At 44.2% G+C, this 126,928-nt stretch overlaps 1 protein-coding gene across 2 annotated transcripts; it reads left to right on the plus strand.

The window, feature by feature from the left end:
* Nucleotides 1-68,766: 68,766 nt before the first annotated feature.
* Npl (N-acetylneuraminate pyruvate lyase) lies at nt 68,767-111,078 on the plus strand. 2 transcript variants are annotated; one of them, XM_048431089.3, is made up of 12 exons: nt 68,767-69,015; nt 73,216-73,299; nt 82,775-82,848; nt 83,719-83,806; nt 87,096-87,153; nt 89,907-89,982; nt 95,297-95,389; nt 97,513-97,661; nt 97,775-97,821; nt 101,122-101,206; nt 103,609-103,648; nt 110,751-111,078. In XM_048431089.3, the coding sequence occupies exons 2-12, from the start codon at nt 73,232-73,234 to the stop codon at nt 110,933-110,935; spliced, it is 963 nt and encodes a 320-aa protein (XP_048287046.1). In that variant the 5' UTR covers nt 68,767-69,015; nt 73,216-73,231; the 3' UTR covers nt 110,936-111,078. The 2 variants fall into 2 exon arrangements, with proteins under 2 accessions (XP_048287046.1, XP_048287048.1); XM_048431091.3 differs by lacking the exon at nt 68,767-69,015 and adding an exon at nt 69,140-69,287.
* Nucleotides 111,079-126,928: the final 15,850 nt, after the last annotated feature.

Raw genomic sequence — 126,928 nt, forward strand, 5'->3', positions numbered from 1 at the left:
TCAAACACATGAGTCTATGGGGGTCATTCTCATTCGAACCGCCACAATGTATTAGAAAAACACAAATATATTCTAAATCTGACCATATGAGCATCACAGGGAAAAGAGACATTTTAATGGACTGTCTAGAAGATTCAGAAATAGATGTGACATGGTATATTCCAAAACAAGAAATTGCTTAAAAATACTTTAAAAATGATTCTTAGGTGGGTATGGTGGAAAATTCCTTAATCCCACACTCAGGAGGCAGGGGCAGGCAAATTTCACTGAGTTCCAGTCCACCTTGGGCTACATGGCAAGTTCCAGGCCAGTCAGGGTTACACAGTGAGAAACATTTATCAAAATAAAAACAAGTCAGGCATGGTGGTGCATACCTTTAATCTCAGCACTTGAGAGGCGGATGCAGGTGAATCTCTGTGAGTTCAAGGTCAGCTTGGTCTGCATACTGAGTTCCAGGACAACTCATGCCTATGTAGAGAGACTCTGTCTCAAAAACTAATATTAACAAACATTATAATCATTATTATTGCCTGCCCCAACTACCTACATCAGTGACTGAAGTCTTCCATGGTTTCTTTCTGGTTCCAGCTGCTCATTCCTCATCCTCCCAGCATCTTACTCATACACTGATCCCCAATATCCTCCCCTCCATCCTCACTGCCCTCCCCATCCTCCCAGCATCTCATTCCTACACTGGTCCCCAACCTTCTCCCCTCCATCCTCACTGCCCTCCCCATCCTCCCAGCATCTCATTCCTACACTGGTCCCCAATCTTCTCCCCTCCATCCTCACTGCACTCCCTACCTCCAAGGCAGAGGGCTGTATAGAACAAACTATCCTTCCTCCTGGTAAGGGAATGGCAACCCTGACCATCATTTTCCTGTTTCACAGAAATCAAAGCCAGGGAAAAAATGTAATTTTAGGTGAAGACAGAGGGAAAAATGACTCTCTCTAAAAATGTCATTTATGTATGATAAATGTGTCTTTACGAAGGGCACTACACTTCAAAAGAGACAAAATTGATGTGAATGTGGAAGAAATAAAAGGGCATCTTAAGAACAGAAACATAAAATTGTTCCAGGTTTTCAAAACCAAAATGAAAACCCTATTTTTCATTTATATAATTAAGAAAAAGGAAATCCGTTACAGAGCAATTAAAACAAATGTGATATGGTTATATGCTTCAAGTCACTTCTAGACAAGCATATATAATATGTTATATACTATAACTTAATTCTTTCTGAATTTTTTTCTCCAAACTCTTTAGCTGATTTGCCCCTCTCTGGGCTCCAGGGTAGCCCATTTACTAACCCTGGGTTCCAACTAGTGTTCATAATGGGGACCTCAGTTTTTGGTCTATTCGTTCAATTTCTGCCTTTTTTGAAAGATATTTCTCTTTGAAACTATCTAATCACTTTATTATTGATAAACACTTAACTACTTTATTTTTAATATTAAATTTATTATTGATAAACACTTAAGCATTTTATTCACAATATTAATCTTCAGAAATAAGAAATCTAAAGACCAAAAAAAGACTTTTTCTAGATTTTTCCCCTTTCTTCCCTTTGTCTCCCCTCAGGCCTATATTTTTCTATTTTAGAGTACCAGAAATTACAAATGTTTTTGAGAAATGATTGTATCTGACCACAGCGCATCATAGGAAAACGACTATGCGTAAAAAATGGCCTATATGGCATAAATCTAGAAGTTCTTTCATCAAAAATCTTCTCTAGTATGTTGTATGGTCTTGAATTCCTACTACGCAGGAGTGTAACACTTTGGGTAGGAGCTGCAGACCTGTGGTTGATACAAACTCGTGTAAAAGGTAACACCCCACTCCCTGCTTAAGCTTCCATCGCTTCCCTTCTGGCTACCAAATAAATTCTCAAGTTCCCAAAGTCCACTCCACCTTTCCAACATTGTCCCCACTGCCACCATTTGACAGGGCCACAGTGCTTCTGAGTTCTGAGCATGACCAGTGCATCCTTCCTGTTCCCAGGGTTCTCTCTGTTTCATCGTGTGTACTTATCAAAGGACAACCTCTAGCACTGGTTGGTAACACTTCCGTTCTACCTTAGTTTATTGGTTCCCTTTCTCACTGTTGTTACAAAGCAAATTAAGCTTCCCCAGCTGCTGGGAATTCCTCTAGGTCAGTCCCTCCCTCCCTGCCTGCCTTCCTATTTAGATGGATGTTCTCCCACATGTATGTCTGTGTGCCACATACCTGCCTGGTGTCTGAAGAGGGCAAGAGAGTATCAGAACCCCAGAGACTAAAGGAAGAAAGGGCTTTCTTCAGCTCACAGTGTGAGGGTAGAGTCCATCATGGCAAGTTAGCCTACAGCCAGAGCCGCTCTAGTTGAGTTGTCTGGTCACGGAGCCTTGTCTCCTAGGTGATTCTAAATCCAGTTAAGATGGCAATCAAGACTCACCATCATACATGGTTCTAATTATATACACACACAAATAAGTGTATATATATGCACGCACCTACGCACACATATATTTATACTTTTAATCTCTTGATTTAGCGAGAACTCCTCTGCTTTGAAGTAACAGAGCCAGCAGTGGCAAGATAGCTCAGCAGGTAGAGTGTGCCATCAAGCCGAGAGACCTGAGTTTGATCCCAACACTCATATGGGAGAAGGAGAGAACCAGCTCCTTCAAGCTGTCCTCTGACCCTCATATGCAGGCCATGACACTCTGTGTGTGTGTGTGTGTGCACACACAGAGACACTAAACAATCATAATAAAACTTTAGATAGTAATTCTAAAAAAGTAACAGACTTCTTTGTTCATTCATTTCACGAATATTTATTTAGTACCTGCCGTGTGCCAGGTTCTAGGAGTTGGGATGTCACAGGGAAAAAAAAATCAAAGCAAAAGCAGGGAAGAGGGAATCAGCTCATTCGACTGAAAAGCTAGCTTCAGATCCAGTTATAACTGGATCTAAGGATGTCATCAGAAATGACTCTCTCCTACCTCTCCTCTCAAAAGAAAAGTTAGAGATGTCTAACTCTACTTTTGTGGCGCGTGCTTTGGTCCTTGTCAGGATTTCTTCACAGAATGACTGAAATGGCCACAGTTGCCATGATGCTGCAACTGTCGAGAGCCAAGTAAAGAAAAATGGGTTTTTCCTAGCAAAGGGGCATTTTAGAACTTGCTGCATGTGTTGTGAGACAGAAATAGTGTGAACTACTTCACGAGTCTACCAGTCACGTTCCTGTGTGTAACATAGCTTCTAGTCCTCTGGAAGATGTCTCTGGCTGCCACACAACCAGTTACACCAAAACTTAGTGTCTTAAAACCAGAAAGCCCTGGGCAGCGGCAGTGGCTGTGACTGCAGCTCGGCTAGTAGAGTGGAATGGCTTGCCTAAGGCCTATTGTGAGCTCTAGTACCCACCTGGGGGAAGGAGAGTTCCAACTCCTGTAAGCTATCTTCTGAACTCAACATACAGGCCATGACACACTGCACACGTATGCACGCACACGTGCAGGCACACACACATTCACACGGAGGTGGGGGAGAGTGGAGAGAGGAGAGAAAGGGAGGGAGGGAAAGGAGAGGTAGAGAGGGAAGAAAGGAAGGGAGAGGGAGGGAAGCAGGGAAGAGAGAGAGAGAGCTCAGTTGGTAGAGGGTGTCCATGAAACCCTAGAATTCTGGTGAGATCAGCCACTCATCAATGCAAGAGTCTCAACCAAGCTTCTCCATCGCATGTAAAAGGAGAAGACATTGGCTGAGCTTTTAAAATAAAAGAGTTGGCCCTATTAAAATAACAAAAAATAAGCCAATAATTTATGAATAACATTTATAGACATTTCAAAGGGTACAAGATGGAAGAAATCATTAATAAATTATGAACACCTAGTTACAAGTCAACTTCTGCCTCAGCCTTCCAAACTACTAGGAATTTCTCTAGGTACCTCCTCCCTCCCTCCCTCCCTCTTCCCCTCCCCCCTCCCTCCTTCCTTCTTCCCCTCCCCCCTCCCTCCCTCCCTTCCTATGTGTATGGACATTCTGCATGTGTGCCACACACCTGCCTGGTGTCTGAAGAGGACAAGGGAGCATCAGAGACCCAGAGACTAGAATTACACTTGTGAGTCCCCATATGGGATCTGAGGATCAAATCCACATCTTCTGCAAGAGCAGCAGTGTTGGGTTTTGTTTGGTTTGCTTTGATTTTTTTTTTTTTTTTTGAGATGATCTCACTATAGAGCCCCAGCTATACTGGAATTCACTCTGTAGACCAGGCTGGCCTCGAACTCACAAAGATTCACCCACCTCTGCCTCCCAAGTACCAGGATTAAAGGTGTACACCATCACACCCAGCTCAGCCAGTGATTTCTCTAGCCCCAAAGGAAATAACCTTTTTTTTTTACATTTTCCTTTTACTTTTGAGATTATAATTACATTACCTCTCCCTTCCCTTTACCTCCTCCAAACCCTTCTATTTATCTCTACTTGTTTACTTTCTTGGCCTCTTTTTAAAAAGTTATTGTTATGGTGATGGTATACATCTTTAATCCCAGCATTCTGGAGTCAAAGGCAGATGGATCTCTGTGAGTTCAAGGCCAGCCTGGTCTACAGAGTGAATTCCAGGACAGCCAGGACTGCTACATAGAGAAACTCTGTCTTGAAAACAACAACAACAACAAAAAAAAATCGTTATGTATATGTGTGTGTATTTACATATCTATTTCTACTATAACCTGCTCACCTTAATAACAGTACTCATATGAATGTTTTTAGGGCTGACCATTTGGTGTTGACTAGCCAACTGATGTGCTCTTCCCTGAAGAAGACTATTTCTCCCACTCTCAGCTTTCCTTAGTACAGGGTGAAGCCTCTTGGATTTTCCACTGCCCACTTTGCATGTTCGTTGTTCAGCTCATGTTTACACAGTCATGTTAGTAGGACATCATGAGTGTAAAGTACTTTATGGTATAGACTTTATAGGTATAGCTTCTGATACTACTGTCTCACAGAAATCTCCCTGCTCCTCTGGGTCCTACAACTATTCTGCTTGCTTCTTCTGAAATGTTCCCAGCCTTAGGTGAGGGAGTATTTTGCAGATGAGCCCAATGCATTGAGATTGGGCTCCATAATTCAGCATTTTGATTGGCTGTGGTTTTCTGTAATGGCCGTCACCTGTTGCAAAGAGAAGTTTTCTTGATGAATGAGGACCACACTTACCTGTGGGTTTAAGGATAAATGTGAAGGGATGGTTCTAGGTTCTCCTCCAACCTCCATGGCTTCACTGCCCTGTGAAGTTGGTTGGGCTTCCAGTACCAGGCATGGTTTCCCTCTTGTTGAGAGGGTTTAAGTCCAATTTGAAAGCTGTTGGTTACCGCCATGGTGTGTGCCACTACTGCACCCTTAGGTTATCATGCAATGGTGATCCTTGGTTGTCGTTGCCGGGTAGGACTGTTGGATGCTTCCCTCCTCTGGAAGCTTGCGTGGCACCTTCTGGTATGAAAGCTGATCCTAGGGAGGAGATTTCAGGTCAGTTCCACCTCAGGACCCTCTGGGTGAAGTACGTGGTGTCTTCGACCATAGGGACTAACCTCTGGGGGACAACCCAGGACAGTAACAATAGACTTGTGTTTGAGGAGTCTTTTAGACAACCCCTAACAATAATTCAAAAGAAGGCTTCTCTCTATCCTCTCACCTCTGTGGGCACCAGGCACATATTTGATGTGAAGACACTCATACACATAAAACACTAAAATAACTTTTTTAAAAAAAGAGTTTTTCTCATGCCTGGTATAGGGGTTCTTGTTAGATGGTTCTTGGTGCTTGAGGGAGCATGGTCAGCCCATAAGAGAAAATTTCATTTAAACTACATATGTATATTTATACAAAGAATTTTATGTAGAGTTTATAAAGATAAATGTAGTCCCCTCTCTATTAATCCCCAACCCGCATACTCTGGCAATGGTCCCTTTTTACTTTGCTGTTTTCTGCAGTTACTCCAGGATACAGACTCCCATCTAAAGATTTGCAGCTAGGAGCCTCATATGAAAGAGAATGTGTGATAATTGTCTTTCTGGGTCAGGGTTACCTCATTCAATATAATCTTTGTTGGTTTCATCTATTTATCAGACTAGACCCTGGAGAACATAAAACATTTTTAAGAGATACTTACCACAGGTCAGATAAGTCTCACTTGAGAGATTGTAATAAAAATTATTTTAGCCTCTGAATGCAGGTGACAATGGTGTGGTGTGGGCAGTGTGTGGAATCACTGGATCTAGCCCTAATACATGGACTGACTTCATGAAGTCCTCTCTATGGAGAGATATGGTACTCAGCCTAGGCATAGGGCATAGGGGGGACGAGGTAATTGAACAGACTTAGTTCAATTCCCAGGGGAGACCTTACACTCTTTGAGGAGCAGATGAGGGGTGGGGGAAGTTGGAGGGGGAGCGGGAGAACAGGAGGGAGGGAGAACTGGGATTGGTATGTAAAAAAAATATTGTACAATAAAATTTTTTTTGTATGATCACAGATAGGATCATGGGTTCGAATCCTGTGCTACCACACCCTATGACCTTGAATAAGTAACCTACCTGTGCCTCTTCACCCGAGGAAGGAGCCATCATGGTGTTGCTGGCAGAATAAAGCGTGCTAATACCCAGAGCATAGAGAAGTGCCCGGCGCATGGCAAGTATGGTTTAGTGTTGCTGATCACATGTCTGGGGTGAAGGTGGTCTATGATGAGCTTAGCTTTCTCATGACTTGGAGCTTTTCTCTTGGTGACATTTCAAGGGAGTAAAATTGCCTTTGTGCTCTTTATTCAGCCTCATAAAATGTGAAGATTTTCCACACAGGACTTTTCGTGGATGCCTCATGATCCAAATGAAATTAGGTAACAAAAAACTAAATATAGCTCTCAACGGGTCATTCTGTTCAGTGCAATGAGCTTTAGAGTACTGATTAATCCTCACAGGAGAATTAAGATATTTTAGATCATCTTCAAATTAGTTGAACATTACATATCTATGCACATGTGAGTGGGAGGTTTGTTTGATTTTAAGACAGGATCTTACTTTGCAGCCTTGTCTGGCCTGGGTCTCTCTTTGAGCATGGCAGGCTCATGATATTATAGACATTGCTACGTAGATGCTCTACAGTGATAAGCTAAATGATTGTGTAGTCAGAGATCACAGAGGGAGAATGTCAGAAATGATATCAAGGCCGGTATTCATCTACATGGGCTTCCAAAGTATAAGCATGAGCAAAAACTGAACAGAATATTCTGGAATATTCCAGATGGAATATCCATCTATCTCTAGTATTATTGACAGTATTCAGCCATGAAGACTGGCAGGCTAAAACTTGAAGAGATGGATAAATAATCATGAGACTATTAAAAAACATTCTTAAAAAAAACAGGATAATTATATAAGTAATGTGATCCAAACCATTTCCATATGAACTCTTTAGATTCTGAAGAACAGAGACCCACTTGAACCAGCCCAGGTGAAAGAATAAACATTGAACAATGGAGACGGTATCCAGAAAATCCAAGAGCAGAAACCTGATAGAGCTGAATCGGAGGAAGGAAATTGAGGATGAATGAAGTTCAAGTGTTCAAGTCCTCGTCTAAATGAAAAGAGTACGTAGTGTCTTGATGAATAAAGCCAAAGGCCAGATTTCAAGATAATCCTTAAAAATTTAATAACAGGACCAGCTAGGTGACTCAGCATTGACCCTATTACCTGATGACCTGAGTTCAATCCCCAGATCCCACAGAAGGAGCAAACCCATGCCTGAAAGTTGTACCCTGACTTCTACTTGCATTACACACTATAGTGTGCACACACGCACGTGCACACAAGCACACGCACACACAATTTTCTTAAAGAAAGATTCAACAAAGTTAATCAACAGAAGAGCTAACAGTAATTGGATTAAAAATTAGGAGAAGCTAGGGCCAGTCAAGATCATCCTCAGCTACATAGAGAGTTTGAAACCAACTTGAGCAATGTAGACACAAACCTGTCTCCAAACAAATAAGCAGAAGATAAAAATAGCAGAATAATCATATTTGATAATGGGAATCAGTGGATATTTAAAGTAACCAAGCAAATGCTAGCAAGACCATACATGTATTGTTTAGAAACAGAAAAACCGTGAGTGCAGTAGCAGGCATATATAGCCCCAGCCACTGGGTGGTTGACGTAGAGATCACAAGTTCCAGGTCAACCTGAGCAATGTAGTAAGACCTTATCTCAAATTTAAAAAAAAAAAAAATTTAAAGCTAATTATGACATACCTCAGGGTTAGGATGTTGTCCTACGTGTGAGAGGCCATGCAGAATAAAGTTAGTTGCCTGTGGGAAATGGAATGGGTGAGACAGGGTACATATATGACTTTTTTGTTTGTTTGGTTTGGTTTGGTTTGGTTTGGTTTTGTAGACCAGGTTGGCCTTGAACTCACAGAGATTTGACTCCCGAGTGCTTGGACTAAAAGCGTGCACCACCACCGTCCAGATACATGGCTTTCTGCATGATGGTTGTGTTATATTTTTTTCATGTATCACTTGAGTGGAAGAATTTATAATGATACTGCTGATTGTGTTAGAGATACCCTGTCCCCAGATGTCTCCCTGAGACATTTATGTCTGTATGCAAAGTCAAGACATTGACCTATATCTAACTTAACTCCTTCGGGCCTGAACACCTTGGGAAGAAGGGGACTGGTGTGGGCTGGTGAGATCTAACAGAATTCTTTTATGCTCCTGTTATCAGAGGGTGGAGCCTCAGCTGAGGTCTACCCAGTCTCTTTCCTGTCACTAGCAATGCTGACTGAGTATTGGCAAAAGCGGGAAGCTTCTATTTTTATTTAAAAATCATATCCTTCTCCAAAGACAGCACGGTAAAATTGTTTCTCATTTGCATTTAGTAACTGCATTCTTCTTTGAATATGAATGGCTTTTAAATAACAACAAAACACTATTAAAAATATACTGCCCCTTCTCACCACCTATGTGAACCTGATGAATGTATATTAACATACCAACAAGTAACTTTGGTACATTAAATTTTTATATAAATTTAATACCTTTTCCTGCCTTTGTTTAATGCACATTTAATTTGGAAAGCTGTGGAATAATAAGTAATTATAGTGCTACAAGAATACATATTGACATGCAGTTTGAAAGACTGAGAAAGGTACCTTGTGCTTTCAGTGAGTTTATAATTTAAACACAGTGAGAAATTCTAAGGTTGCCAATCAAACACTCATCCGCAGATAGAAGACAAGGAGAATCCCATTTCCTCCGGGCACATATGCAAAGGAGATACTAAAAATAGCACAGGCCAGGTTTGGCAGGTCTTGTTTAGGAAAAATTCCAAGCGCATCTTAAATGAGCTCGTGAAGGACATAAGTTTTCCTCCTTAGAAACAAAAGCGGGTCCAAGGCTCAGGTTTGGAAAAGATGGGCAGGATGGTGAGGGCAGGGAACCTTGGAGGGAGGAGCAAATGGCAGGGCCAAGAAGTTTGAATGTCAGGTCTTCAGCCTTTCTCTCACCATCTTTTCCATTATTTGAGCTGTGTTACAGTATGTCCCCTCCTGATTTACAAACACTTACACCTTCTCCGGGTGCAGAAAACATCCAGTCTAAGCAATAGGGATGTGACGGCTACCCCCATGCAGGGATGGGGACAATTCAAGAGAGATGGTGGAGTCACGAAGTACTTAGTGAGTCACCATGCTCTGCCGCAGCGACTTTTAAAACATGCACACCCCAACACACCAAGAAGCAACTCACTTTTCCTGGCAAAGACTTTGGCCAAATTTAAAAGAGAAAATTTAAGCATCCTTCCAGTAACCTGTTCCCATCTCCACTCTGCCTCACAGAGGAAATCTTTAGGCCAGTGAATCTCAAATTTTAACATGCTTAGGAGTTTTCTGAACCTGCTGTGGTGGCCCAGTCCCAGTTCTTGAGAGGCTACGTCAGGAAAACTGCCCTGAGCTTGAAGTCAGACCTAGTTACGTAGGAAGCTTCAGGCCAATCAAGGCTTCAGAGTGAGATTCTATCTCAGACAGCAAAAAGGGTGTGGGGGAGCTAGTCTGATGGCTGTGACTCAGTGGATAGAGCACTTGTCATACAAACATGAGGACCAGAGTTCGTTTCCCTAAAACAAATGTGTCAATCAAGAAGACATGGCAGTCTTCCCGTAAGCCCAGAGCAGAAAGAGAGACCAACAGTGGATTTCCTCAGAGCAAGCTAGCTAACCAGACGCCTTAATAGCAAGCACTGGGCTCAGTGAGAGATCCTACCTCAATATATGAGAGTGAGAATGATGGAGGAAGACCCCTGACAACGACCTCAGGCCACCATATGCTTACATACACATATACACACATACTCAAACTCATAACCCATATGTATATCAACACACATATACCACAAACATATATATGTATATATATGCATAGGGAATTCCAGAAGAGCAGGACAGCCAAGACTATGTACAGAGAGATTCTAGAGAGAGAGAAAGAGAGAAAGAGAGAGAGAGAGAGAGAGAGAGAAAGAGAGGAAGAGAGGGAGAGGAGAGAAGAGACTGAATGCTATATGGTTTGTTTATTTTTAAATTTATTTTATCCTTATATAGTATGAATGTTTTGCCTGCATGCACTTATGTACACCATAAGCTTGCCTGGTACCCACAGAGGTAAGAAATGGGCATTTGATCTTCTGGAACTGGCGTTGTAAGCAGTTGTGAACCACCATGTGAAGGCTGGGAACTAAACCTGGGTTCTTTGCAAGAGCAGCCAGTGCTCTTAACCACTAAGCTAGCTTCCAACCTCTGAATGCTGTGTGTTTTGCTCATAAAAATTGACAAATAAGCCGGGGGGTGGTGGTGGCGCATGCCTTTAAACCCAGCACTTGTGAGGCAGAGGCAAGCAGATCTCTGTGAGTTTGACAAACATAAATCCAGCGAATTGACTAGATATTTGTTATATAAATACTTTGGGGTATTTGTTAAACCAAAACCTAGATGGTAGCCATAGAGAAAAACAAACAAAACAACAACAACAAAGACACCAGAGTCTTGGGATCCTGCTTAAGTAAAAGTGGCAGGGAAGGAACCAAATGTCACAAGCAAGTGAAGCGAACGGACTTTGCATTATGATGCTCAACCAGGCAAATGCCATGAACAGGCAAAGACACGTCCTCTTCAATACATGTGTCATACAGAGGGCCCTACATCCACAGGCTCTGTAGAATCAACCGAGCACAGGTCAAAAACAGTTTTTAGGGCCACCTATCCCGAGCGTGCATGTATTCTCTTTGACTGTCATTTTTCATTAGACAATTATCTGTATGGTCGCAGTCGCTGTGATGAAACACCATGATCAAAGCAACTGGGCAGTAAAGGGTTCATTTGGCTTCCTCTTCCACATTGCTGTTCATCATTGAAAGAAGTCAGGACAGGAACTGAAGCAGGGAAGAAACTGATGCAGAGGCCATGGAGGGGTGTTGCTTACTGGCTTGTTCCCCATGGCTTGCTCAGCCTGCTTTCTTATAGAACCCAGGACCACCTGCCCAGAGGTGGCCCCACTCACAATTGGCTGGACCCTCCCACATCAATCACTAATTAAGAAAATGATCTATAGGCTTGCTCAATTTTATGCCCAATTTTATGGAGGCATTTTCTCATTTGGGGTTCCCTTCTCTCAGACGACTCTAGCCTGTGTCAACTTGACATAAAACTAACTAGCCAGTACAGCAATAAAGTTCAACTACTTACACACATTTCCAATATGTTCAGTAATATACAAAACCTAAAGGGGGTTTAAGATGTGGGAGACAAGATGCATAGGTTTTATAAAAGAGCTTTGCCATTTGGATAAGGAGCAGAGGCAGATGAGGATTTCAGAAGCCACGGAGGTGGGAGGTAGGCTGGAAGTCTGAGAACAAATCCTCAGAAGATGCCAAATAAATATGTATTTTTTAAAACTAAATCTCAATACAATTTTGAAGTAAGATTATTTATTACATATTTCAGATATCGGCTATACTGAGTAAGAAAGGATACACCATGTTCAGTATTCTAGGAAATTAATTACCTGAGAGAATTCCTAGAGGATTGTGGATATTACAAGGATGCATTTTAATATACATCTGCTATTGCTCCCGCTAGCATTTGTTAGCTGACAAGGAACATCAAATATCAAAGGCCAGGGCAGGACAAATATAGCCCGGAAAAATTAATATAGGACCAGAATTTGGGTTTAAGCTCGGGCTTGTGCCAAATCAGCATGGTGGTGCCTTATAGTGACCTTGACCTCAGGCCCAGGGCCAGGGCTCCTGCGGGTGAGGGACTGCCTGGGTACTGAAGAAGCAAAGGGTAAAAAGATAAAGACACTGTCAAGAATCAGGCAAAGTTCAAGGTAAGGAAAAGATGAAGGAAGGGAAAGACAGGCAGATCCACCGCCAGTGTCTGTGTTCACCATCTGACAGAATTAAAGAGTTTGAACTCCCCTGACTGGCTAGAGAAGAGAACACTTCTCTAAGAGAACACTTAAAACCAAGAGTGTTCCATTTCTATTCAATACCATGACCAAGAGTAAACAGGCAACACTCGATACTGATTTATTTATTTTGGCTTCAGATGTGAGTTTACAAAATGGAAAGCGGTCACAATGCGATTTGATGTTCACAGGTGGGTGGGTCTTAGTGCACGGAAAACTGAGGAACTCACACACACAATGGTAGTTAGGAATTTAAACACATGGATCATGGTAGCAGCAGCAGCCACCGCTTTATGAGAAGACATTTTTGGTTAGTCACTTCTGTGTTACTGCGACTGAAAATCTGACATAAGAAGTGACAATTGTAAATTTAGTTTTGTATTAACCCAGATATTTCAGTCCAGAATCTTTGGCTCTACTGACTCTGTGTCTATGACGAAGCCAAACATCATGATGGCAGGCACACGTAGAAGTGCAGTGGACCAGAAGCAAGGGAAAAGAGAAGGAATCAAGAGGCAGGAATAACCTTCAAAAGCAGGCATGACCTGCTTTCTCTAGCGAAGTCCCACCTCTGAACGTCTGGACAACTCCCAACATGGCACCACCAACACCGGACCAACTATGTATTTAACACATTTCACATTCAAACAAAAACACATCACAAGTAAATAGATAATACTTGCTCAATCAAAACGATTAGAAGATTCTCACTGCTAAGTATCCACTTTTCAGTCGACCTATGCAGATCCTAGTCTGCTGGACCTGGGATCTAATGGTCTGAAAGAATGGGGCAGGCTACGGTCTAGTGCTGTAGACGGCCTTACTTCAGTTTCAGTGCACTTTATACACAAAGGTAACCAAGAGAGCAATGACCCGGGGAAGGTTGTTTGAGTTCAGAAAGGCGTGCTCGTAAAATCGTGATCAGAGAAGCACATAAATAAAAGTCAGTAAGCACATACTGAATATTAACAGAGAGCCCTTTCCCAGAACTTTCTCAGGACAGACAGTTTAAACACTATCACCTGGCACATACTATAGGTTATATCTTGGAAACCATGGAAGCAATGCAGAGGGTCATATCCAGATTCAGGGAACACTGATCAGATTGGGTTCTATAGCTATGTTCCGACATCCAACAAAAATGAGCACATCTTATAAATTAAATGTAAATGTTGTCACAGGAGACATGAGATCACATCCAAGAACATCCCAGGGAACAGAATGCACCTGAGGTAAAAGACCCTCTGCCTTTTTTCCTGTAGCCTGCCTCTCTCAGTTCCCCAAGGCACTGTTCACCATGCATCATTTTTCTGATTATGTTCCGACAGACAAGCTACAAAATAATAATAATAATAATAATAATAATAATAATAATAATAATAATAATAGAAGAATCTCAAGAATGATACAGAAATTCTTTCATGATTGGGGTTAACCTATCCTTTACTTCGCAGCCAATCCCAAAATATTCCTGGGTATTTATGTTGCCTCATCGTATGGCATGGATACAAAAGACTAAGTTCCCAACAAAATGAGCTTCCTGTAACAGGATCTTTTAATATCAACCAAGAAGCTGAGAGAATTTTCCTAAATTTTCAAGTTAAGAACCAAATCATTATAACTTGATGTTCTTAGCTTTGGGAGTCTATTGGGAGGTTTGGAGTTTGTTGGTACTCTGCATCTGGTCTATAAAGGTTGGCATTTACTACAACCCAAACTTCCATATTTTCCAAAGCAATGCCATCCAAAGAAATATACAATGTGAGTCACACATGTAATTGTAAATTTTCTAGAACCATAGTGGAATAAGTAAAAGAAAACAGACAAATTTAATATTAATTTAATTAACAATAACTAACTTAAAGGTTAGAGAGGGAGGAGGGGCTGAGAAAGCAACAGAACGCTATGCTGGTGACTTAGAGTGGACCATGGTGGGGTAGAGGGTCACACTTTCACCTGTGCTGTGGTATTGCTGAGATCTAGATCTGATGTTGAGCTTATGCCTCTGCACACAACCAATGGTGCCAGGCGTGATCATTTACTGCTTTGCTCTTCCTTCTCCACTCACAGGAGATTCGTTGGAAGGCAGCTCAGCTGCCCATCTGGCCAGCATCGTGACTGATCCTGATGCCCAGGGTTTAGTCCACACTCTGTCATAGACTATTGGGGAATATTATTTTAAGGTGTGGTGCTTTTGTTTATGTTGCATTTATTTAACTCTGTGAAGCTGTGATTCTTTGCTTGTCTAAAACACCTGATGGTCTAATAAAGTGCTGAATGGCCAATAGCAAGGTGGGAGCAAGGATAGGCGGGGCTGGCAGGAAGAGAGTATAAATAGAAGGAGAAACAAGGAAGAGGAAGAGCAAGAGAATGAGGAGAGGTGGACATCAGGGGCCAGTCACACAGCTAGCTACACAGCAAGCCACAGAGAAGGAAGTAAAGAAAGGTATACAGCATAGAGAAAGATACAAGCCCAGAGGCAGCCGGGCGGTGGTGGCGCACGCCTTTAATCCCAGCACTCGGGAGGCAGAGGCAGGTGGATCTCTGTGAGTTCCAGGCCAGCCTGGTCTATAAGAGCTAGTTCCAGGACGGGCACCAAAAACTACAGAGAAACCCTGTCTTGACAAAACAAAACCAAAAAAAAAACCAAAAAAAAAAAACAAAAAACAAAAAACAAAAAACCAGAGGCAAAAGCTGGCAAGAAACAAGCAAAGCTAAGCCATTCATAACTAAGGATTAGCCTCTGTGTGTGATTTATTTGGGTGGTGGGTTTCTCAAAAAGCCAAAAGAGTAAAACCTCACACAATAACAGACAATAACCTCAGGAACCTATACAGGATCTTTCTATCCCAAAATTCACCCTATACTCCTCATGTTGAGGCCCAAAATCCACAGAGTGTCTTTTGTAGGGGTGGGAGTGGGGGGTGGAGGCTTTGCTTGTCTCTATATCACCTATACTTTGTCTTCCATTCCTCCCTTTTTAAAATAAAACCACACATACAAAAGAAACTGTATATAACTACTAAACAGTGGCATTTTCCATAAGTAAAAGTTCCCTTAAAAATAACCCCACCGTTAAATTTTAAATGACACACTTGTATTACCTCGTTTTGCCTGCATTTAGTGGTCCAATTACCACAAAGTGGGAAATACTGGGTCAAGGGACTTTCCCTCTAAACGTGCTGCTAAAACATGAATCTAAGAGAGAAGATACAGAACCCTCACAGGTGATTAACTTTTCCGTGGATTGCGGCCCTCCAGACAAACACAACCTAGCACAGCAACCCATTCATTCCACATAAATGCAGCAACAAAACCACTCCTCCGTGGATAATTGTAAATAAACCACACAGCCCTAGATGGGAGATTTCGGAGAAGGGTTCTTTCCTCCTCTTTCAGAAAAGATAAACAGGCTGTGCAATTTTATCTTTAAGGTCCTGGGAGGCTATAAAAATTTCCACTTATTCATGGAAAAATCTATGAAAAGGATAAGAGCTTTGTATAAAAAGGAGGGAGAGCAATGATAGATTGTTTCCCAGTAAAATGGAGTAAATCGGGACGGGCCTCACAGGGAATAAGATAATTCCTAACCAAAATCCTCAGTACGGCCTTTTCTGTTCAAAGAACAAGCCAGAGGCAGACCTCAGCAGAGGCTTATCTAGAATTTAAGTTGCTTTCTGGTTCCCCCTGCACTCACAACAATTATTGTAGATAACTGTGCTGTCAGTTTCTAAGACACCCTTCAATGACCCTTGCCTTCATGTAACTTTTGCCTGTGTTACTCAGCTTTCTGTTACTATAGCAAAGACCTGAGGGCCAGCAACATGGCTCCGTGGGTAAAGCACTTGCCACATAAGCTTCACGGCCTGAGTTCAATCCTCAGAACCCGCATAAAGGTAGAACGAGAGAAGTGAGTACATAAAATTGTCCTCTGGCCTCTACATGCTCACCATTTCACACACGCACATGCATACACACACACACACACACACACACACACACACACCAGCCCCCCCCACACACACACAAAATAATAACGATTTTTTTTGAACCTCAAGAAACCAACCTATAATCAGGAAAGGTTTAAATGGCCCACCATTTAGAAGCTTCTGGATTGCTTTGGGTGAATGATGGTGCATCTTGGCAGAAATGGTTGGAGAAATAAAATTGCTCACCTGGTGGTCAGAAGGCAAAAAAGAAGGCAAGCCAAGGTTGGTCCCTCCATCCCTTCACAGTTGTACCCTGAGAGACTTGAAGTCCTCCCAGTAGGCTCTGTTACCTAAACTCTCTGTCACTACCTAATGGTATCATAAGCAAGCATTTTTTTTTTCTGAGACAGAGTATCTCTGTGTAGCCCTGACTGTCCTGGCCCTCACTTTGTAGGCCAGACTGGCCTCAAATTCAGAGATCCACCTGCCTCTGCCTCCCAGGCTCTGGGATTAAAGGCGTTCGCCGGCTTACACAAGAAAGCTTTTACCCATGGGCCTCTGAGAGATAATTAAGATACAAGCTATAGCAGTGACCTTGTGGAATCCCATCTACCACATCATGAACTGAAGCCACTGACTTGCATCTAACTCATAGAGCACAGTAAAAGTGAAGGGTTACATCAAGTTCTAATACTGTGGCCAACAACTTGTTCACCAAGCCCCCCCCCACTCTGCTTGTTCACTCTGACAAACCCAGCTTCTGTGTCATGCAGTGTGCTGCAGAGAAAAACGTGTGCTTCCTCTGTAAATGTACTAAATTCCTCCAAAGCTTGAAACTCAACCAACAGAAATGTATTCTGTCAGTCCTGAGAGCCAGTGAGTCAGAAATTCATTTCTCTGGGCCAAGATCTAGATGCTGACAAGGCTGTGGTTCCTTGGGAAGGAGGCGCTGGCATGCCTTTCATCTTTTAGCCTTCGAGTGGCTGTCCCCACCCCGCCACTCATGGCTCCATCGCGCCAGTCTCTCCTCTGTAGTCACGTAGCCTCCCTTCTGTGTCTAATCGCCCTCTGCCTCCCACATGAAGCCACTTCTGGCAGACAAGAGCCCTCTCTGATGGTTCAAAGTACTTACCTCACCTCAGAAACACTAGCACAGAGCTTAGGATGTGCTCAGTGGAAACACACTTTCCTGCCAGTCACAAAAGCATGGGTTCAACCTCCAGCCAAACAACAATAATAACCGTCATCCTCATCTCATGGTCAAAAAAAAATTCCTACATGATAGCATTGTGGCTCATGTATTTTAGCATCGTAAGAAAAACCTGTCCAAAGCACCACCGATTAAGATACCATTCCTTCGGGGCAGAGACACTATCCCGGGGCCTGCTCTGACTCCTGGCCAATAGCTAGGAAGGAACCAAGGCTGTCCAGCACCACTGAGGAACAAGAGAAAGATGGAAGCAGACACTTCCCCAGCCAGCCTTGAGATGACTGCTCCAACAGCATCTCCAGCTTCAGCACCACAGCACTAGCTTCTTGACCCAGAAATAAATAAATAAATAAATAAATAAATAAATAAATAAATAAATAAATAAAAGTGGCTTATTTTCAAGCAACTAAGTATTGGGAAAATTTATTACACAGCAACAGATACCTAACAATTTCTTTGCTCAAGGCTCATACAAAGCTAATTCATTGTGTTCTGTGTACATGTTTTTAGTATGACAAGCTAAAATTATTTAACTGACATTAGCTTGATATGGTGACAAGGACATCCTACAGAATTAGGAAAAGCTCACAGGGCCATCCTTGAGTGAGTCAGCTTACCCTCTCTGTGCTTTGTTTCTATTTATGTTAAGTAGAGATAATAACACTTTTCCAACTTTATTGTTGATGATATTTAGTGAATCGATACAGTACTTAAAGTATCTTCTCAAGATCTGCTACACATTCAGTGCTCAATAGGTAATAAATATCCCATGTCAGGTAGGCTCCAGCTCTCTGTCGTCCCAGCTCTCGAGGCAAAGAGGCAAGAAAATCAGGGGCCCAAGGAATCGTGCTGTCTGAAAACCAAACCAAAAATAATTCCAGACTGAGTATGGTGACGCACACTTATAATCCTAGTGCTCAGAAGGCAGAGGCAGGAGGATTGCAAATTCAAGGCCAGCCTAGGCTGTCTCACGAAAACAAAGGAAGAGGGAGGGAGGGAGGAGGAGAACAAAGGAGGCTTACATGGTTTATAGCGAGCATAAGAAAATACACATTTCAAACTAAAATAACAGGAAATGTATTTTAGACTTATCAGTTTAAGAGTTTTTAGTGATATTGTGCCAAGCACGGCGACACAAACCTGTAATCCCAGCATTTGGAGCACAGTGGTAGGAGAATCAGTATAAGTTGGGAGTTAGCCTAGTTTTAACAATTCCAAGCCAGTCAGAGTTACACAGAGAGGTGTTGTCTCACAGATACACACATGCGCGTGCACACACACACACACACACACACACACACCACGTGTACGCATGCACCACACACACACAAGTTTTGATTTTCTAAGGTCAGATACTTTGTGTTACCTTGAAAAGCTAAGAATGACTAACTCTTGTAATGACATCATGTCCATGGGCTATGCCAGCACACAGTGGGCATCCTTTATGCCCTGCCTGTCTTTTCTTTTTTAACTCGACACAAGTTAGAGTCATCTAAAAAGAGGAAACCATGAATAAGAAAATGCCTTCCTAAGACTGGCCCGTAGGCAAGTGTGTGGGACATTGTCTTAACCAGTGGTTGATGTGATGGGCCCAGCCCGTTGTGGGTGGGGCCACCCCTTTGCAGGTGGTTCTGAGCTGTGTGAAAATGGTTGAACAAGTCACAAGGAGCAGGACCAGTGAGCAACACCCGTCTGTTCCCTGCTTGAGCTCCTGCCCTGGCTTCCCTCAAGGATGCACTGTACGATGCTGCAGGAATAAAAAATTTTTAAAAAAGCCCTCCCCCAGTTGCTTTTGTTCATGGTCTTTATCACAGCAATAGAAAGAAACTAGGACTTTCATGCGCAATCCTATAATTAAGGTATCGAGTCAGCAAAATAAAGGAATGAAGAAATCAAAGCCAAATTCGTTTAGCTAGAGCCAGCGAAACATTTATTGATGCAGAGAGATGATATAAGCACTTAATCTTAATAAGAGCAAAGGAATAAAGGACCCTGAGACCAAGAATGAGTCTGATAAACAGCTCAGAGATTGATGACAGGTCCTTTGTTTGTGACAGAGCGGAGCGGCCAGGTCAGGAGGCAGTCAGGGGAGACAGTTTCAGAAACACTCTGTGGGTCATGAGGCTGAAGGTTAATAGTGAGGATATTGAATGAGGAGGAAGCTAGAGAAATAAAGAAGGATCTCTCTCTCTCCTCTCTCCCTCCCTCCTCTCCTTTTCTCCCTGCCTCCCTCCCTCCCTCTCCACTAGAGCTGCAGGCTCATCCCTACACTTGATAAGCATTATGGTCTCGCCTCATCCCAAAGACTCTTTCTGGCTCACCCAGCAGACATGCTGGGCTCAGAGATGACCGGTGAGGGCAGTGCTCACAGTCAGAAACCATCTGGCTTCACTGTCTCCGACATCAGTGTGTTACTCCTTATTGAGTAGGAGAACTGCTGGTTACTGTTTGAGAGAAAGAGAGTGTGACCAAGCTTTCTAAGGGAGTCTGCGGAGCCGGGCAGCACTATTCACCTTCTCACTGGTGATGACATTCAGTCAGAGAGCAGAGGTGGAAGAACTGACATCCAGATGGAGCCCTTAAAGGCACACCCGAAGTTCACACTGTCGCAAATGTTGCCTAGAATGTATGAAGAGTTAAGTTTTCTTTTAATAGAAGAGAAGAGAAGCCAAATTATTCCTTTCCCAGAGTGCTTGTATTTGCTGGCCTTTTATTTGAAGACGTTCTGTTATCTTTAAGTTTTCAGACCCTGGGCTCTTCCATAAGCCTAAAAAAGAATTGCTGCGGCCTTCATTTGTGGGCACAGAAGCTGCTATTTCTATTCCTTTTGACCTTGACCTCTGCCAGTCCGCCCTCCCTCCCACCCAGCCAGCAGGCAGCCAATCCAGAAGCCCTTGGAAGCGGCAGTTACCTGGCAACAGTGACAATCAAATTAACAGGATGAGGCAGCAGTGGAAAGTGGCTGCCTCTTCCTGAATGCAAGTGGGCAAAGGAAGGGCTGACAATGGCTCTTTTTTATCAATGACGCTTTATCCACAAACACACATACACTGTTTCCAAGTCCAACCCTCAATTTCTAAGATTAACTAGTAAAAATAGTGTTCAATTGGAGGGCTAATAACAGCCCCAAAGAGTCACATGGAATCAAATATTTGGAGAGAATCTCCATCCTTCTTCCCCTGGCTCAGATGTAAAAAGTTCGAGAGTTTATTGGGGTTTTCTTGGGTTGTTTGTTTGTTTCGTTTAGACAACACGTCTCAAGCAACCCAGGCCAGCTTTGCAATGTAATCAAAGAGAAACTTAACCCCTTGATCTTCCTGCCTCTGTCTCCTCATATCTAAGATTACAGGTATGTGCCACCATGCCTGGCTAAACAGATTAGGAGGAAGTAATTTTGCTTGGTTTTATGCAGTGTTGGGGATTGAACTCAGAGCTCTTGACACATGTATGTGCTCCGCTTTAGCCACATCCCCAGCCTCTGCCCTCAAGAGCCATTTAACCCTAGTTTCCATCTGTGTGTGTTCTGATCCCATCCAGTGATGTATTTTGATCACCCAACTACCTTACCGTAATTGGATCCTAAATGCTATGCACTGAGAATTGCTCGCCTCAGATCTTGCCTCCCTAAGCACAGATGGACAGTGGGAACCACAAAAGAGTGTAGTTAGCAATGACCTATAGTCTAGGCTCTGCAATGAGCACTCTACAGACACGCTTAGCTTCCAAAACTACTTTATGAAGTCAGTAAGGACATTATCTCCATTGTTCAGATGAGGAAAACAGATTTAGAATGAGCAACAATGGTTGTGTTTCTATTAAGAGTGGGGCCAGGATTTGAACTCATGTTTTTAACTCCCTTTATCTGTAGCTAAAGGTAAGAGATGGTGTGGTTAGCCAAGAGGGAGGCTGAATGACAAGGCAAAGACAGAATCACCAAACTCAAGAATGAGAGAAGAAAAATCAGTTCAACTAATGTCATCTCATCAATATCCAAATGTGGGGCTATATACTAAAACAGCCTCAACCATTTCCTTTAGCATAAACTTGAAAGATTATGCAAATGCTACAGGTCTTAGGAAGCATTAATGGTCACCTACTATGAAGGTGACCCCTGATGATTTTATCAACCTGTTATTCAGTAATCAAAAGAGAGAAGCAACGTGGTTGTGGAATTACACAGAACTTGGAATGATGACCAGAGTCAAGTCTAAATTGGACCATGCATCCCCTGGTGCCCTGGGAGAAGTCTATTAAATGCATATATTTTTGAGCCTCTATCTTACACAAAGTTTGAACTTAAGATTTTAAAGAAATAAGATTACTAAACTCAGGCCATGTCCAGATATGGGTTGGAAGCCAGAGAAATTGCAAGATCTTTTTTCTATGCTTCTTCTCCATGGGCTAGAAGACTAAAGGCAACACCCTGTGCTTGCTAAGGGTATCACAAGGCACTGGGTGTTAAAAGGGACTCCGGAATTAAATCGTCTGTAATACAGAGTTAATGGGTGATGATTGCAAAGACCCAACTCTTCAGATAGCTCCCAGATATTACTATGGTGACTCCCTAGGGGTCGTGACCTCTCCAGCCTCTTCATCTTCATCTCCCATTAGTTCTCGGTCACTTTTCTTGGTTGAGTGTCTAAGTGTTCCTATCCCAGAGTCCTTTGCAGTAGCTCAAATGTAGCCCCAGTAATCTGCATTCCATTAAGATCTTTATTTAAAAGTTATAAATAAGTGTTTGAGAGGATGGATATGTCAATTATCTTGAACTGGTTCTTAGACCTTGCATATGTATGGTCTTGAACAATAAATTCAGACATAATTAAACAATAATAAATAGATAAATAAATAATAATAAATAAAAACAATAAATAAAATTCAGTCTAAGAGACAGATAAATGGCCTCACACAAACAGCAAGTATCACTTACGCATGGTGCGCTGCTGTTTGTTTGTGGCCTTTGACAGGAAACTTTTGCTCTATCAACAGAGAAAAGGAAGAATTGACAGAACAGATAAATACATAAAATAAAATCTCTGAGAGGCTATCTACTTACTTAAGAGAGTCAACTGTTTCCAGACACTGTGAAGTAAACATTGTTTAATTCTAATCTAAATATGAACCAGTAGACCTACTATTCTGTCATACCGATTACAAATCATCCTCTATTTTATTAAAATGAGATCTTGACCAGACAACTCTGGTAGACAAAAGTCCATGCACCTGTAGTCTTGAAAGTGATTTCAAAAAATCTTTTCTTATTTTCAAGTATTTTATAAAATTGACTCCACCAACCAAAGTGACTTCAATTATTTGAAATCCATGAGATTTGGTGCATAGATATGTTCTGCTTCAAAAAACACTAAGTTAATCAGCCATGTTTAATAGATACTAATCTGTAAGTTAAATCATAGACTTAGTTCCTCGAACAGGAATGGAACTTCCGCTCATTGAGTATAGCTGGCCTCCAATGCTGGAATCTCTGTCGTGCATAGCTTCCCTGGCTTGACGGTTCCCTTGTGTTGCAGACATTTCTGTTGCCAAGGGCAGTTCCTTCCATTGCCTGTAGCAATGAAACTCAATTATGATACCCTATGAAAAACTCACATTTCCATCCCTGTTCCCCTGCACTGAGCTTGTAGCCCCGGTTCTGCCCTCTGGTGTGGAAGACAGGACGGCTACCACTTCTTCCACAAGGTAAGCAAGCTCCTCAAATGACTAAAATGGTTTCCCTGCCTAAAAATTCTTCCCTGGGCTAAACACCTCTCAAACCTTCTCCTCTCCTCGACACTACCACATTGCTGCCACACCCATTCTCACCTTTGGGGTCACCTGCCAATTCACTGCTGGTCCCCAGAACAATTGTGCCATGTGCTCATTTAACTGTGAGCCTTCCCAATGTGTTTCAGGGAAAAGGGGGGCTATCCCTGAATCCATGAATCCTGTTAATTGTTCAAATAAATATAAACACGATGTCCATGGTCTTTTGGGAACTAGAAATTAAATCTTCCCTAATTAGGGGTCTGTAGTTTGCTCATATTTGTGGTCAAGGGCTGTTCTGAGCTGAAGTGAACACCCCCATTCAAACAAAGGACAACTCAAACAAAGGAGCTGCAGTGCCTATCTTTAGCACATTCATTCAAACGAGGATATCATGAATGGAACCAGGAGAACCACAGCAATTTGGGCAGCTGTAAAAACAAAAATAACAATACTAAGCTGTTTTCGTCCAAATTAGAGCTTTCCCGAGAAGAAAAAGTACGGTTCAGCATTCTTCCCACTGAAAAGTCTTCCTGAGAGGATGCTCTGTGTTTCCAAGGCCCTGCCAGTGGCTCATTGGTGCTGAACGGAAGTGGACAACTCACATTCTCCTGTAATCAAAATCTCTGTGCCCTGGGACTGCAGTCACACCAACTATAGCTACTAGCTAGTGTCTAACCTAGGGGACACCTCTGACCCAAGAATGGAACAAGCAGGATGCATCAAGCAGTTCCTTTCTAGCAAGGAAGGGAGCACAGGGAAGCAATCCCAGTCTGAGAGTTCATCCGTATGCTGCACATAGCATATTCCTACCATTTTCTTGTGTGTAACTTTGAAGAAGTTATATAACCATTAGGGTCTGAGAAAGTTGATGCATAGACGTCGTGGCGCATGCAGAGATCAGAGAACAGCTTGCAGAATGGTTCTCTCCTTCTATTAGTTGGATCTTGAGGACCCTAATCAAGTCCTCAAGCTTGGTAACTGTTACTTTTACTGAACCATCATGACTGCCCTGTCTTCACCGATTTTCTTATCTGTTATTTGTTAGTTATTATTAACTGTTTTATTGAAAGTGAGACCCCAGCCCTCTAACACCCCAATATCCAAAGAATCTGGTATGTAATATTAAGTTTGGGGCATCCCCCCAGTCCCTGGCATTCATCCTTGGGGCACCAATGGAACGCCAATGGAGCGGAAAGCTCCATCTCAGGCCCCCTCCCCCTGGGAGTTCCCTTGGGCCAGACTCCACCTCCAGGAAATCCCACCAAATGCTGATCCCTCCCCAGGGAGGGTCAGGACCACTCCCACAGGCTATTTAGGCTCACATTGGAAACAGTAACACGTAGTCTTCGGGTTTTGTGTGTGCTCTCCCTCTCTGTCATGTCATGTTCCGCCATCCCCTCACCCCATGCTCTCGGCCACCAGAGAGCACTGCATTCATTAAATGTGGGCATCTTTGATTTGGTCTAATTTGGTCTAATTGGAGTTATTTTGGATCAGCGGAGAGGCCCGTCTCAAGATTTTTCCTAACACTAACTATGTTAGCAAATGCACAAACAGAACAAAGACTACGGGATGTGTGTGAGGCTAGGGGTTGTTGTTGTATTTTTGGTTTTGAGACAGGGTTTTTCTATGTAGCCACGTCCAGCTTCAAACTTACTCTGTAGACCAGGCTGGCCTTGAACTCACAGAGACCCACCTAGCTCTGCCTCCCAAATGCGAGGATTAAAGGTGTGCACCACCCCATCTGACTATTGAATCTGTTTAAGCACTCTTCCTTTGAGCAGGAACCAAATGAAATAGTTATTGTGACTGGCAGGCCCTTCTTCCTGAACAACAATAAACACATAGTGTCTTAATTACTATTCTATTGCTGTGAAGAGACATCATGACCAAGGCAACTCCTTTTTTTAACACTACAATTTTTATTTATTTATTTTTTATTTCATGTGTATTGGTGTTTTGTCTGCCTGTGTGCCTGTGTGAGGGTGTCAGATCCCCTGGAACTGGAGTTACAGACAGTTTTGAGCTGCCATGTCGGTGCTGGAAATTTAATCTGGGTCCTCTGAAAGAGCAGCTAATTTTCTTAACAGTTGAACCATCTCTCCAGCCCCGCAAGGCAACTCTTATAAAAGAAAACATTTAATTGGGGGCTTCAGAGGTTTAGTCCATTATCATCATGGCAGGGAGCATGGTGGCATGCAGGCAGGTGCTGGAGTAGTAGCTGGGAGCCACATCCTGATCTACAGGTTTAAATAGAAAAACAATGGGCTTGGTGAGAGCTTTTGAAACCCCAAAGCCCACTTGCCACTTGCGGTGACACACTTCCTCCAGCAAGGCCACACCTCTTAATCCTTCTAATTCTTTCAAATAGCACAACTCCTGATAACTAAGCATTTGAAAACAGGAGCCTATGGGGGTCATTCTTATTCAAACCACTCCTGATGACTAAGCATTCGAATACAGGAGTCTATGGGGGTCATTCTTATTCAAACCACTCCTGATGACTAAGCATTCAAATACAGGAGCCTATGGGGGTCATTCTTATTCAAACCACCACACTTCAGTTCTCACAACAGATTTTCTGTACTCAGTCTCTGTGGAGAGCAATGGCTGTACATGTTGTTACACCCAATCCCTAGCACTTGTCATTACAGCGCTATTTATGGGGCTGGAGAGATGGCTCAGCAGTTAAGACTGGCTGCTCTTCCTGAGGACCCAGGTACCCACATGGCAGCTCAGAAATGTCTGTAACTCAAGTTCCAGTGGAACTGATTCCCTCAAACACCAATGAATATAAAAATAAAAAATTTAAATTAAAAAAAACTTCCATGACAAGAGACTATCCATCTTTACACCAAGTAAAGTTCAGATCTCTGATTTTATAGATGATTTTTTTTTTAACCAGAGGAAACCTCCAGGGACATTACATATACATGATGTACATATATATATATATATATATATATATATATATATATATATATATATAAAAGAATAGGTTGTGACAGAGGCAGGATTATCAACCAGTACCCCTTCCCTCCATCCCACTTCCTGCCACAACAAAGAGCTGAGGTGAGCCTATATATATTATATATATATATATATATATATATATATAAATTATATAGCATCTGAGTGACACCCTGATACTATGTAACACCACATAACAATATTTTTCTAACCAATAATGTTGATTCAGTGAATTTTGCTTCTTTTTGGCCTCTATTTCCTCTGACTTTGTTCCTGGTATTAGATACCTACACTTTCTCACATTCAAAACAATGCATCTGGGGCTGAGGATGTAGCTGTTGGTAAAATGCTTGCCCAGCAAGCATGAAACCCTGGGTCAATCCCAGTACTTCATAAACAAGAGCTGATATTGTGTGATGTAGTCCCAGCACTCAGGAGATGGTGAAGTCAGGAGGATCAGTTTGAGTTATTTAAGACCCTGTCTTTAAAAGAAAAGCAGGGAGAATGAGGGAAGAAGGAAGAGAATGGGGTGGGGTGTACAAATTCCAGATAAAGTCTAGATTTCTAAAAATAGGAGAAAGAAAGAAAGTGCAGATGAAGTTTCTTGCTTTTATATGATAAAAAGTCACTCATACAATTCTCATACAATTATGTCAACTACAAGTAAACAGGCAATGGTTTCTACAACTGTGTCCATCCAGTTCCTCAACAGTACCCTAGGCAACCATTATATTATCATCAAGACTGCTATTTCATTGGGACACTTTAAGAACTAACCACGCCCATCCCAGCCACTTTTGACCCTCCCCTCGCTGCCATCTTGCGCTCTCTCTCTCGCGCGCGCGCGCATGTGTGTGTGTCTTTGTTTTATGTTTGTCTATATCTCCCTTTTTTAAGTAATAAATGTCTAGCTTTATGTATAGCCTTATGTCCATTTACTCTGCCGTTCACCGTATCCAGCCGCCTGACTCTGCCGCTGGCCCGGGGACCCTGACTTCCCCCCCCCCCCCCCACTGCATGGTGCTTCCACTTGCAGCTGCTCCATAAGCTGCCCGGGACATTCCAACAAAAGAACAAAAAAGACCCACACACTTGAGACATTATCTCCAGAAAATTAGTGAGAGACTATTAATATATTTAACAACAAGGCATCCTCTGCTGTGATAAAACTTTCCCAGGGAGATGCTACACACCCGTCTACTCACCCCAGATAGGGATACACAACAGACCAAAGTATGGATACCACCAGAAGTCCAACTTGGTGAACCATGAGATTTATTGGGGTTACTTATAGGACTATGGGTGAGGGGTTACTTGCAGGAGGAGAAGTGACTCAAAGACAATTGCAACACTAAGGCCCATCCATCCCTGCATGGGTGACAGCTCACAAAAGCTGGGAAACCTAAAACACATTGCCCAGCCTACAGGAAGTTCAACAGGTCAGAAGATGTCCTCCTCATCCAGATGGACTGGTTTCTGCTGCTTCTGGGAGGCTGGTCTGAGAGTCTTCTTTGCAGCTCAGCTTTGCTCCTCCCAGAGCTATTCTCTACTTTTATTGCTTACTCTGGCAGGGAATGCCCAGTGAAATCTAGCCAGTTTCAGGGACTTCCTGAAGCTATTTTGTTTACCTTACTGCCTAAGGAGCTTCTCTGCAGGAGAAACTATTTGAATCTCTGAGGAAACTGTTGCACAACAGCCTCCAACATCAGTGGTTTTAAGGTCAACTAAAAGTAAATAACTATAAGCAAATTAAGTGAGAGTTCAGGTTTCCCTTAGTTCCACAATCTTCAAGAGCAGGAAGGTTGGAAGTTCTAATCATTAGACCAAGTCTGCTCTTTAGCAATGTATTTGACTGTGTTGTAAGAATCTGATTTGTTGGCTTATTTGTTTCTTTTAAACTTAAATTTGGATATCTTTGGACGAACATCAATTCTCTAGTTTCTATAATCCTGTGAATATTGCAATATTTATAAAATCTACCCATACATGTCACCTGTCTGAAAATTCAGAGGCATTTGAGTTTATCATGTGATTCCTGTCCATCTTTTGCCCTACAGATGAGAAAATTCAGATTCAGAGAGATCCTAACCAATCAAATATTCAATAGTTAGGGACATAGGCAGGACTTGTAACCAGTACCCCTTCTCTCCATTCCACTTCCAGACACAACAAAAGGGCTGAGGGGAGCCGCCTAATGGGACATTCAAAGGACTCTCTCTGCGTTCTCGGCAACCACAGGAACTGACACATCAATCAGCTATGCTCTGGGGCAGCCAGTGATTCCAGGTCCTGACATGGACACCCCACAGGTGGTTCCTCCTCAGAACAGCTTTTCCTAGCATGGGTAGCCGGTGCTCTCTGGGAACACTTGGTCAGATGGGACAGTGGCAGCTTTGTCCCTTCATCAGAAGTTCCTGCCATTGCGCATCTACAAAGGGGAACTGACTGTGCCGCAGAGTGACTAAAGAATGCTAAAGTTGGAACTGGGGACAATCCAAGTTGGCGGCCACTGAATCAGGAGAGTCTGCGCTGCCTCGTGCTCTTCCAACCAAGTGACTCAGTGGTTGAAACTTTTCAGCAAGACACCTGGAAGCCACTTGTCCTTTTCAGTAAAGACTCATTCAGAGGGATTTATTTTAAAAAAATGTAATAGTGTTCATTTTCCATCACTCTATTACCCTGAGCACCAGATTGCTGCTAATTCATGCGGTGCTGATTCACTGAGGCAACATTCTTTGGCTAAAGCTATTTATGTCCCAGCATCAGTTGAAAGGCCCTTCGGGTCTTTTCTGAAATACTCGCGTCCAAGAGAGGCAGCTTGATCTCAGGAAAGACAAAGGTCTGAGGAGGTCATGTCAGAAAAGCAGCCACACCACGTGGACTCTTGCCTTCAGGCTTGGGTGAAGATGCCCTTTATCCCCAAGTTTTCCTTGGGATGAATTCCCTCCAAACTGCAGGGCCACAGCTCACCTGGGAAGCATCCCGTGCTGAATGCAAACAGAAGCTGGAATGACACGGATGGAACAACACGTCAGCAGGTGTCCAGCCACACTCCACACTCACAATCAGCCTTGCAGAACTCCGTCATCCTGGGGGGGGGGGCCTCTCTGGACCTCGGCTTCCCAGACAGATAGTGTTTACCCCACATTGAAATGAGGCAAATGAATGACAGATTGAGGATAAAATTCCACAGTGGCAGTTATCTGGACCCCCAGCATGAAGCCAATAGAGAGACAGTATCAGGAACCTGTATGCGTGATGAGAAAGTCCTTTGGCTGGCCACCCACCATCTCTTTCAAAGGAGTAGTGGTCCCAGCAGATAACTCCCCACCAGGAAGAAAATGAATCAAATGCTGTCCTCACAATCTCCCTCCCTCCCAGAACTCCCAGGTGACGGGAGCTAATGAGGAGCCTGTGGTGAACTCTGAGCTCCCCGGAGATCAGTGCTCTATAATAGAAAGTGTCCTTATACAGCAGAACACCGGAGAATGGCTTCCCCAGAAGTCACCGTGCACTTGACAGGGAATAGATGAAATCATTTCCTTTCCCTTCTCCTGCTCTCTGGCTAAAAGCTCCTTAGCCATTTACAGAGGATTTAATCCACCAGTGGACTGTCCCCATTCGAAGACTGCAGGGCTAAAGTTAGTACTGACCTGAACATGGCAATCACAAGGGAGGACGGGTCGGAGTTCCTCTCTGCTGCTGCTGCTGCTACAAGCTAAACACCTGCCATTTTGAGAGTTTCTGAGACACAATCTTGCACCAAGGTTTCTAATCTGAAATCCTGTGAAGTCACAGCAGGCTTGGAAAAAACTTCTGTGGCCCTTCTCCCCATCTCTGCTTTCTGTTGCTTGACTTGGAGATTCTATTCCTATACACCTACATGGAACCTAGCAGGGTATCTTGTGCAGGGTATGACCCAGAGTACACTGTGCCCTCTTACATACAGACCCTAATCGAAGGCTCCAGGGAAGTCTTGCCAGGGGCTAGGGCAAGAGTTTCACAGATGACAGGCCCACTTCTTACCCATGAAACTGTTTCATGGACGTAGCTTCCAATAGCAGTCCTCATATTTTGCCACTTCTGTTGGGCGTGACTGAGTGGCCCAAAGAGAAAGGAGTAAGGCAGGGAATGAACACGCGGCATGAAGTGGGCTGCCATCAACAACAACAAAAAAAAGGTACAATTCAGTGAGAAGGGCAGGTGTGGAGCTAGGTGGGGGCTCGGACTGGAGAGGCAGAGGCAGGAGAATCATCACAAGGTCCAAGCCAGCCTGGCTGGTCAACAGAGCAAGTCGAGTACAGCCAGGGTTGCAGAGCAGGACTCTGTCTAAAACAAAAGAAGGAAAAGTGCACAAGTCACACACAGTTTTAGAACTGAACTTTTATGGTAAACGAGTCAGAAACCTACTTGAGCTAGCTCAAATAAACTGAGATTGTATTGCAGGGCTTCTCATGGCATGATAGAAAAGACGCCCAGGGAAATACAGAAGCCATACTAGGCTTGGAAATCTTGAAAAATAAAATGTGTGGGAGAGAGGATTTGGTTGGAAAGTACTCTCCACACTGAAGTAGCAAAGGCTCAATGCCTTTTTTCCAGCTAAGTCTCCTCTAGATGAGTCATCTATGGGTCACCCCACCTCTTCTTCCTGCACTCTTAACAGCGAGCAAATTCTTTCCAGGTTGCTTCATTTTACTGAGTGAGAATCTGAGTGGCTGGGTTTCCTTCGTTTTTAGCAGATCGCCAGCGGTGGCCGGTGGAAGAGCTTTGCTAGCCGCCAATCGGGGATCTACTGGTCCTGGGATCTGCTCTAAAAGGAGGGGGGATATGATTGCTAATCTTGGTTGCCAAGTTGATTAGACAGAGAAATGCCTAAGAGGTTGGTGGAACACACCTCTACGGGTGTCTGCCATTCCCAGAGACAAGCATGTTGTGGTGGCTCTCATGTGATCAATGGTTTAATCCACTGGTGGACTGGAATTTTGAATAGATGATTGAGAAGTGATAGGCACCTGAAAAGGGGAGCCTAGGTAGAAGTGTGTTGGAGGTGTGTCTTTGGTCTACCTTAGCCTGACCTTTACCTGTTACCTCTCTGTTTTCAGGCCTCTATGAGCTGAACAATTTTGAAGTGCCCCACCCTTCTGTTCTGATTTTCTGCCTCCCCGTGGTCCAGAAACCTCCAAGCCAGTCCTCCAGACTGAAACCGCGGTACCTGCGCACCCCCATTGAAATTATCTCTCTCCAGCCTTTGCTGTACCGATGTAAGACTGATTGCTCCAATGGGGTTAACTGTTATGATGAAATCACACACACACACACACACACACACACACACACACACACACAACCTGAACTACAAGTAAGGCATCAGCAACTCTCTCTCAAAGCAGATATCATAGGTTGATCTGGAGAGGACCAACATAGACTCCAGGACATTGCTCCCTTTGAATTCCACTCCTTAGACAAGTCACTTGGCCTCCAAGGGCTTCGCCTCACTAATTTGCAACCCGGGAGATAGAAATGAGGCTGCTAAAAGAAGTGGTTAGGTTAACATAACTGTGTGGAACTCTTAGAATACTAGCCAGCATGACACTCACCAAGCTTTCCAGTAGGGGCCTCTGACCCTCATGTGAGTATGGCTCTCTTGGGGAGTTTGTTCAGATGCAGATTCTGCTTCCAAAGATACAGGGTGAGATTTGCTTGTGTGTGTGTGTCGGTGCTTCTGGTTCTCGACCCAGACTTTATAGATCCAGGGTCCACTATACAAACCACTAAGCAAGGGAGGATAGATCGTTGCTAAGGGGAGTGGGAAGAGAAGAAAACAAAGGGTGAGACATTTGAAAAAATTTTAAAGTATAACACTTCAAAGTAAGAAAGGACTTGGTATCATTCAAATGGTCTTTCAAAGGAAATATATGGTCTGCTCTGTAATCTAGAGGACCCTCCCACCTCCGACTGCCCCCTCACCTCCTAATAGATAGGGCCAAACTTAACCACAAGACACAGGAGGCAAGGGACTGGGACCCAGGACCCTTTAAGAAACCATAAAATTGTTGACATTTTAATTTCTCTTCTCTTAAAAATGAAAAGAAAAATATTACAATAGCAATAAGATATCAATGAATGCAGACAAGACCATAGTTGATTTTATAACCATACAGTCACAAAATACAATTTTGAGTGTTTTTGTTATGAATACAAAAGAGGCGAGAGTCCAGGCAAATCTTAAAATGGCCACGACATGTTGTTACTGAAGCACAGATTCAAGTATGAAGTGAAGGATGGAGAAGTGGGGACTTGAAATTCCTTCCAGCTTTGAGGCTCAATGCTTTTTTAAGATTCCATGGCCATGCTCTGCTAGCTAGATCTGTTATCTATAAACTCACACCTGCAAATGCTTGCTTCCTGCTCATCTCAAGTCCTCCCTCGTAGACCAACATTGCTCATCACTGCCAGTGAGTTATCACAAGCCACCCCTGGCTTTATAATCTGCCGATGTCTTCTCTGTTTGCTTCCAAAATAAAGAAATTGTAATTTTCATTGTTACAAAATACACTTGATTCCAGACACTGCAAGCATTGTGCAGACATCGCCTCATTAATATGTACATCGCTTTGCTGAAGGAAATGGAATTTTTCTGTTTTGTTTTTACTTTTAAAATGACAAAGTAACCCAAGAAAAGATTAAATGAGAGCTATTATTTGAAATGCAATCAAGGAGGGGAAAAAAGCTAAGTCAGTGGTGATGGTGGTGATGATGATGATGGTGAGGAGGAGGAAGATGGGGATGACCACAATGACAATGACAGAGTAGAGCATACCGTGAGTGAGCACTCACAAGCCACCAAGGCAGTCTCCCCTGTTGGTATAAACTGAATTTACTCTTGTAGCGTTAAATGAAAGCCTGTACCTCCCTCCACATCTTCTTCTTCCTCACAATGCCCAGAGGGCAGAAATTGAGTGTGTGCTTTGCGGAAGATCCCGGTGTGAGCCCACTGTTAGGAGCATTTAGCACCATGGTGTGGGAGAAGAGATGTAGGCGCACAGGACGAACATGTGAAGAGCACATGATGTGGCCCCCATGGCTTCAACAGAAAAGGACTAATTGAGGACATGGAAGTTGAAGCTCCTTCGAGCTTAGGGGGGAACTGGTGACTTTGGGTCATGTGGGTAAAATTCACTTTATGAAAGGTTATTTTCCTTTTATACCCACTTAAATACTTGGCAGCTCACAAAAGTGAGACATGGAGAAGGTAAGAAAGAGGCTGGGAGTATAGACTTCTTAGCATTTTGTGTGTTTATTTTTCCCACGTGTATGTCTGGGCAGTACTTGCCTGCTTGGTGCCTGAGGAGGCCAGAAGAGGGTATCAGAACCCCTGCAACTATAGTCAATAAGGTAGTTGTGAGATGCCATGTGGGTGCTAAGGATTGAACCTCCATCCTTGGGCGAAGCAGCCAGTACTCTTAACAGTTGAGCCATCTCTCCAGGTCCCTAGTAAAGACTTCTAAAAGGAAGATTTAATCTGAGTCCTCAGATGTCCCCACTCACTAAGGCAGTCATGGAAAGATGTCAAGTTATCTATGAACTTGAACTTGAAGGAGGAAAATGACGGCATGACTTGTGCTCACCTTTCACCGACATTGTGCCTTTGTCTCACGTGACTGTAGGCTTCACACTCGAGCAGTAGGAACCCGTGACTGACACCTGACACAGTTATTTTGATCACAGTAGAGTTGATCTGATCTAATCTAATAAAATATTACTTGCAATCATTGCTGCTTTGAAGTTAGTGGTTACTAGGCCCACTTCAAGATATGGTTATCTTTGTTTTGCTTTGATAATTAAGATATACATAAAATATTTTTTAAAAAACGCTCAACCAGGGCAGAGGCTTCTGGAGTCTTCATCCATGAGTCCTCAGACATTGAAGCAAGTGACAATTTTGTTCCTGCTGTACCCAAACTATTGTGCTGTGTTGGCTTCCTGACACTGTTCTTTGAAAGCAAGGGCTAGAAGACTAAGAGGAGAGACGCCGAAAGTGTAGAAAGGGGGGAAGGGGGAAGGGCAATGGGAGTAAATGAGGGCAGGAAGCAGTGGAGCCGGAAGTGTGAAGAATGGAAGAATCATGGAAGGTACTCAGTAACAGCAAAAGCAGTAGACACTTCCCACCACACCCAGCCCTGCTCCATCCCAGCCCTCTTCCTTCTCAGAACAAAGCTTCCAGACTTACCACTCAAGGCATGGGCGCCCGCCTGCCAGGCCATGGCTGGGGCCATGGCTGGGACTGTTCTGAGAAACCTCTCACTAGACCTTAGAGAACTGAGAAAATCAATGACCAGTTACCAGCTCTATTACAAAGCTAATCTTCTCAGCATCAAAGAATGTTCCTTTTCTGCCGCTTTGAGTTTCTTTTTCTCAATATTAAAATGTTCTTTCTTTTATGAAGCAGCATCAATACTAGATAACATTGGTTTTCATAATTTAATATCTTTGCTTAGTGACATAAATGCTTAAAAGCCTTTTATCTGCTCCCCAGTTTTAAAAATTATTTGTATTGTTTTGTGAAATCCAAAATGCTGGGTGTCCTGCTCTATGCAGCTTGCTTTACTCTTTCTTCTTCCTTTATAGAGGAATTCTCAGCAGGATGCTGTAACCACCACTCCAGTCTGCTACCTTAGAAGCATGGAGCCTTGGAATCTAGTTTAAGACCTGGGTTTGGGGGCCGGAGAGATGGTTCAGCATTTAAGAGCACTTACAGAGGACCTAGGCTTGGTTCCCAGGACCTATATAGTGGTCCACAACCAGTTCCAGGGACTCTGATGGATCTTTGGAACTCCTCAGATTTCTGCATGGAAACACATGGAACACAGAAATACACTCGCGCGCGCGCGCGCACACACACACACACACGTAAACATAAAACTAAAAGAAAGAAAGACCCGAGTTTGCAAGTCATGGAGATGGTAAAGATTCTTACTGCCAAGCCTGACAACCAAGTTCAGTGCCTTGGGTCCTTCAACCCTCATAATGGAAGAGAAGTTGTCCTGAGAGTTGTCTTCTGACCACACACACCATGGTGCTCTACCCCAACACACACACACACACACACACACACACACACACACACCACTCACACACCTAAATATTACATCTAAATTTTTCTAAAGACCTGAATTTATCCTTTGGCTCTGCCATATTTCACCTGTGTTCCTTGGGCAAGGCACTTGAGTTCCCCCTTCGTCCATAAAATAATACTTTTTCATCTGCTGACAGAGCAGCAGGGTAGCATGAAATCATGACTATAAAGCACTGTGCGTGGTGCAGCCACCGTCATTTTGTCGCGGTAGTCCAACCCTGTACGGCTAGTGGTAGAAGTTGCCAGTGTCCTTGTTTCTATTGGGATGACTCTCCACAGTGCCACTTAGCCAATCTGCCTGGGCTGGAACTTCCTATTTAGTTCAAGAAATGTTAACCGCTGATTTAATACTCCTGGAAATTATATATAACTCTACTCATGAGGGAACATCAGACAAAACCCAATTTTTGAGTGACATTATAAAAAAACAACTGACCTAAATTCTTTTAAAATGTCAAGGTCATGAAAAGCCAATGAAAGACCAGAACACCATGCACGATGTATAATTTTGGAATGGATTTCGAATGGGGGTTGTATCGTTAGTTTTTAAAATAGGGACAGTTGGGAGAATGTGAGTAAATCCTGTGGATTAGATAATAGTGCACCAGTGTAAACACTCTGAATGGATATTCATAGAATAATACACACAAAGGCTCCCAAAATTCGTAATAATGTGGGTCGCACACACACACACACACACACAAATACCATCTGAGATTGATTTCAGGGTAGCCACCCACGTTCATGCCCACAGCCTTATCAAATTATGAAGATGAAGATGTTCAAGTCCTGTTTATAGACGGCCTACGCATATCCTCCTATGTCTTAAATTCCCTCTAGATGACATATAATATATAAGACAGTGAGAATGGGGCTTAATGAATCATTATCCTCTATTGTTTAGGAATCTAAAACAAGGAAAAGGTTCGTACATGTTCAATACAGGTATAATTCTTTTTAATGTTTTCTGTTAGAGATTCCAAGGATATAGAATGCCAAGAATCAGGGACTGAGACAAGTGTGTGTGTGTGTGTGTGTGTGTGTGAACTGAGATTATGTAGAACTTCACAGTTTACAGTATTTCTTCACACAGTTGTTCATTTGATTTGATTCTCCCTGGTTCTTGGTGTCTTACCGTGAAGGTAGATCATATGGGAAGACAGAGAAAATCCAGAATTTCAAAGAGGAGGACCAAAATTTACAAACGGTTTTTATCTTAATTATCCTCCTAGGATGTCTTTTGCTTACTATGTTAACTTAAGCATGAAGGGCTGTGACTTTATGTTGGGGGCCAGACGGTGACAAAAACGTGGCTCTTGAATCATTCTACTCACTACCCACAGACCGAGGAGGCGGGTCTCTAGTATTAATTTCGGGACTGAGATGAGCCAGTGAGTCATCAAATCCACATCTCTCATCTCACACTCAAGCCCTGGTGTCAGGCTCCGTAAGGGGAAGGCTCAATAGAACTACCCCCATGTTTAAGCCTCTTCTTCCCACCCTACCTCTCTCTTCCCTCCATCAGTAACTTGATTTTGCTGAATGTAGGAGCTAAATTAGAGTCAGTTGGATGGGACCTAGGCAGGCCGCAGCAGGGTTTGATTGACTGTGTCTCAGCATGCCCGCTCATCTATTTCTAATGCCTCTGGACCTGGAAATAGCAAACATTGCCAGAATGTAATTAGGAAACTGGGTACAGCTTAGGTGCTGACAACCCAGTGTGCACACAGGAGGTCTGGACAGTGGCAATGGAACGGGAGCTGTCTTCTTGCTGTCTTTGCTACTTGATGCAGGCAAGGAAGATGTCAGTGTCATTAATATTCAGTGGCTTATGTCAGTGTGGAGAGGTGGGTGGGCAGTGCAGGTAGGCAGACTCCGTGATCTACTGTCCAGACAGCAGGATGGGGACCAGCAGGTGTGTCCTAATGCTGTTTTCTGTCCCTGTATCAGAGCCATGATGCTGTACCACGTAGGTATATGCTAGGAGAAGCCCTGTGGACCCTTCTTCACAGAGACATGGTTGTCCTTTTCTTAGGGATCTGTTCCGCAGAGCTCTGGCCTAGACTCCATCCTTTAGATGGAGTTAGTTAGACTTTAGTTAGACTCTTAACTTTCAAATACTTTCTTTTAAAAGAATACAAAAAAGATATATTTTTTTATTTGTGTGGATGGATGTGTCTGTGTAGATGTCCAACACAGGAGTGCGGTGCCCACAAAAGCCAGAAAAAGGGGTCAGATCACCCGGAACCGGAATTATTGGCAGTTGTTAGCTTTCGCACCTGGGTGCTGGGACCTGAACTTGGATCCTTTGCAGGAGCAGGGTGCTCACTTAACCACTGGAACATCCCTCTAGCCCTTGAACAACTTTCTAAACAACAGCTTTCTTTGTGTTTTAGAAAACATCGCCACCTGGCAGATCTCTGTGAGTTCGAGCCAGCCTGGTCTACAGAACTAGTTCCAGGACAGCTAGGGCTGTTACACAGAGAAATCCTGTCTCAAAAAAACAAGAAAAAAAGGAAGGAAGGGTGGAAGGAAGGAAGGAAGGAAGGGAGGGAGGGAGGGAGGGAGAGAGAGAGAGAGAGAGAGAGAGAGAGAGAGAAACATCACTACCACTGGGCAATGGTGGCACACGCCTTTAATCCCAGCACTCAGGAGGCAAAGGCAGGTGATCTCTGTGAGTTCCAGGACAGCCTGGTCTGCAAAGTGAGTTCCAGGACAGCTAGAACTGTTACACAGAGAAACCCTGCCTCAAAAAACCAAAAGAAAGAAAGAAAACATTGCCTAAGTTTTCCATGTTTTCTCGATATGGAGAACAGGTAGCATGGTCTAGTGTTCAGATAAACTCTCACACAACCAAATACCGTAATTGGGATATTCATGCACTTCCTCTGAGAGCACCGGGCTGACTCAACGCACCTAGAATGATCGACCTGGTTGCATCACATAGTCCTGAGGCCTGGGTGGTGCTCCTGCACAGTCTACAATCCGTAGAGGTGCCTAGAACTGACCAAACTCCACAGCAAACATTCAACTTATCATCCCACAGCTTCCCAGGGAACTAAAATCAACTTCGCTCTCAGATCATTCAGTTTTCCCAGAGAGGGGAATTCATCAGACAAAATGAAAGGCTCAATGTTAATTCTCCAGGCTCTCTACTGATGGGTGGGAGTCAGAGCACATGTGAGAAAGTAGAGGCTCAAACCCAAAGTCTCATAGACAAGCATCCCCCACCTCCGGAAAAGATGACGAGAGAAAGAAAATACTGAGAATGGAGACTTAACATTTGTCCAACATTCACCATTCAGAGGTTCCTGCTCAATTTTCCAGCAGGCTTATTGTCACCATCATTTCCTGGGTGCTGGGAAGAAGACTTATAAGAAGTGAAATCAGGCCCTCCGTGGAAGCACAGAGAGAGCCTAGCACCTGCTTTCTTAATGCAGAAGCAGGTCCTTTTAACCGCTGGTAAAATAACACAGCTCCACAAGGTGAATGAGTGCCAATATTTTTTTTCCTCTCCCTAAAATAGTGTTTTCTATGCTGAAGTAGACAGCCATTGATTAAACCCAGCAGCCCTCATGAATCAATCTCCTGAATGAAAAATAAAACAGCAGGTTCCAGCATTTTCCCTAATAGCTGCTTACTAGAAGAAAGGAACAGGGCGAGGAGAGAAAGGAAATGAGCCTCTGAGCTAAGATGCAGGTTCAAGTTCATCTTTCGGCCTTCCCCAGCAGCTGCCCCTGAGACCCGACGCACATCTCCTGTCCTGAGAGGAAGCGGTGGGCTGGTAAGTTGAATGTTTGCTGTGGAGTTTGGTCAGTTCTAGGCACCTCTACGGACTGTAGACTGTGTAGGAGCACCACCCAGGCCTCAGGACTATGTGATGCAACCAGGCCAATCATTCTAAAAGCACTGAGTCAGTCCGGTGCTCACAGAGGAAGTGCATGAATATCCCAATTATGGTATTTGGTTGTGTGAGAGTTTATCTGAACACTAGACCATGCTACCTGTTCTCCATATCTGGAAAACATAGAAAAATTAGACAACGTTTTCCTAAAACACAAAGAAAGCCATTGCTTAGAAAGGACTGGAGGGATGGCTCAGTGGTTAAGAGAGCACTCTGTTCTTAAAAAGGACTCAATTTCAGTTCCCAGCACCCATATGGGAAAGCTAGCAGCTGTTAGTAACTCCAGCTCCAGCTGAACACCAGTTCCACCGCATCCAAATCCATCACCCCACTCCTGAGCCCAATTAGGACTTCTTTTTCTCTGTGACATTCCTTTCTCCACAGAACGCGAAGCCCTCAGAATTCCACTTCCCTTTTGTTAATGTGCTTTCCCCTACGCCCCAGCTAATGCTATCTTAGGATGACAACTGCATCTTCAGAGCCAATGTCTTTGCACCACGCCCCTCCTTTATGCTGCTCCCCAATCTCGGTGTTGACCTCTGATACCTCTCTCAGAACCCCATAAGCACACAGTGATTCATTTACAACTGACACCCAAACCCCTACCACTGACTGTTGCAAAGAGGCATCTGGAAGCCCTGAGAGCCAGGACCTCTTCTTATTTTTCCTTTCTGCTAGCAGGTTCTGGAAAATCATAGGAATAATGGCGTGTCATCCATCGTCTTGTTGGGTTTGTAGCGACTGGCATGACGACCCCTGTCCATACAACTGCAAGTTGACTTTAATCACAGTCCACTCATCTCCACTTCCAAGAGCCCTGCTTTGCTGCTGCATGCTACTTCTCAAGGCCAAGTGCTCAAAGGGAAGCTCACATAAACCTAGGGAGGGAAGAAGGGGGAACGTAGTGAACTCTCGTTTCATCGGCAAAGGTATCTCAAAAATACTTGAATCTTAAAAACCCATGAACCTTGAAAGAGAATCATTTCAGCTTAACTCTGAGAACATGGACGTCATTGCAAATGCAAGCTAATGGAGAGCCAAACACATGTTCCATCTTGCCTCCCTAGGTTCATGTTTTCCGATACTGTTCACCGTTTCCGTGCTTTTGGAGACGCCCCTTAGCTTACCAGTCAGGCTAGTTGTGGTTTTTTTTTTCATAATTAATGGTGATCTCAATTTGTGAGACTTTGTCAAATTTTTACTATTTTCATTTCTGTCAGACTAAAAGACTGCCGGCTTAAAAGGCGTCCCGTGATGATTACGACTTGTAATTACATGAGGGAATTGCTCAGATGTGTGAGCCACGGTCCTCTGGGCCTGAAGACAAAGCCACCCTGGCTCTCATTTGTTGTTCAGTGCTTAGACCAAAGGCCTTCAGATAGTTTACATATACACTCAGCCAACAGAAAAAATATTACACACGCTTCCTGTAGTAGAGACGAATGCCCCAAACATGTGTAAGAGCTGAAATAGATAGGCGTTTGCTCCTTGCTCATGCGGTAGCATGAAGTGGATGCTCCTGGTTCATGGGAATCTTAACTCCCACCAGTGTTTCAAGGATTCCTATTTTAGGCCTCCAGAGCTGAGGCAATAGAAGAGAGATGAAAAGGGTTGCCTCTGTCTAGGGGTAGAGCAACAGTCTAAAACTGAGTATTCTGGAAAGCTACACTTCTAGACTCAGTCATTTGTGGGTTTTGGCTTGTTTGCTTGCTTGCTTACTTGCTTGCTTGCTTGCTTGCTTGCTTGCTTGCTTCCTTGCTTGCTTAGTTGTTTGGTTAGTTGGCTGGTTGGTTTTTTGAGACAGAGTATCTTTATGTAACAGCCCAGGCTGTCCTGGAACTAGCTCTGTAAACCAGGTTGGCCTCAAACTCACAGGTTCACCTGCCTCTGCCTCCCAAGTATTGGAATTAAAGGTGTGCACCACTACATCCGGCATTAAACTTTTTCTTTCTATTAAAAATTTGTATTAATTTTTATTTTATGTGTTTTCCCTGCATGCATGTCTGTGCAGGCTGTATTATTGCCGTGCTCTCAGAAGGCAGACAAGGGTGTTAGACCATCTAGAACCAGAGGTACCGATGCTTGTGAGCCTTCGTGTGAGTGCTGGGAATGTGACCCAGGTTCTCTTCAAGGGCAAATGTTCTTAATAGCTGAGCCATCTCTCCAGCCCCCAAAACCAACTTTCCTGTGTGTGCACACATGTGTGTATGTGTGTACAAGGTATGCAGGCTTTGTGGTCGGGCATGTGTATGTGCATGTGTGTATGGTGTGAGGCTGGGGTTAGATGTCAGTATCTTCCTCCATCTCTGTCCATTTCATTCCCTTGAGAGAGTTTCTCCTTCCACCTTTATGTGGATTCCAGACAATGAACTCAGGTCATCAGGCTTACGTGGCCTGGCGGCAGACGCCTTTACCCATGAACTATCTTGCTAGACCTCAATGTCGTCTTTCATATTTAAAAACAGAGTACTTGTGATTTTTTTTAGAAGATAGACAAGGAAGAGGAAAAAGAAGAGAATGAGAAGAGGGAACAAGAAAAAAGGGAGAGAGTGCGCAGGAATGGGGGAAGAGAGAAGGAGAGAGAGTGGGGGTGGGGAGGTGGGGAACTTCTGTTTTCAGGACCTCTGCCCTAGGGACCAGTTACTATTGAGCTTGCTGACTTAATCTCCTAATTCAGACAGATTCTCACCTTCTCACTTGACAAGAGGTTTGCAGAAGACAGAGAAACTACTTTCCCTTGTGGTTTCTTTTCCCCCAGAGTAAAACCCCCTGAAGACAATATGGTTTGGTGAGAGGAAAGTGTGCCTCAGAGAAGGGAAAATGGGGAGGTTTCTGTCAGAGAAGAGAACAGCCTAGGTAGGGAGGAAGACAGGCACTGCTTTGAAAGAGAAGGCCTTGCACCACCTTTGAAAGCTAGATTCTAGCCCTCGGTTCCAAGAGCCAAAATAAAAAAAGAAAAACCCTTGAGCAAAATCCAACAGCACCACCAGGGCAGAAAGAGTAATTCACTATCCGGAGTGGCATGTTGGCCCGTGAGAGACCGTAGTCTTGGCCCGAGTTAGTGGTGCATTTAGAAAACGGGCCCAGCATGTTCTAGGCCTCAGTTCCCTGCCAGCCCTAATGTCAGGGTATCCAGAACCAAAATAAAGTTGATGGATAGAAACAGAAATGTATTTTTAGTCACCTTTGTGTTCGAAATGTGTGAGTGTTAAGACGTTTGTAAGTTAGTACTGATTCAAAGTCATTTCTCTAGCGATGTGACCCCTGTGCATTCTAGTATGCTTCTTGGCACAGTGTACAAGTGAAAGGGGCCAGGTGATGGTAAAGCTGGTGTGGTACCAAGGGAATCCTCTCTGCCAGCATCACACTGGCCTCTGTCTTCAGTAGCACAAGGCTGAGGGATGATGCTCTATGCCTGCTTCGTGCTGACTCCACCGCTGTTTGCCATTGGCACCCATAACTATGCCTCTGGAGGACCTCATCCAGACGGCGACTGGGCACACGGCTGGAGCACAGGTCTTAAATGAATGAGGACTCAGGACAGAGCGTAGACTCTCTGGGCAGGCTTCCTCGCTTGCCTGTTTTATCACCCGGGGATTCCGTCATTCAGATATCACAGGGTCATGGTAAGGATTCAACTGTGCCTATTCAAGGATGCTTAGCACAGCACCTGCCACACAGGAAGCTCTTTATTAAATGTGAGTGGTGCTACCAGCTCTGTTGCAGTGGGCACTTGGAATATGCTGGTGAGTGAATGGATAGCCCTCTGGTTCCGCAAGCGCAGAAAACCATGCAAGAAATGTACAATGCCTACATGACCCTCCGTTTTGGTGCTGTTCTGGGCTGAATTCTGCCATAGTTTGGCTTCGCTTCTGCATTATTTTTTTTTTTTGCACACATTTTCATGTTTGTCGCATACTCCAAGGCAGTAGTCAGGAAGAGAAACTTCGTGTAGTCATAAACACTATCCCTTTGGGTGACCAGCAGACAACAAAGAACGGTAAGAACTTCAGCCATGATCAGAAACACACAGTGTGGTCATGCCAAATAATGCTTTTCTGGAAATGCTCCCTTCCATTGAAATCCGTCTTAGAAGTTTGACCTCAAACAACATTCAATGAAGTGAATTCCATGAATTCCAGTTAATCAGAGGATCCGTAGTCGTTTCTCTGGGGATGTGTTTAGAGTAGCCCTCAGCCAACAGTTCAGCAGGAAGACGGCTTGGACAGTAGCCATTTGGAAGCACTGCAAGAATTTGAGTCGATTCATCTCTTCCTAAATATTCTCTTGGAAAATAAATAAATAACCGTCTGTGACAGGATGGGGAAGCATGGTTAAGTGATCAGTGCCTCTGTGTTGTCTTTCTCCTGAAGCTCAAACCAGGAAGTCACAAGCATGTTTTTTTCACATCTCTGGGCCTTTGCCTTCTTGTTGCCTCAGCCTGGAACGCCCTCCCTCCACAGCTCCCACCCTCGTCCACCCTTACGTAATCACGCAGGTCAGAGTGGTAAGTGCAGAGGTTGTGGTTAGGACTGACTCTCAGCCGTTTCCCAGGCTGTGTGACGCTAGGCATGTTGTTTAAGTTCCCCATGACGTAAGTGCTGATACTGAGGGAAACATCAGTGCTGCAGGGCCTTGGGAAAATTTAATGGGTTGGTATAGGAAGACTATGTAGAACAGGACAGTTCCTGGCAAGTAGTAATCATCACAGCCATTATCATGAGAAATTAACATATGCTAATAAAAATTCATTTGATAAAAGGCTGCAAATGACACATCTACCCCAGGCAGTGCATGGACCCTACAGGGGGTTAACTGTCCATGTCCCTTCCCCACTCCAAGCTCAATGACCCTGTTCTGGTGACTCAAAGCTGAGCCTGGTGGAAGGCTTGACACCAGGTTACTGGACAAATGTTTCCAATCGGCACATCTCGTTTCCTCTGCCATAGTGGTTGACCAACACCCTGGTGACCAAGCTGTGGAGGTCTGAGAATCCCTCCCACCGTCACACTCCAGTCTAACTCCTATAAGGAAGTAGCAGTCATACACAAATATTACATGGGAAACAATGCAGCAACAGGGAAGCAGGAGGGTAAAAAATAAATAAATAAAAGGCTCAAGGCTCTGATACGTCAGCTGCACGTTCCTGCCACAGCCAGATCTGGCAGTGAAGTGTCTTCAGCTTTTTCTTTTTTAACTGAGAGAAACTGCAAGATGCCAGAGAATTTTAACTCAGCCTTATCTGCATCCTCAAATGAAGATATTCAGAAGTTTTAGTACAGCTAAAATGCAAGCATCTCAGCTGTGCACTAAGCATAATCACAGCAGAACAATCGACTTGTCCAAACAGGTGACATGGACCAAGTAAGCATGTGTTGTTGGCTGTCATTTACCCCAGGGAACAAATGCAGGGTGACCCTTACAGCCTTCACTACACGATGGCCAGAAGGACGTAGCTCTTGCACGCTGTATTCCTTTCTTGTAGTTTAAGTGGCTTGCTCCTTTTCTTCTGGGACTCCCAACACTATGCAATGCTCCCGAGACTAATGCTTGTGATAGGGGAAGAGAATAATGAGTTGCATGTGGAAAGACTTGGTGTTTCCCAAAGGCTTTTTTTTGTGTGCAATTCTCATTTAATCCATATACATATATACAAGGGTGTGGGTGTGTGTGTGTGTGTGTGTGTGTGTGTGCCCTTGAAAGATAAAGAGCACACATTTAAGACAAGGCAAAAGATGTCCATTAAACTAACAAGAGATCAAGAGATGCTGGACTCTGGGTGCCACTGACATTAGTGCAATTGGACCTTGGACACTGGCCATTATAGACATCAATATTCCTAAAATGACTGTCAAACTGCCCTGTTTCCTTACATCATTCAGACAGCCATGAGGCTCAGGACAAGAACATCTGTTGTATGGCCTTTGGTCTCACACTCATACTGCTTGGCAAGAGTTTAACTGAATCTGTATCTAGTCTTTTTTTTCATTTTCTGTGGTCTGAAGATCCCCATCTAGCAAGATTTATAAGATGGTGGATTCCCCCAAATATAGGAGGGCTCGCCATCTGAAGAGTAGATGTTGTTGGCATTCTTGTTGCTGTCATTGTAGGCATTTATCCCTATTCGTGGGATTCTCCTCTCTATATTTGATTCTCCTCTCTATATTTGGATAAATTTCTAAATTATGAGTTATCACTAAATTAAGAGTCAGAATGCCAACTTCCAGGCTCTCTTGCAGCTAGCATTTGGACCCATGAATTAGTGGCTGCCAGTTAAAGATGTCTGTATATTACAAGAGTCTAACTGAGGAAAAAAAGATGCTGCTCAGACTTCACATCTTTGCTGATGAAGGGGAGGCAGAAGTATCTGGCTTTCTATGGGGAATGCTTGTCAGGGATTATAGTAGGTTATTTCAGACCTAGAAGTTGCAGATTAGTGCAGCAAAAGTCTTTCCATTAGATCTATGGTGGGGTTTGGTTTGGGGTCTTTTCTTCTCCAGGATTACCCTCAGGCTAAATTTCCAATCCACTCAACAATTCTTTGATCCACCCAGAAGTTTTTTAAACAAACCATCTTTCTACTTATTTAAGAAAAATATAAATGTATTTTCTATTTTGCAGATGTGGAAGTTGATGCTTTAAGAGGTTATTTTGCTCAAAATCATAAAGCACGGATCTGGATTTGAACTCTCGTAATCCAAAATTTAAACTGCAAAGAATATAGTCATAAGTCATCAAAGTAATGAGTCGGAATTGGGCTTTTTGCTTTTAAATGAGTAAATTCTGAAAACATATAATCTAATCATAAGGTCTGAGTGACAAAGTGTCAAAACAGAGACCATAACCTGAATTTTCTGATTTATGATTTGACATACCTTCCTTGATGCCATTTACCCTCATAATATCATCGCGTTTTGCTTTATATATTTTGAAACACTTTAAGCATATTTTTGGCTCAAGAATATTATACAAAAAGAAAGAGCCACCCCTTATTGTGTCCCATACCTTTCTTTTTAAGATTCACTTTCAACTGGATGTGTCTATGTGTGAGTACGTGCGCATGAGTATGGATGCCCACAAATACCAGCCAGAGGCCTGAGATTATTTGGAGTTGGACTACAAGTGATTGGGAGCAGCCTGAAGTGCACATTGGGAACCTCAAATCTGCAAGAATAGCTAGAGCTCTTAATCTCCGAGCCATCTCTCCAGTCACCCCTTCCAAGGTTCTGGTCTACTTTGTCAGGTGGTGGTGGCACACACCTTTAATCCCAGCACTTGGGAGGCAGAGGCAGGTGGATCTCTGCGTTTGAGGCCAGGCTTGTCTATAGAATGAGTTCCAGGACAGCCAGGATTACATAGAGAAACCCTGTCTCGAAAAAAAAAAAAAATTAAAATCTGCTTGAAATAAAGTTAATTTCCCAGGGCTGGCGGTGTGGTCCAGCTGGTGATGGGGCACTTATCTAACATGCACAGAACCTGGTTTCAGTCCTCGGCACCATGGAAACGGAGCGGGAGCGTGAGGGTGCACACCTGTAAATGCAGGATTCAGAAAGTGGAGGGGGAGGAGCAGAACTTCCAGATCATCCTCACTTGCTACATAGAGAGTTCAGGACCAGCCTGGGATATATGAGAACGTGTCTCTAATCATCTAATTAATTAAATTTGTTTCCAGCAGTTTGGGGTAGGATAAGTGAGTAGAAGAAAACTAACAGGGAAGAAGAAAGGGTCCTAGAGATGGGGGAAAGGAGAGAGGTTAGGAAGGGGGAATTATGCTACTAAAGACAACAATATGGGGGAGGACTAGACAGCACGTTCCCCTCGTGTTCAGTCTGTCCACATGACATGGGAGCAGCAGGAGGCGTGCTTGTGGCGGAGGAGGGGAAAGCAGGGGGTGAGGAGGAGGGACAGGATGGGGAATGGGGGAGAAACATGAGGAAAATACAATAAACGTGCAAAATGTCACAATGAAGGTTGGTCATAGCTTCTCTGGCGAAAGCACCGGCTGTGCAAGCCTGGCAGCCTGAGCTCCGAGATCTACCCTGGGGTCCTAAGGTAAACAGAGAGAGCCCACTCCTGAAAGGTGTCCTCTGCCCTCCATGCATGCACTGTGTCAGTCTCTCTCTCTCACACACACACACACACACACGCACACGTAGAGTAATGCAATTATTCAAAAGTCAAAATGAATCTCATTGATTTCTATACTAACAAAAAAGAATTAATATAGAAAAATGGATTTGGTGACACAACTGTAACCCCAGTACTTCAGAAGCAGAGGCAAGAAAACAGTCACAAGTCTGAGGCCAGCCTAGGCAATATAGCTAGACATTTTCTCAATTCAGAGAAAAAAAAAATGAAAAGAAGAAAGGGGGTGAAGAGGGAGTGAAAGAGAAAAAGATAAATGAAGGAAGTGAGGGAAGAAACAAAGAAGTGGGTAATGGAGAGGGTTAATTATAATCATAGAATATTATATATATGAAAATGTCACAATAAAAGTTAGCATTCAGCTATCACTGCTTCATTCAACTTTGTATAGGGTTGATTTGAGGTATTTATAGTTTTTTTACTTAATTGTAAAATATAGTGATAAAAATTAGTATGAATGGTGGATCTCTGTGAGTTTGAGGCCAGCCTAGTCTACAAAGTAGTTCCAGGACAAACAAAACAGCCAGAGCTGTTACTTACCCAGAGACGCCCTGTCTTGAAAACAAACAAACAAAACAAAACAAAAGAGTTTCTCTTTAGCAGAGCTGGTTGTCCCAGTAGACAACAGTGTGCTTAAACTGTGACGTGCCCCAGGATGGCAGTTTCTTCGCTTCTGGTTCAAAGGTCTCGGTCTGATTGTTGAGTTGGGTTTTTTTATTTTGTTTTGACTGGCCTGGAATTTACCATGTAGCTGCCTCTGCCTCCCAAATGCTGGAATTACAGGCATGCATCATCATGCCCAGCCTTTCAACGTGATTGCTTGATGGTTTTTATCATTATTTATTATTAATAATAATAATAATTCATATGAGCATGCATATGGTTTTTGTTGTTGTTATTGTTTGGTTTTTCGAGACAGGGAAGTGCTGCTCTGGTTGTCCTGGAACTCACTCAGTAGACAAGACTGGCCTCGAACTCACAGAGATTCACCTACCTCTGCCTCCTTTAGTGCTGGGATTAAAGGCGTGCACCACCACCACCCAGCTGCATTTGCTTTTTGTTTTGGTGTTGTTGTTTGAGAAAGTTGTCTCTCAATATAGCCTTGGCTGTCCTGGAGCTTGCCTGTAGACTAGGCTAGCCTAGCCTCGAGCTCATAGAGGTCCTCCTACTTCCACCGCCCAAGTGTTCGGATTAAAGCATATGTCACCATGCCCCACTGTGTGTGTGAACAAGTGTACGTGTGTGTGTGTGTGTGTGTGTGTGTGTGTGTGTGTGTGTGTGTGTGAATGTTACATGTGTAGGGATACCTTAAAGAAGCCAGAGCGGGTATCAGATGCCCTGGAGCTGGAGTAACAGGTGGAGTGAGCTGCACAATGTGGGCTCTGGGAGCCAAGCTCTGGTTATTGTTCTTTTAAAAAAGAATATAATGTTGGGATGCCCCGGGCGGCCTGCGAGCCAGGCAGAGGCTGCCGCCAGAGCAGTGCAGGGTTCCCCGGGCGAGTGGCAGAGTCAGGCAGCTGGATGCGGTGGACATAGGCTATACATAAAGCTAAACATTTATTACTTAAAAAAAGGGAGACATAGACAAACACAGACAGAGACAGAAAACACATGTGCACACAGCAAGAGACGGACAGAAAAAGGAAGGCCAAGATGGCAACGAGGTCAGAAGTGGCTGGGAGGAGGGCGTGGCTAGTTCTTAAAGTGACAGCAAAGGAATAACATTGGTCCTTTAGCAGAACAGCAAGTGTTCTCACCCACTGAATCATCTCTCCAGCTCCAAGGCCTGTTTTAATGATAATGACTGAGACTTGATATCTCCCAGGTACTTATTCCTACTCCCATACCTTCTGCATTTACTCATGGTAAGACCTATGGGACACCCCAGGCTATGCTTCTGCCGCTTTTCCAAAACTGTCAGTCTATTCCCTGGTCTCTTCTTCCTGGCTGAGCTCACTTACGGGGCTCCAGTTAGTGATCAGGCAAAACTCAGGATAAAACCATGTGTGGTTGTGTATGCCTTTAATGCTGGCACTCGGGAGACTCAGAAGGCAGAGGCACAAAGACCTGTGTGAACTTAAGGCCAGTATGGAACTCTTCATAGTGAGTTCCAAGGCAGGCAGGCTTACATAGTGAGACTCATAATATATATCACCAGGGTGTGGTGGCCCATGTCTTTAATCTCGGCACTCAGGGAACGGAGGCAAACAGATTTTTATAAGTTCCAGCCAGCCCAGAATAATCTAGATCGTGAGTTGCAGGCCAACCAAGAATAAACAGTGAGAGCCCGTCTTAAAAGAATAAATAAATAAATAAATAAATAGAAAAATTTAAAAAAAGGAAAAATAAAGAAAAAAAAAAGGATACCTAGCCAAGCAGTGGTGGCACACGCCTTTAATTCCTGCACCCAAGAGGCAGAGGTAGGTGGATCTCTGAGTTCAATCAAGGTCAGCCTGGTCTACAGAGTGAGTGCAGGACAGCCAGGGATACACAGAGAAACTCTGCCTCAAAAAAAAAAAAGATAATTAATAATTAATTCAATTTAAATTTCAAATAAATGGCATAACATTCATTTACACTAAAAAGTACACTGTTGATCTGGAATTCAGGTTTAACTGATATATTAGTTATGTCAACGCTGTGATCAAATGCCTGGCAAGAAGCAGATTATGGGAGGAGAGGTTTCTTCTGGCTCACAGTTCAGGGATCCGTCTATCATGGTGGGGAACACACAGAAATGACTGGGGAAGCATAGTGGAGAGAGTAGGAAGCCACTAGTCACATTGCGTCAGACTCCAGAAGCAGAGAGTGGACAGGAAGTGGAGCCAGGCTATAAAGCCCCAAGGCTGGTCCAGCAGTGACCTGTTTTCTCCAGGGATACTTTACCTCCCGAAGGTTCCACAATCTTCCGAAAACAGTGTTACCAACTGGGGACCTCGTACGTGGGAGTAAGAGGAATGGTCCACACTCAAACCACAGCTGGGTTTATCCTGGCTAAACCACGGCGCCCCGACTACCCTCAACCTGAGGCTGCCCCAAGGTCTTATCAGCATGCCCAGCAGCAGCAGCCTCCTTGACTGCTGAGTTTCCTGCCTACGTCCAGGAGACCGCTTCCCTTGGCTTTGTCATAGAGGTTCTATCTAGGCACTTTAAATGGTTGCCGCACTTAGTTAAGATGTTTCGTGTGGCCACAGTAGAGGTTCTATATAGGCACTTTAAATGGTTGCCACACTTAGTCAAGATGTTTCGTGTGGCCACAGTAAAAGACTTCTCATGTGAGCGAGTCTGCCATGTTCTCGGAAGTACTTAATTGTGTTTATAAGCCCCTTGCTCTCCAGCTGAGCTGTGTATTACGTCACTCAGTAAAAATGCTGCAGTGCAGAAGGGCTATTCCTCACAGATTAGTCAGAAGACAGGAACGTCCAGGATATCCTGTGAGCATCCTTGCTGCCCATCTCAGTAAAGGAAGCTTTCCGGTGGGAGTGATGACCTAGGGCCCACACATGCAGCGTAAGCACTCTACACTGAACTGCAACTCCAACCTTCAGAAGGATTTTTCTATAAGGATTTTCTTTTTAAAAAGATTCAAACAGGCTGGCAAAATAATTCCAGAGTTGAAAGTTCTTCCTGATGACCCAAGTTCCATCCCCAGAACCTATGGTGAAAGGAGAGAACTCATTCCAGAAGTAGTTCTCTGGTCTACACTTCTCTCTCTCTCTTTCATACACACACACACACACACACACACACACCATACACATAATAAAAAAATAATTTTCAAAGCTTAAATAAAAGAAGCAAGGGCTGGAGATGGTAGCTCAGTTGGTAGACCGCTTGCCTAGCATACAGAAAAGGAAGTCCTGGGTTCAGTCCCCAGCAGTGATAAATCTGGGCATGGTGGTGCATGTCTGCAATCCCAACTCTTGGGAGACAGAGACAGCGTGATCAGAAAGGTCATTGTCATCCTCAGCAATATGGTGAGTTTAAGGCCAGCCTAGGCTACAAGAAATTCTGTCTTGGAATGTTTTTCTTAATTTTGAAGAGGTAAACATGTCCTCGTATTGACTAAAGTTGAGTCGTAACGATCACCTCTGTGTGCTTGGAGCACGCTTCTGACCTGCTGTGTTTGTGTTTTCAGTGAGCCAATGTAAAAACTAAAAGTGAGATGAGGAGTCTAAAATAGAAAGTCATCGGCTAGAAAGGGTGAAACATGTATATTTTAAGACACTTTATTAGTCAAAATCTAGGAAATGGAAGACACCGAGTCATAGGATGAGAAAGTAATGTGGTTTAGTGTTGGAATGTTCCAGAGAAAGGCCCCTTTCAGAACAGCGCTTTATAAAGTTCTCAGAAAAGAAGACTGCTTTGTTCTCATTTTAGAAATGGAAAATCCCCTGCACCCAAAATTCCAAAGTCCTCTACACATGTTTATGGCCCCCAACCCCCACCCCTACCCCAATAACCTCATCCTCCACACAGTTCTAACCAGGCCTAGGTTGGGGTGATCCTCATCTCAAACTCAGGCCTTTGACATGATCTCGCAATGAAAAGCTTCTTTCTTTTTATTTTTATTATTTATTTGTGATTAAATATCATCATCATTCCTTCACCAGTCAGGGATTGTGTAGGAGACTTGATGGTGCATTCATAGGAGAGGGCTTAATAAAGAGACTTTGGGGGTGTGCTGGAAGACCAGAGGACAACATTGGGTTGTCCCCAGCTCTTGTGGATTCCAGGGCCTGAATTCAGGTCCTCACAAGAACAAGGACAGCTCTTTATCAATTGTGCCATCTCGCTAGCCTCAAGAAGAATTCTTTCCTGTCTACATAGTCTCCGGGTTAATGGTAACAATTTGTCCAAGATAAACATTTAAAAATGTCACAAACTTTGAGACTCTGTTTCAGCATATCTCAATTTTTTAAGAAGTATTTTAGAAGACTTAAAAACTGATCCATGCCCGGGCTTCCTACCCTCTCTGGCATGCTCTGCTGCTAAAACGTCACATTGTTTAAGTTTTTGAGGAGGCTTTTCTCCCAAACAGCTTCAGCAAGGATGTGAACTCAAGGAAAGCAGGCAAGGTTTCCGCTAGTAGGAAATATTTATAATTAATGGAGAAGGGAATGGTGCCTCTCATGACAACCTTGGGCTCAGAATTTTTGGGACCCATGAGGTCTTGGCTCTCACCCACCCAGCTCTTCAGTCTGACATCCTCCTGCCAAGACATCCCATGTGAACACCGACCACTGAATATCAAGGAAATTGTGACATCCCAAGTTTGAAATAATTAATTAATTAATTAAAGAAACATAGGATTTGAAAATATGTTCTAATACAGAGTAAACCATGTACTGAAGAGATGGTTCAGTGATTAAGAGCACTAGCTGTTCTTCTAGAGGACACCAGTCTGATACCCAGCACCCATATGGTGACTCACAACCATCTGTAACTCCAGTCCCACAGAATCTGACGTCCTCTTCTGGCCTCTCTGGGCCCTGCGTGCGTATGGTACACAGACACACGTGCAGACAAAGCACCCATACACAAAACATAAGACGAAAAACAAATAGCCATGGTAGGGTATGCCTTCAATCCCAGTACTCGGGAGGCAGAGGCAGGTGGATCTCTGTGAATTCAAGGCCACCCTGGTCTACAGAGTGAGTTCCAGGATAGCCAGAACTACATAAAGAGATCATGTCTAAAAAAAAAAAAAAAATCTTGAGAAACACTTGGAAATTCCACAAAGCAATAGAAATCAGATGTAACCTTACCATTTAGATATGCTGCTACACATGAAATATGTTGTTAGCAAAAAATGGAATCATGTCCTACAAGATTTCAAAACCATCTTCACTTCATTTCTTAATATATGGTAAACATTCATCTACCTCATTCTTATTCCCTATGTAGCCCGAGGACAATCTTGAACTTAGATTCTTCTGCCTCCACCTCCCCAGAGTTGATTCCACAGGCACGAGCCATCACACCTGGTTATGTGTACTGCTGGGGATCAAACCCCGGGCTCCTTGTATCCAGACAAAAACTCTGCCAACTGAACTATAACCCCAGACCTCGTTGTTTATTAGTAGCATTTCAGCGATTCTACACTGTAGGCTATAAATACATGTCCGCTCATTTCAACTGTCCTTTATCTGGGGACATGTCTATTGTCTCCAGTTCCTATTAACTGTGATAATTGTTATCACAGGAAAGTTATTTCTTGCCGTCAGCTATAATTATTGCCTCCTCAGGACAAATTCCCTGAAGTAAAACTGGTAAGTGGAATGTTGTCCACTTTGTGATATCTTGAGGCCCATGTTACTGATAAAAGGTCTGTCAATGCCACCAGTTCCATACGAAAGTACCTGCCCAAGTCTGCTTCAAGGAAAAAAAAGAATCTGCTTACTATTTGCCTTGAAGTATCATTTATGATGACAAATTAGTAAACAATGTCCATGCAAAAGCAGTTTCTATTTTATTAAAAGGACTTGCAATGTGGCTACTTTAAACAATGATATCTCTTGGCACATTCAAGACATTATTCAGTTTAAAATACGATTTGAAGTCTGGCCTGGTGACACACACCTATAATTGGAGCATTTGGAGGCAGTGGCAGGCAAATCTCTGTGAATTCAAGGCCAGCCTAATCTACATATTTAAAAATAAACATTTAAAAATTAAAATGGGGGGGAGATGACTCAGTGGTTAAGAACACTTATTGTTCTTGCAGAGGACCAGGATTCTGTTCCCAGCACCCACATGGGGGTTCTCGGCCACCTGTAACTCCAGTTCCACAGGATCTGACTCCTGCTTCTGACCTCCACAGGCACCAGGCATGCACATGTTTCAATACATACATGCAGGCAGAACGCTCATACACACAAAATAAAATAAATAGATCCTTGTAAAAGGTTTTAATAAATAAATTAAATATCATCTGGGGGCTAGGAAGATGACTATGTCAGCAAAGAGCTTGCCACTCAAGCCTGAGGACCTGAATCTGGGCTCCTAGCAGCCACATAAAAGGCTAAACTTGTGGCTCATGCTTGCAATCCCGGCACTGTGGAGGCAATGACAAGGGGATCCGGCAGACCTCCTGGTCAGTCCATGAAGCTGAATCAGCAAGACTCTGCCGCAAAAACTAAAACGGAGACGCTGGAGAGTTGACTTAGCTGTTAAGAGCACTGGCTGCTCTTCCAGAGGACCCAGGTTCGAGTCCCAGAACACACATGAGAGCTCCAGCCGTCTGTAACTCCAGTCCCAGGAGATCTGGCATCCTCTTCTGGCCTCCTTGGGCACCAGGTATCCACATGGGACACAGACGTACATGCAGGCAAAATACTCACAAGCATAAAAATAATAAATTAACAAATAAATATGGAGAACAACAGAGGAAAATTGCCAATTTTGACCTCTTGCCTCCACATTCTTGTATGTACACACACATGGACACATATCTACGCATACACATACATAGATGCCAAAGAACGAGCCGATAAGATAAAATGTGACCTTAAGTTTCTGTGGAATTTTCTCTGTAGCATAACTAATATAGAACCAGCACAGAATTAAGGTTTCTCTGTACTTGATTTCCTTTTCCTAGAGAAGGCCAGGTCTCCGAAGACTCGCGTTCTGCCCTCTCTAGAGTAGAGCCACTCGGGCACAGCATCATTCCCCCGAACTTAATCCATCTTCTGCTTCATATTCCATCTCCCAGCATGCCCCGGGTAAACACGGCAGCACTGACATGATGAGAAGCCTTCCCTGAAGAGCGCAGCCCACACTCACCCATCCCTTCTCTGAACTCCTATTATACTTATTGTCTGCACCACACAATTAGCACTTTATTACATACTGTCTTGTTCTCTAATTGTCTGCACCACACAATTTAGCACGTTTATTACGTTCTGTCAGATCCTGTAACTGTGTCATGTATTTTTGTCCTAGCTCTCTGCCTGGATTCCAAGCGCAGGGTGGCAGGGGCCGCATCTGGTCCTGCTTTGCCATTCCCCACGCTGTTCTTACTGCGCCAAACACAAGCAAATGGACCCCCAATCTCCTGGCTGGAGGGAGACAAGGAGGTTGAAAGGTTGGCTGGTTGACTCTCCGGTAGACTTTAAACAGGTTGAGTTATCTAAACTCGGAGCTAGAAACAAAGAAGGCTCTAGGTAAGGAGAGATCACCATTGACTGCGGCTTGTCCCTTTTGTCTCATCTGCCCTGATGCTTACTAGTCATTTAGTGCTTGTTTTTCTACGTATACAGAACAGGAACACCCAAACGTATGACAACACATATGTTCCTTCTAACAGTTCTACAGTGTAGCACTCTCCAGCTGGGGAGGTACTGCCATGAACAGGAAAAGAGATTATTCTTGGGAATTAGAGAGACTTCGAATCCATTGGGTGGTCTTCAGCTGACTGTTAAAACTTTCTTCTGTCCCTCTGGTGCTAAACACTGGCTCCTCGTCCTGAAACGATTCCAGGGTCTGTGATTATACAAGATGCTACCGAGTGTCGGTAACCTGCTGGAGTAGTTTTACTTTTCTCAATTTCTCCCGCAGGAATGCCTTGAAGTAAATACGAAGCCTTGTTATAAACATAACAAGTTTAATTAATACTTCTGCTTGCCTCGCACACTCCTTGGACAGTGTCTGCCTTGCCTGTGATTCCCAAGTTTGTCCCTCAGTAAGTGTAGAAAACAAAGTCAGACCGAGTTAAGCAATTTATTTTCTCTTCCCAGCTGAGGTGGTTGCTATCTGATGGTCGGCCTCATGACATCAGAGTGGCTTCTAAAGTAACAAGAGGAGGAACACCCCGCCTCCAGAACTCGCGAATCCCTGATAGTCTGACTCTCGCCTCTGCTGTAAACACTTAGGTGAATTGATCCTTGCATTTACCATGTTTTTCTGACTTGAAATGATGCAAAGAAAGTTCTGTCCCCAAGTGCCTCCTGCATTCCTCTTTCTGATCAATATGTTTTGCCACACCACACCCTTTCACATTTTTGTTCTTGTTTTGTTTTGTTTTGTTTTGTTTTTTCGACTGGTAGGTGCACAATAAATCCCACCAAGGAGGACAGTGGTGCAGCTAGTGACTCTCTCAGGACTGGACAATGAGGCCTGTCCAGGAAGGCTTTCATGGAGGGACTTTCCCATCTCCTAGGATCTAAGAAGTCTTCTTAGGATCTTTAGTAGGACAGAGAACCTGCTTAAGAACACTTTCCTGCAGGGCAGTGGTGGCGCAAGCCTTTAATCCCAGCACTCAGGAAGCAGAGGCAGGAGGATCTCTATGAGTTCAGGGCCAGCCTGGTCTACAAGAGCTAGTTCCAGGACAAGCTCCAAAGCCACAGAGAAATCTTGTCTCCAAAAACCAAAAAGGACTACTTTCCTTTGCTTATGCTGTGGAGTTTCCCTTTCATGAAACCACTTTTGCTATCTATGCCTCTATGCCAGTTGTCTGGGTTTGCTTGTCCTTTCAGAAGCGTCTATGCAGGCCAGTCATGACATAGGCTGGGCATTGCATGAGGCAGATAGAAAAATAAACATTACCCAGACAGAAACTCATATTCTAAGGAAATACAAGCTGATGAAAACAGACCTGCCAATAGACAGTCTCCACCCAGGAGATCATTATTAATAGAATTTAGGTTCCTGCTTGAGCCACCTGTGCCTTCCACCAAGTCAATTCTGTTGGCTAAGATCTAAGGGGAGGGTTGACCCGATTGTAGATGTGCTTTGATCCAAAGAGAAAGGGATTACTTGAAAAATATGGTATGATGGTCTCGGAGTGAAAAAGGTACAAGAAGGGGCATCCTCAGTTAGGAGATGTTTGTCTCAGCCTTGGCTCCCACCCCAGCTCCGTAGACTTATGTCTGGACCAGCAGGGAACCTGCAGAAGAGTGATGGTGAACGTGTGTTAGCTGCTTTGGAATGCAGGTGGAAAGCTGTGAAACACTTGTGACAGGGAACCTCTCCTCCCAGGTTTAGAGGAGGTGAGTTTGATGGCCCTAGGATACAGGAAGACACCTGGGCTGAGAGTGGCTGAAAAGAGACACTGCCCCCTAGTGTGAGGAGATGTCAACCAAGAGGCCAAAGTTGAGGAATTCTGAAAGGACAGCCGAGTACTTTAGATGCAGCGCCACAAACCAATGGGGAGAGCTGCAAGAGAACCAAGGTCTGCCCTAGGCAGGTTCAGAGGCAGCCAACACAGTGTGAGCTATGTGGGTCCCACCCAGGCTCCACGGAGAAAACCCAAGACACACAGGTTCCGTAGTCAGAACACTCAGGTTCTGGTCAGGGGCTAGGCAAAGTGATGCCTTCTTCCCTGGCAATAATGAAATTGAAGTCAGGTAGTGAGAAAAAAAAAAAGCAAGAGGCACGAGATAAACATCAGAAAGAGCCCATTGTGGGCCCTGAGTGAGGAGGTAGGCTTCTCCTCCTTGGAAAAATAAAGGAGCTTGAGCGCTCAGTGGAGACTGGAAACAGACTGACTAAGCCAATGGTAGATGAGCAGACAAAAAAGACCAGAACTGAATTCTGGCAGAAGAAGAAGAAGAAGGAGAAGGAGAAGGAGAAGGGAAGAAGGAAGAAGGAAGAAGGAGGAGAAGAAGAAGAAGAAGAAGAAGAAGAAGAAGAAGAAGAAGAAGAAGAAGAAGAAGAATCCCCCTATGCCTTGTTGACTAAGGTTTCTGTTCCGCAGCTGTTCAGTCCCAAAGAAATACATACACAGAGGTCTACATTAATTATAAACAGGTTGGCCTATTAGCTCAGGCTTCTTGTTAACTCTTACATCTTACATTAACCCATAATTCTTGTCTGTGTTAGCCACATGGCTTGGTACCTTTTATCAGTGAGGCATTCTCATCTTGCTTCCTTTGTGTCTGGGTGATGACTACAGTCTGAGACTTTCCTCTTCCCAGAATTCTCCTGTTCAGGTCACCCAGCCTATACTTCCTGCCTGGCTACTGGCCAATTAGCTTTTATTAAAACAATACAAGTGACAAATCTTTACAGGGTACAAGACCATTGTCCCACTGCAAAGCCTAATGAAATAAAATTCTGCCTACATATGCAAGAAACATTTTGAACAATATTATAACATACATTTTGCCAGGTGTGGTGGCCCATGCCTTTAATCCCAGTACTTGGGAGGCAGAGATAGGTGGATCTCTGTAAGTCTGAGACCAGCCTAGCCTACAAAACAAGTTCTGGTACAACCAAGGCTACATAGAGAACCCTGTCTCTATGTAAACAAACAAACAAACAAAAGTATACACTCTCCCTCTGGCCCCTTTCCCAGAGAAACAATGTTAAATTTGGATTGTTCTCCCTCCCTCTCCTCCCTCCAGAAGGCCCCAAGGTCCCTGGAATGCTGCAGGCAGAACCTCCATCATCATTAAAGGGTCAAAGCATGGATATCTAGGACCTCTAGAAACCCCCAGTTCTCAGGGCAGCATCCATGTATTTGCTAATGTGGAGCATTTTGAACGTATCCTTGCCCTCCTAGACATGCCAATGCATATGTAGTTGTATCCAGCACCTGGCATTTTCTCTTTGGCACAGACTGGAGAACTAATAAATACTGTTCTGGGTTTGGCTTTTTCCTGCCTTCCTGATCCACCTTTAAACACCACAAATATTGAATTAGGCTTTTCTTTCAGAGGAAACACAACTCAGCCTACAGGAAGATGTCTATCCTGAGAAATGGAACCCAGGGGTAAGGGGGAAGATTCTGAAATATTCTGGAAGCTTACCACAGGCCAGACGAACCTGGCCAAAGGGGGCAGTGACAACAGTCCTGAAAGCTGGGGTCGGGGTGTGCCCTCTGGCTGCAGGTTGACAGTGTGCTAAAGAATATGCAAAAAGGTCAGGGGCAGGATCAATTACATACCCTGAAGGATCGCCTAGGAGAGGCGTGGGCGCTCCCATCCTGGATAGTTACCACTCAGCTATTAACAAGGCCCACGGAGAAGAAGCAAATTATACTTCAAATTTCACCCACTTCATACAGTTCTCAGGAAAGTCTTTCTTTTGTCAGAGGCATATAAAATGAAATTCATTGGGGGAAGAAACTGCTAAAATGCTTTTCTCCTGATTTCCTTTCTTTTACTGAAAATGAGGAGGGAAGCCAGTCATCTTCTGCTCTTCGCTTCCCCCCTTCTCTTTCCTCTCTCCAAGTCTTCCCATCCACCCCTCCTTGCTCTCTTTCAGACTCATAACCTCTGGCACATGGTGTTCTAACTCATAAAAGAAAATACTAATTAAAATACTTGCCAGGCAGTGGTGGCACACACCTTTAATCCCAGAACTAGGCAGGCAGAGGCAGGGGTTAGAGGACAACTTGGGGAAGTCGATTCCGTCCTTCTACCCCATGGGTCCTGGGGATTGGACTCAGGACATCAGGTTTGGTGGCAGATTTCCTTTCCCTTGGAGTTGTCCTGGCCTATAAAACAAGACCATCAATTATCTTCTGCTTTTCAAGTAGTCAATACCACTGGGCATGCTGTCTGAAGTGTTTTTGTTTGGAGGCAGGATCTCATACAGTCCAGGCTTCCCTGGACCTTGATGCCTTTGAACTCCTGATCCTCCTGCCTGCACCTCACAAGCACTGGGGTTACAGGTGTTCATCACCACACCTGGCAAAGCTTCCATCCACTGGGTTTCTATCTAGCCTGTCCTGGAGATCCCACTCATGACTTTGTACACACTGTGGTGTCATTTTATCATTGAGCTATACCCTCAGCCCCGGTACCCTCATCAAAATTATCTGTCTCATCTTTATGCTCAAAACGCAGGGAACCAGTGCTTGGGGGATATGTTTTATGCTATTCTATTCCTATGGGTACTGAGCCTGCCTGTATCCTGTACACCAGGGGCATGCCTGGTGCCTGCAGGGGACAAAAGAGGGTGTGTCCCCTGGAACTCCAGTCACAAATCCTTGTAAGCCACCATTAGGGGTGCTGGGAATTGAACCTGGGGTCTCTGGAAGAACAGTAGTAATTTAACCACTGAGCCATCTCTCCAGTCCTAATATTTTCATTGATTGCCAAAGTTCCAAGAAACTTGCAGTCTGTGAAAGAAAAGGAAATTTCTGCTGGTAGATTGCCATCTAGTGGTAAGTTTCTGTAATACAGTGCCTTGGGATGCTTGTGTGTTTCCCCACAGCCCTAGGTTCATGCACTCAACAGCTAGCACAGACTGGGCATTCTTCAAAAGAACTTTTGTCTCTTGTTTACATGAATATTATCAAAGAGACCCTACCAATAAAAATTAATATTAACTTTCTTTTCTGCTAACAACCAACGGTTTGTTGATAGTTTCCCATGCTGATTATCAAATCAGGTTTGCATTTTCAAAGGCTTTCCCCACTACTAGATTATTGCAAAACGTTGTATGCAACCAATTGCCACGTATGTCAAAAGGTGCTATGAATGAATCAGAAGCCACAGGTGCAGCAGTGAGGCTGTGTACTCCAGATTTAAGCCTTGCTAGGGGGTCTCCTCTTTGCTCTGGAAGAGCGTGACCGTTCTCAGAGTCCTCAAAAGTTACTGTTAGCTTTCCCACTTAGCCACCCTTTTGCTGTGTTAACACCCACGACAGGGAGTCATCCTTCTGCCAAGCTAACGGATGTTCTGGGGCCATGGGACCGCCACGTGATCTGCTAACCATGGCTAGTCTGCTTTCCATACCAATCCATACCAATTCGACCATGTATGGAAGGTAGGGACTCGAGTGTCTCAGAGAACAGAAAAGACCAAACACATTAGATGTGATCAGAAGAGAAGGTGCTGGCCATTAGGAGAGGGAAGCAGTCTCCCTCCCCGCAAAGTGGAAAGAAGGGTCTGAAACAAGAGCTTGTATAAGGATGAGAAGTCAGTGGGATGGAAAACATCCTGAGTGTGTGGAAACCTTCAATCTTGGCAAGAATTTGGGATCTCTGAGGAACTAAAGAGAGACCAACTTTCTATCCACTAGCCCACTGAATAAGATACAACAGCATTTAGCAGGCATAAGCAAAGCATTTGGAGAGATGGCTCACCCATTAAGAGCACTTGCAATTCTTACAGTGGACCTGGATACAGTGGTTCACAACCACTCCAGTTCAAAGGACTCTGATGCTGTTTTCTGACCGCCACAGTAACCAAGCATACATATGGTGCCCATATATACATATAGGCAGAACACTCATACACATTAAAAAAATAAAAAGGCATTTTTCTCTTTTACTAGATTTTATTTATTATGTATATTATGTATACAGTGTTCTGCCTGCATGAAAGCCTGCAGGCCAGAAGAGGGCACGAGATCTCTCATTACAGATGGTTGTGAGCCACCATGAGATTGCTGAAAGTTGAACTCAGGACCTCTGGAAGAACAGCAAATAGTCTGAACCTCCAGCTCCAAATGGGCAAATCGAAAGAAAGAAAAAAAAAGAAAGGAAGGAAGGAAGGAAGAAATAAAGGAAGGAAAGAAGGAAGAAAGAAAAAGAAAAGGCACAAGCAAAACTACCTATAAGTCCAAGGCCAACCAGGGCTATGTAACAAGATGCTATCTCAAAAATAAAACAAACGACAGGGTCAGTGATATGACTCAGCATTATGTTCCCCAGAACCTCACAGGTTGTCCTCTGCCCTCCCTACCCAAACTCACACCACACACACACACATACACACACACACACACACACACACACATAATAATAATAATAATAATAATAATAATAATAATAATAATAATAATAATAATAAAGTTTATTTAATAATGAAGAAAAGGTTCTAGGAGTGATGGTGTTCTCCTTTAATCCCAGCACTAAGGAGGCAAAGGCAGGTGGGATCTCTGGGAGTTCCATGACAACTTGGTCCACATAGTGAGTTCTGAGACAGCCAGAGCTGTGAAATGGAGAGACCTTGACTAAAACTAAAGATGCTGCTCAGCCCATTGCTCCCTCTCCTGATACTAAACTATTCTTTTTTAAAAAGGAAAGAAAGATCTGTAGGGCATGGAGGTGCACATCTTTAACACCAGTGCTAGAGAGGCAGAGGCAGGCAGATCTCCCTGAAGTCAAGCCCAGTCATTTCTAGAAGAAAGAGAAGGAGAAGGAGAAGGAGAAGAAGAAGGAGAAGAAGAAGAAAAGAAGAAGAAGAAGAAGAAGAAGAAGAAGAAGAAGAAGAAGAAGAAGAAGAAGAAGAAATGATACATCAAAATCCCAGGAGGTTTAAAATCAACAATCACAACATCCATAATAACCAGAATCCATTGACTAGTAAATGGACAGACACCATGTGATTCATCCAAATGGTAGAATATTAAGCAAACACAGAAAAGAATGAAGTGTGGCATACAATATGGACAACTCTTGGGAATACTGTGGGCATACAGCCCTGCTGGCAGAGTGCTTAGTTGGTGAGTGCTCACCTAGGATCTACACACCCCAACCAACAACTCCAGAGGTGTCACACCTCTGCGGCTTTATATTTGGCTTCTGGGAAGAGCATTATCCCTCTTATGGGGTATAAGATATACACATATTATATATGTACACATGTATGCATTTGCATGCATATATATCATTGTACTTTGTTGATTTTTACCCACATACATACTACCATAACCCCCAACCTTTTCCTCCCTCAAATAGTCCCCTTTTTGTACTATTAAATGTAGATTTTTTTTAAAAAAAACTAGATTCATTTTTCTTTGTCCCCCTTATTTTCTCTTGTTCCCTTCTCCTCCACTTCCTTTGAACCCCCTCTTTTCTCACTATTGTCGCCCTTTTACCTCCATGTCATATACATATACAAAGAGGGATGATCTCTGTGATTAAGTCCGGTTTATTAAACAGGTGCAAAATAGAAATACACTCACAATATAGAACGGGGCTGCAACACTGCTTCTGCTTCAGCCGTTGATCCTCTCACTCCCAAGGACTATCAGGGAGGTCGGGGAAGCTTACCAAGCCGCTGCTGCCAGTGAACCTGCCACAGTCCGAGAGAGAGAGCTTTGCACCACCCTGGCCTTTTATTTGGGGGTCTTTGGGTCATGTAACCCCAAAGAAGACCACGCCCATTGGGCCAAGCCTTGTCAATATGATTGACTGTCAGATCAAATTCCTACAACATATGTGTGTATGTATTAGCACATATATGTGTGCGTATTAGAACATATATATGTTGTGTATTAGAACATATATATTGTGTGTATTAGAACATATATGTGTGTATTAGAAAATATACACACATATGTGTATGTGTTCTGCAAATTAAAGGGACTGTATCGTTGTGAATCTTGTTTATCTCTTTTAACAAGACAATCTCCAGTTCTATCCATTTCCCCACAAGCGCCATAATTGCATTCTTCCTTATGGCTGAACAAAAGCATGACATTTTCTTTACCCGTTCACCTGCTAATGTCTCCATAGCTTGGCCATGGTGAAAAGTGGAACAGTAAACATGGATATGCATGTGTCTCTGTGGCACAGTCCCAGGAGTGGTACAATTAGATCACATGGTAGTTTTTATTTGTTTGTTTGTTTTTCATGGGGAATGCAGTGAGGCCTGATGTAACCTAGGCTGACCTTGAACTCATCTTACCTCTGTCTCCCAAGTGAGAGGCTTGCAACACCACACCTGTCTGATTTCCACAGTGGCTGCACAAGGATCCTTCTCTCAACACATCCTCAACAGCATTTGGAGTGTGTGTGTGTGTGTGTGTGTGTGTGTGTGTGTGTATTAAAAAGTTTAATCTTTTGTTTTGTGGTATGGGTATTTCTGTGCACCATGTGCATGCAGTGCCTATGGAGGCCAGAAGAGGGCATTGGGTGCCCTGGTACTGGAGTTACAGACAACTGTAAGCCACCCTGTGGGTGCTGGGACTGGAGCCTAGGTCCTCTGGAAGAGCAATCAGTGCTCTTATCCACAGAGCCATCTCTCCAGTCCATAATATTTTTTAACATGTATTACATATGTGTGTGCACATCACACATGTCACTGTGGGCATATGGAAACCAAAGAATAAATTGTGAGAATCAATTTTTTTCCACCATGTCGGTCCTGGGGACTTAACTCGGTTTGTCAGGCTTAAAGGCAAGTCACTGAGGTCTTTGTTTCTGAGCCATCTTGTAGAGTGCTTGCCTAGCATGTACATAGTCCTGAGTTCCACCCCCAGAACCACTTAAAACCAGACACCGTGTCATACATATGCTTGTGACAGAGGCCAACCTGGGTTATAGATGCCCCTTTCAAAAACAAAACAGGCAGTTGTGGTGGCACACACCCTTAATCCAGCATTCAAAAGACAGAAGCAGTGATTCTCTAAAGTTCAGATATAGTCTACAAAGCAAGTCGCTGGCTAGCCAGAGCTACACCATGAGATCCTGTATTTAAAAGAAAAAAAATTACAAAAATAGTTTTTAATGTATAAGGCTGGGCTGGCTAATCTTGTGTAGCATGAATTCTGATTGGTATTAATAATAAAAACCCAGAGTCAGATATAGGTATTAATGCTGAAGACTAAGAAGCAGAAAGGCCAGTCACTGGAGAATTTTTACCTCTACCAATGCTTAGATCAAAGGGGCGATCCTGTCTCTACAAATCTTCAGACTGAATCTCCAGACTGCATCCTCAGACTTCATCTGAGTCCCTGCCTCTTGTCTTATATTCCTCTCTCTGCCTAGCCATATGCCTTCATGTCTCCATCTCTCTAGGGCTGGGATTAAAGGCATGTGACTCCCAAGTTCTGGGAGTTAAAGGTATGAGTCACCCCTGCCTGGCTCTGTTTTTCTTTTAGACTGGATCAATTCCGCATAGTCCAGGGTGGCCTTGAACTCACAGAGATCCGTCTACCTCTGTCTCCTGAGTGTTGGAATTAAAAGTGTGTGCCACCACTGACTGGCCTTTATGGCTAACTAGTGGCTTAGCTCTGCACTCTGATCTTCAAGCAAGCTTTATTTGTTAGATTACATACAAAATATCACTACAGTCTTATGTTGTAGGGAGTCACTTGTTGTTTCCCAGTCTCCCAAAATATATTCAGATCCAAAATATATTATATTATCACACAGAAACTATATTATTTAAATTACTGCTTGGCCCATTAGTTCTAGCTTCTTATTGGCTAACTCTTATATCTTAATTTAACTCATTTCTATTAATCTGTGCATCATCACGTGGCAGCGGCTTACTGGGTAAAGTTCCAGCATCTGTCTCCAATGGAACTACATGGCTTCTCTCTTATTCCACCTTCTTTCTCCCAGCATTCAGTTTAGTTTTCCCCGCTTACCTCTGTTCTACTCTATCAGGCCAAGTCAGTTTCTTTTTTTTATTAATGGTAATCAAAGCAGACAGAGGGGAATCCCACATCACCTTATGTCAACTTAACACTAAACTAGAGTTATCTGAAAGGAAGGAAACTTAATTGAAGAAGTACTTTGATAAGATCAGCCTTAAGGCATTTTCTTAATTAGTGATTGATGAGGGAGGTCCCAATCCATCGTGGGTGATGCCATCCCCGGGCTGCTGGTCCTGGGTTCTATAAGAAAGTAGGCTGATGCTAGGCAGTAGTGGCACATGCCTTTAATCCCAGCACTCAGTAGGCAGAGGCAGGTGGATCTCTGTGAGTCTGAGACTAGTCCTGGTCTACAGAGTAAGTTCCAGAAAAGGCTCCAAAGCTACACAGAGAAACCCTGTGTGTTGGGGGGGGGGAGGGGCAGACTAAGCAAGTCACGGTGAGCAAGCCAGTAAGCAGCACCCTTGCATGGCCTCTGCATCAGCTCCTGCTTCCAGGTTACTTCCCTGTCTGAGTCCTGTCCTGACTTCCTTCAGGGATGAACAATGACGTAGAAGTGTAAGCCAAATAAACCTTTCTTTCCCAGCTTTCCTTTTGGTCATAGTGTTTCATCACAGCAACAGAAACCCTAACTGAGACAAAGGCCTTGGGTTTGACACTCAGACTTCAATGGGAGAGAATAAAAGACCACAAACTTTCAGACTCATGAAACTAAATTACAACTCCATCTTTTGTACCATTTGACATTACTTAAGCTCTTCAGCCTCAGCTTCTGAGCCATAAAAAGGGATGGTTCTTCTTCTTCAGGAATAGTAGATAAATTACTTTTAACATGCATAGATCCAAATGTGGAAGCACACATTTTCTTTATTATTGTTGTTGGTTTTGAGAGGGTCTCATTATGTAGTTCTGGTTGGTCTGGAGCCTGTCAAACCAGGCTGGCCTCAGCTGTAGAAGTGCCCTGCCTCTGTTTTGGTTTGGTTTGGTTATTTGGACAAAGTCCTTGACCCTCTTGATCCTCCTGTTTCCACATCCTCGGGTTGGGACTAGAGGCATGTATCACCATTCAGAAGATCCATCCTCTTCATGTAAGTTCCCTTTCCTTAGCTGTATTTTCTCTAAGGGGCGGAGATAAGAACTGTCCCAGCAAAATCACTCCTCATAAGGATGGTTCCAGCACTTGAAACGGGTGAGAACTTTCCCTTCTTCACAGTCAATGTCTTCAATGGAAGCAGGATACTTGAAATGCAGGGCTGCAAGCAAGGCTTCCTTCTGGGGAGGGAGGAGCTATGTAACTCAGTGAGGGGACAAGCAGTCTTCTGGAGGATCCAATATCACCCCAAGCTTGGTTCGTGAATAACACACATCTTTAATCCTAGCCAGAGCTATATAATGAGATATTGTCTCAAAGAACTTTAATATGCAAAGGCCTGAAGAAATGGCTCATCAGTTAATAGGTTGTTCTATCTGAGGACCTGGGTTCAAGTCCCACCACTCACCTGGTAGCTAACAACCAATTGTAACTCCAGTTCCAGAACATCTGGTACCCTCTTCTGACTTCCTTGGGTACCAGGCACACGGGTGAGGCGTGCACACGGACACACATGTGTGCACGCAGACAAAACACTCATACAAATAAAATAAATAAATCTTTTTTTTTAAGTACACATCACATTAGGTTTGTTTTATAAATTAAGTGTTAAATAGCCAGAATGGCGCAGGCAAAGAAAGCACTTGACAAAGTGTTTGATTATTGGTTATTTATAATCTCTTGAGCCCCACGCATGCAAAGAACCACAATGGAGTCAAAAGCACTTTGCAAACTAGGACTTTTAGGTATATTTTCCCTAGATAAAATAATAAGTATTAACCGTGGCCTTTCATGGAAAATTGAGATCGATTCACATCACCAAAAGAGCTGTGGGCTTGTTTCCAGCTGTGATCTTGATTTCTGAGTCCAGAGCCTGGTACTGGAAAGACTTGAAGAGCCAGGCGTGGGTGGAGAAATGTAGCTCCATCAGTCCGTGTGTGCACCCTAGCGAGCTCGAGGTCCTGGATTTGATCCCAGCCACCGTGTCACACACCTGGAACACCAATATTGGGGGGGCAAGGCAGGGGGGACATGGAGTTTAAAGACATCCTAGACAGAGTTCAAGGACAAATTGGGATTCAGGAGACTTTTAAAAACACTTGATGATCCTGAAACTAAAGATGTAGAGGTGTTTTGATTAAAAACACGTGTTTCCCTTTCAAAGGTCTTTTAATTGTTCTCAAGAACAGGGCAAAAAACCTCCTGTCTGAGTTTATGGCTAACTCATTTTTTTTTTTAATTTTATGTTTGTGGATGAGTGTATGCAGGAGGCTTTCGATCTCCTAGATTGAAGTTAATAACCAACTGTGAGACACCGTGTGGGTGCTGGAGATGAAAACTGGGTATGCCTGATGGGGATCGAACCCTGGTCCTCTGCAAGGGCAGTAAGCCCTTTCAATCGCTGAGCCATCTCTCCAGCCCATAATTCTTTTTCATTTGTCTTATTTTGTTTTGCGTTCGTTTGCTTTTGCGAGACTGGGTTTACAACCAGAGGACTGATTGCCCTGTCTGTGTAGTTCTGGCTGTCCTTGAACTTGTAGACGTTGGCAGCAGATCCCAGAGATCTGCCTGCTTCTGTCTCCCAGTGCAGGGATTAAAATCGTGCACAACCACCATCGACCTATAATCCACTCTTAAAATCTTCTCACTTCTCCTTTTTTCTGGGAGAGAGTGCAGGGTTGGGGCACCAGCAACAGCTTGGGAGAGAGCCAAGTGCCTGCTGAGCAACTCTGACGCTTTGCATGCTCGTGACACAACGTTTCAAATCTCACATCCAGTACCACCAAGACCTTTTCTTACAGCTCCTAGACAGGAGGAACTCCAGGACTTCAGAAGTAGCAGAGTGAGTGCTCACGAGGTGCAGGCTCAGGCCACACCCAGGGAGGAGCAACTAGGGCCCTGCCTAGGGATTCAAGCCAGTGGAAGAGCGGCCCCAGGGCCAGACCTGGAACTACAACCCCCAGGCTCCCCTCGCGGCTGCACGTGGTCCCGCAGCCCCTGAAAGAAAAGTGCAACAGCTTGGCTCAGTGGGAACCGCGTCTCCCGTGCGCAGGAGCAACAGGGTGGCCAAAGTGAGCGTGGTGCCAAGCGGAGGAGCAAAGGTAGGTACGCTGACTGGGTAGCTCAGGGACTGTGAGGGTGACCCTATGGTCTGGGGCCAGTGACACTCGGAATTCTTTGCAGACCCGGAGTAGCCCAGCCTCCAGGATACCTCTTCTGAATAGCCTTTCAACAGAAGGGAATTTAACCATTGACTCTAGTATACCTATCTCGTTTTAGGAGAGGTTACTTTTTTGGCTTCTTGTTTTGTGTTTTTCAATATCTAAATTTCTAGTTTGCCAAGTATTTTTCAAGTCATTCTCCTTGTTCAGAGGTAAGCAAATCCCCGGCTTCTTTTTAAACTATGCGGTTTTAAAAAGAGCTCTGGCTTCTTTGCTCTGGTGTTCCTACGTGTGGATGTAGCTGGTACCCCGTTTCTACAAGAGCTTTCCAAATTCTTTTTAAGTCATGGCTGTGAGAATATTGTGATCGTTTGCTGTTAATTCAAACTATAAAGAATTTTAGAGCGTAACATTCCCAAGTTGTTCTTAAAGTTTGTGTTTTAAAAATACTTATTATTCATTGTTAAAGCTTGTTTTTGTTTTGTTGGGATGGTGGGGGAGGGTGGCCCTTGAAACAGGGTCTCTCTGTGTAGCCCTGGTTGTCCTAAAACTTTCTCTGTAGACCAGGCTGGCCTTGAACTCACAGAGATCTGCTTGACTCTGTCTCCTGAGTGCTGAGATGAATGGCACCTGTAACTAGACCCGGCTGGGGTTTTGTCTCCTTGAGACAGTGTCCTGTGTCTCGAGATGACCTCAGACTGATCCTCCTACCTCAGGTGACTTGCAGTCTTGGACAGGAATAAATGTGCATCCAGTTTATAAGTCTGTAAGGTTGCTTGTTTTGTGTTTTACGATACAGAGTTTCTCTGTGTAGCCTGGCTGTCCTGCAATTTACTTGGTTGACCAAGCTGGCCTCGAACTTAGAGATCTACCTGCCTCTATCTCCCAAGTGCTAGGACTAAAGGTGTGCACCACCATGCCCGGCTTCTGTGAGGTTTTTTTTGTTTTGTTTTGTTTTGGTTTGGTTTTTTTGTTGGTTTTTTTTTTTCATAAAAAAAAACTCTTCAGGGGAAGTTCTGAAGCTAAACAATTTCCAGTTTGGGTCAAGGTATCTTTTTCTTTGGCTTCACAAGGTCTCTTTGTTGTGTAGCCCTGGCTGACCTGGAACTCACAGATCTTCCTGCCTGTCTCCCAAACGTTGGGATCATTCACCCTGCCTGGATGAATCCTCTGCTTTTTGTTTTGTTTTGATTTTATGCCCTTGAAACTTGGCCTTACATAACCCAGGCTGGTTTCCACTCGCTAAGTAGCCACAGATGGATTCGAACTCCTGACCCTCCTATCCCCACCTCCCAGGTGCTGGTCCTTGGATGTACGGCAATTTCCTGACTCTTACAGTGAGTTTAAAAATAGGGCTACACTGAGAGGGTTGAGGTGGGAGACAGATGCTGTGAAGCAGTGTCAAGTCTCAGGGGAAGGCCCGTGGCAGCCACAGGAACGGGCTCGAGCAGTAGGCTGGTACACTGCAGGCGTGAAGAAACCTTCCAGGCAGGCCGGGAAGTTGATGTCTTCTGAATAGGACAGAGACAAGATTAGAAATATGGGAGTTCTGGGAGTTTCTCAGTGGTTCCCAGCCCTTGTTCTCGTCTCCCACAGGCCCTACGTTTTCAACTACTCAAACTGCATCTAAGTGGTTATTAATTTAATAGCGCTCAAAGACACATAAGGCTGCCAATTCGAACTTAAAGGATGTTATTAAATGTGAACAAATGTGCTTTGTTCACAAAAGCACAAAGCAGAAGAAAATGAACGTCTGTGTAGCCAGAGCAGACCATTTTATCAAGGATGCTTAATGATGGCTGGCTCAAGCCCTTGGCTTCCTTATCTTTGTAACGTTCTTGCCTCGTGAAGGTCCTCTTGGACCCAGGGTCGATGACCACGGATCCAGATAAAAAGTAGCATGGGGTAAGTCATGAGAAGGACAGGAGAGAGGAAGGAAGCCCCAGGTAAGAAGATAGCAGAGTTTAAATGACTCAGAACCTCAATAAACAAAAGTGCTGAGTGCTATGGAGGAGTCACTAGCCCAGATAACTGTTCCCACTGGATAGGACTTCATGGAGAACAATGAGCCTGTGCTGCCCTGACCACGTGCCTGGCACATGACGCGTGTTGTGTCCATTCATTCATTTTACCCTATGAACTGTGGTTACTATTATCCTCATTACAGAAGGATAAAGAAGCATAGAGACATAAATGGTAGAGCCAAGCTGCGGGCCCTTGGTGTCTGACTCCAGAGCTCTCTCTCCTCTCATGGAAGGAAAGGGAAGGACTTGAGAGACTAGGATTGGCCGGCTCACTCTGGGTATCCCAAGTTACGGTCATTATAGATGTGCCAGATGCATTGTGATTTGCCTGGATCCCGGCTCTTTTCTAGGGTACCCATTTCCTCTGTTAGGTCTGCATTAATCTAGATAGGTTCACTCTGCTTGATGGAAAGGCCCACCGGTTCCAGATGAATGAATGAAACGAGGTTGCTCGCTCCAACAGTGAGTCCCTGTTGGAGAGCATCATCGTCAGGTGCAATGCGAAGAGCTCATTCAGTCTCCCGCATCATCAGACAGGAATTGAAAACCAGGTGTTAACGAGCGTGTGGCTTAATTGGCTAAGTGCCGACCATGCACAATAACCTAGGTTTCATCCTGAACCACAAAAAAATAAGTGTGTTGGCACATGCCTGTAATGCACAGTTTGCGAGAAGAGATTGGGTATGGTTGTAGGACCCTCACCCCTTATTTTAAAAGGAGCGAGAAGAAATTTCCTAGCAGAATGTTTTCCCAGGAAGATAGTGGCCTTCCCCTCTCCCACCCGGGAGATTCCAAGCACAAGGTCACTTAGCTCAGCCCAGCCAGCCACCTGGTACAGGCTGATAATGATAGCCTAACTCAGGAACAGTGGCCTTGCTCTAAGAACAAGGAAAAAGCTGACTTAGCAGAATGGGAGAGAGCAAAAGTCCTTGTACCCATGCCAAAGCAGCTTCAAAGATTCTCTTTGTAATTATGCCTTTAAAAGCAAACCCCACAGAAGAGATACAATTCCTCTCTACCTTGTTGTAATAGGGATGGAGATGAGTTCCAAACATGTTTGTATTATGCTGATTAAACCTTGCTTATTACAGTCTGGGCCTCTCTGGTGGTCTCTCTCTGGGGGTCGTAATCTGGGCACAACATGGTGACACACCAGTGATCCCAGAGAGACAGGAAGAACAGGAGTTTAAGGTCACCCTCGGCTGCACAGTGAATTGGAGGCCAGCAGGGCTTACAAAAAAAAACAAACAAACAAACAAACAAAAAAAACACAAAAAGCAAAGGATCCGAAGCTTGATGCCAAGCCTGACAACCAGAGTTTGATTCCCGAAGTCCAAATGGGGAAAGGAATGAACAGATTCTCAAAGTTGCCCTCTGACCTCTGTACATGTATTGTGGTATATATACCTAGACACATCCACAATAAATAACTGTTAAAAAAGAGACCAAAAAAAATTAAATTTAGACTATCAGAAGATACATAGGTTAATTGGATGATAGTTAATATTCTTTTTTTTTTCCTTTCAAGTCAAGGTTTCTCTGTATAGCTTTGGAGTCTGGCCTGGCACTTGCTCTGTAGACCAGGCTGGCCTTGAACTCACAGAGATGCACCTGCCTCTTCCTCCTGAGTGCTGGGATTAAAAGTGTGTGCCACCACCACCCAGCTAGTTAATGTGATTCACTCAACCCTTAAGTGCTGGGTTTTGTTGGGATTCCCCATAAGATATGGAGAAGAGAAGGCCTTCCTTCTGACTATCTCCAGTTTAAGTAATAGCAATTTCTCATGTGTTTGAGGCCCCAGAATGAAGTTGCAGCTCTGGTCCTGAGTCTGCTGGGTTTTACCTTTACTTCTATTCTTGAGATCTGGAGTTTCCCCAACTTTACGTAGCTGAAAGAGAAGGACTCCCAGAAGGTGTTTTCCTAGGTCTACCCTCTCTCTGCTCTAAAGTCTCCCCACCAATGTAATTCACCTCTAAATTTTTACATTCTCTTCTACTTGCTCTGTTCTATGTTGTAAGCGTATTTTACAGTAGTAACCTGGGATTGAACTTTGGCCTGGGAGTTTGGTCATTAATTGACATTCCTTGAAGAAAGAGAATGGCACTGTGTTTTCCAGACCTTCCAGCAGCTCGATGGCCTTCCCTAAGAAGAAACTCCGGGGTCTTGTTGCTGCCACCCTCACCCCAATGACCGAGAATGGGTAACTATCACGGGGGGCAGGGAAGGGCAGGGGCACAGTGGGTCCTGTTCCCATTCACTGAAAAGGTCAGAAGCTCCAGGAATCGCTGCACCTCTGGGGTGGTCTGCACATGTAAACGTGTGCCCATATACATGTATACTCAAAAACACATTCACTCCACATTACACACATCCATCAACACACACACACACAAACATACCACAAAGAAACCAAAGCATGCTCATACACGTTTTCTTAGTTAGAATATTGCTGTGATGAAACCATGACCAAAAGCAAGTTGAGGAGGAAAGGGTTCATTTGCTTATACTACATATCGCCTGTCACCATCAAAGGCAGTCAGGCAGGCAGGAACTCAAACAGGAGAGGAGCTGATGCAGAGGTCATGGAGGGGTACTGTTTACTGACTTTATTCCCCCTGGCCTGCTCAGCCTTTCTTATAGCACCCCCAGAACCACTTGCCCAGGGATGTCACCACCCACAGTGGACTGATTCTCCCCACAGCAATCAGTAATTATGGTTTTGATTTTTTAGTTTTGTTAGGTTTTTGAGACAGGGCTTCTCTGGGTAACTTCTGCTGTCCTAGAACTTGCTCTGTAGACCAGGCTGACCTCAAATTTATAGAGATTCCCTGCTCTACCTCCCGAGTGCTGGGGTCAAAGGTGCCCACCACCACCACCACCCAGCTTGGTTTTGTTTGTTTTTTTGTTTGTTTGTTTTTTTCTTAAGACAAGAGTCTCCCAACATAGCCTTAGCTGTCCTGGAACTCACTATGTAGACCAGGGTGACCTCTACCTCTGCTTCTCAAGTGCTGGGATTAAAGGCCCAGCTTTGTTCTAGGCAATCTTGTGGAGACTTTTTTTTTAAGTCCTTATTCCTAAATAGCTCTAGCTTGTGTCAAGTTGGTATACATCTAGAACCAATGCTTTGGAAGGACCCTGTGCTACGGAAAGGGGGAGGCCTCAACAAGGTGGACTCATCGGGCTTCTTTTCAGTCTCATTTAAAAACTGATTAAATGTTGGAAGGTGGGGGCAGAGGAAGGAGAGAAGACAGCAGAGGTAAGAGCTGGTGATTGCTGACTTTTCTCAACAATTTCTCAGGCAGGTGCCTTGACTTCCAGGTGAAGAGTGGGGCAGCCTCTTAGCCTGCATGGTCAGATAATGGCCCTACCCCATACATAACCATGCACCATACATAGCCATGCACCATACATGACCATGCCCCACCATACATAACCATGCACCATACATGACTATGCACCATACATGACCATGCACTTATATATGTCCATGCATCATACATGACCATGCACCATACATGACTATGTATGCTCCTCCTTGGACACTTGACACAAGGGGAGCAGCCACTTCCTCGTGCTGAATGCTATTGACCCATCAGAGATGAATTTGCCACCTTTAAGCTTCCTCCTCTTGTAAGAAAAGAAACTTACCCCATACCTAAGTGCAGAATGATAAGGGATTAAGTAAGATAATCCTTAGAACAATGCTTGGTTTCTGCACTTAGGGCAACAGCTTAAGCTGTTACTGTGGCAAGAGACAAGGATAAGAAGAAGATGGGCCAACTTGTACTCCTCTTAAAAGGCCGTTTTGGGGGGAGTTCTGTTCCTGAATTTGTAAACCTTTTTAGAACTTTGAATTCACATTCAAGGTGGCCGCGTCACATATTCCTTAGCTATTTGGAGCCCAAGACTCTATGAAAAACTCCTATCCTTCCTGGAACTTAACTTGCTGACATATTATTTAGATCACTCTGTTGGCTAATAGTCTTTTTTCCCCCTGTTACTTCTCCTTTTCCACAACTTCTGGGAAAGACTGAAGTCAGCTGTTTTTCAGTTTCAGCTACTGGTTGGGTAGATAAGCAGGAGCCATGTGACTACATGAGCAGGCTGGATTTGCTTCCGGCTACAGAGTCAGATCCTGTCTGAAACATAGCTCAGCACATTCCCTCTTGTCCTTGCTGTGTTAACCTCTGAGATGGCTTCGCCAAGCAGCCTTTTCATCTGGGACACGCTGAGAGCGGTTGTGTGTCCTTCCCTACTCTGCTGTTATCTGGAATCACAGACCCAAAGTATTAGAGGTGACTAACAGGTCTCTAAAATCTAGGTGTGGTTGTACACACCTGCAAACTCACCACTTGGGAGGGAGAGGCAAAAGAATTTGTTGGAGGCAACTAAATTAACTCCTCGGTGAGTGCAGGGGCAGCCTGAGCTATGTTAACTCCTCGGTGAGTGCAGGGGCAGCCTGAGCTATGTTAACGCCTTTTTCTCTCATCACTTGTCCCATCAAAATACTCTTAGACTGAAGAGATGGCTCAGTGGTACAGACACTGCCTGCTGTTCCAAAGGATCTGGGTTCAAGTTCCAGCACCCACATAGTAGCTTACAGTCATCTATTCAGGCATCCGATGCCCTGTTCTGGCCTTTGAGGGCATCAGGCATGCACATGGTGCACTGACTTACGTTCAGGCAAAACACCCGTACACATTAAATAAACAAACCTAAAAGAAAATTAAAACAAACAAAGCCACTCCTGTATACACAGAGTGCTTTAGAACACCCAAGAACAAGTGGACATTAACCTGTTTAGCCACAGTAAAAGCTGGCCTTCTGACATTGTTTCCAAAACACTGGATGGCAAGAAAAGGCACATGGCATGCAGTACGTTTGCCCAGGTGATATGGCATTGTGGCAGTGTTTCTAACCTGGCTTGCAACAGAAAACCACAGCTCCCTAATGCCAAGTAACTGAATACAAACTATTGCATGCGCACACACACACATATACATACACATATGAATACCCTTGGCTGTCCTGGAACTTGATTTTTGGATCAGGCTATCCTTGAACTCACAGAGATCCACCTGCCTCTGCCTCCCCAGTGCTGGGATTAAAGGTGTGCAAAACCATGCCCAACCTTTTTTCCTTCTTAATCTCATAAATGCTAAAAATTTGGCTCTTATATAAGATGATATCCTAAAATAGGGAAATTGGAAAGGAAAAAAAAAACTACGTAAACGAGTTTTCTTTAAAGTATCTGCCAGCGCCAGTGGTGGTGCACGCCTTTAAACCCAGCACTCAGGAGGCAGAGGCAGGTAGCTCCCTGAGTTCCAGGACAGCCTGGGCTACAGAACAAGTTCCAGGACAGCCAGGGCTACACAAGAAAACCCTGCCCCCCCCCCACCAAGTATCTTCCAGGTTTACATCAAGGAGCTACCTTGCCTTTGAGAGTTGTCACTCGGTCCTCGAGAGATGACTGAGTGATTCAGAGAACTTGCAGTCCTTGTAAAGGGCCCAGCACCACATGTTGACATTCAAGGGTCCTTTACTCCTAATTCCAGTTCCATTGTGCTCTCTTCTGGACTTCTCAGCGACTAGGTGCCCACGTAGTATACAAACATACATCCAACAAAACATTCACACGCTGAAAAAAATAATAAATAAGCCTTAAAAAAAAAAAACTGTTCTTGGGCCAGCAAAATGGCCCAGTGGGTCAAGAGCTTAAATCCCCAGGACCCACATGAAAAACAGACATGGTAGCCCTTGTCTGTAATCCCCAAACAGTAGACAAACCCAGAGGGATCCTGGGAAGTTCTGGTGCTATCTAGCCTGGATTACACAGCAACAAACAGAAGACCCTGCCTCAACCAAGGTGCAAAGTGAGGACTGCTAGCTGAGGCTCTCCTCCGACCTGCACATGCTCTCTCACACATGAACATGCCCAAGCACAAGGACACACACAAAGATAAAGCAAGCTGTCCTTCATGTCCTGCAAAGGAAGACTTCAGCCCTAAAGCGCTCTGGTGCTTGAGTGTCTACAGTCCTCTGCTCTGACGCCATTAGCGACTCTGTGGGCTTCACAATTCAGTAAGACTTCAAAGTTCTAGCCACATCAGTCCATCTCCACCCAGCAGCCTAGTGAGCATCCTTGTAAGTAAATCTGACAAATCATTCTTCTCTGCTGGAGTCGGTTGTCTCTCCTCTTCCAAAGCCTTACTTCTCGCTGTATGGTCCTTGGACCAGTTATTCCAGTACCACACAGGAACCTGATAGGATCGCAGGCCTCGGCCCTGCCACATCCCGCTAGTCAGAACCTGCCTTCGAACAGTGGTTCGCTAGAGCCTGAGATGACCTAGCCTGAAGAGGAAAAGCCAGACTCCCAGAGACACAGGAGTCCTGCACAATCTGCCTTCGTTTCTGGCTTCGTTTGTTTCCCCAAACAGCATCACATCCTCTCTTTCTCCCCAGGCTCCGTACCTTGTCTCATTCTGTTTTCTCGACTTTTCCCACTGCCACTTTCTCCTTAAAATGTCAGCTTACCCGTCCAAACGTTTGCAGGAGTGAAAGGGAGTTTCTTTTTCTCCCCCCACCCCTCTGAAGAGTTCATCTTCCCCTTTACTGAAGCACACTGACAATAGATGGGTGAAGAGCATACAACACTCATTCGCCAGGCTGGGGAATGACAACCATACCAAACACAACACTAAAAGAGACATCAGTTAGGTTTAAGCATCCTCTTTAGTGTGGGATGGGGGAAGGACTGCAGGCTTTTTTAGAGGAAAATACCTAAGCCCAGAGTAGACAGTAGTTTATAAATGGTTCTCCAGGAAGATTGTCTTGGCATGGTGACATTCCTAGTCTCTGCAGGTGATTACCATCTAGGTAAGGTTTCAGGAGGCCATAGGACAGCAATAGTTCCTCTGGGGAGATGTCCAGTAAAAGAATTTCCAAGAGTGATCCACCCTGCACCCAGGAGAAGCAGCAGCAGGTCAGAAAGTCCCTGATTCTCAGGGGGTTTGTTTTGCTTTGTTTTTGTTTATTGAGATAGGGTTTCTCTGTAGCGTTGGAGCCTGCCCTGGAACTCACTCTATAGACCAGGCTGGCCTCGAACTCCTCTGCCTCTGCCTCCTGAGTGCTAGGATTAAAAGCGTGCACCACCACCGCCCAGATGATCGTGAGGACTTTTAACTCTTTAGTTCAAAGCATCATAAGCTGGGATATCATTTCTCAAGCCCCAACCCATCCTTGGCAATTTTTCCCATTTCTTCTTTAAAAAAGAGGGAAAAAAAGGTAGAGGCTCCCTCCTGTGTGACCCCCGTGGTGTTTATTCTGTGTATACCTTTTTTATATTGCATCAAATTTATCTGTTTTATGCTGACGTTTATCTTTTTTATGACTTTATTTTCTATCTGTATGGGGGCTCACGTGCCGCAGCACACACATGAAGGTCAGAAGACACTTGTGGCAGCCAGTTCTTCCCTCCCACCATGTAGACCCCAGGGACTGAACTCGGGCTGTCAGGCCTGGCCTCAAGTGCCATTACCCACTGAGCCATCTTGCAGCCCACGATAACATTTTGATTATTTTGTGCCTGTATTTTTCCAGCAGGTTTTGAGCTGTTCTAACTTAGGGTGGGCATCGTGCAAGGACCAAACGTGTGTCTTATTTATCTTTATACGTTCCGCATCTAACAGAGTCGACTTGCCATTTCATCAGGGAACGTACCACAGGGATGACTAATGTGACTGTCAGAGAAAGGAAGCCAGCGTTTGACTGAACGAGCATGCGTGTCAGTCATCATGATGGGCATTTTATCCCTGCAGTCCAGTTTCACCTGACACCTCCACCGGGGACCCGGGACCTGCAGCTCTATTTCATAGCTGAAGAAATTGTATTTGGGTACTCTAAGGTGTACCTGTGGTCCTAGCCCTTAGGAGGCTCAGACAAGTTCATTTCTAACTGTACAATGCAGTAAACTGGGGGGCGGGGGGAGGCCAAAATGTCAAGAAAAAGTTGCATTTTCTCTGCCAGATGCCAGAGCTTCACTGTGGCGAGGGCCTTTTCCTGCTGCGCCACCTTACAGGCCCTGGGTCCGTTGGTGACTGAACTACTGGATGTCTCGTTCAAGAGTCGCAAACTTAACAACCTACAGCAAGTGTCAGGCAGGGATCGGAAGCTCTGAGGTAGGTAGCTGGCAGGACATGGGGTCTTTAACAGTGCAGGTGCTGGCCTTCCTGTTCTGAGAAATTAACTTTAGCCAGATGTGGTGCCCCACGCTTTTAATCTTAACACAGTAGGGGAACAGTCTCCATACTGAGTTCCAGGACAGCCAGGGGGCTATGTAGAGAGACTTTGTCTAGGATAGTCAGGGCTACATAGTGAGACCCTGTCTCCAAAAACGGGGAAAAAAAAAAAAGCCTTGTTATATATGTGGCTTTTCAATCGTTTGTGGACACACATAATCACGTGTGTGTGCGTGTAGAAGGCAGAAAAAACTCAAAATATTGTTCCTCACATGCCATCTGCCTTATTTTTTGAAACAGTCAGTAGCCTGGAACTCCCCAAGTAGGCTAGGCTAGCTGGCCTGTGAGCCTCCAGGATCTGCTGCCTGCCAGGAAATATTTTTTGGTATATTTTTACCTGAGTTCTATGCACTAGGCTCAGGCCCTTGTGCTTGCAGGGCAATTGTGTCACCAAAGTCCCCAACCCCAAAGTCTTTTCCTACGTGAAAGAAATTTTAACATGTGAAAGTCAGATAGACGTTGTTCTAAAGTTTGCCCCTTTCAGCCTGTGCCATAGTTCCAAAGGGGCACAGGCGGAGAATCTTTTCTAGATGATTCTTCCATTGCCCTAGAAATTCCAGCATTAACGCCATTCCTAAAGGCGTTTCTTGAAAGAATAGATAATACAGCTCCTATGAGCCTGAGTAGAATTGACACCCAGCGCAGCCTGAAGGAGTGTGACAGGGAAGAGGGAGAGCATGGGTGGAAACCCTTTCCCCTGAGGCCAAACATAATAAAATAGAATAAATAAAAAACAAACAAGCAAAAAAAAAAAAAACTACATGTGACGTTCACTGAGGAAGGAGAAAAAGCTTGGGTTTCACCTTCCTACATCTGACTGAGGGTACTGCCAGCTCCCTAGAAAGAGGTGCATGCCCAGACCGACCCAGACAGGTGGCAGCTCCCAGAAGAGTGGGAGGAACTGAGAAGGCAGGTTCTCCCCAGACATCCCGTCCCATGACTTCTTCCCAACCTCCCTTAATTCTTAACTTAGTCATAGCTTTCGGGTTTTGGTTAATTATATACACAGCCTCCTAATGTAATGGCGAAGTTACAGAATTTCACAGGCCTGAAAGCAGAGTGGCCGAGAGAACCCACCCTCATCAGCGTGTGTTTGTGTGGCACGGAGCACTGGGGCAGAGAGCGGGCAGCGCTACGATGTTGGGGCCCAAACCACGGTAGAAAGAGCCTTCCCCTCATGGCCTTAAAACGCCCCCTAAGCACCCTCTTTCCAAGCTATGGGCCCCGCTCTGTCTTCCCTCGCTCCGAAGGCAGTCGCTGTGTCTGCAGTCTTTGCTTTCAGTATCTTTTCCTTTCAAACTCAAAATCTGCCAAATTTTCTTTTCTCTCTTTGTTTCTAGTCCCTTGGCTGAAATACCCTTTGATGTCTGTTATCTAGGTGCACCAGATTTTTTTTTATTGTTGTTTAAGGAATAGAATAAGTAAAGATGAAAAGAATGGTAATAAGGCTAAACGCAAATTAGGCAGCTCCAGTCCTTCTACACAAAAGCGTAAATGACAGCCTGCTAGTTCTCTGTGTTCTTGGCAGTGTAACCATGGTTCTGCAACAGTAAACCGAGACTCGCCACGCAGTTTCCCTTTGAATTTTTACTCTCAGTCATCCATCCTTCCCACATTAATTTTTCTTTTCTTTTTTTGTTTTGTTTTGGTTTGGTTTTAGTTTTAATGAGTTATCTTTTACAATTTATTTATTATTATTTTATGTGCATTGATGTTTTGCCTGCAGGTATGTCCATGCAAAGGAACCAGATCCCCTAGAATGAAATTCCAGACAGTTGCGAGCTTCCATGTGGGTGCAAGGAATTGAACCCAAGTCCTCTGGAAGAGCAGTCAGTGCTCTTAACCTCTAAACCATCTCTCCAGCCCCTTGGTTTTGTTTGTTTGTTTGTTTGTTTATGTGTTTTTGTTTTGTTTTGTTTGAGATAGTGTCTCTCTGTGTAGCTTTTACTGTCTTGGAACTCACTCTGTAAACTAGGCTGACCTCAAACGCAAATATTCGCCTGCCTCTACTTCCCAAGTGCTGGGTTTAAAGGTATCCACCGCCATTGCCCTGTACCACCTAATTTTTCATAGTGGTAGGCCATTTAATGCAGTTTTGGAGCCCACTTACCAATATTTGAATTGATATGACTTTAAAGGGAAACACCCTTCACCTTCAGCATCAGATCTTCACGAGATCATTTTGCTTCAGACTGAACAGTGCAGACAGAGCACGTGGGAGTTCACTAAAGTGCCAGCCAGTTGTTGGAGACCAGGCCTACAATGTCAGGACTTTAGAAGCTGAGACAGGAATATCAGGAGTTCAAGGCCAGCTGCAGCTACACAGGGAAAGGCCAGCCTGATCTACATGAGACCGTCCAGGTAGACATAGTAGATTCACATCTTACTGAGAGAGCTCAGCTAAGACATGAAAAAGTGAAGACAGAGAATATGAGCGTTATTTCCAAAACCATGCTCTCCCCAGCAAAGGAAGCATGGGTATTTGATTTAGGGAGTCTAGACAGATTCAGCCCTGGGATCAAGTTAAAAGGTCACTCCTGAGCATTCTCAGTTGAAAGTCATACTTTAAAAAAAAAAAAAAAAAGATTTGTTTATTTCTAGTTTATGTGTTCAGGTGTTTTGCCTGTATGTTTGTATGTACATCACATGCATGGCTGTTGCCCTAGGAGCAGGGTACCAGGTCCTCTGGAACTAGAGTTTTGATGATTGTAAGCCACCATGTGGGTGCTGGAATCAAACCTGGGTCTTCTGCAAAAGCACCAAGTGTTCTTACGCACTGAACCATCTCTCTAGTCCCAGGTCATAATTTTAAAAGAAAAGATGGGAGAACCATTTGGAGGCACGCTTAGCTCAGAGTCACAGGGCACTTATGAAAGGATTAAAGTGGCAGAAGCGCCTCTGGGATGCTTGCCTTGCACCAGAAGATTTCTCCTGAAAATAAAGGGAGGGGTACTAGGCTGCTGAGATGGCTCGGTGGGTAAAGGTGTTTGTGACATCCCCAAACCTGATGATTTGGTTCAATCCCTGGGACCCACATGATGAACAGAAAGAATAACTCCCCAAAAGTTGTCCTGTGACCTCTACACACATGTTGTCTGTCTGTCTGTCTGTCTGTCTCTCTCTCTCTCTCTCTCTCTCTCTCTCTCTCTCTCTCACACACACACACACACACACACTTGTATGTATACATCATCATCATCACTACCACTAGTTAGTGTCTGGTACACGCTAGGCAAGCTATTTACTGAGCTATGTACACAACCCCAGAGTAGATGTTTAATAATTGTTAATATGAACAGTTCTCGAGCTGTGAACTGGTTGAATAATCACCTAAGATAGACTAACTATGCATTCTTACTTATTTTCCCTGTCTTTCAGAGAAATCAACTTTCCTGTAATTGGTCAGTATGTGGATTACCTTGTTAAAGAACAGGGTGTGAAGAACATTTTTGGTAAGTCACCTCGTGAATTCTCTGTATGTATTTAGCTCAAGCCTTAGCTAGTAGTAGACCTCACCTCTGGGCATGTGTCAGGGTTATAGTGGAACCTGCTGGGATAACTAAACATTCTGAGTGTATAGACTCAATAATACTAGGTCTGCAGATTCCTTGGGAATAGCTCATTTGTCAGTGTGCAACAAACATATTGTTTTTATCCCCACTTAGAGACAAAACTCTCTAGCATAGAGATTCTTGAGATAGTGAAACCAAAAGGCAGTAGAATAACAGCAAAACCTGCTTAAGTGATACTGTAGCCCAGCATGCCTTTAGTACCAGCACTTGGGAGGTAGAGGTGAGGATCTCTGATTTCAGGGCCAGCCTGGTCTACAAAGCAAGTTCCAGGACTGCCAGGGCTACACAGAGAAACCCTGTCGGAAGACCTGGAGAGGTGATTCCGTGGTTAAGACTTTTGCCCTTTTTGCAAAGGACCTGGTTTGATTCCCAGCGCCCGCATCAGTACACATCACAGCTGGCCTCCGCATTATTTCTGATAAGATAAAGGTAGAGAAAAAGCCCAGGAGGCTAGAGAGCACTGGCTGCTCTTCCAGAGGTCCTGAGTTCAGTCCCTGGTAGCCACATGGTGGTTCACGCCCATCTATAATGAGATCTGGTGCCCTCTTCTGGCCTTCAGGCATGCATGCAAGACCAAGTCTGAGGTAAAAATGGCCAAGTGGCACTTTCTGCTCCGGGCACCATCCTCTGTTTATTCGATGTGCCATTTCCTCTCAAGCAGGGGTTTCATACCCTCCACCTCCAGACTTTGGGTTGAAGGAACAAAAGGCACTGACTGGTCCCACTGACTGACCTCTTTGTTTGGAACAGTGAATGGCACCACGGGAGAAGGCCTGTCCCTGAGTGTCTCTGAGCGTCGCCAAGTGGCAGCAGAATGGGTGACACAGGGGAGGAACAAGTGAGTAACTGTGCTGGGATGAGATGGAGTTCATGGGCAAGGTCTAGACGGAGCAAGGCTTTTCCCGCTGTGCAAGCCCTGCCACCTCCCCGTGAGCTGCAGGGCAAGATGGGGGCTCTGAGCCTCCCACACTTGGCAAGAAGCGGCCTTCGCTTCTCTGTTGAAGGGTAGGCAGACCACAGAGCACACCTGCCCGCTTCCAGGAACTGTCTCTCATCCACCTAGAAGGGAAGTCTTCTCAGGGACTTGGGACTTGCTACCGTATATATCATCCCTGTCACAGTCAAGGTTTCTGTGGCTGTGATGGAACCCATGGCCATAAGCAGCTTGGAGGGAAAGGGGTTATTTGGTTTATGCTTCTGCATCATAGTCCGTCCCTGAGGGAAGGCAGGGTGGTTGCTCTAACATAGCAGGATCCTGGAGGCAGGAGCTGATGCAGAGACCGTGGAGGGGTGCTGCTTACAGGTTTGCTCCTCCTGCCTTCCTCAGTGGCTTTTTCTATGCACGATCTCTTTAAGAGCTGAGCCCTCCCACATCTACCATAGAGACTTGCCTACAGGCACTCTATGGAGTGATTTTCTCACTAGGATTCCTTTTCCTAGATGACCCTATTTTGCCAAATTGACATAAAACTAGCCAGCACACCCGCTGCTTCACACCAGGGCCCTGGAGCAAAGTCTTTGTCCTCAGTCTGCTTTCCTTCCAATGGGGACTCAGGTTGTGAAACCCAATACTCTCCGCCCTCCCCCCCTCCTCCCGTTCTGATTAAGTGTAAACTGAGACAAAGAAGTGATTGGTAGTGTTTAGATGGAGGCAAAATATTGGAGGTTAGCAGAAACTGCTGAGCAAACACCCTCCTCCTCCTCCATAGCTAAGTGGGGTAGAGAGCAGGAAGATGGCGTCTGCCCAGGAACCTTCATCGCTGTGTTGGAATGCTAGCACATCCCAGCAGAGGGATTTGCTGGGTGGACTTTTTCTTATTACTATTTTCGCTTATTTTTATTTATTTGTCTATTTGGGGTGGTTTGTTTATTTTTTACACAGTTGAGTTTGCAGGTGAATCACCTGCCCAGTTCCTTTATTTTATTTTAATTATTATTATTATTGTGTGTGTGAAGTGTAGGGACAACATGTCATGATCGGAGGACAGCTTGGGGAGTCCATGTTCTCCTCCTACCATGTGGGTCCTGGGGATAGAACTCTGACCCTTTTGCTTGACAGCAAGCACCCTTACCCATGAGTTGTCTCTCCAGGCTCTCTCTCTCTCTCTCTCTCTCTCTCTCTCTCTCTCTCTCACACACACACACACACACACACACACACATGCCTCATTATGTAACAAAAGATGCACTGAACTTTTGATCCTCCTGGGTACACAGTGCACCAGGAAATTGGAGTGTTCTGCTATTTTATTTTTGCTTTTTGAGACGGGGTCTCTCTACATTGCCCTGTCTGTCCTGGGACTCACTCTATAGACAAGGCGGGCCTTGAACTCACAGAGAGGCCCCCTGCCGCTGCCTCCCGAGTTCTGAGATTAAAAGTGGCCACCATTCTTGGTTTCTAAGGAGTGCTCTCGTCTAACTGACTATGTCCTACTGGCTAACGTCAAAGACATTCCTCCTCCTCCCTCAGTTCTGCTCTTACGTCCTAGTGGTTCATCGTTATCCGTCTTTATGAGAGGCTGTCTCTGTGACAGGTAGCTGAGGTTCCCTGTTTGATGGGCGAGAGGAAGTCCCTTCCTCCGGTCTCAGCTTCAGGAAGCTGAAGTCAGCCTACACTCTTCCCACAGAAGATTGTTATTTTCTCTGTAGTTTGCCTTTTTCTCCCCTTCACTTCTTTTTAAAAATGTTTTTATTATAAAGTCATTCATTTTATGAGTGTTTGACCTATATCTACGTATGTGTGATTGGTGCCCACAGAGGTCAGAGGAGGCATTGGATCACTTGGTTCTGAGGTTACAGATGGTTTCAGTTGCTGGGAATCAAAGTTGTTTTTTTTTAACCTCTTTTCAGTTAAAACAATTTCCCTCTGTTGACTTGAGACAAGTTCTCATACAATTCTGGCTGTCCTCCCTTTGTAGCTAACGCTAACCTTGAACTCCTGATCCTCCTGCCTCCACCTCCCAAATGTGGGAATTCAAAGCAGGAGCCACAAACCTGGCCTTCAGTTCTCTCTTTCTCCAATACCCACTCCCCATTTGTTTTTTCAGACAAAGGCTCACTGTGCACCCCTGCTGGCTTTGGCTCAGCCTCCTGAGTGCTGAGATCGCAGCCATGAGCCACCACATTGGTGTGACACACACACGCACAAACACACACACAGACACACACACACGCGCGCACACACAGGATTATTGAATGTCTCTGGGCCACCATGTGTGTGCTGAGAATCAAACCTGGCTCCTCTGAAAGAGCTGCCAAGTGCTTTTAAATGCTGACCCATCTCTCTAGCCCTAAAATAACTTTCTTGTGGGGTCAGTTTATTTGCTAAATGAGCACAGAGAAATGTCTTCATGCTCTTTTTAAAACTGCACTGCCAGGGTTTGAATCCAGAGCTGCTTCCTGCACGTTAGGCCAGCGCCGCGCCCCGGACTCTAGCTCAGATATCTCTGGCCCTTTTGTGTTTTTCATTTTGAGTCAGGGTCTCCATAAATTCCCAAGGTTTTCTTGAACTTGTGATCCTTCTGTGGTTGTTGGGAATTGATTATAGACCTGGTGCCACTGGGGTCTATTTTTATTTATTCTTTTCTACTTTTTAGTTTTTAAATAATTTTTTTTAATTCTTTGAGAGTCTTACATAATGTATTTTTAATTTTGTTATGTTTTGAAGACAAGGTTTTAGTAAGTTCCCCAGGTTGGCCTTGAATTTGAAAGCTGCCTCAGCTTTCTAACTATCAGAAATCATGAACCTGTGCCACTAGGCCCTGTTTTTATTTATTCTTGCCTAGTATTGGGGTTTGGAGTTTTTGTTGTTTAGTTTTTTGTTTTGATTTTTTTATTATACTGTGTGATTATATATATATATATATATATATATATATATATATATGTACGTATGCACACACACATACATGTACATAAACTCCTGTGCCATGGTATGTGACTAGAGATCAAAGGACAACTTTCGGGAATGGGTTCTCTTGTTACATGTTGTGGGTCCCAAGAACCATGATAGAATTGATTCAACTGTTGTATTAGTCTTAAGGCTATTAAGCCAGCACAAACAGGATGGTGCAGCCGTTCTGTGTTCTTCTAAACTCCAGGTGGTTCACACTGCTACTCTCTTGCAGGTTGGACCAGGTGGTAATTCATGTGGGAGCACTAAGCTTGAAGGAGTCACAAGAACTGGTATGGCTACTCAAAGGACTTGCATTTTTATGCTAGAATTAAAACCAGTCCTATATTTGGCTGGAAGAGATCAAGTGTGGGACCTCTGAAGCAGGCACGGGCCTTGGAAAGGCAGTAGTACAAAAGAAACGACCACTGGAAGACAAGAGACTAGGGAACTTCTCTCAAATAGAGCTGAGGTTGGCTGTAAATGCAGACCTTAAGCCAGCATCAGTCTTCTCTGGGAAATGAGAGGCATCGCCATCTGCTGGAGATAAAGGGAATAGGCAGTGGGACTTCCCTGGAGAATGGGTTTCTTTAGAGGTTCAAAACCAAAGCTGTAGCCTGTGGTGGTAGTGCATGCCTCTTCCCAGCACTCAGAGGGCAGAGGCGGGTGGATCTCTGTGAGTTCAAGACCAGCCTGGTCTACAGATCAAGTTCCAGGACACTCAGGGCTACACAAAGAAACCCTTTGAAAAACCCAAAAACAAACAAACAAAAAATAAAATAAATATAAAAAACAAAGTTGTAAGCCAGAAACATATCAGACCACTGTTCAGCAGAACTGTTAAAACTGTCTAGATACAGTCTTCAGCCAGGACATAGGATCAAGGATGCAGAGACTCAGGTCACTCTAGGCTTGGTGATTGAGCTAGTTTGCGCAAAAAGCTAGACAGGGGCCAGGCATGGTGGCACACACTTGTAATCCTAACTTTCCAGAGACTGAAGCTGGGGCATTGGGAGGTAGAAGCCAACCCGGGCCACACAAGACAAAACAAAGCAAAAGTAGATGGTGATGGTTCTGAGGCCTGGGCGAATTAATTAAGAAACAAAAGTACAAAGAGGCTTTAAACTGTTTATCAGAAGGCCCAGTCCCCGTACACCTGCACATTAACTGTGTCCCCAGGATACTCTAGTTCCATAATTACACAGTTTTTATCTAGCCCCGTTCTTCGTGAAATGTTTGTTTTCTTACTATTCAAATTTAATGGCAGTAAAATATTTGTAAATAACTAAAGAGATGCGTAGGGAAGTGGCTCAGTTGGTAAAGTATGTGCAGCAAGCTGGACAACCTGAATTTAGACCCTCGGGAACCACATGAAATGATGGGTGTGGCTACAGTGCCTATAACCCTAGCCTTAGGCTGGGTGGAGACAGCAGTTCTCTAAAACTCAATAGTCAGCCAGCCCAGCCCAATGGATGAGCTTTGGGTCCAGTGAGAGACTTTTAAAAAGTAATAAAGTTAAACCAGGTGGTGGTGCACACCTTTAATCCCAAAACTCGGGAGGCAGAGACAGGCAGATCTTTGTGAGTTTGAGGCCAGCCTGGTCTACAAGAGTGAGTTCCAGGACAGGCTCCAAAGCTAAAGAGAAATGCTGTCTTGAAAAACCAATAATAATAATAAAGGTTAATGAGGTAGTAGATGCCTTTAGTCACAGTACTTGAGGGGCAGAGACAAGTAGATCTCTGTGAATTCTAGACCAGACTGATCTACACAGTGAGATAAATTACACAGGCACACAGTAGTATACAGACATACATGTAGACAAAACACCTATATTCATAACATATTTTAAAAGTGTTAGAAATGCCCAAGGAGAAGAAACGTCCTTTATACTTTTCCCTGGGGGAATTCAAGAAGCTGTCAAAGCATAGTGCTATGTATCTTTTGTGATATATATAATCTTTTTCTTCTTAACCTTTCTCATCTGCATTCACAGTCTGTAATGTCAACTTGAAATATGACTGTTATACCATCCCATGGGAAAGATAATACCATTGAGTAGGCAGAGCAGTGGAAGAAAAATTATACAAGCAGGCTTCCCTGTTAACAGTTGTAAATGAGCTGCTCGTGTCTTAGCAAAGTGACTTTGGTGGCATGGTAGGATTTTGTTGTGTGTGTATCCTGACAGAAATCCAAGTAGCTATACATGGTGGCACGGGCCCATAATCCCTGCTTTTTCAGAAGGTGAGAAGATTAGCCTAGGGAGCGTAAGTGTGGAGGAATGTGAGTTCAAATCTGGTCTACGTGGGAGCTCCAGGCCGGCGAAGGCTACATAGTGAGACCCTGGCTCAAAAAACAAAAGCCAGCAGCATAGAATCTGGGTGATCAGAAAGATGATTCAGAGATTAAGAACACTGCCTTCCAGAGAACCCCGGTTTGATTCCCAGCACCCACATGGCGGCTTACCACTGTCTGTAACCCCAACTCTAGGGGACCTGACACCTCTTCTGGTCTCTGTGGATGCCTGTGTACACACATGAACACACACAAAATAAGTCTTATAAAAAGTCAGTGAGTGGGAATAAATCAAGAGGAGGCAGTGAGATGGCCTAGTGACAGGTATGCAAACATGAAATTAAGCACTCGGCTTACCTACACCAGGTGTCTCTCCAGCAACCTGGGACATTCCTGGGATGACGTTTTAATTCAGCAGTTCTCAACCTGTGAGTCTCAACCCCTTGGGACCACTCAAAGACCATCAGAAAACACAGATATTTACATTACGATTCATAACAGTAGGAAAATTACAGTTAAGAAGTAGCAACAAAAGTAATTTTATGGGTCGGGGGGTCACTCCAACATGAGGAGCTGTATTAAAGGGTTGCAGCATTAGGAGGTTGCGAGCCATTATTCTAATTAAATGGTTTAATCTTTCTGTTCTCTAGAGGGGGTGACAAATCTGAAGAGGTTGTTGCTGAACTCTAGTGTTTGTTGGTGAGTATAGGGACTGTGATCACTCACTCTGTTATGGTCTTTTCTTCCTGTAAAGGCCCAGCATGCAGCAGAAATTGGAGCTGATGGCATTGCTGTCATTGCACCTTTCTTTTTCAAGTCACAGAGCAAAGGTAAGTACCAGTGGCCTTTTTGAGAGCCTGCTCCAAGGCCACCTCCAGGGAATGCAAAAAAAAAAAAAAAAAATCCTCGAGAGCCAAACATTTCTATCTAAGGGGTAAATAAGAAAATGCACACTTTCCAATGGTAACATTCTCTTTTACTTCATCTTGAAAAATTTCTTTCTGAAAACCTCTGTCTCCACACAGCGACTTCTCTTTACATGCAGCTACATGACCCTTCTGTCTCCATCACACCTCTCTCCTGCTTCCCCCTCTACAGCAAAGCCTCTGGATGAATATAAACCACATTTTCAGGGTCACACAGCACTTCTTGAGTAAACAATAAGAAACAGAACCGAATTGATCACACAGTTTTTATCAGGCTAGGGATGTCATGTTGACCGGCCCGTGAGTAATACTTAGCCATGCATGTAGCTCTAAGTGGTCAGGGTTCTCAGACAGAAAGCGACATTGAAATTCAGGACTTAAACAATAAACAGTTAGATGACTGAACCTTGAGGCTGGGAGTACGTGCAGAAAGTCCGTTGCGGAGAAAGTTACATCTACTAAAGTTACTTCAAGCCTGACCTTGAATAAGCAGTAAACCTGGGAATTTGACCCTGTGTATTCGTCTCCAGTCTATTTTGGATTTGCTCTAAAGTCTAAAATCAGCTAAATGTGTAAAAGACTGTCTTTGTCCTAATATTATTTCTATTCATCAGAATTAATACTTAAGCAGAAGCCATCTTCCCGACCACCCACAGCTATATGTTCGCCCCGTAGATAGAATATTTTCGCAAGATAAGCACACGAGAGGTGGGGAGAATACCCATAGCTGGCACATGAGGAAAACTGCAGACAGAAGCAACCAGTCATTCACAGTCAGTCACCCCACAGTCTTTCCCAATGGGGCTCCCCATCAGAGAGTTAGTCATTGATAGGTTGACCTGCTAGATACTCGTTGTCACCTGCTGTATACTCCCAAGGCCTCTGGCAGGTAAGGACGTTGGTCTGAGTGCACAGTACTTTGCCCTTTCCACCTCTTGCTTTCATTCGAAATAATTATCTTTAATTCATGAAGGCAAAGCCCTCCAGACTGGAGATGTGACATTGCAGTGGAATATCACTGCTCCCCCAAGATCCAGATAAGACTACTCAAGCACTGGAACTGACTGACCACCTACTGAGCCCCAGCTAGTAGGTGCCTTTGTTTGGGTTTGGTGTGCATTCCAGGTGAAGTAAGTGATGAGGTTTCAGAGGCATGTGGCAAAGCATGAGTCTGCTTTTCTCAAAAGAGAAGTGCAAACGATGGTAATTTTTAAACTCCATGTCCTATTTAGAATTGAGGAATTGTAATGAAATGAAAAGGGATTTCACAGAAATGGCCACTGTCAGCCAGGCACGCCTTTAGTTTCAGCACTCAAGAGGCAGAGGCTGGCGATCTCTGTGAGTTTGAGGCCAGCCTGGTCTACAAAGCCAGTTCCAGGACAGCCAGGACCAAACCCTCATGGTGTAGCACGCCTTTAATCCCAGTACTCTGGAGGCAGAGGCAAGGGGATCCCTGTGGGTTCAAGGCCAGCCTTATTTACAGAGTGAGTTCTAGGACAGCCTGGGCTACAAGGAGAAACTCTGTCTTGAAACTCTACCCCTCCCCCAAGAAAAAAACCTATTGTTTTCCAAAACAAACTATGGATTTCTTCTTCTATGATGGTTTTTCTGTAGGAACTATTTGTGTCCAAGTATAAGGAAATTTGTGTGTGTGTACATGTGTGTATTTTTTAAGATAGTCTCTCAAGTAGCCCAACCTTCCCTTGAACTCTTGTTTGGTTTGTTTATTTGGGGAGGAGGGGTGAGACAGGATCTCTCTGTATAGCCCTGGCTGTCCTGAAACTTGCTATGTAGACCAGGCTAGCCTCATATTCACTGAGATCTGCCTGCCTCTGCTTCCTGAGTGCTGGAATTAGAGGCATATGGCATCACCCCTGGCCTTCGAACTCTTTACAAAGCAGGAAATGTTGATTTCCTGATCTCCCTGTCTCCACTGATAAGGAACTTTTACTTGGGATGCGGTGCGGTTTGTAGAGTACTTGCCTAGCATACACAAAGCTCTAGGATCCCAGGTGCTGCATGCCTGAAATCCCAGGCCTGAAGAGGTAATGACAGGAGAATCAGAAGTTCAAAGTCATCTTCAGCTACATGGGGAGTTGGAGGCCATCCTAGGGATATATGATCTCCTGATTTGTAGGGAGAAGAAAGGGAGATAGTTGTGCAGAGGATTAAAGCCATAATTAAATGCATAAATAGTCATTTCATGACACCCATTGTTGTCAGATAGAAAACCATCCCTCATGTAGGTAAATAATTTATTTACTGATAGTTGGAAATTTAGAATGGACATTTTTTCATGCTATTTTACAATTTTTATGTAAGCAGTTTTTCTGAAAAATGAGCAGAGAGATGAATTATTCATAACAACTTTATTTGAAGCATTTCCCAAGTGCTGAGCATGTTTTCACAGTCCGCAGAGAAGAGATGACACATGAAATTGTCTCTCCCGCTTGGGGCCTCATCCGCAGTGTGAGCCTACTCTCTGCCGCCTGCGGTAGTGCAGCGTGAGCCTACTCTCTGCCGCCTGCGGTAGTGCAGTTGTGAGCCTACTCTCTGCCGCCTGCAGTAGTGTAGTTGACTTGATGACCAAAGGAAACCCACTTCCTTAACAGCCAGAGACTCGCTTCTGCTGTCCGATCAGTCCCTAAAGGGAAAGTGTCCAACGCTGTCGAGTGGTTATGGTGTGTGCCACCACTTTTTTTTTTCTTTTTCAAGATGGGGTTTCTCTGTATGATAGTCCTGGCTGTTCTGGGACTCGCTTTGTAGACCAGGTTGGCCTCAAACTCACTGAGATCCGCCTGCCTTTGCCTCCCTAGTACTGGGATTAAAGGAGTGTGCCACCACCGCTGACCTTTTCTTTTTTTTTTCTTTTTTTTAAATATTTATTTATTATGTATACAATATTCTTACGGCATGTATGCCTGCAGGCCAGAAGAGGGCACCAGATCTCATTTCAGATGGTTGTGAGCCACCATGTGGTTGCTGGGAATTGAACTCAGGACCTTTGGAAGAACAGGCAATGTTCTTAACTGCTGAGCCATCTCTCCAGCCCCGACCTTTTCTTTTTTAAGCTCTTTTAATACAAGGGCTTGAACCCAGGGCCTCAAGTATGCTGGTCTTCGTGCCACAGCTGAGTTATACTCCCCTCTTGTTTAAATTTTTAAGAAAATGTCTAAGTTACCCAAGCTGGTCCTGAGTTAATTTTGTTGCCCAGGTGGGCTGTGTATGTGTGCATGCATGCATACATGTGTGCCTGTGTATGTGTGTGTTTGCATGCGTGTGTTTGCATGCATACATGCATGCGTGCCTCTGTGTGTGTGTTTGCATGCATACATGCGTGCCTCTGTGTGTGTGTGTTTGCATGCATACATGCATGTGTGCCTCTGTGTGTGTGTTTGCATGCATACATGCATGTGTGCCTCTGTGTGTGTGTTTGCATGCATACATGCATGTGTGCCTCTGTGTGTGTGTTTGCATGCATACATGCATACATGCCTCTGTGTGTGTGTGTGTGTATTTGTGTGTGTAGATATGCATATGCCTCACATGAATACACATGGCCACAGGTAAGTATGGGGGTGAGGGGACAAATCCTTTTAAGACTCAGTTCTCTTCCTTCCACTGTGGATCTCAGGGATCAAACTCAGGTCATCGGGGTTGTGCTACAAGTACTTTTGTCCGTGGAGCTCTCTCCCAGGCCCCAGGCTTTGAACTTCTGATCGTCTCACCTCAGTCTCGCAGGAAGCTGGGATCAGAGGCCTACGATGCCAGGTCCAGCTATAACTCTGTCTTAAAACTGAGATTTCTCTCTGTTGCTGTTGTAGAATTGTCCCAGTTACAGCCGCTTTGCTGTGACTGCAGTGTGGAACCCCTATTGGCCATTGTCACACTAGCCCTTCTGGGGTAAAAGGACTGGAGTCTGTCCTGACAGGACCCTGGTTTTCTTAGTAATGTGTAGTGAATGTCTCTCCATAGTGGGGAAGTACGTGCCTGGCTTTCCCCAGCCCTCTCCCCTTGTGCTGGTGACCAAACCCAGGCCCTTGAGTATGGTATGTATATACCTACCATTGAGCTACACCCTCAGCTCCAATTTGTGTGTGCATGTGTGTGCACATGTGTGCAGGGGCGCTTGCATGTCTATATGGAGGCCAGAAGTTGACGCCAGATGTCTTCTTTAATCACTGCCCACCGTATTTTTTGAGACGGGGTTACTCTCTCACTGGTCTGGAGTTCAGAGTCTGGCTAGCAGTCCTCAAGGGTCCACCTGGCTCTACTTCCCCAGTGCAGGAATTACAGGTGTGCACTGCTGTGCCTGTGGGTGCTAAGGATCTGAACTCAAGTCCTCATTCAACAAGCAAGGAAAGCAAGTACTGACTAGACCATCTTCCAGACTCCCTAGAACATTTTGCTCTCTTTCTTTTCTTTCTTCTTTTTCTTTGTTTTTTGTTTGTTTGTTTGTTTGTTTGTTTTGAGAAAGGGTCTCACTTTGCGATACTGGCTAGCCTGGAACTTGCTATGTATATAAGGCTAGAACTCACATACACCCAACTGCCTCTGCCTCCTGAGTCTGAGTGATGGGGATTAAAGGTGTGCCCTACCCTGCCCAGTTTTTTAGCAGTGGATTAGTGTGGAAAACAATGCAATTATGATGTTTAGTTTTGTGTGTGTGTGTGTGTGTGTGTGTGTTTGCATGTATGTCTATGAACAACAATGCATGCCTGATGCTCTTAGAGACCAGAAGACAGCATCAGATCCTCTGAGACTGGAGTAATAGATGGTTGTGAGTCACTATGTGAGTATAGAAACCAGATCAGATCCTCTGGAAGACCAGCCAGTGTTTGTAATTGCTGGACCATCTCTCCAGCCCTCTTATTTTGGCCTCAAAAAATAAAACTTTGTGGAAGTGACATTGTAATCGCACAGTTGAGAATGGTAAGGACAGCCATGAGTTTCCAGTTTCTGAGACGATGACTGCATCGCATTAAATGAGTTACTTTAAAAAAAAAAAAAAAAAGATTTCCTTATTTATTATGTATACAGTATTCTGCTTGCATGTATGCCTGCTGGCCAGAAGAGGGCACCAGATCTCATCATAGATGCTTGTGAGCCATCATGTGCACACTTAGCCTCCGAGCCATCTCTTCAGCCTGAATGATTCACGCTCTCATACAGGAAAGCCATTGTTCTAATCTTGTTCACTTGACTCTTGTTCTTTCAGATGCCCTGATAAGTTTTCTGAGGGAGGTGGCTGCTGCAGCCCCTGCTTTGCCTTTTTATTACTATCACATTCCTTCCTTGACGGGGGTAAAAAGTAAGTATTGCTATATTTAACTATATTTAACTTTGTTTGTTTTATGTGTATGTATACAAGTGCTTTACTTGCATGTATGTCTGCACCACATGGGTGCTCGGTGACCACAGATATCAGAAAAGGGCAGCAGATCCCGTGGAACTGGAATCAGAGATGGTTGTGAGCTGCTATGTGAGTACAGGGAATCAGACCACCAAACTCTAGAAAAAGAGTCAGTCTTCATCCGCTGAGCCATTTGTCTAAAGCACAAATATTGCATTTTTTTCCTACAATGTCTCCAACTCTCACATATAACATCAAGAAACTCCATTTGGGGGACCTGGAGAGATGATGACTCAGGGGTTAAGAACACTGGCTGCTCTTCCAGAGATCCTGAGTTCAATTCCCAGGAACCACATAGTGGTTCATGATCATCTATAATGAGATCTGGTGCCCTCTTCTGATGTACAGACAGAGCACTGTATACATAATAAAGAAAAAAAAAAAAGAAACTCCATTTCATCCCACCCCATCCAACTACACAGGCCACTGATGAGGCAGTTAAAGGTGCTTCAAAAAGAACTGTTCTAAGACTTCAGCCATTCATGTCACTTTATACAGTGGTCCTTGTGCTTTACAAGAAGAGTGGATAAAACTGGGTGTGACTGCACAAGCCTGTAATTCATGATCGGGGCAGGTGGACCAGGAATTTAAGGTTGTCCTCTGCTACACAGCAGGTTCAAGGCCAGTCTAGGATGTGTTGAGACTTGGTTTTAAAAGGAATAAGAAAATTTGACAGGCAAGTCAGGCTGCGGTCGCTCACACACCTTTAATTTAATCCCTTCTAGGTAGAGGCAAGTAGATCTCTGTGAGTTAGAGACCAGCCAAGGCTGTTATACAGAGAAACTCTGTCTCAAAAAAAAAAAAAAAGAAAGAAAAGAAAAGAGACTGGAGAGAGATGGCTCAGAGGTTAAGAGCACTGACTGCTCTGCCAGAGGTCCTGAGTTCAATTCCCAGCAACCACATGGTGGCTCACAACCATCTGTAATGGGATCTGGAACTGTCTCCTGGAAAGTGTATATATAATAGAAAGAGAGGGAGGGAGAGAAAGAGAGAAAATTTGACAAGCTAAAGCAGGAAGATTGGCATGAATTTGAAGTTAACCTATCCCATAGGATAGGAGGATATGTAGCATATATGTCGGATAGCTACACAGTAAATTAAAGTCCAGCCTAGGCTACAGCACGAGATCCTAGACATCTATAACGAGCACTTTGTAGATCCATATTCATTTAGTCAGCTAGTTTTGCAGTACTGGGTCTTGAACCAAAGGTATCGCTCAAACTAGGCAAGTTGTCTATCACTAAGCTATATCCCTAGTCACCTCGTCAGATCACAGGATGGACTAGGGGTGGTCACCTCGTCAGATCACGGGATGGGCTAGGGGTGGTCACCTCGTCAGATCACGGGATGGGTTAGGGATGGTCACCTCGTTAGATAAGGAGTGGATGAAAATCTAAAGTACGGTGTTCACCTTGGATGTGCACAGCTTCCCATGAACAAAGCATGGCAATGCACACCTATAATCCCAGAACTTTTATGGTGGAGGCAGGAAGACCAGAAGTTCAATGTCATCCTCAGCAGCTTTGTAGAGACCACCCTAGGTTACAGGTGACCATATCTCAAAAAGAAAGAGAATCCATAGCCCTTTCTCCCAAGAGCCTGACTGTCCTGAAACTGACACTCACTGTATGTATCAGGCCAGCCTCAAACTCAGAGATCCACCTGCCTCTGCCTCTGCCTCTGCCTCCCGAGTGCTGGGATTAAAGGCGTGTGCCACCACCGCCTGGCTGAACACAGTCTCACTATATATCCCTACCCTGGCTGGCCTGGAAATGTAGACCAGGCTAACCTCAACCTCACAGAGACTGCCTGCTTTTGCCTCCTGAATGCTAGGGTTAAAGGTGTGCTCCAGGCCCAGACTGTTGCTTTGTAGGCCAGACTGGCCCCAGAATCACCTTGCCTCTGCCTTCAGAGTGCTGGGAATGGGAATACAGTCATGCGCCACAAGGCCAGCTCACGGTGGGAAGTGACAGTCTCTGTTGCTGTGTGCGTTGATGAAGTGAGTGTTTGTTGTTCCGAAGTTCGTGCAGAAGAGCTGCTTGGTGGGATTCAGGAGAAGATCCCCACCTTCCAAGGACTGAAGTTCAGTGACACTGATCTCTTAGACTTCGGGCAGTGCGTGGATCAGAATCACCAGCGACAGTTTGCCTTGCTGTTTGGGGTGGATGAGGTAAGTCATCCCCTGGGCATATCCCAGCTTTACAGTGATCTGTTTTATCTATTTATGATATGACAGCTCTTCTTGGTTCAAAAAAATGAGTCTCTTTGTCTCTTTCTCCTCAGCAACTGCTGAGTGGTCTGATCATGGGGGCAACTGGAGCCGTAGGCAGGTAAGCACAGCGTGTCCTTTCCCAGTGATTACAGATTTAAAGTCACTCCGTCCTCTCTAATAGAAATCATCTCCACGCCCATTCATTGGAAAGAAGCTGGGTAATTTGCTGGACTGGTGCAATTTGTTTAACTCAGTCATGGAAAGATGGACCCTAACTGAAAAAGGGTGGCCTCCTCTGCTCCTCTTCACCTCTCCCCACCCCTCTGCTCACTCTGGCTTTTCTCTCAAATGCTAACGAAATGATCCTCAAGCTTTACTAGGGAGGAGGGGAGGGAGGGAGGGAGGGAGGGAGGGAGGGAGGGAGGGAGGGAGGGAGGGAGGGAGGATGGATAATGGTAGGTAGGGAAGAGCATGGAGTAATGACACAAACCTATAATCCAGCACGGGGAGGTAGAGGCAGGAGGATTAGGATTTCAAGGTCATCCTCAGCTACTTGGAAAGTTTTTAAGAGAGTCCAAACTATTTGAAACTCTCAAAACTGACAGCAAAAGAGAAACATTTCAGGAGTGGTCACTAACAGGTTCCTCCCCACACAACGCCGTCCAGAAACCTGACAGGGGTCACCTCATCCATCACAGGATGGCCTAGCCAGATCAAGCCAAACTGAAAAAGTAGAACAGGTTTATTTGAGCAAAGCAACCCCTAGGCAGGTTCTCCACTCCCAGAGACCCAGGCCTGGGAAGCCGTGCCCATAAACAAAAGCAGGGAAACTTTATAGGTTGTAGGTGAGGAGTGATAACGCGTCCACCACAAGCTGGGTTTGTGCCCATGTGTGATCAAAGCTGAGCGTTTTAGGTTGGGGACTTACTTGGGTGGCTAGAAACTTCAAGGGAGGAAGCTGCAGTCGCCGCCAAGAATGTAGAACTGGGCTTTTTGGCGCCTTTCTTGTGTTCAGAGGCTCTCTGAGCAGGCAGGGTGTGGGGGGAGAGAAACAGAAATGGGGTGAGCTGGGGGTTCTAACCAGTCACATGTAATGATCCATGCTTTTAATGCCAGCATTCGAAGGAGTGAGGTAGGAGGACAGCCATGATTTTGAGGTTATGGTAGCTAATAGAAAGACTTTGTTTTAGAGAGGGGGGAGGGAGAGACAACAAGCAATTGCAGGCTGCTCTTGCAAATCTCACCTCTGCAGGCTCCTTCAAGCACATGAGGCACATAAACTCGTAAGACAAAAACACATACACATAAAAATAATAGTTTTTAATCTTAAAAGGAAAGTTGTGTTATGTGATAGTATCCAGTGTCGTCAGGTGAGGCAGGTGAACGTGTGGACCGAAGGGGCCCAGGGACCCCATCTTAGCAGGGCCTCCTGTTAGCTCTGTAGACCCCGATGGTCAGTATCTCGGAGCTAAAGTGTCAGAAACTTAGTTACAAATGACAGGAATCCATTCAAACTAGCCTGTGTTTAAAAGACTAAAGAAGTAAGTTGTTATAAAAATCTGACAAATCGCATACCGCTTCACAGGGATAAATGCAGCCAAACCCTAGAGCCCACAAAAGCCAGAAACTATAGAGCTCTGAACAGCTCCAGAAAGCCACCCTTTCCCAAGGGTCAACTGAAGATGCTCACCTCGACATCTTCCGCATGCCTTTGTTTCTCTTCTCAGGATTTCATTAGCGTTGTCTGACCTAGTCTAGGATCCACCAAAGGCCAGCCCGTCATGGCCAGGAAACCACGATCATGTGTGTCCCAGTTTCTGCTCAGCACAAGTTAGGCAGTGCAGTCAGCAAAGCCACTCTGCTTGCCGACTTTACTAGAGAATGCTGCAGGTCCAGTGACCTGTTTGTTCTGGCTGAGAGTCTCTTTCCTCAGGGGCTGCTAAGGCACCGTTCACAACGTGCCTTGGTATGCCTGCCTTTGACAAGCGCTGTTGACTTGATGCCTTTTAAAACATTGATGATCTGGCGGGGCAGTGGTGGCGCACGCCTTTGATCCCAGCACTTGGGAGGCAGAGGCAGGCGGATCTAGGTGAGTTCGAGGCCAGCCTGGTCTACAAGAGCTAGTTCCAGGACAGGCTCAAAAACCACAGAGAAACCCTGTCTCGAAAAAAAAAAAAAAAAAAAAAAAAAAAAAAAAAAAAAAAAAAAAAAAAACATTGATGATCAAACCCAGTGCCTCAGGAATGTTATGCACACTGTAATACTACACTACACCCCCAGCCCAACTTGAATAGTCTTTTTTTTATTGTGTTTTGTATTTGAGATATGGTCTCATATAGCCCAGGCTGACCTCAAACTCACTAGGTAGCCAAAGATGACCTTGAATTTCTGACCCTCCTGTGTAACATGAGGGCCGGCTTGTTGGGGTTTTCTTCTGCCCGGTACCCCAACAGCCGGCAAATTCCAAAGAGAAATTACATACAGGACTCCATAAGGTTATAAACTGATTGGCCCATTTGGTCAGGCTACTTATTAGTTCTTATGACTTATCTTAACCCATTATTCTCATCTATGTTAGCCATAATGGCTCCGTACCTTTCTCAGCTGGGCAAGTTACATGCTGCCTCTTCAGTGGTCTGCGCAGGAGTGGCAGAGGAACTTTTCTGTTTCCCAGAATTTTCCTGTTCTCATTGTATCACCTCTACTTCCTGTCTGGCTTTCCCGCCTATACTGTCTGCCTGGCCAATCAGTGTTTTATTAAAATATGATTGACAGAATACAGACAATTCTCCCACATCACTCCTGCTCCACCTCCCAAGTGTCTAGTACCTGCTGTGCATCCCAGGCTGGCCTCATACTCAAAGAGGTCCTTCTGCCTCAGCCTCCTGAATGCTGCGATCGTGGGCATGTGTAACCATGCATGGCCAGCATATGGTTTTTAGTACTTACCTCAGAGGCTGCTTTTGAGCCCCGGTTGTCTATCTCTGAGCCTGTGTGTGCTTCAGGCAGTCTCTCCCAGCTAGAGCATGCCACCAACTTTTTACTCTCCAATTTTAAAACTTTGTTCCTTTCCTTTTTCCCTGTAGCCTTTCTCTGTCTTCTCTGTTAGCCCTGCTTTGTGTTGCTGCAGAACTCAGAACTGAAGACAGACAGGTTCTCCAATCCATTGGCCCTACAAACAGACTAATAGGGGCCCTCACTATATGTTTCCCTTTGTTTTGATTTTTTTTCTCCAAGACAAGATCTCATGTAGCTCAAATTCATACTCACTATATAGCTAGAGATGGCCTTTAACTCCTAATCCTCCTGTCTCCACCTACCTAGTCCCTATCTCTTTCCTTTTAAGCATCAGGTAAAAAGGGTTTGGATCTTTCCCACTGAATGATTAAGCTTGAAATATTTTCTGTTGTCTTGCCAGTACCTATAACTACCTGGGAAAAAAGACAAACCAGATGCTAGAGGCTTTTGAACAGAAAGACTTCACTTCAGCCCTCAATTACCAGGTAACCCTGTCCTACCCTCACTTGCCTGCGCAGAGCAGTTACACCGAGAAACCCTGTCTCAAACAACAAAAACAAAATTTAAAAAAGGAACCTGCCCCATCCTCCCTGTCCCCATATCTAAGGGGACACAAGGCCCATATGGTACAGAATCCTCTCTTCTTCCTACAAAGAATCTTTATTTTATCGTCAAAGTATTTTTTGCTGTAAAATAATAGTCATAGATTTTTGTTAAAGTGAGTACATGCCATCCTCAATTTTGTTGTTGTTGTTTTTCAAGACAGGGTTTCTCAGTGTAACTTTGGATCCTGTCCTGGAACTCACTTTCTAGACCAGGCTGGCCTCAAACTCACAGAAATCCACCTGCTTCTGCCTACCGAGAGTACTGGAATTAAAGGTGTGCACCACCACCACTTGGCCATTCTTAATTTTTTAAATTAATTTACTTTTATTTCTTGTGCTTTGATGTTTTGCCTGTATGTGCGTCTATGTGAGGAAGTCAAATCTCCTGGAACTAGAGTTGCAGGCAGTTGTGAGTCACTATGAGGGTGCTGGGAATTGAACCTGGGTCCTCTGGTTATGATGGTTTTGTTATTATGGTTTTGTTTGAGGGACAGGGTCTCACACTCTGGCCCAGGCTAGCCAGGAACTCATGGAAGGTCTCCTGCCTCAGCTTTGCGTGTGTTGATGTTTGTCAGGGGTGCAGTAAAGAACTACCAACATGGCAACTGGCTTCATTAGGGGAAGGTTTGGTTTTTCTTGTGGGTAAGAAAGGAGATACCAGAGGGTCTGGAAGGGTCCAGAGCAGGGAGAAAAGAAGGCAGGCTGGACATGGCCAGAGCTAGGGAAGCGGGAGAGCAGTGGGAATAGCAAGAGGGATGAGAAAGTAAGAGGATAAAATGTAGCAAGGGTGGATGGGGCGGACAAGTCATTCGGATTATAGGGACGAGTAGCTGCCGGGGAAGCTCTCCTTTTGGGATTAGAAAACTTGCTCTTGCAAGTGCTGGCTTTTATTTAACTACCAGAAATCCTATAGTCCAGCTTGAGCTCATTTCTAGACTACAGAGGGCTGGAGACTTAAAGCTGCAAAAACAGATGTATGTGTCCACCTGTCCCCTTGAGGAAGTCCCGACTGAGTCACCAAAGAATAGGAGAAAGGATGAAGCTGAGAACCTAAAACGGGGAAGGGTCATCAGTGTACACCCCGAAGTGTGCTGAGAATGGGAAATACCCACCAGGCAGGAAGCAAACTGCTGCTGCAAAGCAAGGTGCTGGCTTTGAGGAGTGTGTGTGTCTGTGTGCACACGTGTTGTGTTGGAGGACAGTTTTCAGAGTCGGTCCCCAGCTTGTTTGTGGGTTCCAGGGATCTAACTTTGGAGGTCAGGTTTGCACAGCCAATTTTCTCTACCAAAGGAGCCACCTATCTGGCCCTGGTTTTGTTTTGAATTGGGGTCTTGCTGCCCAACCCTGGCTATCCTTGAACTAAAGCTCTGGGAAAGGCCATAAGGAAGGTAGAATTGCAGAAACATTTGCCACCACAGAAAGTTTGGAGGGTTTCTTGTGGGTTTAGGGGCTTTTGGGTTTGGTTAGTTTTGTTTTGATTTTGACTTTTTGAGGGTCTTGCTATGTAACTCAGGAGGGCCTTGAATTTATGACTCTGCCTACCTCTGGGATTGCAGGCAGACTCTACCAGGCCAGGCTCACACCTGGTCTAATGCAGTGCTCTGGGTTGACCCCAGGGCTTCTCACATGCCAGGATGGTGTCCCTACCAACCAAGCTTCCTGCTCCTCCCTGAAGACATTCTTGGCTTTGCCACAGAGAAGGAGCCAGCATGAAGTAGGGCTAGAGCTTGCTAGAAGAAAGGTTTAATGTAGCTTTAAGCATGGGGGTTAATGGAAAGAGGGGCTCAGGAAAGGGTGAGCATGTGCCTGGGTACTCAGTAAGTGTGTGGCCTTCTCAAGAGAGACTTGCAGTGTACTCTGGAGACTGTGACTGTAGATGGGATTTGGTGGGCACTGAAGTTACTATCTTCAAAGGGTCGCAAAGAAACTTAAATGAGATCAGAGGGTGGTTCCTGAGAAGCATCCATTAAAGGTAAAACTCTAGGAAGTTAAGTTTCGCTAGAAACAAAACTCCATAGTTTTCTGGTTTTTACATGTATTTACCTGTGTGCACATGCACACACATGTGGAGCTCAGAGGACAGCTTGGGGAAGTTGAGTTTCTCCTGTCGTAGCCTGAGCAGATTGTGTTGATCTTATCGACTTCTTTCTGCCATTCTGATAGACCTACAGAAAGCTAAGGTGGCTGGACTTTGTAGAGGTTCCGTCATTTGACTTCTGAACTGTATAAATGGCTTTCGCAGCATGAGGATACTGACCGCCGACTTCTCTGTTCTCTTCTAGTTTTGTATCCAGAGATTTATCAACCATGTGATCAAACTCGGTGAGTACCCTTGCTGTTCTCGGCCTCGCTGCTGACCGAAAGCAATAGTGCTTACTTACCAAGCCAGGGTTGGTAAGAGGGACCATCATCTATCAGGCGTGGGTCAGAGGGGTCACAGCCAGACCGAGACTGTGACAAGATTATTGCAAGCAATCGGGCTTTTTATACCCTTATCAGAAACAGAATGTAATGGTGGTTACCAGGAAGAATACAACTGTAGTTGCCATGATACCACGTCATTTCATGATACCACGTCGTTTATGAGCTATACAGGGTCTACTAAATTAATATCTAAGGCTAATTGTTCTGTCAAGACTCTGTATGCTTCACTGACTTCTAGAGAAGCAAAGATAAACAGGCAGCCTCAATGCTCCACTGCCTGAGGGAATTTCTAAGGAACTGAAAGGCACACAGGGCCCCAAGAGCCACAGACTCTAACATGATAAACCTCGGATACATGTCTGTCAAGGCATCTAGACAAGGCCAACTCCATGATTCCCGGAGGCTGACCAGGTGTAAAAGATGGATTTCCACCACTCCCTATGAACGTTCAACCAGCATACCTACAGTAGCCCTGGCAGTCAGAAGCAACTGAATAACATGACCGCGCGCGCGCACACACACACACACACACACACACACACACACACACCATTTTCTATTCTTTCTTCCTTATAGTATCAGCCCTCCCTCCCATTATTTGCCTCTACTCATTAAAATTCTGCTGCTGAGCTATGGCTGATTTCATCCTAAGTACTTGGAGGAAGGCAATCTGAGTTCAGATCTTACGAAATTACGAATGACTGACAGTTCCCCCGCGTTTGTGAAATGTAAAATGAGTTTATTAACGCAAGTAAATTCAAACAGTTGGGGGTTTGGATGACAAAGGGAGGTAAGGGGGAAACATAATGAGTCTGAGCAGAGGAACCTCTGCGAGGGTGTCTTAACTTGCTGCAGCCAAGGACAGGCGCTGCCGTTCACACCACTTCTGCAGGAGATGGGCCTCTGGGACAGCTGGACGTGGGTCAAGGCCAGTGCTCAGTGTGTTCTTGGCCAACCTCCCTCTCCCTTTCAGAGCCTTTCTGCCTTGCTGTAGCAGCTCTCTCCTCTGCTCAGCACCTATTGTCTACTTGGTCTCATTCCCACAGTTTCAGCAGTCTTCCCCGGCCCTCTGAGACAGTGTTTCTCTTTGCTTTCACCCTTGTCTGGTGACACTGTCATAGTGGGGTGCCTCTAGTTTTGTTGAATATCATTATTGTTTCTTTGCCCTAACCAATACGTTCCACAAAGATTATGATTTCAATACAATAATTACTTGTTTCTAGAGTACATTAAGATAGAAAATTAGGGGCCTGGAGAGATGGCTCAGAGGTTAAGAGCACTGGCTGTTCTTCCAGAGGTCCTGAGTTCAATTTCCAACAACTGCATGGTGGCTCACAGCCATCCGTAATGAGATCTGGTGCCCTCTTCTGGCGGGCAGGCATACATGCAGGTAGAATACTGTATGCATAATAAATAAATCATTAAAAAAATTTAAAAACATAAAAAATTAACTGGTAAAGAAGGCATAGTAGTACATGTCTGTAATTCCAGCACTTGGGTAGTGAAGGCAGGAGGACCAACATCAAGGTCATTCTTATTAAGGCCACCTGGACTATAGTCTGCCAAAATAAATAAATGAAATATAAAATAAAATACCTATAGTTGGGTATAGTAGCACATGCCTGTAATACCAGCCCCGAAGAATTGGTGGCAAGAGAATTTCCACAAGTTCCAGGCCAACTGGTCTACATGATTCAGGACAGCCAGGGATATACAGCTAGACCCGATCTCTGGAAGGACTTTAGGGGCTGGAGAGCTGGTTCAGTAGTTAAGAGCACTGGCTGTCCTTTCAAAGTGCAGATTCAATTTCCAGTACCCACAAGGTGACTCACAACCATGCTAACTCCAGTTCCAGGGGACTTGGCACACTCTTCTGACCTCCACAGGCACCAGGCACTCAGCACTCATGTGGTACACAAACATATGCAGGCAAAACACCCATGTGCATAGAATAAAATCTAAATTTTGAGAAGGCGGGGAGGGGGCAAGATGGTGTGTTAAAAGGATGTAGTGATAGCTAAAATTATGGTTAAGAACCAGGTGGTGGTGGCACATGCCTTTAATCTCAGCACTCAGGAGGCAGAGCCAGATGGATCTCTGTGAGTTCACGGCCAGTCTGGTCTACAGAGCAAGCTCTAGGACAGCCTGAGCTACACAAAGAAACCCTGTCTTGGGGCGGGGGGGAGAAAGAAAGAAAGAAAAGAAAAGAATGTTTAATGCTCTTCTAGAAGACCAAAAGTTCAGATTCCAGCACTCTCTTAGAGTTGCCCATGACAACTCCAGAGGATCCGACACCCTCTTCTGATCTCTGAGAGCACCCTGACCCATGTGGCAGACACTCACATATAAGTAGATTTACAAAAACAAATTTCAAAGGGGAAATGGAAATGATGTAATTTGGTTTTAGGTTTTTTTAAACATTTATTTATGTATTATGTATACAATATTCTGTCTGTGTATATGTCTGCAGGCCAGAAGAGGGCACCAGACCTCATTATAGATGATTGTGAGCCACCATGTGGTTGCGGGGAATGGAACTCAGGACCTTTGGAAGAGCAGGCAATGCTCTTAACCACTGAGCCATCTCTCCAGCCCCTAGTTTTAGTTTTTAATTAAAGTTGGATTAGTCCGAGGTGGTGGCACACGCCTTTAATCCCAGGATTTGGGAGACAGAGGCAGGCAGATCTCTGTGAGTTCGAGGCCAGCCTGGTCTACAGAGCAAGTTCCAGGACTGGTTCCATAACTACTGAGAAACCCTGTCTCGACAAACCAAAAAATAAAAAATAAATCAAGTTAGATTAAAGCTAGAAGAGAGCCGGGTGGTGGTGGCACCTTTAATCCCAGCACGCAGAAGGCAGAGGCAGGTGGAACTCAGTGAGTTTGAGACCAGCCTGGTCCACAGAGTGATTTCCAGGACAGCTGGGAATGTTTCACAGAGAAACCCTGCCTTGAAAAACAAAAACAAACAAACAAACAAACGAAAAAAAATTAGAAGAGAGAAAGAGAACATGGGACACATTTCTATATTCTCAACAGCAATTGAGGAGCTGAGGCAGAAGGATTGTTGGAGATTAAGGCCAACATATATATACATCAAGTGTCACGCCAGGAAAAACTAAATAGCAAGACCCTGACTCAAAGCAAAAACAAGATGATACATACATTTTTTAAACATTTTTTTGCTTTATTTTTTATTTCATTTTATTTGTGTATGTCTGTGAGCACATGCTTGTAGATGTCTGAGGAGGCCAGAAAATCATGTCAAATTCCCCGGAGCTGGACTTAACAGTCTGGATGTGTGAGCCCCATAGCATCAGTGCTGGAACTGAACTGGTCCCTCTGGGAGAGCAGAACATGCTCTTAACCGCTGAGCGCCCCCTCTCCTGCCCACATATACGTATATAGTCAACATCAGACCTTCTGCCTGCACCTTCTGACTATTGGGGTGATAGGTATAGACACTGTTATGTACCTTCTGACTATTGGGGTGATAGGTACAGACACCATTACCAGTTTATGCAGTACTGGGGAATACAACTGTGGCTTCATGCATGCCAGACAAACACACTACCGAATAAGCTACATCCCCAGCCTGTATTTAGTATTTCTACTTTCCTTTGAAAAAAATGTGCCTGTTCCTTTTCTCCAAATCTTTCCCATAGTGTGTGACTTCTCTTGCTTTATCCTCATAAAATCCTTCCGAATTTGCTGTCTTCTCAGGATGTTAACTGTGTTACCTGCACCTTTGCTGACTCTTCTGCTACTCCTTCTCATGGTGTGCTTTGTAACATCGAGCCCCACATTCCTTCAGAGACCAGGCTCCTCTGAGGACGCAGCTGTTCCTACGCTGCCGGGTGCCTCTGCGAGTGGATTTCCGTTTGCTCCCAGTAGTTCTAGTGTCTTAGTCTGGAGTCTAAAAAACTGAGTGGTGCAAACTCGGATTGAGCCTTCACTTGTGGCAAACGCCGGGGATATCAGGATGTCCTGTTGTCTGTGTCTATAGATATGTACTTGTGAGAGTGGGTATTACCAATGTCAGATATCTTCCTCCACTTTTCTCTTCTTTTATTTTCTTCTCCTTCCTTCCTTCCTTCCTTCCTTCCTTTCTTTCTTTCTTTCTTTCCTTCTTTCTTTTTTCTGAGACAGCATTTCGCTATGTACCCCGGCTGTCCTAGAACTCACTCAATAGACCAGGGTGTCCTCAAACTCAGAGATTCCTCTGCCTCTGCCTCCCAGTACTGGGATTAAAGGTCTGCACCACTACTGCCAGATTGATTTCTCTTTCTTTAGAAAGCCACCTTCAGGGCTGGAGAGATGACTCAGCAGTTAAGAGCACTGGTGTCCTTCCAGAGGTTCTGAGTTCAGTTCCCAACAACCACGTGGTAGCTCACGACCATCTGTAATGAGATCTGACACCCTCTTCTGGCCTGCAGGCACACATCTAACACATTTAGATAACACAGTATCTAAATCTTTAAAAAAAAAAAAAAAAAGAAGGAGAGGACTGGAGAGATGGCTTAGAGGTTAAAAGAACTGACTGCTGTTCCGAGAGGTCCTGAGTTCAATTCCCGGCAACCACATGATGGCTCACACCGTAATCTATAATGAGATCTGGTGCCCAGAACACTATATACATAATAAATAAATTTAAAAAAAAAAAGAAAGAGAAAGCCAACCTTCTGACAAAAAAAGCAAACCATAAAATAAATAAATAAATAAATGAGAGAGTGAATAAAACAAAAAGAAAATAGAGAAAGCATAAGGAACACACAGCTATAGAAACACAGCATTGGAAACTAATACACAAGCCAAAGACTGGGAAGACCAAAAAATTACCCAAACAAAGCAATATAAGACAAAAAAAAAATTCTACAAAATGACCATTGCCTTTGTTTTTTGTTGGCTGTCTACTGCTGGGCTGTGGACTACCCTTGAGTGTAGCATATGTACCCAGTGAGGTTCTGTTGGACAGAACCAATGTCCACTTCCCCTCTCAGCACCACCTGACTTAAACCTATGCCGGCCTCTGTTGAGGGTGAGGACACGGGTCAAAGAATCCCAGGCTAACTCCAAAATATTCCAATGATATTTTCTTTGTTATAAGGGGCAAACTCACAAAACAGAAATGAGAAGTCCAACCTCAGCTGTGTAGTATGGGAACCACAGAGAGAAAACCCCGGGCTGACTGGCAGTTTTCTCTGGGTACCCAAAAGGTCATGCCCTAACCTGCTCCAACCTCTTAAAGATCATTGGCTGACAGTTCCCCCATCAGGCCTCTGCTTGCTGCCACAGTCTCTGAGTTCACATGTGCATCAGTCCTGCTGTGTCTGGAGAATCCTGCTTCCTTGGCACCACCTATCCCTTCTGCCTCTTGGGATTGTTCCACCTCCTCTTCCCCATAGTTCCCTGAGCCCTGAGTGGAGGGGTATGATGAAGACATCCCAGTTAGGAATGACAGGTCTCCACTTTATTTGTTGAGACATGGACACATCAGAATGCTATTGATAAAGCTCACTTGCTGGCCCGTGAGCTTCAGGAATCATCTACCTTAAACTCTTTTTTATAAAGTCAGCTTTATTATTTATTTTAAATGTATTCTTACTTCTATTTTATGTGTAAGAGTGTTCTGCTACATATATGTCTGTGTACCACGTGTGTCTGGTACCCCAAGGGGCTAGAAGTGGGTGTTAGGTCCTCTGGAGTTATGAACAGTTGTGAACTGCCATGTGGGTGCTGGAAATTGAACCCAGGTCTTCCTGAAAGAGCAGCCAATGCTCTTAACCACTGAGCCAACTCTTAACCTACGCACCCACCTTGAACTCTTGGCCCTCACGCTCCACCTCCTAAATGCTGGGATCATCAATGTGTTTGTTCCGCCATGCCTGGCGCCTTCTTACTCAAGGTTGATTTTTGACTCTGTAGGTTTTGTGTTTATTTGTTTGGGGTTGGTTGTTTGTTTTTCATTTGATTTATTTATTTTGAGTATATGTGTGAACTTACATAGCCCCATATGTGGAGGTCAGAGGCCAACTTGAGGGTATCAGTCCTCTCCTCCACCATGTGGGTCCTGGGAATTGAACCTGGATGGCTTGGCCGCATCTGCCTTTACATGCTGAGCCAATACTGCAGGTTCCAAACTTGACTCTCTGTATGGTTTTATTTGGTTTGTTTGTTTACTTACTGTAATTCAGGAATTTGAACCCAGAGACTCTCATATACTAAGCAAACATTCTACCATAGAGCTACACTCCCAGCCTCTTTTTGTTTCATAGTTTGTTAATTTGTTAGCACAAGCAAGTGGGATTTATTTTAACATTCATTCATTCATCTGTATACGCGCATGCTCATGTCATAGCATGAGTGTGGAAGTCAGAAGGAAACTTGCAGACGTCCCAGGGATTGAACTTAGGCTCTCAGGTTTGGCTGCAAGTGCCTTGACCAACTGAGCCATCTCATAGGCCCAAAAAGAACAATTTCTTTTTCAAAAAGATTGTATTTCATTGTTTTAGTTGTATGTTGGGGATGGTGAGGGGATTAGTGTGGGTATTTGCATCTGAGTGCAGTGCCGACAGAGATCAGAAGAGGGTATTGGATTCCTAAAGCTGGAGTTACAGGGGTTTCCTAGCTACCCTACATGGGTGCTGGGAACCAAACTGGGACCTTCTGAAAGAACAGGGACTGCTCTTAATTCCTGAGCCCTCTCTCCAGCCCTGAGGGAGGGCTTCCTATGCTGCTCTGTCTGTGTAAGACGGGGTTTGACGTAGCCAGCTGTAGCCCAGACTCACCTTGAACTCTTGATTCTCCTGCCACCACCTCCCCAGTACTGGAATTAAGGTGTGTGCTACCGTGCCCAGCTCAGGCAAACTGACAAGTGTTCTTTTATGTTTACCGTTCTCTTATTGTAGTGCTTACTTTGGCATATAGCCATTTTGGGGGGAGATGTTTGTGAGAAAGTGGACGGTACCAGTTATGTTTCACTCTTTATTTTTCCCCCTTCTAGGTTTTGGAGTGTCACAGACCAAAGCCATCATGACGCTGGTCTCTGGGATTCCAATGGGCCCACCCCGGCTTCCCCTGCAGAAAGCCACCCAGGAGTTTACAGCTAAGGCTGAGGCCAAGCTGAAGAGCCTGGATTTCCTTCCTTTCCCTGGTATAAAGGGGGGGAACCTGGGAGCCTGCAGCTAGTGCCTGTTAAGTCTGGGTATGTTTACTGAGACTTCACCCATCTTCAATAGTACATTCTCTTCTCAGGGACTTTTTAGATGATTTTGAGCTAAGCTTTCTTTTAGCAAATGGAATCCCACACTAATAAATATTTAAATAACAAATGTGGTTGTTTTATTTATTAAGACAGGACCGTGTAGCCCTAGCTGGCCTGGAATGCACTTTGTAGACCAGGCTGACCTTGAACTCAGAGATCTGCCTGCCTCTGCCTCCCAAATTCTGGGATTAAAGGAATGTACCACTACAGTCACCCAGCCTAAATATCAATTATGAACCTAAAAATGTTTGCGTCATAAAATGATGGACCCTGAATTTCTTGTAAACAACTTGTTTTCCTCTGCTCTGAGCACGAGACCCTAATGGCAGGCTGTTGGGGCTACAGTTGAAAGATACCAAGAGCCGGGGGTGTGGTCAGAGCCCTAAATAAGCTTCCCCTGAGCACAATAAAGTGGGCATTCTTGGCATTTTTGTATCAGAGATGACCCGGGTCCCCATGTCACTCACTGTCTGTGTGCATGTCTTTTTAAGTCTCCAGCTTAGTTCTCAGCTCACCTACCATCCCATAGTGCAGGTGCTACAATAAAGAAGTCATAAACCATAGGTTATTAATTCATAAAATAATTGTAGAGAAATATCTGGTTATATAGATGAAATGGGACCAAGTAAAAACTATAATAATAATTACAATTATTAATTATGTGAATTAATATAGTTACTATTATATTGAATACTGTATTAATTATATGATTGATTAATAAATTTCATCTGCCTTTTGGGAGCACTCATTGTCTTAATCTTAAAGTTTCTAATTTGAGTATTCTAGCTCATTGAATTTTTTTGTTTGTTTCTTTTGAGACAGGGTCTCACCGTGTGGACCAGGCTGGCCTTGAACAGACCAAACCCAGCTGTTTTCAAATAATTTAACTGGGACTGGAGAGATTGCTCAGTGGTTAAGCGCATTGACTTCTCTTCTAGAGGACCCAGGTTCAAATTCCCAGCACCCACATGACCTCATACCTAATCTGTAACTCCAATTCCAGGGGATCTAGTGCCCTCTTCTATCATGCATGTACTGTCCCCAGGGCCAACGATGGGACTGGATCCCCAAGAACAGGTAGCTGTCAGCTACCTGGTGTGGGTATTAGGAACCTAACTCAGGTCCTCTGGAAGAACAGCAAGGACGCTTAACTCCAATCCTGGTAATGCTCCTGCCCCGCCCAACAGGGTTTCCCTGGCTGGATGTCTTGGAACTGTTTGTAGACCAGGCTGATTTCTAACTCAGAGATTACCCCTGCCTCTGCCTCCTGAGTACTGGGATTAAAGGGGTGTGCCACCCCTGCCACCACCACTCTCTGACTTCTTTTCCTCAGTAATCAAATAGTTTTGTTTTTAACTTAAAGCTGGGGCTGGAGAGATGGCTCAGTAGTTAAGAGCACTTGCTGTCCCGGAGGACCCAGATTCCATTCCCAGCACCTATATGACTGCTCACAACTCTTGGTAACTTCAGTTCCAGAGGATCTGATGTCCTCTCTGGCCTCCACGGGTACCAGGCACACATGTGATTCACACACATACATCCAGGCAAAGCATTCAGACGTATGAAACATTTTTTAATTTAAAAAAAAGCAACCAGACCTAAGCTAATAGGATAACTTGAAGATAAGCATAGATCTTTAGTTTTTTAAAAGTCAAGTGTGGCAGCTTGAATGAGAATGGCCCCCAGAGGCTCATGGGTTTGAATACTTGGTCCCCAGTTGGTGGAGTTGTTGTGGGAAGGATTAGGAAAAGGGGCACTTAAAAGAAATCCCGACTCCTAGGACAGAGAGGGCCTGAAGAAACAAGCTCCACCGGGAGCAGAAGCCAGGAACAAATCCAGCCTTGGGAGCCAACCCAGTCCCAGGACACTGGTGGATCAGGACTGAGCCAGCGACCAGATCCAGAGTCAGCGATCTCCACCAGAACAGGTCCAACTCCAAGCCAGGGACTTCTGCTGGAGAAGATCCAGACCAAGATTTACAGAAACATATCAAAGCCAAGCAGCCTAGGCCAAAGTAGACCTGAGACAGCAAACTCCAAGGGAGCAGACCAAGGCACAGGAACACTGAGCTGTCTCCAGAAACAGGAATAACCAACAGGGTAACTAGAACTGTGACACTGACTGTACCACGAGCTTTGGATTCACTGGCACCTAGATTATTCAACAGAATCCCAGACAGCCGCAGCCACACCTATTAGAGGAAAAGATAAATAGAAAAGGTAAGATCACATGCTACAACACAAAGAGCAATACAATCCAGAAAATCCTAAAGACCCTACAAAAGCAAGACCTGAACAACCAAATACGGATGAACCAGAAGAAAAAGAAGAAAATGATCTAAAAAATAACCTCAAGGGGCTGGAGAGATGGCTCAGAGGTTAAGAGCACATTGCCTGCTCTCCCAAAGGTCCTGAGTTCAATTCCCAGCAACCACATGGTGGCTCACAACCATCTGTAATGAGGTCTGGTGCCATCTTCTGGCCTTCAGGCACACACAGAATATTGTATGCATAATAAATAAATATTAAAAAAAATAACCTCAAGAGAATGTTTGAAATTCTTTTTTTAATATTTATTTATTTATTATGTATACAATATTCTGTCTGTGTGTATGCCTGCAGGCCAGAAGAGGGCACCAGACCCCATTACAGATGGTTGAGAGCCATCATGTGGTTGCTAGGAGTTGAACTCAGGACCTTTGGAAGAGCAGACAATACTCTTAACCTCTGAGCCATCTCTCCAGCCCCATGTTTGAAATTCTTAAGATGAAATGAGAAATTACCTTAAAGAAATGGAGGAAAAAACAAACAAAAAATTGGAAGATATCAGCAAATCACTTAAAACCAAGAAAAAGAACTCAAACATATAAAAGAAACTATTCAGGTATTGAAAACTGAGATGGAAAAAATAAAAACACAAGCTGAAGGAATTGTAGAAACAGAAATCATGAGAAAAAGAGCAGGAACCACAAATGCAAGCATGAACAACAGAATACAAGAAATGGAAGAGAGGGGCTGGAGAGATGGCTCAGCGGTTAAGAGCATTTCCTGCTCTTCCAAAGGTCCTGAGTTCAATTCCCGGCAACCACATGGTGGCTCACAACCATCTGTAATAAGGTCTGGTGCCATGTTCTGACCCATAGACATATACACAGACAGAATATTGTATATAAAATAAATAAATAAAAATTTATTATTAAAAAAAAGAAATGGAAGCGAGAATCTCAAGCGCTGAAGATACAATAGAGGAAACAGACTCATCAGTTAAAGAAAACATTAAATCTAACAAAAGCTTAACCCAAAATGTTCATGAAGTATGGGACACCATAAAAAGGCCAAATCTTAGAATAATAGTTATAGAAGGAGAAGTCACAGAAAATTTATTTAACAAAATCATAGAAGGAAACTTTCCCTACCTAAAGAAAGATATGCCTATGAAGATACAAGAAGCTTACAGAACACCAAATAGACTGAATCAAAAAAAAAAAAGCCCTCTCGCCACATAATAATCAAAACACTAAACATACAGAGTAAAGAAAGAATATTAAGAGCTGCAAAGGAAAAAGGCCAAGTAACATATAAAGGTAAACCTATCAGAATTACACCTGACTTCACATTGGAGACAATGAAAGCCAGAAGGTCATGGTCAAGCATTATGCAGACATTAAGAGACCACGGATGCCAGCCCAGACTACTATACCCAGCAAAACTGTCAATCACCTAAAAGGACAAAACAAGATATTCCATGACAAATCTAGATTTCACCAATACCCAGCCACAAACCCAGCCCTACACAAAATATTAGAAGGAAAACTCCAACCCACAGAAGTTGGCTACACCAACAAAAACACAGACAATTGATGATTTCATTACAGCAAATCCTAAAGAAGAAAAAAAAATGCACAAATTAACATCACCAATAATGAAAACTAAACAGGAGATAGCAACCACTTGTCATTAATATCCCTTAATGTAAATGGACTCAACTCACCTATAAAAAGGCACAGGCTAACAAATTGGATACAAAAACAGAACCCATCCTTCTTCTGCATACAAGAAACTCAACCTCAAAGACAGACATCGTCTCAGAGTAAAAGGTTGGGAAAAAATATACCAATCAAATGGACCTAAGAAACAAGCAGGTGTAGCTATCCTAATATCTAACAAAATAGACTTCAAGCTAAAATCAGTCAAAAGAGACAAAGAAGGACATTTCATATTAGTCACAGGAAAAATCCATCAAGAGGAAATTTCAATACTGAACATCTATGCCCCAAATACAAGGGCACCCTCATACGTCAAAGAAACACTTCTAAAGCTTAAATCATATATTAAACCCCATACACTAATAGTAGGAGACTTCAACACTCCCCTCTCACCACTGGACAGGTCAATCAAACAAAAAAAAAATGAACAGAGAAATAAGAGAACTAACAGATGTTATGACTCAAATGGACTTAACATATCTATAGAATATTCCATCCAAACAGAAAAGAATATACCTTCTTCTTAGCACCTCATGGAACCTTCTCAAAAACTGGCCACATACTCAGTAACAAAACAAACTCAACAAATACAAAAAAAATTGGAATAACCCAATGTACCTTATCAGATCACTATGCTTTAAAACTAGAAGTCAACAGCAATATTAATTCCAGAAAACCCACAAACACATGGAAATTAAACAATGCTCACCTGAATCATCGATGGGTCAAGGAAGAAATAAAGGGGGGAAATTAAAGACTTCCTAAAATTCAATGAAAATGATCACACAACATACCCAAATTAATGGGACACAATGAAGGCAGTGTTAAGAGGCAAGTTTATAGCATTAAATGCCTACATAAAGAAGCTGGGAAAATCCCACATTAGTGAATTAACAGAACATTTGAAAACTCAGTAGATATTAGAGCTCAATAAATATCAATAAAATAAAGGGGAAAAAAGGGAGAAACAGGCCGGGCGGTGGTGGCGCACAACTTTAATCCCAGTACTCGGCAGAGGCAGGAGGATTTCTGTGTGTTCGAGGCCAGCCTGGTCTACAAAGCGAGTTCCAGGACAGGCTCCAAAGCAACACAGAGAAACCCTGTCTCGAAAAACAAAACAAAACAGAGAGAGAGAGAAAAAAAAAATCCAGAGCAGGGGGAAGGAGAAGTAGACTACTGGTCATGGCCAGGGCTAGGGAGTGGAAGAGCGGGAGAGAGCAGTGGAGATACTGAGATGGCAAGAGAGGAAGAACAGCACATTCAGAGCAAGAAGGCAGCCAGAGAGAGGAAGTGAGAATGGTGAGTGTAGCTGGGGGAAGGCAGGAGCCTGGAGAGGGGTGCTGGGAATGAGGATAGAGGGAGCCTGGAGGTCAGCCTGGGCTTTGACATGCAACCACAGGTACAGGTACACCTCAACAGAGCCCTGTGTCCCTTTTGCCCTTAAGGGAAATGACTCCTTTAGGCAGGGAACAGGCCTCACAAGTTCCTGAGGAATGCTGGCTTTTACGCAAGTGCGAGAAACCCTTTCTTTAGTCCAGCTTGAGGTCATTGAAAACTAAATAACACAAGGTCACTGTGTGTGTGTGTGTGTGTGTCCGTGCTGTCAGGTTGGAGGGCTGTTGCCAGAGCTCTGCTCTCTTCCCACCACAGTGCTCATGGGGATCCTCCCCTCCCCTCCCCACTACAGTCCTTCCTGCTCTGTCTGGCCTCAGTCTTGCAGGGATCCTCTAGCCCCTGCCTCCTGAATGTTGGAATTGAAGGTATGTGCCACAATGCCACACGAATTAATTTTTCCATGAAAATAAATATTGTGCAGGGTGATGGTGGCACATGCCTTCAATTCAGCAGAGGCAAACTGATTGGAGAGACCCGGAGCTCTGATGGGGTTGGGTTTTTGTAGTAGCAAGGTGGGGTGTGTGTTGACAGGTGATCCTATGGTTGGAACATTAGGAATTTTCTTTGGATGGTCTGTTCCTGGGTGGTGCCTTGGTAATCTCAGTTTGTAGTCTTTCTTGGAACCTGGGTAAACTACTAAGACTCAGGCCTCTATTGAGCTTGTCTTGGCTGTGTGCTACAATAGAGATCCACCTCCTCTGCCTCCCGAGTGCTGGAATTAAAAACTGGTGACACAAACCGGGTGGTGGCGGCACATGCCTTTAATTCAAGCACTCGGGAGGCAGAGGCAGGCAGTTCTCTGTGAGTTCGAGGCCAGCCTGGTCTACAAGAGCTAGTTTCCAGGACAGGCTCCAAAGCTACAGAGAAACCCTGTCTTGAAAAACAAAAACGAAACAAAACAACAACAACAAAAAAGCAACAACAACAACAAAAAAGATTACCAGGGTCGGCTGGGTGGTGGTGGTGCACACCTTTACTTCCAGTACTCAGGAGGAAGAGGCAGGCGGATCTCTGTGAGTTCGAGGCCAGCCTGGTCTACAGAGAGAATTCCAGGACAGGCTCCAAAGCTACGGAGAAAGCCTGTCTGGAAACAAAAAACAAAACAAAACAAACAACAAAAAAAAATCAGGACAGGGTTTTTCTTTTTAGGTATCCAAATGTTGTGTGTTGCAGCCTCTGTTTAAAGATAAAAATCTGAACTCAGCTCCCTGGAAAAGCTGTCAGGACAAAGCAACCTGGAGACTGACCACACCTAGGACTTCTTGTGCCTTTACTTAAAGCATAGGAAAGTGCTGTGAGCAGATCACAAAATTAGGAATGGGGAGGAAAGCATGCACTTTCTTAGAAAAGCTCACAACTTGATAGAAATTTCTTCTGCTTTATTACTATTCAAAAAGCATAGGGAACCCCTGCTCTCAGGGGACTTTCTAGAATGACTGCAACTCAAACCCACATCTCTACCTACCTCTTACAGTCTTCTCTCTTTTTTTTCCTTTTCTTTATTTTTTTCTTTTTTCTTTTTTTGGTTTTTCGAGACAGGGTTTCTCTGTAGCTTTGGAACCTATCCTGGAACTAGCTCTTGTAGACCAGGCTGGCCTCTAACTCAAGGAGATCCACCTGCCTCTGCCTCCTGAGTACTGGGATTAAAGGCGTGTGCCACCACTGCCCGGCTCTTTTTGGTTTGTTTTGGTTAGGTTTTTCGAGACAGGGTTTCCCTGTATAACAGTCCTAGCTGTCCTGGAACTAGCTCTTGTAGACCAGGCTAGCCTCGAACTCAGGGATTCACCTGCCTCTATACAGTCTTTTCTTGTATGGGAGGGGTGAATGGAACCTGCAGCCCTTCACATAGAGAAGAGCAAACAATACATCAACTCATTAAGTCACCCCCTACCCTATGCTTGTTCAAACCCAGGTCTTCTTCAGTGAAACCAAGAAGAAAACTTGAAACCAAGATTATGCAAACAGCAGCTCCTAGGCCTTGAGCTACTCATTTGAGTAGAGAAAATACCAGCTAAATTGTGGTTTTTCTGTCAATACTTTACTTACATGAAATAATGTGAAACATGGAACACTTGATTTTAAGTTAGACAACCAAGAGGATTTTTTGAAGGATTATCTGACATCATCATCACACAGCTATTAAGCATAATGTGGGCAGAACCTATACCCCGGCAGAACTTTTATCTCTGAACATGAGAGTGGTCAAATTTTGAAAGATGAACCACTAAGGAAACCATGGCTAATGTATCTATATCCTACACAACAGCTAGACTATACCTCAGAAATTTCAGTGTCCTACATTTGAGCCAGACCTTGGGTGTGCCAGGACAGAAGGCCTTGTAAGTGCAACCATTGAGTAACGAGCCTTCTCAACCTCTAGCCAGCACATGTTCTCAGAAAAGTGCATCAGAATCTTTGGGGTTAAATCCAAGTCCTGTTTGCCGCCTGCAGAGGATTCTTTCCTGTAGCTTTGATAAAGTGCTCAACAAAAGTGCCTGAGCAGACAAAGAGAGGGAAGGTTTATCTGAGGTCATGGTCCCTGCGGCAAGGAGCTTGAAGCAGCTGGTTGGTCACATTGACCTGCAGTCATGAGACAGAGGAACAAATGCCTGCACTGGGTTCATTGTCGGGGTTGTTTTGTTTGTTCGGTTTATTTTAGACAGGGTCTCACTATGTATCTCTGAGTGGGCTGGAACTCACTATGTAGATCAGACTGGGTTCACACTTAGCTTGGTCTGCCTCCTGAGGGTTCAGATTAAAGGCGTGCACCCTCACTCCTTCTAGATTCTCTTTTTTTATCTCTTCTTTCTTTCTTTCTTTCTTTCTTTCTTTCTTTCTTTCTTTCTTTCTTTCTTTCTTTCTTTCTTTTTTCCTTCCTTCCTTCCTTCCTTCCTTCCTTTCTTTCTTTCTTTCTTTCTTTCTTTTTTTGTTTTTGTTTTGTTTGTTTCTCCCGAGACAGGGTTTGTGTAGCCTTGGCTGTCCTGGTATTAGCTCTGTAGACCAGTCTGACCTCGAACTCACAGAGATCTGCCTGCCTCTGCTGGGTGTGCAGAGTGCTGGGATTAAAGGTGTGCACCACCTTTTATTTTCTTTTTTTTCTTTTTTTATATTTATTGAGCTCTACATTTTTCTCTGCTTCCCTCCCTGCCTCTCCCCTTCCCCCTTCAACCCTCCCCCAAGGTTCCCATGCTCCCAATTTACTCAGGAGACTTTGTCTTTTTCTACTTTTTACTTCCCATGTAGATTATATCTATGTAAGTCTCTTTTAGTGTCCGCATTGTTGTCTAAATTCTCTGGGGTTGTGGTTTGTCTGCTGGCTTTCTTTGCTTTATGTTTAAAAACCACCTATGAGTGAATACATGTGATAATTGCCTTTCTATGTCTGGGTTACCTCACTCAAAATAATGTTTTCTAGCTCCATCCATTTTCCTGCAAAATTCAAGCTGTCGTTATTTTTTCTGCTGTGTAGTACTCCATTGTGTAAATGTACCACATTTTCCTTATCCGTTCTTTGATCGAGGGACATTTAGGTTGTTTCCAGGTTCTGGCTATGACAGACAAAGCTGCTATGAACATAGTTGAGCACATGTCCTTGTGGCATGATTGAGCATCCTTTGGATATATACCCAAAAGTGGTATTACTGGGTCTTGAGGAAGGCTGTTTCCTAATTTTCTGAGAAATTGCCACACTGACATCCAAAGCGGTTGTACCAGCTTGCATTCCCACCAGCAATGCAGAAGTGTTTCCTTTTCCCCACAACCTCTCCAGCATAAGTTGTCATCAGTATTTTTCATCTTGGCCATTCTTACAGGTGTAAGATGGAATCTCAGAGTTGTTTTGATTTGCATTTCTCTGATGGCTAAGGATGTTGAACATTTCCTTAAGTGTCTTTCAGCCATTTTAGATTCCTCTGTTGAGAGTTCTCTTTTTAGGTCTGTACTCCATTTTTTTATTGGATTATGTGATCTTTTGATGTCCAATTTCTTGGAAATCAGACCTCTATCTGATGTGGGGTTAGTGAAGATCTTTTCCCATCCTGTAGGCTGTCGTTTTGTCTTGTTGACCATGTCCTTTGCTTTACAGAAGCTTTTCAGTTTCGGGAGGTTCCATTTATTAATTGTTTCTCTCAGTGCCTGTGCTACTGGGGTTCTATTTAGGAAGTGGTTCCCTGTGCCAATGCATTCAAGTGTACTTCCCATTTTCTCTTCTATAAGGTTCAATGTAGCTGGCTTTATGTTGAGGTCTTTGATCCATTTGAATTTGAGTTTTGTGTATGGTGATAGATATGGGTCTATTTTCATTTTTCTACATTTTTCTACATGTTGATATCCAGCTATGCCAGCACCACTTGTTAAATATGCTTTCTTTTTTCCATTTGATATTTTTTGCTTCTTTATCAAATATCAAGTGTTCAAAGATGTGTGGATTGATATCCAGGTCTTCTATTTGGTTCCATTGGTCCTTCTGTCTGTTCTTATGCCAAGATTCACTTTCTTTTTTTTAATATTTTATTTATTTATTTTGTATACAATATTCTGTCTGTGTGTATGCCTTCGGGCCAGAAGAGGGCACCAGACCTCATGTGGTTGCTGGGAGTTGAACTCAGGACCTTTGGAAGAACAGGCAATGCTCTTAACCTCTGAGCCATCTCTCCAGCCCCAAGATTCACTTTCTTAAATAGTCCAGAATCCCATTCCAGGAAATAGTGCCACCCGCAATGGCTGAGTCTTTCTGCCTCAGTTAACCTAATTAAGATTAATTGATTGGGCCAAGCTTTGGTCATGCATCCCTGCACTCAGGAGGCAAAGGCAGGTGGACCTCTAGGAGGAAGCCAGCCTGGTCTGTTGGACTCTAGTGTCCAAACTGAGGAGTCACCCCCAGAGACCACCTCATATACCACAGCCGATGCAAAAGCATGAGGATTTTATTAATTCTGTCATGACAGGGTCCCTAAGCATTCGGGAAGCCAAGAGACCCCGACTAGCTGGTACAGTCTACTTTTAAAGGAGAAGGTCCCATAGAAACAAGAGGGGTTGTTCCTTGACCATTATGATTGGCTTATTCGAAAAGGGCTAATACCAATAATTGGCTGGAGAACTATTGTCAGATCAGATGAGGTAAGAGGTCATTTTGAGCCCGTTTCCCAGGGGACTGAGTCAAAACATACATGTATGGGTAATTGTTCAGGAACCGAGTACGTGCATGTGTAGCTGTTAGGTCCTTGGTTCCCAGGGGAGGAGGGGAAGCATTTAGGCACAGAGGCTGAGAGGGTTTGGAATGGTCAGAAATGGCTTCAGAATTGTCTAAAATCTTACAGGTCCACAGACTGAGTTCCAGGACAGCCAAGCTACACAGAGAAACCTTGTCTCAAAAAAACAAAACAAAAAGGTTAATTAATTAATTAATTAATCTAATTAACTGGTTTAAGACAGTAACTGCATTCTAGTGTACAAAAATATAATGTTAAATGTCAAAATTATAATTAAATAGAAAAAAAGATGAAGTGACCTTGGCGCTGACCTGACCGAGGGTCCTGTTTACTCTGAACTCTCCTAGGTGTCCTGTCTCTGACTGTGTTCTCCCTCCTATCTGCAATAAACCTTCTCTTCCGGCCACACCTAGGATAATCCAGTCCTTTCCTTTTCATTTCTTTTTCTCATTTACCTGGGACCCCGAAAAAGTGTTTGTGCTTCCACTGACTCAGAATTTAAACTGATCGGCACTGAGGACTAGAGTTCCAAATTTAAGGGAATAATACTTTTTGTTTGTTTCCTTTTTCTGAGTCAGGGTTGATCTCCGTAGCCCTGGCTGTCCTGGAACTCGCTCTGTAGACCAGGCTGGCCTCCATCTCACAGAGATCTGCCTGCCTCTGCCTCCTGGGTGCTGGGATTAATTTATCCTATAAGACAACCTTTTCTACTTTATTTATACATTAAACTAGCATTTATGGAGAACTTTTTTTTTTTTTTTTGGTTTTTTGAGACAGTGTTTTTCTGTACGTTTGGAGCCTATCCTGGAACTCACTTTGTAGACCAGGCTGGCCTCAAACTCACAGAGGTCCGCCTGCCTCTGCCTCATGAGTGCTGGGATTAAAGGCGTGCGCCAAACAGTCCGGCTCATTTATGGAAAATTTACAATGTGCAGATATTGCAAGTACTAGTGAGTGAACTTGACCAGTCAACATGCATCACTGGTCACAGTTTATGTCCAATGTTGGCTTTCACAAGTATCTTAACCACTCTGAAACATCTACCGAACAACTATTTTGTACTAAGTACTTACATAGGCCCTCTTAATATGCCATCTCATTTATTTATTTCTTTTTGAGACAGACTCTCACATCATCTAGATTGACCTTGAATTCATGCTTGAATGACCTCCTAAAGATTGGGATAACGGGATAACAGACATTTTCCACCACACCAACTCCCTTTTGAGACAGTCTCAGGCTGGCCTTGAACACCATAAGTACCAAGTATGGGAGGATAACCTCAAACTTCTGATCTTGTCTCTGTCTCTTGAGAGGCTTGTGCCACTCATATGCTAGGCTAACACTCTACATCCCTTTTAAAAATTACTGCAGGTTCACAGAAAAATTGTGATGGCACATGTCTTTAATCCCAGCACTCAGGAGGCAGAGGCAGGAGGATCTCTGTGAGTTGAAGGCCAGTCTCGTCTATGGGGTGAGTTCCAGGACAGTTAAAGCTACACAGTGAATCAATCCTGGCTCAAAAATTTACATATAATCTTCATCTCACTCCATGCTCTCTGTTTTTAGCATTGGCTGCATGAGGCTCGTAGAACGTCATGAAGAGAGTTGTTAACTCACGGCTCTAGTAAGCCATGATGTGGCCGGGCAGTGGGAGAGCATTGAAAGAGAGAGAGAATGGACAGGCAACAGATGGGGCTTTGAAGGGAGGGAGAGTCTTCAAATCCAGAGGACAAACAGTTCTTAGAGGTTTCCTAAAGGGGTGGGTGGTAAAAGAAAGTTACTTGTAACCTACTGTGCATGGTCCCTGGAATGGAGGAGGAAGGTCTACACTAGGAAGCAAAGTTACAATTCAAAGTTAGTTAGGCTTTGGTCTCAGGGGGAGAACTCAGCTTGTTTGCAGCTAGCTGTAAGGGGGACTGACAGAACTCTGTGAGAGCCTTAAGGCTGCAGCGCAAGAGGATAAGGAAAGAGAGAGAGAGAAAATATGAGAATTTGGGGGTCGGGGTGGGGGAAGGCCTGACTTTAGGGAGAGAACAGCTCAACAGTTCCCAGTCCAGATTTGCTATCTATCTATCAATCATCTATCTATCTATCTATCTATCTATCTATCTATCTATCTATCTATCTATCCATCCATCTATCTATTATGTATGTGTATATGTATATATGTTAGCCAGAAGCAGAACTGCAGAATACAAGGTTAGTACATTTAGAGACTTTCCCAGAGCTAAGGGTTTTGGTGGACTAGGTCTTTGTTTTAGTTTTGGCAGGTGGTGCTGTCTACATGCTGAGTTTTATAGTCTAACATGTTTGTATATATATATGTACGCATGTATTTATCTATCTATCGTGTATGTATGTATTTATGTATTTATCTATCATGTATGTATGTTTTTAATGTATGTATGTATCTATCTATTGTGTATGTGTGTTTGTATGTATGCATCTACCTATCTATCTGTTTATCTATCTAATCTATTTTTTATTTTTTAAACACTGGGGAATTGAACACAGGCCTTTATATTTACTATAGTCTCAGCCTTCTCTTTTTATTTTATTTTCAGATGGAGTCTCAAAATAAGTTGCCCCTGTTGCTTGACACACTCATTCTGTACCCAAGGCAGGCCTTGAACTTGTGATCTTCCTACCTCCATCTCCGAATAGCTGGGATTGTAGGGTTGCTGTGCTGGGCCTGGCTTTGGGGGAGTATGGATGTGCTGGAAGTTAAAGCCAGCCCTGAGTGTTTGGGATCCCAGTGTAGCCCTGAACCTTTCTCAGGGTGAGCTTTTAGGCACAAAAACCATGTTCTGGGTTTGAGGGCTGTGAGGGCCAGCCATGATAATCTAAGTCTGGGCAGGTCACCCAGAGGAAGTTCTTTCCTTCCTCCAATCGTTATCACCTGGGACTCTGGCCATTGAAGAATTTAAATGGAGTCTCAAAAATCACAAGCTAAGACCACTGGACCCCCACCCAAGAACAGACCATTCAAAGGAAATTGCTGGCATTCCAAGCACTGTAGCTAGAAACACCTGCCAGTGCACAGTCACCCTATTCTAATTGAGCTCAGGCCTCTCTGCTTATTCCAATACGTTGGACGTGCGGAGAGACTGAGTTTGCAAACATGATTAAAATAAAGGCTCTTTGCTTTTACATATGGGACTCAATCTCCTTTGTTGACTTTTGTGGGGACCCCATGGATTTGGGCATAACACTGGGTTGACATACTTTAGTAAAGAAGACCAGTTAGCCAGAAACAAAACTGCAGACTACAAGGTTAGTACATTTAGAGACTTTCCCAGAGCTAAGAGTTTTGGTGGACTAGGTCTTTGTTTTAGTTTTGGCAGGTGGTGCTGTCTACATGCTGAGTTTTATAGTCTGAATGGTCCTTCCATCATGAATTGAGTTGTACTAAGGTCTGGGGCCCTGTTACAAGGATGGCCTCAAACTCTTGCTATTTATTGAAGATGATGACCTTGAACTCCTTCTTGATCCTCTTGCTTCTGTTTCCTAAACGCTGAGATTACAGATGGGAGCCACAGCGCCCATCTTTTTATAAGTCTAGAGTTGGAACTCAGGGTGTCAGGCCCTCAAGTGAGCACTCTAACTGATCCACAGTCACTGCCCCCCCACCACCACCACCACAGTGCTCTTACTGGAATCAAGGTTCATTCTACTCTCCTTTCAACCACCCACCCCCCAGAAGTTAAGGGGAGAAAGTACCCGGGGAAAATTTTTCTGTCTCAAATCCCTTGGGGTAAGCACCAGGGGGGGAAGATGACTGAAAGGTCACAGTTTTACAGTGGGCAGGAAGTCCTGTCAATGGGCAGTATTTCTCCGGACACCTGCTGGTTTTGGAAAGTTTGGAAGTGGGATCTCCTAGGGTCAACATCTGCATTTTATCTTCAGCCAAATTCATTTGAGTTGAGAGGCAGAAGCTGTCCCAGGTGCCCTTCATTAGAACACCACCTGAAAACCTGAAAGTGACAGGTCCGTAAAATAGAGGAAGGACTGGTGAAAGTAAGCAGAAGTGAAACGTCCATGTGCTTTGTCTAATGCTAGAGTGCAAATCCATTGACTCTGCATACTAGGCAACATGCGAGCAGAGAGCCGCGTTCACTCTTTGGCCCCAGAAGTTTAAACACATTCTTCAGTAATTTCGTTGACATGGGTGGAGATGGAATCCAGGGCCTGGGTATGCTAGCTTAGCACAAAAGAACAATAAACTGAGAAACAGGGTGGGTTTGTTGGGTTTGAGATGTAGCTTAGTGGTAGGGTAACCTTGGATTACTCCTCAGAGCCTCAAAAACACAAGCGCCCCCAAAAAGTATGAGACACAAAGGAGGCTTCACTCCTGAAGCTAAACAAAGGGATAGGAATTCGAGAGGCAAGATAAAGGGGGGGCGGGGGGAGTGGAGGGGTAGGGAGGAGAGTTGAGCAAAGAGGATGATTCATCTTGCGCTAAGGTTTTGTGAAGGGGGAGACTGGGTTTGGCTATGATATAATTAAAGGCCTGCGCCACTACTCCTGGCAACACGCCAGACTCTTCCTCCTCCTCCTTTTAGATGTGTTATACTTTATGTATCAATCTTCTGCCTGCGCGCTTGTATGTGCACCACGCGCCTGCTAAGTCTCCTGGAGCTAAGATTTTTGGGTAGTTGTGAGTCATTATGTGGGTGCTGAGAATTGAACCCTGGTCCTCTACGAGAGCAAGTGCTTTTAACCTCTGAACCATCTCTCCTTAACTCCAGTCAAGGAGTTGGATTTTTTTATATGAATGAATCTCCCAGGTAACTACCACCTGAGGTAATCTGTATGTGGGCCAAACCTTCTGAGGAAAGACGTTATAAGACATAGAAAAGCCCATTTTCATCAGCTGAGTCTTTCATTCAGCTGGACCAGGCTAGCCTGGGACTCAACCTGGCTGCCTGCAGCACTTAATTAATTAATTATTTGAACAGTGTTTTAGTATGTGTATTTCGTATGTATAGCACTGGCCCGGAACTTGCCATGTAGAATAGGCTGCTTTCGAACTCACGGAGGTATGCTAGACTGCCTCCTGGGTGCTGGGATTGAAGGTGTGCACCACCAAGCAGTACATTGCCTGCAGCATTTTGGTGAAGCAATACATTTTGGACCTTGTATTTTAACGTACTCATGGCACCCGGAAATACTTGGGCATATTTTAAGATGGATATTCGGGGGAGGGTGGCTTCTAAAAGGATTAATTCTGGTAATTAACACTACCCATATGTTAAAGAACTATCAAAAAGGAAATCCATCGGGCGTGATGGCAGGTCTGTAAAATATGCACCCGGAAGGCAGAG

Source organism: Myodes glareolus, chromosome 5 (assembly GCF_982192425.1).
Source record: "Myodes glareolus chromosome 5, mMyoGla1.1, whole genome shotgun sequence".
Classification (NCBI taxonomy): Eukaryota; Metazoa; Chordata; class Mammalia; order Rodentia; family Cricetidae; genus Myodes; species Myodes glareolus.

What these genes read in the sequence shown, in the direction of transcription:
- Npl (XM_048431089.3), top strand. Translation starts at nt 73,232, where the DNA reads ATGGCCTTCCCTAAGAAGAAACTCCGGGGTCTTGTTGCTGCCACCCTC. An exon ending in TTCCTTGACGGGGGTAAAAA is followed by an intron (nt 95,390 to 97,512) that starts GTAAGTATTGCT and finishes GTTGTTCCGAAG; the next exon opens with TTCGTGCAGAAGAGCTGCTT. An exon ending in GCAACTGGAGCCGTAGGCAG is followed by an intron (nt 97,822 to 101,121) that starts GTAAGCACAGCG and finishes TTGTCTTGCCAG; the next exon opens with TACCTATAACTACCTGGGAA.